At 37.2% G+C, this 144,179-nt stretch overlaps 2 protein-coding genes and 1 long non-coding RNA gene across 16 annotated transcripts in view; 1 reads left to right on the top strand and 2 right to left on the bottom strand.

The window, feature by feature from the left end:
* The window catches only part of CEP120 (centrosomal protein 120), a 34,078-nt gene extending 5,694 nt beyond the window's left edge, over positions 1–28,384 (bottom strand). The window contains exons 1-18 of the mRNA XM_026673676.2: positions 28,045–28,384; positions 24,403–24,559; positions 23,729–23,843; positions 22,088–22,229; positions 20,388–20,536; positions 19,519–19,716; positions 18,702–18,929; positions 18,365–18,569; positions 17,067–17,235; positions 16,756–16,905; positions 12,341–12,523; positions 10,596–10,692; positions 10,369–10,509; positions 8,917–9,006; positions 7,917–8,009; positions 7,239–7,400; positions 4,995–5,117; positions 3,953–4,051 (exon numbers count right to left, since the gene is read on the bottom strand). Coding sequence (XP_026529461.2) covers positions 3,953–4,051; positions 4,995–5,117; positions 7,239–7,400; positions 7,917–8,009; positions 8,917–9,006; positions 10,369–10,509; positions 10,596–10,692; positions 12,341–12,523; positions 16,756–16,905; positions 17,067–17,235; positions 18,365–18,569; positions 18,702–18,929; positions 19,519–19,716; positions 20,388–20,536; positions 22,088–22,229; positions 23,729–23,843; positions 24,403–24,559; positions 28,045–28,099 — 2,556 coding nt within the window. The 5' untranslated portion in view covers positions 28,100–28,384. The remainder of the gene's footprint in view (positions 1–3,952; positions 4,052–4,994; positions 5,118–7,238; positions 7,401–7,916; positions 8,010–8,916; positions 9,007–10,368; positions 10,510–10,595; positions 10,693–12,340; positions 12,524–16,755; positions 16,906–17,066; positions 17,236–18,364; positions 18,570–18,701; positions 18,930–19,518; positions 19,717–20,387; positions 20,537–22,087; positions 22,230–23,728; positions 23,844–24,402; positions 24,560–28,044) is intronic.
* An 8,812-nt stretch (positions 28,385–37,196) lies between these two features.
* LOC148132506 (uncharacterized) lies at positions 37,197–60,310 on the bottom strand. The gene is made up of 3 exons (XR_015748109.1): positions 60,196–60,310; positions 58,108–58,236; positions 37,197–37,271 (listed from the first exon to the last, which is right to left on the bottom strand). It is a non-coding gene; the product is annotated as an uncharacterized LOC148132506 (long non-coding RNA).
* Positions 60,311–61,893: 1,583 nt separating this feature from the next.
* CSNK1G3 (casein kinase 1 gamma 3) lies at positions 61,894–127,548 on the top strand. Of its 14 annotated transcripts, none has more exons than XM_087958007.1 (16): positions 61,932–62,382; positions 69,848–69,918; positions 70,280–70,485; positions 72,443–72,861; positions 88,310–88,350; positions 95,522–95,591; positions 97,336–97,484; positions 98,924–99,158; positions 100,711–100,796; positions 100,896–100,980; positions 107,147–107,295; positions 110,695–110,790; positions 113,912–114,007; positions 118,888–118,994; positions 120,160–120,208; positions 125,302–127,548. In XM_087958007.1, the coding sequence occupies exons 4-16, from the start codon at positions 72,690–72,692 to the stop codon at positions 125,461–125,463; spliced, it is 1,497 nt and encodes a 498-aa protein (XP_087814133.1). In that variant the 5' UTR covers positions 61,932–62,382; positions 69,848–69,918; positions 70,280–70,485; positions 72,443–72,689; the 3' UTR covers positions 125,464–127,548. The 14 variants fall into 14 exon arrangements, with proteins under 14 accessions (XP_026529514.1, XP_087814131.1, XP_026529487.1 ...); XM_087958009.1 differs by lacking the exon at positions 120,160–120,208 and adding an exon at positions 119,896–119,919; XM_087958006.1 differs by lacking the exon at positions 70,280–70,485 and adding an exon at positions 62,873–63,110 and having other exon boundaries at positions 61,953–62,382.
* The last annotated feature ends 16,631 nt before the right edge of the window (positions 127,549–144,179 follow it).

Genomic DNA, 144,179 nt, shown 5'->3' with positions numbered 1-144,179 from the left:
CACATTAATTACTTTGAGAGGATAAGCAGGAGGCTGCACAAGATAGAGACAGTGTCAGCCAATAAAGTCTGTGTTTGGTAAAACAAATGTGCTGGTTTTCCTGCAGACAAATCCCCCATATAGTACAAAAATGGTAAGACTTAAACTCTTTAATAACCACTTATCTCAAATGTACATACTTTGAGTTTTTACAGAAACATTCAAAATCCAGACAGATCCTTCTGTAATCACCAAGTTGGATTGGAACATTCTTTCTAGCTATAACTTCAAAAGCAATATGCTGTAAGTTTTCTAATTTAAAGTTTCTTATAGCAACAAAAATAACTTTCTTGACAAAAGCTCAAACTGGAATATTAATATATTTTGGTTATGTCAATTCTGTAATAAATTTAATTTTACATATTGACGTACATGTTTTGATTAAAAAGGATTTCTTTTTATGTTCCAAGTGGAAGTCCCCTTATTTATGCACGAATTCAAATGCATTATACATACAGGAACATCATGTAATTAAAAACAGTAATTTCTGCAACTGCTGTAAAGAGTACAGATTCAAAATGCAAACCAAATCACCTTGCCTCAATGTTAACATACAAGTTTTGAAAGGAGAGGCCTGCCATTTTCTCTAGAATATATCTGGCACAGTTGTCTTAAATACCAACTTTTCTGCAAGATCTTTTTGTATTCTCCAGCCTTACTTTTCTGGCCAACTGCTGTTGATTTATTATCTTATAATTTCCCCCAAAATTGTTCCAGGGCAGACTGTAGTTCTTAAATAAGAACCATGTCAGTTGCCCGCTATATTTTATGAATACACTATTATAACTGCGAGAATCAACCAGGATACACCAGGAGATTGCAAGCCCTAGCTAGATCAGAACCCCAAGGCCCACCATATTCCATATCCTTTAAAACTCTGCATAAGCCTATACAAACTCCAATCCCCATTCCCAGATCATGTAAGTCATGCCAATTTGTGAGAGCAATTTCATGAAACATCTAGGCCTTTTCCAACTTGTGTTGTCTAATGTTGGTTGAGAATTCTAAGAATTGCCATCACAATGCATCTAGAAGGCTTCAATTTGAGAAAACAAATATAGGAACTATATCACTAGCGATACAGTAGCTGCGGTTCTCTAGCAATCTATCAGAAGTCTAGTGGCTCCCTTTTCAACTTTTTTTTTTTTTAAATTAAAAGACAGAAACTTTCATGAGTTTCAGGTCATTTTATCAAATCCATTATAATAAGCTGTACCTCTCAAAAGATTACAGAGTTTAATAACATTTGTTAGTTGGAAAAGTTGCTATAAATTAACTCTACTCCCATAGCAGCGATCTATGAGTCTTCCACCCAGAAAATGTAGACTTACCTGTATACCTGTTACCTCTGACTCATAAATATTTTTTTTTTGGCTTGTTGAATAAATCAGGGTTTAAAATCTTGTCTCAGTATTATAGATGACTATAGTTATTTAATTGACGGCAACTTTTAAAGCCAGTTGCTGTAATTCTGCTTAAATTAATACTAGCATGATGTTACATATTTCTGGAGTAGAAATATGTAAATTTTTATTTTTATATTTTAATAACTCCATTAGAAAGGACTGCTATTGCCCTTAGCAGAGAAAATTGGGAGTAGAAGCTAGTAATTAAATAGGATATTATGCAAAATACTTGCATATTTTACATGATATCCTGTAAGTCATATTTTTATTATGCATTTCATTTTTTATTAGAAATCTTTCTAAACAGTTCTTTGGCAGTGGCCACAAAGCATTTCATCTCCTTTCAAAAATCTTGTCAGTTAGGTTTTATCATTAACATTTATTAACAACTCAAGATACTGTTTTCTGTGTCTAATTCTCACTATACAAATGTTTTGTGCAGATCTCAAGTGAATTCAGGAGTGATACGATTTTGGCAAAAATTGCTGGCTATTCATGGAAATCAATATAAAATTAATGATATTAACCCAAATTCAACACAGACAGACACAAATAATAAAACTTTAAGCAGGCTTAATATTCCTTAAGATTCACAAAATTTGAATTTCAATAATAGAAGAATCTTTAAGATTAACTTTAGCATAAGCTCAAAAGAAAAAAAAGGTATGCTCAGAAGTTAAAAAAAATATTTTAATTGGCTAAGCAGACGAATATTTATATATTTCTGCACTTTCCCTTGCATGTTAAAATTACATCAAATAGGTTAACTACAATTGTGCTAGGCAGTGGCCACCAGCCTTTCTGCCACCAAGGATCAGTTATGGAAGAAAAATTGTTTTCCATGGACAGGGAAGGGGAAAGGGATGGTTTCACATATAACCTACATCCTGCACATGTGCAAGTGGAGCTTCGCTTGTTCTCCCACTGATTGCATGGCCCAGTTCCTAACAGGCCACGGATTGGTACCGGTTTGCGGCACTGGGATTGGCAGCCTTGGTAGTAGTATTAGGCATACTACTAGGTCCAGAAAAATATACCTTAAGTATAACAGCTCATGCAATGCAATTTTCAGGAACTGATGGCTGAAATAAAGCTAACAAGCTTACTGGAACCGGAAAAGTTATCTGTACACATTATTGTAGAGAAAACACTAACAAATATGCAGTAACTCTCTTGATCTATGTGTATTATAATCCCTTAAATAACTAAGAAAGCCAGTAACTCAAAACCTCATTTTCTAAAATGCAGTAGTTTAAATATCTAAGTACTATATCCAGTTTGTATTTCACAAATACACCCAATTAAAAATGAGGTAGTGTTGGAATATTTCTAACAAGTGGCCTTCATTATTTGCAGTTCTAGTACCCAACTGTTTTGAAATCCATCAAATTTGATACTCAATGCATTTTGACATGAAAATTTTGTCCCAATGGTCATCATTTGTTTGGTACTCAAAGCATAAGCTACGACTTGTTGGTTTCAGCTGCCTTGTGACTCACTACATTATTCTTTATGGGAAAATTTTTGTTTGGTATTCATTGTTTTTGGTATTCAGTGTGCCTCCTGGAATCAATTAACAATGAGTACTGAAGTACTACTGTGTATGCAAAACTCAGTTCACTATTTTGCCTATCTATAAAATAACATCCAAAATAGTAAATACATTTACTACAGATAATAAAGTCTGTTTTAAGAAGTGCAGATACACAAAATTGCAAGTAACAAAGTTCATTTGCACATCAGAATTATATTATCAAATTACTATTTCAAGTCAGGATAATAACATAGGATTCTTCAATTGGTTCGAACTGCAATTTCCATATATCCTGGCCCTGGGCGTAACAATTGAGTTTAATTTGAAGCGTAACCAAAACATCTCAAGAGTGACACAATGTTCCAGATTACAGTTTGCCTCATAAAAATACACCATTCTATGTTGAGTTCTGGCACAGACAGGATGTCAGTAGGCACTGCTATTCTCTCCAACCATAAAATCTATTGCAATACTTTAAACATTATTTTGCTAGTACCTCCAATAGGTTGTTCAATAAAGTAATTTTGTGGAGTGGTAGCTTTGGTTCCACCAATATGAAGGAAAGCATGTTCTTCCTGTTGTTGTGTTATCAAGACTTCTGCCTATAATTTTTCTTTAAAGTTTAGAATTTTATGTTTTGAAAGGCACAACTATATCTGTTCTTGAATAAATTTGTCACAAATCCAATTAATAAAAATGGCAAGCCATTTTTTTCTTTAGGCCCCACTTTTTACATCCTACTACTTATAATTTCTTTACAGTAGAAATTAGAAGGAATTGGATACAACAGAGGAGTATAATAAAATGTGCAAGTTCAGTGAAGTAGACTTAATAAAACTTTTCATTCCAAACGCTGATGAAAAGAATAATCAAGGATGCTTGACTAGATCAATTATTAGATTTATCCAGCAATTCCTACCTCCCATATGGAGAAATTCCTTGTGCATTCATTTACTTTATTTTTATTACACACCTGTTTTAGCCTTGCTAGTTCCTTCAAAGCTCGGGCCCATTGTTGCTTATAATGTAGCTTTGCTTTAGTAGCCGATTCCAACTTTCTTTCAAGATCCCCCTAGTAAAAAATATCTTATCAATATACAGTACGGTAAAAAACAAACAAACCGTGAAATAATCTTTACACAATCAGATAGACAGAATTTGGATTCCAAAAGCTCCTTAGTACAATATACACCATTGAACTATTATGCAACTTGATATAAATATTGTGACATAAAAATAATATTCTATTTGTTTAAGCAAGGACCTTATTTTTATTGTCAAACAAAGCAAAACTAGATTAATTACATTCCAAGACAGTTTGTATAAACAGTTTTTAAACATTTCAAAAGGGTTAGATAACATTTATTTTTGCAAAATAAACACTAGCTATTCATTTTTTAGCTTAATTGAGTATGAAATGTCTTTGTATGTATTATTAGTGAATTGCAGTTAATGTTTGTTTTCTATTGTAAGGTTAAATCCTCAATGTGAAAGATCACATTTTTGTAATAAATGACTACCTGCCTTCAAAATTAGCAGAAAATGCTAATTTTCTAAAATGCTGTTTGATTTGTTTCTTATAGTAATACTGCCATTTGGACCACTAAAATAGTCCATTCTTAAACATACTTCTGCTTTAGCTATGAAAAACTGAATTATACTATTGATAGCTTCTAGACCCTTATGTTGTTAATATTAAGTTAATAAACTAATGTACTAAGTCATCAAAACAAAGCTTTGGCCTCGAATGAATCATGATTTTGGAGTTATCAGTAATAAAATAATTTGAAAACTACACCAATAAATTAATAAATAAATCACAGCTTACAGAGGGATACTATCACTGGCTGTTTCTCTGTACAGTATTACTTTGCTTTGTCCACATTTTGGGTGCTGTTAAATGTAAAATCGATTTCCTGCTTTTCTTAAGCGAGTTTTAATGCGATAAATGCATGATGTGCTTGCAGAATGAATACAATTGAAAAGTAGGTGGGATTAGAAGTTGACAGCTGTACCTTCTCTAAAGTTAGAATGCCTATTTCTGATTGCAGTCGGATTTCCGGTCTGTTACTCTGTTGCTCCTTATATTGCTGAAATTCTTTCTCCAGAGCCTTATGCTTATTTTCTGCTTCATGTAACTGTTTTCAAAAACAAATAACCTGAATGTATTTAACATTTGGATAACACAGAGCTGAGAGGAACATTTTTTTGGCCAACACAACAGATACTACATTTATAATATATGCTTATAGACCCCAAAACTTCTCCAGAGCTTATGAAGTCCTCCAGAAGAACAGATTTAGAGGGAAAACAGAAAGTGAAAACTATAGTTCATCAAACACAGCCCTCTGGTAACTTGGATTTAGCTCTGTGATTTGCTCATCACTGGGGGGAATAAAACCATTCTTGGGAACAATACATACACCTTGCTTAGGAAAGTTACTTAACTGCAGGTTAAACTCAACAGAATCTAGAGATTTTGTCAGTGGCTGATGTGTATACATGTTGTTGTACTTTCAGGCACAAAACAACACGGAGGATAATTAAATACAAAATTATAAATCTTAGTTCTGATTAATTTACAAGGTTATAGTTTAGTTTCTGCACTAGTAGTAATGCTTCTTACTTTCATATAAAGCATATATTTTGTCTCCAAATGCACAAAAAGACACTAGCTTCATGATATAACTTAGAAAACATATATATAGTGTTTCCCCAAAATTACGACCTACCTAGAAAGAAGTCCTAGCTGGATTGTTTGCATGTGCAACCAATATAAGGCCTACACCAAAAATAAGCCCTAATTCAGACTCTGCCCACTCCAGGGTGCACAGGTCAAAATTAAGCTAGGGTGGGGATGGGGGGGGGCTGGACAGTTGCAGCCAGGTCTTGCACACCCTGACACCTGCCTTGCTGGCCATTTCTTTTGCAGCCGGCTTCTGCTGCCGATAACAGAGCTCCAGATGGATCTGGAGCTGTTATTGGCTACAGAGGCCTTCAGGAAACACTTGCCGACCACAGAAGAAGATCCTGAAGGCCTCTGACAGCGAAAAGGAGGTCAGAGGCGATGCACACAAGTGAGGTGAGTCAGTGGATGACATCCCCCTGAAAATAAGACCTGGTGCCTTTTTTTGGGAGGAAAAAATATATAAAGACAGGGTCTTATTTTGGGGAAAACACAGTGTGTGTGTGTGTGTGTGTGTGTGTGTGTATGTATGTATGTATGTATGTATGTATGTATATGTATATATATGGTATTCAGCTTTGTTCGGGTATTTTCCCACATCATTATAGTTGTGCTTTTAAAGTTGTAGCAACGTTTCGGCAGAATCTCATCTGCCATCATCAGGCTTCTGTATAGTGTTCGTAAAGTATGATCTGAGCTGCCGTCTCTCTATAAATACTGGTGGGGAGGTATTTATAGAGAGACGGCAGCTCAGATCACGCTTTGCTCGCATAAGCATGAAGCCGAAAACACCAACCTGAAGATGGCAAGTGGGACCTCATCGAAACGTCACCAAGATACTCTCAATCTTACACGGGAAAAGACCCGATAAAAATGTTATGGTGAGAATGTGGGAGTTAACTTAATGTTTCTATTATGGACAATACAGCCAGATGTTTGGCTTGACCATTAAAACCACTTTTTAATTTGTCTTTGTGTGGAAGTACTTTCTTAGAAAATATGCAGGATTTCTGCTCTTGTTTCAAGTGAGGGAAGAGAACATGTACTGCTTTTTGCTTGGTTTTATTTTTTCGTGTTACCAACAGCTGACATATGTGTTATTCTTACATTTTATATTAAGAATTTAATTACTGAATATGAACAGAATGTATGGCTTTAATTATGAATGGCTGCAATAAAGTTTAAAACAACGTATGACTAGGAAGAAATAATTCCTACAAGGCTATCCCCAATATACATGTGCATATGCACACATACAGATGGAAAAGCTATAGGAAATGAAAAATCCACATGACCAAAACAAACAAATATGTAATAGATACAAAAATGCTGTTCTGTGAGGTTTTTAATGTCAAATCCCCACAAAGTTTGATGCTGAACAATTGAGAAGCCACTGATAAATATATAGTTGATCTTCAGTATTAAAGAAAGGGATGCTTCAGTTAGCAATGCCATTCTTAGACAATTTAGATATGTATTAGTCAAACTGATAGCAATAATACACTTACTTTTAAATTTTACATCTATTCCTAGTATTAATAATTTAGCTATCTTGGAAAATATGAACTCATACTTGTTCTTGTGCACGGATCTTGTCTTCTTCAAATTGCCTAATTCTTGTCCTTTCCAGTTCAATCTGGTGTGTACATTCTTGTCTGACTCGCCGTATTGTATCTTGAACTTCCTGCTGATTTCGTTCATGTTCTGCTTGGAGTTCCTTCTTTAACCGCTGGAGCTTAAAATGAGGTTTTATAAAAGCAGTTTAAAAACATGCATTCACATCTGAACAACTTAACATTTGGCAATACTTTAAATGAGGTTTTATAAACAGTTTAAAAACATGCATTCACATCTGAACAACTTAACATTTGGCAATACTTTATAAATGTGTCCATTTGTTGGTTTGTACTCTCAAAATAACTGCATATGGCTAATTTTAACTTTTTAATAAAGCACAATATCACTTTATCCAGCTATCTTCATCTAGAGAGCTTGAAATAGGTTTTATAATGTTTAATAAAAGTATACAAAGATATACCTTGTCAATCAGCAAAACTTACACATAGAAAATAAAATATTGTATTTTATGCCAATTTTCAAAGGATCTGCAAAGAAAAAAACCCCAAATCCATATTGCTGGCAAAAATTATAGTACAAAAACAACTTAAATGACTGGAAATCACGGTGACAAAAAGATTGTTTTTTTTTAAATGTACTGTACAATGGATAGCATAGTTTGGCATCCATTTACCTCAGTTTCAGCACTGACCAGCTGTTTTTCACGTTTTTCTAAGTCAGTTAAAGTTTTCTGAAGTTTTTCTTCCAAAACTGTATACTCTGCAACCTAGCATATGTAAAAGAAAGTAAAATAGACAAAATGGGAAATTTGAAATATTTTTAAAAATGTAACCAACATATTGCCCTATTAGTAGAATGTCTCAAGTTTTGATACTCTAATTAACGCTGGATTTTGAAGAAGCAGTACAGAAAGAGGATTTATGCTTTTGAACTTTGTTGAGGAAAACTAATGGTATCACAGAGAGCCAATTATGCAAAGATGCACAATTAGGCTCTTCCATACATACTGAATTCTGAAGTATCAATATAGATTATCTGTTTTTCTAACAATGGTGAACTGCCTTAATTTTTGTGTCAAAAAATATCAAAGGATCCTAGACTATAACTCTGTTTTTATGATTTATTTAAGTCTTTCAGACTTGGTGAACCCTTTGCATTTGTATAAAATGAATGAATAAATCATCCTGTTGTTACAATGAGAATAATGCTTCATTGAAGCGTATATTGCCATAGCATCAATTTGTTATATTCTAGGAAGACATCCTCACATATAAGTTTGATTTTGAGACACGTTTTAATATTCAATATTAAAATATTTTAATATTGAATATTAAATTTATTAAATATTTATTATTTGAATGTTATATCTGATACCTACTACAAAGAAATGGATGACTGGACAACAGAAATGGATTCCCTCCATCTCTATTATGGTTTAGAGAAAATAGACATGTTGGCTGTCCTTTTTATGCACTTAAGAGGAATAAAGAATAATGCAGCTTAACATGTGAACAGTAATACATTCTGTTGTTTCCAAAAAGAGCTACCTATAGTATTTTTATTCAATTTATCAGTTATAGAAAATTCTTGACAGTTCTTCTATTTAAAGTTTATCATGGTAAATGGTCTCAAAAGACAATGACATATGAGAATTCTAAAGTGAAAGCACTTACTTTTTTCTTTACCAAGGCTTCTCTTTCTCTATCCCTTTTTTTCCACTCTTCTGCCAGTGCCTGCATATGAGCCAACTCCTTCTTCTTCAACTACAAGAAGTTTTATTTTTATTTTTTTTGGGGGGGAAGACAACTTACACAATTCTATCATTAATCTATTGATCTTTGTTTCCACTTATGATATCATGTACAGTCAAAGTTATCAGATATAACACAGAATACTTAAATTTGAAGACCTATTACCAATAGATAGTTCCTCTAGGTGAAAAACTAAATTTAATGAGATCATTACTAACAAGTACATGTGCACATACACTGTATAATTTGTATTTATCTGGATTTCATCCTGGTACTTGGTTTAATATGTATATTATATTATTTCACAATAAGAAAGCCCATGAATAGAAGATTCTGCGTAGTTAGATCAAAACATTAATATTCTGGACTTTCAATGTAATATTATTGTTAATGTACATTATATCATAATGAAAATCTATGATCTGTAAGAGAAATTGCCTGTCTAACTCCCCACTCTAGTTAAACAATTCATGAGAATAGCTTAAATTAGATAATTTAAAATCTGAAGGTCAAATCCTGAAGCAATAGCAAGTAAAGATTTCTTGGATGTCTATCATGGTCATTTTGTTTTATGTATTCTGCCTATTTATCTCTTGGAAGAATAGCTTCTGTAATTTTATCCCACATTAATCAAATGGCCAGTGAACTCAAAAGCTCTTATTCGTTATCCTAGAATTCAATCATGGAGCTCTTTGTTTTAGCACACTTTGGTTATGTCTAAGTTCATTTAACCGTTAGATTTGTATCCTGCTTTACATCTAAAGATATATTCATGGCATGCATGAATATCTTCTATTTTCCCACAACAAATCCTGAAGGACACTGAAAGTGACAGTGACTGGAAGTGAAATCTGCAGATTCTACTGCTTTTTTCAGTATGAAAGCAATCTGCTGCTTTTGTGGGTGGATGTGTGGTATATCACCCAGTGAATTACAATGCTGACGATGGCCTTAAACCTCTCTCTCCCAGGTCCTAATCCAATACTTTAACCAAAACCCATACTGGCTCTCCTCTGTATTTTTTATCTTTACTTTGTAATTACTCTACATTTAAATATTGTCAGCCTTTGGGAACAATCTGATGTTTCTGATCTTTCTTTATAGGTATACTGCATTAAGAGCCTTCTGCTTCTAGACTTGTCTTCTGCATTGGGGGTTGTCACAACTAATATTTTTTCCTCTCTGTGCTACTTTGCTATCTTTTATGTATCCGGCTGGTTTTCTTTAATATTAAAGCATTCCAAACCACAAGAAGTATTCATTCATTGTGCTTGCCCAATGTTATAGCAAAACCAGTAACTAAAGGACTGAAGGTTCTTATTTCTTTCAGTTGTCTAAGTAGACCCACAGTTTAGCAAAAAAATATGAAATAACCTGATTCTCAAAAAGATCTTCTTGTAGTTCCTTCCACATTTCTAATTCAAGTGCTGCTTTATATTCCAGAGTTTCTCTTGGTTCAGTTTGGACTTCAGGATGTACTTTAGGAACGCCTAGTAACTCATCAGCACCTAAACACTAAACATGGGATAAAATTAATACTTTCAAATGATTTTTGATTAAATGCTTTCTCTCTTAACTTGAAATGATACATATCCATTTACCCGAGCAGAATCAGACACCAGAACTTCATGCATTTTCACAAGTCCAAAATCTTCTAGAGTCACTATATAGGAGAGATCTGCAATCTTATTGCTTGGCCTATAAAGCAATAACACATTTCTTTTTTCATTCAGCTGTAAAAGAAGTTCTTGCACAAACAATAAAGAGAGAGAGAGAGAGAGAGAAACATTTTTCAATAATAAAACTACATAGCTATATTTTGACATTAAACAGGATTTCCCTCTTAATATAGAAGTATGTTGTTTTTTAATTTCATTCTTTTATATTGTTTTTCTTAAGGATTGCCCAGAGTCTTCTAAAAGCTCAGGTTCTTACATCTTGACCTGGTTTTTTTAAAAAAAATTGAGATAACTTGGTACATGCTGAAAGACCATTTGCAAGATGTGTTACATTTAAACAAAAAACAGAGAATTATTTTGCATCAGATTTGCCGGTCCATGCTCCAGATGAGATGATGACTATTAATCCTATGTATTAGTATTTTAATAATGTATCAAATGTCCTCAAATTCTACTAATATTTCTTTATCTTAGATATATCCACATATATTTCAATTGTATATAGCCACACATGCTAATTTAATCAGTCCATATAAGAGTGCTAATGTTTTAAGAACAAACGCTTTAGCGTTGTAAGATACTCTTTCTCTTCCTGCACAATTAGGAAAACCAGTTTAAAAATCCAAATATAAGTAGGATATCTAAAATAGTCCAACCTAAGCAGAGAACCCTAGCTACTTCATTACATTAGAAAATTGAAGAAAATAATTATTTACCTGCATCAGTGGCTAAAGCTAATTAGATCTGAAGCAGTGCCATCTAGTGGCTGTTATATTCAGCTACATTGCAATTCATGATTTATCTTAACTAGCAATATTGGAATATCAAATCTGAATAATCAACTACAATTTGGAATACAAATATGTTCTCCTAAAATGAAAAAGGTGTACAAAGTATTAATGCATTATATTAAATTATTAAATGAGGATTAAATAATGAAATAATTTAATAAATATTACATAATTAAAAACAGATTTGTAAGCTTGAAAAACAAAAAAGTAAAAGCTTCAGTCTAATCTTGCATAAAACTAAATACTGAATTTTAATTAGAGCTAGTCCTTGCTTAATAACCACAACTGGCACCAATTCCATTGCTAAGCACTACAGTCATTAAGTGACACATCATGTGACAGTAATGGGATTACACTTCCGTGATGGTTAAGGAAATCACCCGCAGTTGTCAAAGGAGTCATAAATGAGAGTGACTTATTATTTTACTGCTGGCTTCTGCTTGACACTTCTCGTCAGAAGCCAGTTGTGAAAGCACACAAATAGCAATCATTCAAGTGGGGGGATGCTTTGACAGCTATTAAATGCCTTCCAATTGCGAACTGCTCAAATCTCGATCACATGGCCTGAGGAAGGTTGCAACAGTCTTAAGTGTGATTAGTCATAAAGTTATTTTTCAGCACCATCAAAACTGAAGCAGCTGCTAAGCAAGAAAGATTGTTAAGCAAGCAGTACCTGTATAATGTAGAATGTGTCGATGGCAATGTTTCTCAACCTTAGCAACTTGAAGATGTATGGAGTTCAGTTCCCAAAATTCCTCCAACCAACATGAGAACTGAAGTCTATACGTCGTATTTGTTGAGGTTGAGAAACATTGATTCGTGGTATTAAGAAGAATTGGTTTTACTGCAGGAACCCCAATTTTTCAAAATATTTACCCTTGTGCTGCTGTAAAAGGAATAGTTTCACTGAAGGTCTGACGCCAACACTGCTCGCCATTTCCTCCTAGAAAACGTGTTTTTTCCATGGACAAAACTTTTGAAAGCTGGAGTCTTGCAACTCCTAGAAGCAAGTCTTTAGTTGTTTTATCTTTATGCCACAGTTCCACCAGCAACGGTAACCTGAAGTACAGGAAGAAAATAGGTAATTTGTAAGATACTTTTTCGTCTATCTTCCCCTACTTTTCTCAGTGGTAGTATGCATCTTTTATTTCTCAAGTGCCACTTTGCATGGAATTAAAGTGAAAACTATACTGTAAGTACTATAACCCAGTTACACAGAAAAGGAAACGAAGAATGCAGTAAATTTTTCCACAAATAAAAGTATTTTAATTAGATTGTTTAGCTTTCAATATAAACAAATAAATGCAAAAATGCTTTAAATGTACAACACTTGAAATTTAAAGATACTCATTTTTGTGACTTATTCATATTTGATGAATTGCAATGGCAATTTATCCTAAAAGAAATCAAAGTACTGCAATATGTTTTTAGACTTCATCTGCCATCTTTTGTTTTATGATTCTAAAAACAGGAGGCAATTCTAGATTGGAACTTCAATGCAGTTGTTATTTTAATTTTTCCATTCCTAAATGTTTAGCTATTGACATTTGAAAGCTCATTGTAACATATTTGCATTGTCACAACAGCTGTCAGGATTCATACTCTGATATATTTACTTTTTCAATTAACAAGTATTATTTCCTAAAAGTACATTCAGTTTAAAGTAAGCATTTCTAGTTTTATAGGATTCAGTTGTTTAACCTGAATCACTACATGATAAAATACAGAATCCTTTTCATGACAGTAGCAGGCAAAGACTGAAATACTGGACATATAATGAAATCTTTTTTTCCACCACGAATTTCCTTAGCTGGCATGCTTCTCCCAAGAATAATTTCTTTTTTAAATGTGCCTGTTGGCATCTATAAATAAGAATGATCTTTTAACCAATTAAGGGGCTGATGAACAATATTAGTAACAGAAACCAAAGAATAGAACAGTAGCACTGATATATCAATAAACAAAACCTCCTCCTTCCAAGATTAGAAGTACAAATTCAAATGTCCATTAAACTGTTGAAGCAGGAGAAAAAAATTAAATTGACATGGCTATAAGGGTCTCCATGTTGTGTTAACAGAGAAGCATTGTTTAAAATGGCGTGTTCCAAGATACAGTACAGATTTTTTTTATTTACGTGCACTGGATGGTACACCCAGGAAGCTTCTGTTATAGAGCACAAAAGTCTGTGTAAGAATCTCTTGATGAGTGGACGTGTTTAGGTTAGTCTTAATGTTATTCTTAAATACCTCTGTGCAGATAAGAGTAGTAACTTGAATCACCAAGCTTGCTTTTAAAAAGTCATTATTTGAAAAATGGCAACGACAATGGGCAAAAAGTACAACAAAAAGTGTGCTTAATGATTTTGAAAATCCAGACCATTGGACTATGTACAAGAGACTAAAAGAGTTTGAATGGGGGCTGCATTGCAATCTAAGGTCCACAGTGTTTGTAATCGACCTACAGCCTAACTACTAAAACCAAACTTGATCTAGATGAAACAGTATCCCTGATTGAGAAGGTCCAGACTGATGTGGAGAGTCCATGCACAGCTGCTGTAACTAAATATAAAAATCTTCTGAGCCACTTGGAAGTCACCAGGATTATTTCTATCTTCTCCAGATGTTGTGACTCCGAGACTTGAACCTGATCGGTCAGCAGATGTGGGCTCGAGTGAGGAGGAAGATATGGCATTGAGATTCGAGCCTGCATTGCTGAGCGACCTTGAGAGGAGTTTGGGGGAAGAGGAGGAGTTGAATCTGAGAGATGAACCTAATTTATTAGAAGTTTCAGATATGTCTTCCTCTTCTAGAACTCCCTCCCTGATTGCACCTCAGGTGTTAACTATTAATTAGGAAAGTGTATCAGAGGATTCCAGCTGTGATGAAACTGCCGGATGCTGGCTGGATGCCAGAACTAGGAGAAGATTGAGACGTCAATCTCAATTAGAAAAGAGACGTCCAGCAAAGGATTAATTAATGAGACTAACACGCCCTTTCTTAGAGGATATAAGGGTGCGCATGACTTTGAAATATTTGCTGGAAAACAAAGTGAATCTTGCCTTGGAAAGACTTGCATCTGATTTACTGCGTTGTGAGTTACGAACTTTATAGAATTGCCGGACAGATTCTAGGAGGATTGCCAAAGGACTGTGATAACAGAGCAAGTGAATCTTCTGCCTCTGGTTTTGTTTACGTAAAGTATTTGAACTATATAACTTGAAGTTTCATCTGTGGTTACAGGTGAGACAGAACATCCAGATATTGTAGAAAAGGGAGTGATGAGAAGATATTTTGATAATTTGTTTCAAGAGCATCCTAGGCTAATATGTCTTCTATGAAGAATCAGGAAATGAATTGGAACAACTTGCAGCTGACTAGCAGTGCAAGGAGGTCTATTTAAAGTTTGACAAATCTCATGGTGATCTCAGTAGCATTGGAGGATCTGCTTTCCAAGATTCATGTTGAATAGACTGAGCCACTGTTCAATCAGTACCGCTTCCAGGGAAAAAGAAGGAATTGCCTTCCAGATCCCCAGGGAAAGAATACTGGGATCAGAGGGAGATTCAGTGAAGATTACTTGTCTGATCTAGCAACAGAAATCCAGATGGAGTGGCCCCACCAATTTCATGGTGAGGGAAATATTCTCCACTATGCTGCTCCCATTCATCTGGTTTCAAAATAGGATCAACCAACATCATAGCCAAAGGTAAAAGCTCCTGCCTCCTCCTCTCCAACTGACAAAAATACTTCTTGGTATGAGTAGGAGGAATAGATTTCCCAATAAGGCTGTGCTTGAAGAACTTAACTGAAATAGCAACTCTAGCCATTTAAGACTCTTCTGATATGATCAGAAAGTCAGGGATTTTCTGGACTGTCAGAAATCCAGAGAAATTGAGATTTAAAATATGGATGTAGAAAAATAAGAAAGTGTAAATTTAGTGAAGAGTAAAAACGGGGTGGGACATTGCTCTCTAACTGATACAAAAGAAAACTATTTGATCTTGCCTACTGGAGCAATGGTAAAATATGTGTACAAAGGATACTTTTCAATCAGAAATGAAGGCACTATTAAATACTACCTTGGCTTTGGAGCTGGCAGTGGGCCAGTACGGAGCTGGTTCATTTCCTTTCTGTGGGGCATACTAATTGATGTTAATTGGGAGTGCTGCCCTCGACCCTAGCTATGTAGAGTTCTGCAGGATTTGGTAGTAGTCTCTCTACTCCTTTTTAATATCTACATGAAGCTGCTGAAATAATCTGTTGCCATGGGGTGAGGTATGCTAATGATACTCAGTTATGTATCTCTACCCCTGGCAGAGATATATGGTTGACATTTTGTCCTAGTGTGGGAAGTTGCAGGGGTTTGTATGGGGAGCTTCAGCTGAACCCTGGCCAGACTGTCTGGTTCTGGATTTGGAGGCCTTCTAGTCCTGGGACTTTACCATCTTTGATACTGGATGAAGTGGCACTGTGTGCAATATGGATTTCTTCTAGACCCACAACTCCCACTTTGCAAAGTTTTGTGTATCACTTGTGCCCCTTCCTGAAACGTGAAACTCTACTTACAGTCACTCATACACTCAACTTCAGAATAAATTATTGTAGCATGCTCTATAGGGAACTACCCTTGAAAAGCATTCAGTAGCTTCAGCTGGTGGAATTGAATTTTGTACCTTGATTTGATCTGTACTTGGAAGTTTTTACCTGTTTTTCATTGTTTTTAATGTATGCTGTAATTCATGTCTTTATACGGTTTTATTATAATGGTGACTTTGGACAGAGTCACTTAGGTTAGATGGGTGGTGCATAAATAAATAAATAAAATTATTAAGTTCAATACTTTCTCTGCATTTTCATTGTAGCATTACAAAACTAACAACCTCTATTAGTACCTGCAATGGCGTACATATTCTCATCTTTGAAAACAATACCACAAATTTCTGGGAGCCAATTAGGGTCCCAGTCTCTTTATCTGCCACCTGGCTGAATTTATGATGACAATTTGTTCTATTTTTTTCTGTTCATTAATCTATGATTGGCATAGGTCAATTCAAAGTTATAAATTCTGTTCTTCATAAAAAGGTAGGATCACATATTTTTAAAACAATCATAATTTATTTTTAAAAACACATTGCACAAACATAGGAACAAGATACATATGCTATCTGAACAAACAAGTGATTTAGAACAAATTTTAAATAGTAAACATTTTAGTACAGAAAACTTAGTTTGCATAAAAGTGAAGATATTAATGAATCTATTATTAAAAGAATATCTCAGTACATAAGTTACCTGCAAAAGGTATCTTGAAGCTGATGGGGCATAGTTGCAAAATCAAAAGCACAGTATGATTGTGGAAGAAATACTTCCATGTTTTTTCTTACTTCCACAGGAGGATTTGTCATAATGGGTGCAGCACTGCCAAAAAATGGGTATGAATACCTATGGAGGAAGACAAAATTAATATCAAATCAACCTGACAAGTAATTTTAAGCAAATTTCAGGAAATATATTCTAGATCTATATCTTAAGATTTTACATTGTTTTATATAGCAAAAATAAATCATGCCTTCCCAATGAACTACAGTGTAAAGCGTTCATACCTTAACATACAATTAACAGGAAATCCAGCATCCAGATTATGGACAGCTCTTAAATCTACCGAAAAACAAAAATGATGGGATGATGCAGGAACAGCAATTTTTTGTCCTGTAGTGGATTCAGAAGTACTGGGATGTTGAGTCTGAGAAGCAGGCATTTTAGTTTTCAAATCTGCAAATATAAACACAAAAAAAGTGTTAACTTTTGTTCCAATAAAGACTTCTCAATCTTTGATACTGGCTGCCTGCAGTTTGGCAGTTCAAATCCCACTTGGCTCAAGGTTGACTCAGCCTTCCATCCTTCTGAGGTGGGTAAAATGAGGACCAATATTGTTGGGGCAATATGCTGACTCTGTAAAACCACTTAGAGAGGGCTGTAAAGTATTATAAAGCGGTATATAAATCTAAGTGTTATTGCTATTGCTATACTGTTGCAACAGTTTTAAATAAGTGTAAGTTACTATTACTCTAAGGTGTGATGGCTCAGCAGTTACAGAGGCTGAACTTGTCAGCTGGAAAGCTGACAGTCTCAGTTCGAGACCTGAGTGCCACATGACAGGATAAGCTCCTGTTACTTGCTCCAGCTCCTGCCAACCTAGAGTAGGAAAGAATGCAAATGCAAGTAGATAAATAGGTATCATTCAGCTGGGAAAGTTAACAGCATTCTGTGCACCTCAGTGTATATGACATGACCATGGAACTGTCTTTGGACAATGCTGGTTCCCTTGGCTAAGAAAGGAGATGAGCACCACCCCCTAGAGTCTGATTTGAGTGGACAGTGGAAACCTTTACCCTTATTACTCTAGTTTTATTTGTTAAAAACACAATTCTCAACCAGATATATATCTACTATTATAGGTTCATAAAAAACGTTTCATGTGGCATCTTAAACACAATTCATGTGATTAAGGCTATATTTCTGTAAGACTAGTATTTACAAAATATATTTCCAGATTTCAAGAGGTTTCCATGTAAGGGCAAAATCATATAAAGTTACTATATGCTGTTTACACAGAAAAAACTGATGTTTTTATACTAACAATTTACTTTAAAATGAAACATGAAACCTACAACCATGAGCAGATGCTGTCAAACTAAATATAAAGGATTCCATAGGTAGATTGTAATCACCTGCTGACTCTTTCCATCTACTCAAGACCTTTTACAATGCTTTAAATTAAATTAAATCATTATGCAGAGTAACATCTATGAGGCTGCTACAAAACAAGATACAAGGCAAGAATAACTTTGGGGTAAAGATAATAATAAAGTTATGAGAAATAGGATTGTACAATTATTACCTTTTTTCTTTAATTTTGGATTTTTGTCATACTGAATACTTTCTACTTCACTTTCTGTAGCATCCTCTTTAATGGGAGGAGAATGTTGTGTCTGAAGTAGGATATCTTGAGAGCCATTTTCAGGTCTCCCTTCTTTATCATGTGTTGGAGACAAATCTTTTTTCACATTTTCAGTCTCAGCCTTTGCAGCTGGTTGGATTATAGGCTGAACAAACCCAAAGCAAGATTTATGATTAGCATTAATTTCATTTTCATGTAACAGTGATCATCAGTATATTTTATTGTATTTTACCTACACTTTAAACCTTTACACAAAGTAACAAAAAATGAGCTGCACCTGACAAACTCTGCCATCCTTTTGAAGTGATACCGATACCCCAACAGTGGGTGCCATATCCAAAGGCAGGGGTGGCAGTTTTTGCCGAGCTCTGTTAGGTGGAACAAGAATAAATGCTCCTTCTATAGCTACTGGATGCTGGCAAATTTCGGCACTTCCTTTCTTTAATAAGCTAGTTAAAAGAATTTCAGTACTTCCAAGAGATTGGTCTCCACAGCACAGATGAATCTAGAATTCAAGAGTATTATGAAGAAAAAAAGTAAACAGATCATACTGATTAGTCATATTTAAAGAAGTTACACAATCACCTCCAAATGCAAACACTATTCTTTAAAGAGGATGCACAAGTATTTGTAATGAATCTTAGATTAACTTTTATGAAAGCAAAGATTCCCCAGAATCTGGTTTTTCTCAGATTGTTTTATTTCCCCAAATCCCTAATGCTTCAAGTCACCGTTTAGCAATAATCATGTTATAGGACATGAGTCACAATTCACAACCCCTACAAGGACAGCAAAACTGATCCAGAGAAATGATACTATTAAGCCAGGTAGAGATTTAATCATTACATGTAGATGTTGGATCATTTCTACTTAAACACCCCACAAGCAGAGGGAAAGTATAACGAACGTTAAAGAATGTCTCCAATTCTGCTGATGCATGAGCCTACTGAATTATGTTGCTTTTTTGCAGGGCCAAAACTATTGCATGTATGCCAGACTGCATTGTGATTCATCCACAGGATTATTGCCAATGTTAGAAGAAACTTAAACTTAGAAGAGGCTTAAATTGTCACAAAAATTGTAAAATTGCTTACCTGCAACTTTGAGTGAGCAAAAAAATAAGCTCTCAGAAATTCAATGCTGCTGCGTATTCTAACAGATGCTCTTTCTGGTTCAAAGTTTGGATTCATCAGGTCAGTAAATGGTTCATTGGTAACATCATTACCAAGTAGTGAATAGTAAAAGAAGAATTCAGGCTGTCGCTCTGGAATTTTCACTGTGGTAGGTATTAACTATTGTGAAGGGAAACACAAAATAGACTATGCGTTCTCAGACTGATCATTTGGAACTATGAGCATTCATCTGCACTTCCACTATAAAGTTTCTTTACATTCTACTAAATTTATTTAGGCATTTAAATATTTAGCAAATATAAAATCAGAGGACTCAAAAGATAAGGGTAACTATTATTAGCTCCTGCTCATAATTTTTTTAGCTATTCCCATCAGACAAAATATAGTTATTTTAGATTTTTTAGATTTTTAACACAAGAGAGACAGTCGGATACTAGGACCATGCCTACTGCAAATATGATTTTAATTTGTATAATCCAGTTCCTCGCTAATACTTATTAAAGCAGCTTGTCTAATTCCAGGCTGATGTGACCCCATTGAAAGAAGCAATTACAGTTAATGAAACACAAAGCAGTCACAACTTTTCTTCAGAGTTATATGGATAGCTGAAAAAAAAATATGGGCAGCTTTAATGAGCAGATGCTCATAAAAGGTCCAAAATATTTCTTTCTAATAATTTTAAAGAATATATGGAATCCTAGGTTTGATAATATTACAAAGTCATCATGCACTATGAAGATCATGCTTTATAAAATCATCTACATGGTAACCAAATAAGAATCTGCATTCACTACAACAACCTATTTAAAAAGATGAATCAATATTATTACCTGTTCTAATTGTGTTGCAAATGCAATAGTAACTGAAAAAACAAAATAATCACGACAATATTCTGCTGGTCCAATTTGATGATATCCTTCCTCTTCATTTAGAACAGGTATAAGATTTTTGGGGTCCAATCCAGGAAACTGAAAAGATACTTTAAACAAGAAGAAATTTGACTTGGACATTCTAAAAAAATTGATCTGAAAGTTGCATAGATAACAGAAGTATTAATAGATTTTTATGCTATGAACACATCCAATACCAACTTGGTCACTGCATTTTACAAAAGGTCTGCCTCAAGGAATCCAAAACATTTCCTAGTAGTTATAAAAAAAACTGTATAAATTTATCACACGTTTGTGTGCATATTATATATTGTTTGATAGGTAGGTAGACAAATAGATAATTTAAAAATATACATATACACATACTTACATACACACTTAACTTTTTAAAACTTGCCTTTTAATAAATTTGTATTCATAATTGGTCAGTTCTTTACCAACTTGGAATAATTTAGCATAATTTGGTGTTGAAAGTATTTCCTAAAAATCACAGTTTTTATACTGTAAAGCATTTCTATATATTCATTCCCATGAACTACCAAGTAGAACTGCAATAAAGTATTATACTAGTTTAACTGAAGATCATGAGTGCAGTTATTGCACTGTTCAGAGACAGTGGACACAATGCCTGGATTTTATAAACTGGCTTTACTAGGTTATACAAACAGACTATAAATCAAACTAATTTAATACAAAGAGCACAAGAAAATGTTATAAAGCATATGGATGAAAACAAATTCCACCATATGAAATACAGTACATATTAAAATTATACTTTGCTAAAAGTTACAACGGAATATAAAAAATATTTAGGACAGAGAATAATATAAAAGTATGAAGAGTAAAACTACTGAATAAAGTTTAAATAGAGTAACTGTACACATGCTAAAAATGATTTAAAAAATAGCAGAAAAAATGATTAGAAAAACAAGAAATATTATAAAATGTAATAAAGACAAAAAATTAAAATCCAACACAGAAAAATATAATAAAATGTGATCCAGTTTATAATTCTAACATCTTGATTTTTAAAGGAAATTAGCCTGAATATGGTATTGACATATAGGGTTAGAGTTAAGAGACAATCAGAACTACCATTAAGAGAGATAGAAAGGAATCTGTTCTTTGAACAAACATTATTAAAAATGAAATGAATTCACAAGATAAATATATCAGTTTAACATATTTTGCAAAGACATATAACTCTATATCAACTTTTAAATAAAAATTATTAACCAAGAATGCTTCATTTTCTGGATATATAATACTGTACACTTATAAACAGTCAGAAATAAGATCTCAAACTTTTCCAATAGGACTGAGCAGGCTTTTGACTTAACAGGTCTACTTAACTTGGATATCTACCACCTGAATTTAAGTAAAATCAAATAAATAATAAAATTGGACAGACATATATTTAAAATTAATAAACCAGTGTACTAGTTTATTAAGCTGACAAATTCATTTTAGGCACAAAATAACATATGCAATAGAAATAATAACAAATAGAAAGAAGCTGATAAGACATTTGTATGGCAAATTTGCCAACCATTTCTGGATCTCGAGTATTCATAGATTTATCACAATTCACAGAATTTCTGCTGTTTTTGATGAAAAAAGGCATTTATTTTACTACTAACCTGCCATTTCTCTGGGAGGTGCTTCTCTTGCTTTAAAACCATCGATGGATGCTTTGGTGTCAGTTTCTAACATCAGATTTACTTGCAATTCAGGCTTAAATTTTGTGTATTTGTTGCTGAGTAAAGGATACCATTTTGGTGGCTGTAGCAATTTTATTGAAAAAGATAAATAATATGCTTACAATAAAGAAGCAATAATGAAGAGGCAACAAAATAATATATTTGCAGTGCAGCAAGATAAATTAAGCAGTTAGCAGGAATATATTATAAGAGTTCAAAAATAAAATTAACAAATAATTCAAAGTGGTCATACCGTTTTCATTACAATAATTACGTGACAAAAACATCAGATATGTAGTATACAGGCAGAAATTAATCTATTCTATGTGCTATCAGTTTTTAGTTCAATTTCCCAAAACCAAAAAAATTAAGCAACATGAATATATTATTATGGTCTTAGAGATCTATGAAATTGGAAATAATGTTTTCCCATATTGGTATGATTACCAAGGGATGCTATGAATCAATTGAATTTATCAGTGGAAAGATCTAAAAATGTTTTACTATAGTTTACGCCATATTTGCATAAGCTTAATAATGTTTCATCAGCTTTTATTTCCATTAACACTGAAAATTTTTCTAAGAACAGATAGTATCTTCCAAAATAGCACCGAATGTGATGAGCCAGAGAGTCGCACAAAAATAACGAAGTCACCAAAGTAGATAATTTCCCTTTAATGCCTCCAACCTGGCCCCAATGTCCAATTATCCTCAGCAGGAGATCAAACTCTTCCAAAAACAGTGTAGAAAGGGAAGAACTGCAGTCCAAACCCAAAATACAGATAAAGCAGAAATAAAAAAACCAACACAAACCATGCTGAAGTAATTAACACAACCGACCAGGATAATAACTTGCAGACTTCCAAAAGATAATGAGGCACACAGTGGGAGAACTGCCAAAACCCAGATAAGCCTCGACAAAAATAATGCATACTCTGCTTCCAGCAACTTTGCCATGCGCAGTTTGCCCTTTTAAACAGTCTTCCCAGCTACAGCCCATGAAGGCCCTTTCCTTCCCATAAACCACATTGTTTCCTTATCTGTTCCTCCCTGCATACCCTAGGATGAAGAGGGGGTAGGCCTGGGTCTTCCTCTGAATGAATTCCCTGATTAATAGTTAAGTGTATTGTGCAACATAGCTGACTATGGGCTTCAATAAACTCTGGTTAAATCACTACATAGCATCACTGTGTCTCAATATGCACATTGTGTAATTTAGTTAATCTAAAGCCCAGTTTCACTGAAGAATAAAGCAATATCTTTCCGATACTGCTTTATAACTCCAGGTGGAATCCCAAACTTCTGCATGGAGAAAGTTTCTACCAAAAAAGCTAAATGACAGAAAGTCAAATCACATTTTTTCCTGTGTCTACATGATTTTTTTTCCTTAATGGAGGATTATCAATTATTTAAAAGCTCACCAGTAATCTGAAATGGTGTAATCCAAACATACATTCAACTCTGTGCAAATTTAGATCTGGTAATACATTATTACTTAATCTAAATTAAAAAAAAAACTTAATCTGGAATACCAGAAAGGGAGCCTATCTTATCATGAGATAGATACAGAATTACAAATACCTGCTTTTTCTCTTGAGCAGTTCTTAAATCTAGCACAATATAACCTATCGTCTCTTTAACTGCAGATAGAGAATCCAAAGCAAAGCACTGCAACTTGACAGGTGTACGCTGTAATCTGTACAAAACATAAATCCCATGTAAGAATTGTTAGCATACATATTAGATTTTGATTTTTTCTTTTGTGAGTTTGACTGCAATTATCTTAATATTTTACATATCTCAGAAACTATAATAATTAAAAGTATTCTCTCACAAAGAGAACAAAGAAAGTTTATTACCATTTTTATTCACAAGAAATACCTTTTAAAACTTTTAAAAATAATCCTTCCCCAAAGGATGGATAGAAGAAAACTGATCTATTAGTTTGTTCTAGGCAAATAGATGACAATCTTCCCATTAAAATAAAAATAAAACTGGGAGCATAAAGTATTTATCTTTATTTTAGATAAATATAATATTTGACAATCACATATTCCATTACTACATTTATCTCTTCTATTGAAAAGACATTTGAAAAAATAACAACCGTGGGAAACAACTGATCTTTATCTCCTGTGTCTCTGAATTTTATAGCATTGTCACAGATCAACTTACTATAATTATTATCCATATTATTCCAGGAACCTAAAGAAGGTCAGTGTAATTAAACCATTCACAACTTTTTGAGAAATAACCTGTGTTGGTGAAGTGCTTTCCTGTCAAGTTCCCAAGCTAACTCCGTGGCAAATTCTGGTTGATCAGTATGTTCTACAGGATCTGTAGCTAAATGTTCGCCATCAAACTTTGCTTCTACCACCAACATACGCTTTGGACGTTTTGGGAAATAACGACCTAGAAAAAAAGAAAAAAGAAAGTAAAATACATTTAAGAAGCTCTGAAATCGAAAAATTGTTATTGTGAAATCTGATTCAAATATGCAAAAACTATTCTTTAACCACTGCATGACTATATGTTAAATGGACTGGTTTCAGATAAATTAGAAACAGCTTATCCCAACAGCAAGACTTGATTGTGTCTGCAACTGACAGTAATTCAGATAGATGATTGCTTCAAAAATGTAATGTTGTGTTTACATATTCTGCTAAACCAAATTCTAGTTTAAAGGGATAGCGTATAGCATAAATAATCCATTTTTCTGTTACTGTTGAGTTAACATAGAAACTTATGTATTTTTTAGCATAAAATGTTGACAGGAAATGCTGCCTCATTTGTTTCATCAAATAAAAGGAATTCCTGGTTTTCATCTTTCCAGTTTGTGTATATTGTTACAAACCACAAAGCTTCCATTTCTTTACTTATGCTAGCAGAAGTGGGAGATATCAAATTCATTCATACTAAACCAGAATTCTAATTAAGAATGAAGTACAAATACAATTAGGGACCAGGTTTATAGTAGTCACATATTTAAATGCTCAAGATTATACTCTTCCAAGAGAAATGGCCAATACAATGTTAAGGAAAACATTGACAGAATTTACAGTATGGACTGTTTCACAAAACATACTGAAACTAATGCATGTATGTGGCTGTAATCCCAATCTCTCAACTAGACTAGCCCATGCTCATATTCTACAGAAGACATGTATGTGCCAAAGGTGATATGCCGTAATGTTTTGATGATGTGTCAGTGTTCATCAACACGAAACAACTATTCATGAAAGCACACCCATTTTCATGCAATTTTTGAAGGATACAGAGGAACGGGATGTGTTCTTGCACAACTTCTGAAAATTGAACAAGAACAGGACCCTAGAACAGCATTCTCCAAAGCTGCTTCAAGAAAGAAGACCTCATGCAACCCAGATCAATCTGAGGTAGGAGAGTGAAGGCCCGTCAACAGAAAGAGAATACTGCCTAAGGGTAAGTGGTACACAGCTCATGAGCCACAGAAAAGGGCATGATGTGGCTTGAAAGCAGCAGTGGCATTAGGGTTGAAGTCAAAGCCATCTACTTCAGGCCTAGCATCAGGTGCCTCGTTTCAGGGTGGTCTAAATGGTGGGGGGAGAGAGAAAATGGTTCCTCTTTTGTTTGGGAATTGGGTGTGACATGTCGCAGAATCAAGTTAGGCATTTTCAATTTTTTTTCATATTCTGAATCCAAATAGCTCACTATCATTGTCCTATAGTGTCTTAAAGGTTCCTGCAGGACAAAAGCATCAATTTATTTTTGCTTACTCTGGAATGTAAGTCTTGCCTGACAACACACTCTAGGACCATGAGGGCGAACCTATGGCATGTGTGCCACAGGTGGCATGCAGACCCATTTGTGCTGACATGTGAGCCGCAGGCAAACTTACCTCACTGCCCATGGGCATGCCTCCCAGCTGATTTTGGGCCTGTTTGAGGCCTTTTTCGGCCTCCCAGGCTTGAGGAAAGCCTCTGCAGCCTGAAAAATAGGCCCATTTCATCACTTCCTGTCCTGAAGTGATGAAATGGGCCTATTTTTCAAGCTGCAGAGGCTTTCCTCAAGCCTGGGAGGCCAAAAAAGTCCTCAACAGGCTGAAAATCAGTTGGAAGGCGCAGTGCAGGTAAGGGGGCGGGAGATTGTGTGCGCATGCGCAGGGGACATGGGGGGCATGCGTATTGCCTTCTGGGTGCTGGCACGCGAGCGCACAAGCGCACACACAATTTTTGGCACAGGAGCCCAAAAAGGTTAGCCACCACTGCTCTAGGACAACAACAGAACTATAAGAATAACCAACATGGTATTCTATCTATTTGGTATGGGGCTTCCAATATGTCAATCAAGAAAATGGTTAACATTTCTCTCCTGTTTTATCAACTGACAACTGAAGCTAGGAAGCAAGACAGCACATCTTCAGGCTCCACAAAAATCAAGCAGATAATCTATGGAGCAGAGGGAAGAGGAACTCTCTTTTGCTACAGCTATTCTATTCACCAGCTCTCATTCTGTGGAGCACAAGTATAAATACATATCAGATGGATTCTTCTAGCATTCCCTCAAGCAAAAATGCAAACCATCTGCCATGACAAGTTTTATAATCTATGAAATTTTGAAATGATATGATCACATAAAACATATTGCGGCAGAAATTGTATGTATAGTTAGGACTACTTTAAATACTACTGCAATGTTAAGTCAAATTCAGCTCTACTGTACGGTAAATAAGTGCACTATAGATCAACCCACCAACAAAATTTGAGTAATATATAATCAAAAAATAATTTGTTGTTACAAAAACTACCATGTGAAGCATGAGTTTACCACATTGTGGAAGCCCATAATGCAACAAAAATTCCTGATGCTTAACTTTACTACAGTAACTAAACTAAAAAGGACAAATCAATATCTGCCTAAAAATTTAAATGTGACTTCAGACCATGCTTATTTACCAATTTATAGAGTGACAAGAATCAATGTATTGTTTTGAGTAATGTTTGTTCCAAAATACTCCCATAAATTGGAGACATCAATTATATCAGCTCTGAAATAGGAAAGTCTGAATTATAGTGTGAACAATGTAACCAACCACTATTCTTTCTACTAGACTGAATAATCTGAAAACAACACCTATGTGTATTTTTTCTTCCTTATCTATCGTGTTTTCCAATACAGCCTACCCTGGGTTTATTTTGATAATACAAGTTATTTTGGCCATTAACCAGAAATCTGCCATTATCAGGAAAAATGTGAGTACAATTTTAACCATTGGAAACCATTTAACAATATCCAGATCAAATATGAGACAGGAAAGATTATTGCTTATAGATGTAGGAAATTATTTTATAATATATACAAGACTGCCCAACCCTGTAATGACTCTGGGTAAAATAATTATTTCCTCAGTGTTCCCTCTCATTACCTCACAAAGCACATATTTCAGGAAAATACCAAGCTGAAGAATTCATTCTTTAGAATGTGCTTGGCTTATTCAGATGAGGTACCCGTAAGGTCTTATCATCTGTGCAAAAAATATGGAATATTTGCAGTTGGTACAGATGCTTAAAGTATTTCATTGCACTGGAAGACTTCTATACACTTCAGAAAAGAAAAATCTAATTATTTACTGCCACACTGCAGCAAGCTGCACCAAGTGGTTGTTTTTTTTTTCCTGCTACTATCCTCAGGGCAGTTTTAATACCTGAACGTTACCCAAACCCAAGATTGTCCATCATTGCTTTCAAAAGTCTTCTCCAACCGCAGGAGCCTCTAAGAACTCAAAATTTGGAAACGACCAGGTTGATTTCGGCGGTATTCGCAGGCAGAAGGGGATCGATCGCTTTTCCCACCGATTCCTCTCCAGGCACGCACTCGGTGAGGCGATAATACTCGGAGAGAACTGCTTTAAACATTACCTTCCAAGATCGAGACCACAATGAGGAGCTGGTCAGGCTTAGCGCCCATTTTCATTCGGGGCAGCGGCTACCGAGCCAAAAACGCCAGGTTCAAGGCGTTATCCGCTCCAGAAGAAGCAAGCACAGCTGATAACGTCTGAAGCCGGCTTCCTATTTAGGACGCCAAAGAGCCACACCAGTAGGCAGGTTTTTCTCCTCCCAGTCCCGCCGGCCCGCAGCCCTTTCGCGCCTCTGACTCGTTTTCAATTCAGCCGCCGCTTAGCAACCGGGAGGCGTAAGAAGGCATGCCGGAACGCAAGAACCAGCAGTCGAAGGGAAGGAGAGCAGCATTTGCCTCCAGCCTATGGCTTCACTTCCGTCTCTCGGTCGCCGTTTTCGGAGTGAAGGGGCCACAGCGCCCCTTCCTGGAGTGGCGGGAAAGTTCCTGAAAGGGAGCCCTGCCCTAAAAACATCAGCAGAGAAGGCGCGGTGCGATTCGCTCGCCGCACAGGGAGGGATAAGTTTCAATTTTGAACAGCTGTGGGTGTCCTCGGCTTACATGCGAATTAGCAACCGGACTCCCCGCACAGCTAACGAAAGTGAACAAAGGATCTGCACGGCCATCCGAAACCAGATGGCGCAAACGGCTACTGGGGTGGGGTGGGGTGGGGAGGGGAGGTTTTAAACAAAAAAAGATTAATCAGGCAAGTGAGTTTCCCGTCATTGCGCTCTATTAAAGACTGTCTCATCCTTGCAGACGGAGATGTGCAAATAACGATTTCCATTGCGAGTGGGCGGTGTGAGGGTGTTTCTCCAGGCTTTCTTGAAATGCCTTAAGAGGGGATCTGCTTACTTTCTGCAGAAGCTCCCTTGGTCATCCGTACTAGCTGTAATTGGATCCATTCTTCCCCCAAATTTTTACTTAATTGACGGAACATCCGCCTTGGTTTGGACTCTCTCAGATAAGTCATCTGTTTTTCACGAACATACCTTATGTACAGATGCCACTGTCAGTCTCTGAAAGTTTTTCTCTTCCTTTTTTCAGTTGTGATCTCATCTCAAACAAATCACATTACATCACCCTATACATTTCTTGAGCGGGTTGAGGAGAATAATCCTTCCTCTTGGTTTTCGATCGTTTTGCTTTATGAAGATTACCGAGAAGCTAATTTTAGCTTCAGTAATCTTCAGAAGTGGAGCCAAATGCCTCGCTCAGTCTCCGATATGTTTACATTATCTTTCTATCTAGCGTTATAGATCTACCGTGGCGTTATTGCAGAGAAACCCTAGTTGGGATGAGCTATCTGTATTTTTAAACTTATAAATTAAACCAGAATTTGCACTGAAATATATTGGGCAATTTTGAGATGTATAGAAGTGTCTTCTGGGCAATCTGAAATCTATCTATATCTGTATTATTTGCCTCTTCCTATTAATTACGGTATGTGACATGACCTAAGTATGGAAAAACAAACTACTGAATAATTCAGAGCTTCAGTTTCAATTCTAGCCTATTTTCAACAACTTAATGATAGATAGATATGTAACCTTAAGTTTTTCTTATATTTCCTGCTGGGAAAACCTTTCATGTGGACCTCTGAGACAGCTGAAATTTGGAAAGGTCTGCTGGTTGATTACAATAGTTATAACCACTCACAATATGATTCCTACTAACATTTCCATGTTTTTCAGAATACTTTGTCCTACTTTCAGCATACTTATTACTACCATATAACATTTTTCTATAATCATATTTTACTCAGATCTGCTGCCTAGCTTTAGGTGAATATACATCCAAACTTGGGGTGCATTTATACCACGTAATGGGTGAATCTTGGTTGAGAAGTTTATGGTTCACTATTGCCAAAAAATATATTGCTTCATATTATTTTGTTTTTGGAGTTTTTATTGGGGGGGGAGTGTATACGCTTCCAAAAGTAGTACTGGAGTACAGATACTCATCATTTTACCCCCATAGAAGAGTGCTTTAATGATGCAGAAAGCTGGCATTTTGCTTTAAAGCATGCCAGTATTTCACTTTTAAAATGTAACATTATCTATCTGGTTAAACGGTCAGAGAAAGCATAGAGCCAAGAAAGATTTCTGCATGCCAGTTGAATTCTATAACATTGTAATGGTGCAGGTGCCCAAGGACACCCTTAATATAACCGGTCCTGCAGAAAAGTTAGCATTGTCTCAGTATGGCAAAAGCTGGAAAACAGTGAAAGAATGATACAATGCCAACGAAGAGAACAAAAAAAATTATTTGCTTAACCTTCCCACCATTTTTGGTATAGTATCAGCATTAGCAGCACTAACCTTAAGAAATAAATTCCTTGCAATTTTTCCAATACCTTATGTGTTTGTTATGATAAAATGCCCATTATAGAAGACTATTTTGTCTGTTGTTTCCTATTTCATGATTTAGTATTTTAGATGCGACAGTGAAATTTTAAAAATCGAATCTTCATATTGTTTTAATTCATGCAGTCAAGGGAATCAAAGTCAACTCAATGATGTCTACCTTTAAAAAAATTGCCTCAAGAGCTAACTTGGTTGTTTCTATATATTTGTGGCTATTATATTATTCCTAGTTTTCTTTCCATTAGAGTTATTCCCAGAGTAAATTGTATTGATGTTGAAGAAGACGATTTAAGTTCCAATATTTTATGTAGCAGGCACCCCAAACTCCTTTTCATCACATAATTTGAGATGCCTATTCAAAGCCGTATATTTGTGCATTCTTTTATTGAAGTTGTTCCAATTTTTTTTCTTAGTGGAAACAGGACTCAAATACAAGCCCTGCATTATCATTCTGTGGCATGTCATCCAAGACTTTGTAAAATGTCAGCTACATATACTTAAGTAACGTTGGGATAATTGCCCATTGGTTTAAATATTTAGATATTATAGATGTTAATGCTTTTAGGGGGGGAAATTATCTAGGTGAGGCCAATTTATTGCCCACAACAAAACTACTTTATTTCATTTTAAAAGGAAACAAAACTGCATTTTCATCTTGTTGTTTCAGGGTCCAATTACTGTAATACAGATTGAGTAATAAGGCTCTTAGTTTATTTATAGTAGACATTTTGCCTTCTTTGGTGACAATTCAGCTTTTTCTTGTTCCGTGTACTTTTGTGTGTGAGGAAAAGCAGCCCTTGAGTTCTCCCTCCAGAGGAATTTGCTGTTTTAGTCGAGGAAGCTTCTCTGTAGGGTTTCTGAAAAACAATAGGCAAGTAGACACAGAATGTGCTATTTGGGGAGTAGGAACACCTGACACTCAGAGTTCAATGTGAAAATTGACGTCATAAAAATGTTGAATCAGCAAGTAGCTTTGGACTCAGTGGAAATTGACCCAGGAACCACTATCTCCTCTTCCCAGTCCTCAGGACCGTCACACTGAAGAGAAGGCATCAAAAGGTGGCACAGGAATGTTTAGTCTTTAAGCAAACCTGGCAAGGCTCCATTGCAGTAAGTTGCTGATGGGAGCTAGGTTTGAGCCTGCTATGATCAGGCAGGAGACAAAGCAATTATTTAGAAAACAACCTGGAATCAGCAATGGTGTTCTATGAAAACTTTACTGATTCCTGTCTTAGAGTTCCTAGATACCATTTCCCTCATTTATTTTCCCTTGCTCCTCCTTCAAATTTATTCTATCTGGTGAGCCTGATAGGTGTGCCTGAAATGTGGACTGAATTTATGAAGTTGAGATAGGCCCGTCTGATTTACTGCTGCTTTAAACCTGTTAAATCACAACTATTTAATGTATGGGCAGCATCATTTCACCTTCCCATATTAAAGATGAATCCTACACACTGTACTGTTGCTCTTGAGATGTTCAGCACTGTTTTGTCGGCGTTGATACTTATTGTGTGAGCAGCACGGTGGCCTAGAAGTGAAGCTCTCACCTCACAATCAGGAGGCTATGAGTTTGATCCTAGGTAGTGGCAGATATTTCTCTCTGGGTGCAATGAGTAATTGTCTGCTGTAAACTCTGCATAGGTGTCAGGAAGGGCATTCGGTCAGCAAATGCTCAGCTCCACTCAGTCACTCCAATTTTGTCCTGATAGAAGGGGTTATAGGATTGTTAAAAAGAAAAAAAATGATGCTTTTTATGTGAAACCATATGAGAAACAAGCAATTCATTTTTAAACATGGTTTATTGAATAAACCAGAATAGCTAGTTTAGCTATAAAACCCTGTACACTTGGTCTATAAATGTGTGTGTGTGTGTGTGTGTGTGTGTGTGTGTGTATACACACACACACACACACACACATACACACATACATATATACACATATATATATTGTGTATGTATGTATCTATATGTCACCTGTGTGTATGTATATTTTATTTAGTTGTATACAATAGTACAAAAACAATGAAAAAATATATACTGGCATCCTTTGTTTTATTGCATTTCCTTTGATGTACTTTAATTTTTAATTTTAATTTTTCTCAAGATCCTCTATCAGCAAAAAGATTATGACTTGGTTAAGGCCGAGATTATGATTGCCATTTTTAGCCATAAAATATTTTTAATTATGGTGTGTACATTTTAAAGCACAATACTATTGCAGGCTTCGTAGTCTATAGCAGGGCTGCCAAATTTGTGGCCCATGGGCCGGATGCGTCACATGTTGGCCATGTCCACACCTGGTTTAGCGAAGGGGGAAAAAGTCATGATACATCACATGACATTGCCATGACGACATGAATTTGACACTCCTCGTCTATAGTATTGTGTAAGAATAACTTTTATATACACTGGAAACCAAAGAAAAATGTATCATCCACTTTATTGCAATCTGCCTTACTGTAGAGGTATGAAACTGAACACATAGTATGTTTGAGATATGCCCATAATAGCAATACAAATAGAATAAAATAGAATAAAAATAAAACCCCCAAAAGGGAAAAATGATAAAAAACTATTGTTTACTTATCATATTGGCCAAGGTAAGGTAAAAATCAATCAAACTAGATTTGAAATGTTTCTAAAGACTTTTATTGATGTACCATGTTTCTCATGTATGATCTCTTATAAACTATTTCAGCTTCAGAAGATCTTGATAAGAAAATAATCATTTGGAAAGAATCTTCTCTGGTGCTGCAACTTTGCTGCTGTTTCATTTTTCCCTGTACCTCTTTATATAAGAATTTGCTGGTATTTTGATCTCTCATCATCACCAAAAGGTTTGGTTAGGCCAGTTCCTTATGCACAATGATTAACTTTAGATTTCATTTGCATAACAAAGCCCAGGAGCATAATTTTATCACAACTGAAATATTATTTCTTTATAAATAAATGCTGGAGTTTTAACTATTTTCACATAAAGGGGAAGATAGCCTTTGGACTGAGTGGCTATCATGATCCATTAATGGGCCATAAAATATATGTAGGATATTTTGCAAATCAGTCACATTACTAAAATAATTAATGTTTGTTTTGTAGCTGCTGTTAGAAAAATGAACAGTGAATCAATTTCTATATGATTCTTTTCCTTCAAAAAATCATTATGCCTACAAGACAACATAAAAATCCTGTTGCTTCTTTTGTGTTTATGCTTCACAAATTAATAATACTAAGATAGACATTTAGTATTCATTTATCATGTAAAAATCAAATTGGTCAGTCAGCAGCATATAAAATTTACAACTTGTGCTCCAAGCCTCATTTCCCCTTAACTTGTCAAGGAGGCTGAAAAAGGAAAGTAGAGGCTTAGTATTTTCACATGTTACAAATTTATCAGTTGCAGTATAAGAATAAATTTAATAGCAAACATTAAATGAAATATTTAACATTTGTTCTAAGTGAAGCATACAGCATGTGTTTCTTTGGGGAATTAATTATTCCATAAACCCATATAATCACAAAAGATATGTTATTAAAGACTTTGATTCACTGAATACTCTGTTTTTCCCCTGACACAATAACCAGTCATTAGGAATTCTTTATTAACTTATTTGCTTGACCCATTTTCCTGGTGACGTCTATCATAAATCTTGCATGTATGTATAAACCATTTCCTGGAGAAGATGCAGAGAATAGAAGAATGTATAGCTCCAATACTTTCATTGGACTGCTGCTGATCCTTTCTTATGATTCTTCATGGTTTAATCATTCCCCCAGAGATCTTATATCATCCTGTCTTACGTCTCACTTGCAAAAGCCTATACCAGGCTTCTTCAGCTATCTGGGACATCTGTAAAGTTATTATAAGGTTTTGATTACCCATGCAATCCATAACATTGCAGCATCACTAAAAACCTTTACCTGTTGTTTGAAAAGAGGTAACAGGTGATTCACTATGGCATAGGTTAGGAAACAGAGAGACTCAGGCCCAAGTCAAGCCTCAGCTCCTGAAGTTCACCAGGTTACTTCAGGCCAGTTTTCTGTCTTGTGAAATAAAATATAATTTCATATAATTGTTTAAATAATCAGAACAGGCTTCTTTTCTTTACTGAGTTTATTTCACTCATAATCAGTGGTCGGTAACAACTTGTCATTCTTGCCAACAAACAAGTACTGTTTCTAATTGGTATTTCTGCTGGCCAGTAATGAGTACATCATTCTGCCTCCTCAGTTTCACACTATAAAGGAAAAATCCCCCCCCCTTTCTGGAAATACATGGTAAAAATAAGTATATCATTGGCTTTTTTGCTTGCTGGTTTCAAAACTGGCACAATCTTTCTGCTGTCAAATATTTTGTTCTATTTATCAATTCTGAGCCACATCAATGCTGAAAAAAATCTCCACCAAACACAGCTGCTTTTAAAATTGGACTTTGCTGCCTTCAAGAATTACCTTTGTCTTTCAAATGCAGATGGACTGCTGAAACTTGTCCTGATGGGTTTGATCTCCTATGTTGTGCCATGCGCTTGTGAAGTTGTTTTGTTTCACCAATGTACAGATCTGCACATCTTTCGCTCCATTGTATTGCATATATCACATTGCTCGGTTTGTGTCTGGGTGTTTTATCCTTGGGGAGGACAAATGTCTGCCTTAGTATATTCTTGGGTTTAAAGCAGTGGTCCCCACCCTTTTTTGTACCAGGGACCAGTTTCAAGCACAAACACTTTTTCAAGGACCGGGGAGGGGAGAATCGAGTTTGGTGTTTGCTTGCAGACGTTTCATTACCTGACTAGGTAACATCTGATGTTGTTACCTAGTCGGGTAATAAAACGTCTGCCAGCAAAACCACCAAGTTCAGGGAGCGCCCGCCCTGCCCTGCCTCCCTCAGGTGTCCCTCCTCTCCTCAGGTGTCTGCCTCGTTCCTCTCTCAGTCGTCTCTCGCTGCTCCACCAGCCCAGGAAGAAACTGCTTCAAAGAAGCCGGGTGGTGGTGGCTTTTCCTGTCGCCGCAGCTCCTCCGAGCGCCCGCTTACCCCACCCTGCCCGCCCGCGCGGTTCAACCCAGTGCTCTGTTCTGCCTGCCTGCCTGCCTGCCTGCCTTCGTTTCGGAGCAGCTTCGCTGATAAAAAGAGACGAATAGTTATTATTCTCAGCCGAAGCTGCTCCGAAACAAAGGCAGGCAGGCAGGCAGGCAGAACGGAGCACTGACTTGAAGCGCGGGCGGGCGGGCGGGGTGGGGGTAAACGGGCGCTTCGGAGGAGCTGCGGCGACAGGAAAAGCCACCCCCCCGCTTCTTTGAAGCAGTTTCTTCCTGAGCTGGTGGAGCAGCGGGAGAGCGACTGAGAGAGGAACGAGGCGGGAGGAAACCGAAGCTGCTGAGCCAGAGAGCAGGACAGGCTTTGGTTGCTTCCTCCCTCCCCTTCTTTCATTTGTGTCCTTGATCCCCGATCCCAGCAGCATTCACCGAAGGCGAAGAAAGCCGCCATTTTTTTCATTTTTTTTTCTGGGTCCGCGGCCCGGTGGTTGAGGACCCCTGGTTTATAGTATGCACAAGAATACATTAAGGCAGGAGCTTGTTCACTTCAAGGATAAAACCAACACAACACACATGTACACTTTAAATCCAAGAATAGACTAAGGCAGAAAGTCACTCTTTTGAAGACAGTAAAGTCCACATTTTGGATAGAGAGGACCATTGGTTTAAAAGAGGGGTAAAATAATTGATCTATGTAGGGGTGGGATCCGACCGGTGTAACTACCAGTTCGGTGATTTTGTTTTGCGTGTGTGCATATATATGGTCGTCAGCTAGCTGCCTGGACAGCTGAGCAGCGCTGCACGTGGGTGCGCAGCGGTTGAAAAAGCACTTTTTTCCTGCTTTTTCAATCGCAGCTGTGTTGCGCAAAGAAGCTGCGGTTGAAAAAGCAGGAAATAAAGGTCAGGTAAGAGCCTGGGCCAAAGCAGCAGCAGACCAGTTCTATGTATGCTCTCTGTCTGCTGCTCTTCAGAGCTACTGGTTCTACAGAGGTGGACAGAACTGGTAGAATCCCACCCCTGGATCTATGTTAGAATTGAACACTCCTCCCTCAACATGGGGGGGAGGAATAAGACACCACTTATCTGCAGTCTACAACCTATCCCTTGCATTATTTCCAAGAAGATATTACAACCAGTTGTACCCTGATTCTGGTGAACCTGAGAGGACAGATAAACTCCCAAGCAATCTCAACTGCTCTCAGAGAATGGTAATGACCAGATGATAGCAAAGAAATACAATCCTTCCATCCTATCAAAACCCATCCTTCCATCCTCCCTCCATTCAGTCTCAATGATCCATCAGAACTGATGAAACTTCTTGGATGAGAAGCATCTTCTTCTTCCTCAAGTAAAAGAGTCCAGTTGCCTTTTGAAGAAAAAAAAGCACTTTTATACGCAACCTCCCTTTTTAATATTAGTTGCTATGGGCAGGATGGGAAAGTGTTCTTACTCTCATGTCTTGCTTGTAGTCTTTAGTCTATAAGCAAGACATAAGAGTGAGAACACTTTAGTCTTTGGTAAATCCTCCTCTTTAGCTGCATTGCTTCAGGAGAATTATCACTGAATAAGGGAAAAAAAACTAGTCAGCTGTGGAGATGCACTTCTGTTATCGTAGTCCTGCTAATGCCATGATTATACTGCTCTGTGGCTTTGATCTTTAGTGTAATTCACCTTCTCTAAGTACCATCCAAGAAATAGACTTTGATACAGCATTCCAAAAGGTTACATTTCAGCATTTTAGTAATAACATTACAGTATGTGCTCATTCTGGAACTGATCTAATACTTGCTGAAGTTAATAGTTGCTAGAGTATTTTTCAGTCTTCAGGCAATCTCTCTTTGCCAATTTTCCACTGTGCGCAGAAATAAGGAGTGAATTATAAAGCTGTATCATACTGTACCAGCTGAGGTAGTTACACAACCATAAAACCAATTTCTCCCAGATGGTATACAATTATCTAATCAAAGCAGAAAGGTAGATACCAGTATCACAAGTTGTTCTACAACCATATTGCAGACGAATCTAAATTATATATTTGTCATACTCATTACAAAATTTCACAAACAGAATAACAAATAGATTTTAAAAAGTACTGTATGTCAGGAAAAAAAAATGAAAACTTGGACTTATGCAAGATAAAATGGCAAACGTTAGAAACAGCTGAAAAAACTCAAGATGGACCGTGCTATTTCTTAATTGGAGAATTTTGCTTTGTCTAACACATTTGTCTAAAACTGCTGGTGGAAAAGGTATGATTCATTCCTGGGTCATATTCAGTATGAGCGGAGTCACACAGCAGAATTCACTTATTGTGGGAAATTTTATAGAAGAAATAGGACAATGAAATGAAACAAAAAGAACAAGCGTGATATAGTTAAAAAAGAAACGAGCACATTTCATACTGCAGTCTGACATTAAAGATAAATCCAAAAAACTTAAAAATTATTGGTCTAAACACAAAATATGGTTCAAAAGTCAAAAGAGGTAAGAGAATGAAAAAATTAGTCATGTTCTGCTAAAAGCGAGTAGTGAACAATACAGGCGAATGAACTGCAGGAATTCAGGTACAGAAGGGATGAAAATCTCTATGGTAGGATATTTATTTCAGTTTTATTCCAGGATTTGAACTTTGCCATGTGTGATATCAAACATGAGGCCACTTGGCAGAACCCTATTCCCTTTCACAATGTTAAGTTACACATTTAAAAATACTTGAACTGGGCTTTAAGAAACTACAAGAACACATTAGGTTTATATATCATATATTTGTTTAAATCATGTTTTGTTCATTAAGGCACAAAGTTAATTCAAATAACATGTTAAATCATAAAGCAAATAACTTTGAGCCGTAACGTGGCACGCGAACCTAGACTGCTGGTGTAATAAAAGGAAGAGAATCCAAAGATAAATAATGCAGCCTTTTCGAGAACCCATTTTCATGTATCAGAATACACTAAAAAAGGATCTTTTTCTTAGCGACATGGCTGGGCAAAAATGAAACAGAATGTAGTAGAGAAAATTAAATGAAATTTGGTTCTCTTCCAATTTAAAAAGTACAAAAATATTCTTCCACCAATGAACATATATTGTTGCTACTTTCATGTCAGAAGCACCAAGGTGCTTCCAGAGTGAAAGTATTAACTGTTGATACTACGATTGCACAGGGGATGCCCAGTTAGGGGCTCCTTTTATGTCCCTGTTAATGTGCCCATCGAAGTGGTACCTATCTACTGTGTCTACTCGTGATTATTCACTTTTGAACTGCTAGGTCAGCAAGAGCTGGAGCGAATGACACTTGGGTCTCAAACGCAGGCTTAGTGATTGTCAACCCAGCGTCCTAACCCTGTGAGTCATGCTCCTCATGAGCATATATTTAACTATTATGTGGATTACTGTAAGTGATTATTTTTACCTGAATTATTGTCCTCATACCTGAAATATGGTAAAGAAAGCCCAGCAACTGGCTTTGGTTGTTTATGATAAGAAATAAGAGCTTCTTCAGTTGCTGCTATGAATAAGTCAGGGATTTTAATTTACTTGCCAAGAATTCCTAGGAGGCACATTCTGTCAGTAGATGGAAGTGTATTGCTCTGACTTTCCCATCTTGCAGAACCAGTGTTGCTTTTTCCTGGCTCTTTGCCCAACAGCATTCTCTCTCAAAAGATTTCGAGCTGTATGTGAAGTGGTATCTGACAACAGATGTTTATTCTTAACCAGAATTAGCAAGAGGATTTGCTTGAAAAATATTATAGGTTAAATCTATGATTACGCTACTGTGTATTTGTCACACAGTTTAAGCCTACTACTTTCAAAAAACAAGAGAATATAAATTGCTTGCAAAAAGTCATTGTGTTAGAGCTCATGTCCTGGGACATAAGGATTGATTTTATATTGCATTTTGATTAATCGTGCATGTCACATGAAGCATTTTTAGTTTTACTTAAGTTTATTCATCTGAAGCTACATATGACAAATTACAGTACTGTATGCCTTAAGTATTATATGAGCTTCAGCACCATATGGAAATAGTCCCTACAGAAGGCTTTTCCAGTCACTCATGGAATTAGCTCAGCAACTGACCTAATTCTGTGATTACACACCTATCATTGTGGATAAACAGAAGGTTTGAGACATGGAGAAAACTGGTTTTAAAGGGACAGTTATTCAAAAGAGATACAGTTCATTTGTTTTCTATCTTTGTTATTATTATAAAACCAGTTATAGCAGTTCTAAAATGCTCTTAAAGAGGTTTAATCTGTCCAATGCAGTGAGCCACAAACTACAGTATATTTTACATTTATTTTATATGAACCCATCCCCTGTGACTATTTTGTTCAATGTATTATATGAACCTAAAGAATCAGATAAGTCATGATTCAATTAACAATGGACAACCTTGTTACGTGAACAGACATTTAGAGAAGCAAAGTCATTTAAAAATCATGATAAATACTGAGAGGGTCCTTGGTGCTCTCCAAGCTTGGCTGTTTTCTTGCAAATGTTTCATTACCCAAACTAGGTAACATTATCATTGCTAATAAGAAGTGTGTTTACTCTCTATTTATATTCTAGTGCCTTGTCCTGTCACTATTGGTGCAAATATTTACTGTTAGCTTGCTTGGCAGTTCCTTGATTAGGGTATTGTTTACTTCTTGATTGTTGGTGGGAAGGTGTTTTGGGTTTTTTGTTTCCTTTTTGGCTTCTTGATTGTCTCTTTTGTACAATATGTAGATGTTACTTATGTCTATGTGTTTATTGATGGCCAATTTGTCAGATTGCCAGATTACCAGAAATTCTCTAGTGGTTTTGGACTTGGCTTGGTCTAGATTGGTCAGAGTTTTCCATTTGAAACTATGGCCTCTCATATGCTGTGAAATTAAAGAGTTGTCATCATGTCTTCTAACTACTAGTTGGTATTCATAGACATGTTCTGCTAGTCTTTTGCCTGTTTGTCCTATGTAGTGGTTTTGCACGGTATGTTGTAGATGACCCCTGGTTTTTCTTCTGAGGCTGCTGGGTGTTTTGGTTTACTTAGAATGTTATGGAGAGGCTTAGTTGATTTGTGTGCTATGTTAATTCCATGTGGTTATAATAGTTTGTTGGTGGTTTCAGAGACATTTATGATGCATGGCAGTATATCCTTTTTATAGATGGTGTTAGTTGTGCCATGTTGGGTTTACAAAGAGGAACTTACTTTGTGATGGAATGACTCTGCTTTTGTCATTTGTTGAAAGCCTTGAACTGTCAATCCATTTAGTCATGGCATAAGCTGACAGAACAGATTGTGGAAACAAACAACTGACTACTTTGATCTTGTTGCCAAGATGGATTTGAGTTTCTCAACCATGGAGGGAACTAAGAAAGAGGTCTTTTAAGTATGTAGCTCGGGCAAAATGTAGACTATATTAAAGTGAAATGGTTGTACCGGAATGACTAATTATTCCTTTAATAAACTTCATTTAGTACAAAAATCTACTGTAAAAATTGAATTTGAAAAAAAGCAGAGATTTTTTCAGAATAGGGAAGACAATGAAACAAACATGTCCTCATTCCTGTAAAATAATTATTAAAATTATTTAAATAGCAGGAGTGAAAAAAGATAACTGCAATTAAAATTGGGGTGAAATTACTAATAGTTTCAGCTAGGCAGATAACACTTTAACCTAAAGACATCTTAATTAAATTCACTATATAGGTAAAATTGTCACCTTGCGTACTAATGATTCTTTATAATCAAAGGTAAATTATTTTATTGGGCTTATAATAGTTAAATGCTGTACTGGGGAGGTGACGTCAGCAATCAAAACTAACATAAACTGATTATTAAGTTTCAACTAAATATCCTGAAAAATGCAAAATCCATTGATTACTCCTGAATAATCCAGTCGTATTAATTAAAAAATTTCAAGGGTGGCATCTGTGGATGGTACATTTTCACTATAATTTGGTTAAACAACTTATTTGGCTTATCTTCAGTTATGTTTTTCTAGGTGACACAGCAAATGATCCATAGGGATTCCAGTGATAAGGAAGTAAAGCAGTAATTTCTGAAGTTTACTGTAGCTTAAAATTCCTGGTAATGTTTGATTCCAATGGTAGAAGTTCCAATATAATCAATATATGGAAATGCCAGCAATGCTGTGAAAAATTCAGCTGAGAAAATTATTAAGGACAGCAAACATGAAGTAATTACTTCTCTGATTATAACATTCACAAATTATTTGGCTGGTATGGAAACACTGGTCAGAGAAAATGATGTTTCTTTTACAATAGACAAAAGAGTAGCTCTTCTTTTTAATAAATACAGAACCTGGTTATTATATGAATATTTATTATTGTACATGTAGGTCATGTGAATCTGATTTAGTTTCTGCTATACCGCAAGATCCATATCCATAAGAAGTGTAAGTTGTTACATTGTTTGGACTTAACATTTGATCAGAGATAGATTTTCAAAAGTATGGCCTGGGGAATCCTTCTAATGCAACCTCTTTCATATTCTCTGTGACAAGGGAGTCTGTTTTTCTTTTAGACATTGTCATAAAGGAAACAAAAAGATTGACAACCACCAAAATTAAATAGGAGACGTGTATGCATCTTGTTGATGAGTGTAATTGCTCTTAATTCCAAATTTTTGCACTTGAAATATATGTTAAAGAAGACCGAAGACTACCATGAAAGATTAGTATGATGTAAAACCTCAGTTTTGTGGGGTTCTTTGATGCTTTCTGAGCTTGGAAGACATCGAAGTTCTAAGGAAACCTTGCTTTACCAAACCTGGTAATGTCATCACAGAAGGCAGTGAGTGGGATTTGCTCTCATTTTATATACTAGTGAAGTGATGGCTAACCTTTTTGTCATCGCGTGCGATATCACACTTGCGTGCCTGCATCCATAATGCAATGCATCCATAATGCAATGCATCCATAATGCATGTGTGACTGCCCTGTGCCCCCCCCCCATGCATGTGTGTGACCCACCCCGTCCAGTTTTGGGCCTAGCAGGCCTCCCTGCAGCCTCATGGGAGCAAAAACGGGGCACGTCTCCCGCATGTGCCCCGCAGCCCGCACATGCATGGCAGAGACCTGAAAATCAGCTGTACAGTGGGAGGTGCGCGCACATGCTCAGTGGAGCTGAGCTGAAGGCTCTGCGTGCCACCTGTGGTTCCACCATAGGTTTGCCATCACAGTACTAGTGGTTTGCCCTGTCAGTGTTGGTGGGAGTGGTCTTGGTAGTCCCATGATTACGCTGTTTATTACTAGCTTGTTTATCTGAGTTTGCAGTTCCTTGATAGGTGTATAAATTAAACATCTGACGATACTCTTGAATATCTTTTTGATTTCGCATCATTTAGAAACATCAAATCATTTTTTGCCTTGATTCCTGAAATAATCCTTGCAATTGTTTTTAATGAAATGGAGGCCTAAAATGGCTTTGTCAGAGAATATACTTCCTTTTCAGAATGATATAAATCATTCTCAAGAATTGATATGATATGGATTTCTAAAAACCTCACAAATAAAATTTAGAAGTTAATATTTTGCCTAAATTTTTTCATATCATAATCTAGTTATTTGATAGTCAGAAAAAATATTTTGAATTGCAGATTGAGATTAAGTGAATCTATTTTACAATAGGAATCAATTATAAAAATTGAAATGAATATTTTGGCAATATTTTGGACAAAGGAACAAACCTAATAATTTTTTGGGATGCTAATAAAGCGATCACAAAAGATTATACAATATAACCATTTAGAGAACAAGAAATCCCGGAAAATCTGCAAAAAATACTGGATGAAATTAGAAATAAAGAAATCAAACTGCAAAAGATACCACTGGATTCTAAAATCTTACATCAAATTAAATTGTTCTACCAACAATTATCTAAACAGCCTAAGAAAGAGAAACTAAACTGAATTATGTGAAACTGAAGCATTTTTAATTTGCAATTAATCAGGAAGATGGCTGGCATATAAATTGAGAAAAGAAATAGAAAAGAAAGTGATAGAGAAAATCCAAAAAGTGACTTGGTAATAGAAATGACTTCATTAAAAAATCTTTATAACTCCCCCCGCAATCTTTATAAGAAACAGGAACTAGACACACAAAAAATAGATGATTATCTATAAAGACAACATTTACCTACTCTCTTACAAGCTTAGACAATTTATGAATGAACCAGTAAACCACCTTTAAAATACTAGTCCTCAACTTACGACTTCAACGGAAATTTCTTTTGCTAAGACATCTGCTGTGAGTTTTGCCCCATTTATGACCTTTCTTGACACATTTGTTAAGTGAATCACTGCCGATTTTAAGTTAGTAACATGGTTGTTAAGTGAATCTGACTTCTCCATTGACTTTGCTTGTCACGATGTCGTAAAAGGAGAGCACATGACCCTGGGGCACTGCAATAGTCATAAATATCAGGTGCCAAGAATCTGAATTTTGATCACATGACCATGGCCATGCTGCAATCACTGTAAGTCATTCCTTTCAGTGCTGTTAACTTTGAACCATGACTAAACAAATTGTTGTACGTCAAGGATTACCTGTATCAGATACTATTAAAAAAGCAAAATGGTCAAAGCTCAGGGTTCAGATAGTCCCACAAGTCAATACTATAAATGTTTTGAGGACCAACTCCTACAGCCATTAAAAGATATAATGGATGGTGTACTACAGGGAGCAAAGATGTCTCAAACTTGGAAAGGAGCCGACATAGCACTATTATCAAAGGAGGGTCAAGATGCCTTGAGAATAAAAGATAATTGACCAATTTCATTATTAAATAATGAATACAAACTTTTTACTTAACTATTGGCAGAAAGATTGAAGAAGGTTTTAGTCTTGTATTCATGAAGACCAATCTGGCTTTCTGCTAAAAGGACAACTAAGAGATACTGCAAAGTGAGAATACTTTTGAATGTCATTGAATATTTACAATACAACAATGAGAAAAACAGCTCTAATATTTCTGGATGTGTACAAAGCCTCTGAGAATTTAAACTGAGTCTTTATGTTTAAAGTCTTGGAAGATACAAACTTCAGGGAGAAATTTATTCAAGCAGTTACAGTGATTTAAACTTCATAACAAGCAAGTATTAATGGAGATTTAAATAAACCATGTGAAATTGAAAAGAGCATGAGACTAGGATGTCCCATATCTCCCTCGTTGTTTATATTAATGTTGGAAATTTTTCACTAGAGATATTAGACATGATGAGAAAATAAGCATAAAAAATAAAAAGGAAGTTTATAAATTGACAGTTTTTGCTGATGATTTAGTTATATTTTTATGAGACCCCCAAAACTGGTATAGAATACTTGATGAAACAATTACTTTGGAGTTTTAGCGGGCTTCAAGAGAAATAAAGAGAAAATATTCAATATTATTTAAAGGAACTTTATTCTTTTCAACATTTTTGGTTACAATAGAGTTAACTAACTCACATAATTCTTAAGTCCATAAGTTGTACATTTTCTTTAAGGAGGCCATCTGATGTTTTCTAATGGATAGTCTTCAAAGCCTTCTTATCATCAATTTGTAAGCACAGTCACCCTTCCCACTCAATGAAAACAAAGCTTCCAAATTCTGAAGATTTTTCAATCTTGAGGTTAGATAAGGCAGGGGTCCTCAACCACCGGGCCGCGGACCGGTCCCGGTCCGTGGAGCACTCTGTACCGGGCCGCAAAGAAATTTTTTTAAAAAAATGGCGGCTTTCTTCGCCTTCGGTGAATGCTGCTGGGATCGGGGATCAAGGACACAAATGAGAGAAGGGGAGGGAGGAAGCAACCAAAGCCTGTCCTGCTCTCTGGCTAAGCGGCTTCGGTTTCCTCCCGCCTCGTTCCTCTCTCAGTCGCTCTCTCGCTGCTCCACCAGCCCAGGAAGAAACTGCTTCAAAGAAGCCGGGGGAGGGGGTGGCTTTTCCTGTCGCCGCAGCTCTTCTGAAGCGCCCGTTCACCCCCACCCCGCCCGCCCGCCCGCGGTTCAATCCACAGTGCTCCCTTCTGCCTGCCTTCTTCGTTTCTGGTGAGAATAATAACTATTCGCCTCTTTTTATCAGCCGAACCTGCTTCGAAACAAAGAAGGCAGGCAGGCAGGCAGAACGGAGCACTGTGGATTGAACTGCGGGCGGGCGGGTGGGGTAAACGGGCGCTCGGAGGAGCTGCGGCGACAGGAAAAGCCACCCCCGGCTTCTTTGAAGCAGTTTCTTCCTGGGCTGGTGGAGCAGTGAGAGAGCGACTGAGAGCAGACACCGAGGAGGGAGACACCTGAGGGAGGGAGGGAGACACCTGAGGGATGGGGCTGAGGGAGGCAGGGCCGAGGCGCCCTGAACTTGGTGGTTTGCTGGCAGACGTTTTATTACCCGACTAGGTAACAACATCAGATGTTACCTAGTCAGGTAATGAAACGTCTGCAAGCAAACCACCAAACTCGGATTCTCCCCCCGCCCGGTCCTTGAAAAAGTGTTTGTGCTTGAAACTGGTCCCTGGTACAAAAAAGGTTGGGGACCACTGAGATAAGGGATAATTATGGGATGAAGATATATTAATTTTCTTGTTTACATTTGTTTTTAAGATTGGAAGTCATTGTGTTTTATCTTTTTTCTTGTTTTTTCTTTATCCTATTTTGCACTTTTTACTTCCTCTTTTTACTTTTCCTTATTTTTCTGAATAGTTTGTATTAGTTTTTATTAGAGTAATGAAAAATCTTCAATAGAATATATTGAAAATTTTATCTATCCCTGTTTCAATATGATTTCATAAGCCAAGTTACAGATTTTTAAATTAAGTTTACCAGATAAATATTAACAATTTGTAACATCAGAATTATACACATCTACCTCATATATTATTATGGAAATTTTACAGGAGTGTAATGGTTCACATGGTTTATTTATTTTATTTATTTGTCAAGCAATTATAAGATAACAATATAAACATAGTTATGAATAAATGAAATGGATACATATAAGAAAAATCAAAAGAAACAATAGGACAGGGACGGTAGGCACGTTTGTGCACTTATGCACACCCCCTACAGACCTCTTAGGAAAGGGGTGAGGTCAATTGTAGACAGTCTAAGGTTAAAGTTTTTGGGGTTTGGGGAAGAAACCACAGAGTCAGGTAGAGTATTCCAGACATTGACCACTCTGTTGCTGAAGTCGTATTTCCTGCAATCAAGTTTGGTGCGGTTTACCTTGAGTTTTTGTGTGCTCTTGTTGTGTGCTATTGTGTGCTCTTGTTATGGTTGAAGATGAAGTATTCATTGACAGGTAGGACATTGCAATGTATAATTTTATATACTATACTTAGATCGGATCAAAGGCAGCGTAGTTCTAGGTTTTCTAGGTCTAGAATTTCAAGTCTGGTGGCATAAGGTATTCTGCAATGAGTAGGAATGGAGAACTCTTCTTGTGAAATATTTCTGGACTTTCACAACTGTGTTAATTAATATCAGATATGTAATGCGGGTTCCAGACTGATGAGCTGTATTCAGTATTGGTCTAGTAAATGTTTTGTATGCTCTAGTTAGTAGTGTGATATTACCAGAGAAAAAGCTACGTAGGATTAATAACAACTCTTAATGCCTTTTTTGCTTCTTAATGCCTTTTTTTGCTTAGGACACTGGGCTGATAACCTTTGCAAGCCCATGTTCAAAGCCTGAGTGCTGCTTTGTGATGGAGTGACCTCCCATCATTTCCTTCAACTCCTGCCCACTTAGCAGTTCAAAAGCATGCAAACATGAGTAGAGAAATAGGGTACCACTTCAGTGGGCTCATTAATGGGAACATAAAAGGACCCCCCCAACTGGGTGTCCCCTGAGCCACGGTAATGTCATCAGTTAATCCATTCACCACAGAAGCTGTTTGGTGCTTCCTGACAATGAAAATGTACTAGTACTGTATTTCAAACATGAGAGACTCAAACATTCTGGAAAAATACTTTAATATTGTTATTAAAGTAGAATGAAGGTGGTAAGCTCAAATTAACAACCAAAGGAGACAATTTTGAGAATAGAATAAGAATTGAAAAAATTGCAAATGTGACACATAAAGGCAATATGGGACATAAATATAGAAATGAGACAAGAATGTTAGATAATATTGTAAAATGAGATATGAGAATATCCTAAGAAAAATGAAATAAGACTTAATATAAACTGAGATTGGATAAAATAAGCTTAATGAATTTAATATTAATAATGAATAATGTGATATGAAATTGAATAAGTAAGATGAATAGGTAACTATGGTCATGTTTGTATTGAGATGTGAAACCTAGAACCACACTGCTTGCCAAATGTGAACTTTTATTTAAAAAATAATAAATAATAATATAATCCATGTGCCTCTGCGCATGCGCCCACGACTCCTGAGCGTGCCCTGTCCCCCCGCACATACATGGCAGATATCCAACAATCAGCTGGCTGTCGAGGTGTGTGCGCATGCACAATGGATCTATTCCGGGCCACAGCTTGCATGCCGGCAGAAATGGCTCTGTGTGCAACTTCCGGCATGCGTGCAATAGGTTCGCCATCACGGCTCTATATAGTCAGTAAAAACAAGACCAGGAGCTGACTGTGGCTCAGATCATGAGCTTCTTGTTGCAAAATTTAGGCTTAAATTGAAGAAAGTTGGGGAAAGCACTAGGCCACTCAGGTATGAACTAAATCATATCCCTGGTGAATATACAGTAGAGGTGACAAATAGATTTAAGGAATTAGATCTAATAGAAAAAGTGCCTGGAGAACTATGGTCAGAGGTTTGCAACACTGTACAAGAAGTAGCAACTAAAACTATCCCAAAGAAAAAGAAATGCATGAAAGCAAAATGGCTCTCTGGGGAAGCTTTACAAATAGCTGAGGAAAGAAGGGAAGCAAAAGGCAAGGGAGAAAGATATACCCAATTGAATGCAGAATTCCAGAGAATAGATAGAAGAGATAAGAATGTCTTCTGAAATTAACAGTGTAAAGAAATAGAAGAAAACAATAGGGAGGATCAGAGATCTCTTCAAGAAAACTGGAGATATGAAGGGAACGTTTCATGCAAAGATGGGCATGACAAAGGACCAAAATGGCAGGGACCTAACAGAGGCAGAAGGGATTAAGAAGAGGTGGCAAAATTACACAGAACTATACCACTGATTGGTTCAAAATTGAGAAAGGAGTTCGGCAGGGCTATATGCTGTCGCCCTGCCTATTTAACTTATATGCAGAGCACATCATGAAAAAGGTGGGCCTAGATGAATCACAAGTTGGAATTAAGACTGCCGGGAGAAATATCAACAACCTCAGATATGCAGATGATACCACTCTAATGGCAGAAAGTGAAGAGGAACTAAACAGCCTCTTGATGCAGGTGAAGGAGGAGAATGCAAAAGTTGGCTTGAAACTCAACATTAAGGAAACTAAGGTCATGGCATCCAGCCCTCTCAATTCCTGGCAAAAAGATAGGGAAGAAATGGAGATAGTGACAGATTTTATTTTCCTGGGCTCCAAGATCACCGCGGACTACAGCCAAGAAATTAAAAGACACTTACTCCTGGGAAGGAAAGCTATGGCAAAACTAGACAGCATACTAAAAAGCAGAGACATCACCCTGCCAACAAAAGTGCATATAGTCAAGGCTGTGGTTTTCCCAGTTGCAATGCATGGTTGTGAAAGTTGGACTATAAGGAAGGCTGAGCACCAAAGAATTGAGGCCTTTGAACTATGGTGCTGAAGAAGATTTCTGCGAGTCCCTTGTACTGCAAGGTGATCCTAGAGGAGATCAACCCTGACTGCTCTTTATAAGGCCAGATCCTGAAGATGAAACTCAAAATACTTTGACCACCTAATGAGAAGGAAGGACTCACTGGAGAAGAGCCTAATGCTGGGAACAATTGAGGGCAAAACAAGGGACGACAGAGAATGAGGTGGCTGGATGGGGTCACTGAAGCAGTTGGCGTGAGCTTAAATGGACTCTGGGGGATGGTAGAGGACAGGAAAGCCAGGAGGTACATTGTTCGTGGGGTGGTGATGGGTCGGACACGACTTTGCAACTAACAACAACATTGTTTTATTTGTAACAAAAAAAAAATGAAGAATATCAACACACAAATAAAAACCAAGATAGTGCTTACACATGATATTGCTATAGCAACATTTATGCTATAATTATGCACCTATTGCCTTAAAAATAAAACTTACTGGGTCTTACTCTCAGTAATAGTGCATGGAAACGTATCAAGAAATTTAAAAAATAATAATTTTACAATCCATTTGTGCTTGCAGTTCTAAGATTTAATCTGACCAGTTTAGTCTGATATGAATTCCAGCGGAATAAGTGTTGTGCTGGGAAGAACTACAGATATCCATTATTTGGCAATTTTCAGTGGATTTAGGGCACTATAGATTAATTTAGAAAATAAAATTGAATGTTGTTAATAAAAGGAGGAAGAGTAAAAAAAAAGAAGATATATAGCCTACAGCAATGAAGAAAATTCAAAACCAATGGTGTTTTATCATTACTGGATCCTCAGATGAGATTGCTGATGTTCTTCTGTAAGTCCGTCTAATATAATCATCGAAGAGTAAGATTAGAAATAAGGAGGTCCATCTTCAAAACCATGTTCAGCTATGCAAATCATCCTGTTGACTCAGTCTATAAGCACAACCTATTTCACAGGATTGTTATTCTTAAGATAGCTTTCTATGTGTTGCATATAAATGGAATGAGGGAAGAGATGCTTAATTTTTTAAGTATGATCCCCAATTATTTTAGTTCCAGTTTCAGGAGCAGTCATCTGGATGTTTATGATTGTTTGACTTGGAAATCTTAAGATATTGATAGGCATATTAATCAGTAAAGTCTATCAGCTGTTTGCCTCTGCCTTTCTTGATCCATAAGACAACCCAAAAGAGGAGTTATACCACTGCAGTGAGAAACACAATTTTATGGGAGGAAGTTGTTCTTGTTTAAAAACATTGATAAAACTTTTTATTAAATTACTTTTCCTTAAACTTTCTAGGAGACACCTGGATATTACTAATTATGTAGACCTACTTCAAGCCACATTCAGGTGAGATTTGAGACTGAGATTAATTTGGTCATCTTGGATGATTCTTGATGAAGAACAGAACATGGAAAACTTGGTCTTATCAGCTATTTTGACTTTCCTGTAATTTATAGCAATCTATTTATCCTTCTACATGCTTTGTGATAAGGTTCTCCAGACTTTGTAGCATTAATACTGAGATGCCCATCAGGTTTTCTGCAGATGCTTTACCCCATGTCTCTGCAAGATTTGTTCAGTGCAATAGATCCAAAGAGACATTATGGAATTTGTGGGTTTGAACTCGGGAGGCGGGGAAGGGTGTTGGATATTGACTGGAGGCCCTGTGAGGTTTTTATAATCTTTTTGCTGCATTCTAAGCTGTTTCGTTCTTAACCGAAGATCTGTATTTAACATGTTTAAGTCAGATGTCTTTCAAGGGTTTTTGTGCAAGAAGAAAAATAGTTTTTTCAGGGTTTTGAATCTCTTGGCAAAGACTTTCCATTTTCCAACCAAGCAAACTGTATCAGGCCATGAATTTTTTAGAACAGAGATAGAAATAGCAATAGGACTTAAGACTTATATACCGCTTTGCAGTGCTTTAAATCCTGGTTTACTGTTTACAAAGTCAGCATATATCCTCCCCAACAATCTTGCTTCTTATTTTACCCACCTCAGAAGGATGGAAAGTTAAGTCAACCCTGAGCTGGTGAGAATTGAACAGCTGAACTGCAGCCGGCAGAAGTAGCCTGGAGTACTGCCATCTAACCACTGCACCACCAAGCCCTGTATAGTCTGAGATTGCAGTATACGCCTTATAGTTGGGTTTTCTGAATTTCAGAGGTTTAAATCAAATGAAAGAGTTTTTCACTATAGTCATGCAAAGAAGAGTTTTGTAGAGAACGACAATTATAAAATTTATACCAAGTGTCTAATTTTACTTTTTCATAAACATTCTGGTATATTTAAAATATTTATTAAATTTATATACTGCCTGGCTCCCAACAATTCTGAGTGATTTATAACTTAAAAAAAATAAAAATGTATATTTATGTACAGTTCCACACACCCCATAAGAGATCAAATCAAAGCAGTAAAATAGAACAAGACAAGAACAAAAAGAAACAGACCCGGTCCGCTGTTTGTGCAAGCTGAGCTATGCATGTGCATATGTTGGCCTGCTGCTCATATGGCCCAGTTCCCCTCCCCCTTGGGTCTCCAAGCTACAAAACTTGGGGACCGCTGGTCTAAAAAAACATGGTTTTACTGTGGAGAATACAAAACAACAATGAGAAACCAGATGTCTGCTACTGATGCAAAGGAAAATATCATTTCTTTGGGAATTGCTTGTCAACATCCATGCCTGTTGCCTCTATCATGAAGTCAACTGATATTAAATTGAAATGTGGCACAAAGTCATTCATTTGGAGATAGGAAATGATCCAAGTATTTATTTTAGCAATATAGTATAGAGAAGGAACTGCCTTTACACAGATTTCCATGATGCAAATAGTATTACTTACTGTAACACTTGCACTGATTCAAGTTGATGATTCAAGCTCAATTCATAGCATCATAATTTTTATTAATTTTGATCTCAGGATTTATCATGAAATATTTATCTAAATAAATGGGGCTGACTCAAGACTATGCAGCCCAAGATCTCTATTTGCTCTTCATTTTATACTCTGCACAGATTGAGAGTAAACCATTTATTACATTTTTTGAACAGGATCCAGGAAGAGGCAACAATCCAATGTACAATTAAGGATGCTTAAGTTCCACTGAAATAAAAAGAACACAATGGGAGTTAATATGCTTAACAGCATACTGGATAGTGGCCATTTCCTAATCATCTTCAACAAATAGGTTTTGGTTCCAAAGCTTGTGAGTATGTGAAATAATAAACTGAAATTGACATGGAAATGCAGGTTTTAAAAAGTGCATTTTGATATGACAGACACCTATCAAGATTCATGATGGGGAGGGCGGAGCTGGTGTCGCGATGATACAGCATGCGATCTTAGAGGTCTGAGATCGCTGCCGATATCTTTGCTCCTGGACGGTCCAAACGGATCTAAACCGTCCCGAAGAGATGGTGAATGTAAAGAGTGCATCCTGTCGTTCCCAGGGATACCGCAAAGTCCCTGGTAGATCCAGGAGAAGCTCTTTTTGCCAGCGGCAAAGAGGCAGCCATTAAAACTGCTGAAGTTGGGACAGCTCCGAAATGGAAGAGGATAGAAAGAGAAAGTGTGCCGGTTTGGTGAGAATTTTTTCTTTACTTTAAGATTTAAAAGGACACCCTAAGGAAAAGAAAGAATCTGTAAAATCTCAGACAGAAGTAGTTAAGCGGCGATTTTAAATGGGAAGTCAAATTAATTTTTTCTTTTTTTTGCTGGACTCTTTAAATATGTTTTTTTACTTTGAACTGGACTGGTCTTTTTTTCTATCTTATTTTTTCTGTATTGTCTCTTCTCTTTTTACAATATTTTTGGCTAGAGATTCCCTTTTAGCCTTTTTTCTTTCTAAACCTTTTTTCCTTTTTAATTAATTTTTATAATGATTTGTTTGGAAAAAGGAGGGGGAAAGTAAAAACAAAGGAAACTTTGTAACACTGCCAACTAGAGGCTTAGAAATATTGTTTCTCTTTTTTTCTCTCGACCAGACAAAGCTGAGAAAGAATTCAGACTTCTTTTCAAGGACTTTGAGCCTGTCTGATAAGATAGAGGGAAGAGCATGGGAGAGTGTTATTGCAGGTGCTCTTCTGGGTTTCTATCAGTAGCTGGAATCTGGTGTTGAAGGACACAGAAAAAAGATGATAAGACTCTAGAGAAGAGAGCTATAAAAATTAACAAAAGCCTTGGATAAGCCATGGGGGGCAAATACTTTAGCCCTAGAAAAAAAGGCTCATCAACGATTGTATTTTTTAAGATTTTTAAGATCATAACAACTGCCAGAGAGTCTGTTGGTTGCCTTTTATCGAAGCTCTATAGAGAGCATTTTATCCTATTGCCTCTGTGTGTGGTTTAGGAGTTGTACAGAGGGCACTCCAAAGAGTGATAAAAAGGGCACAAAAGATCAGCGGATGTTCTCTTCCCTCATTGGAGGATTTGTACAACATGGGATGTAGAAGGAAGACACAAAAGATCTTGAGAGACCCTTCACATCCAGGCCACTCGTTGTTTGAGATCCTACCATCAGGAAGACGATATAGAGTGCTGAAAGCCAGGACAAGTAGATTTAAACATAGCTTCTACCCAAGTGCTGTGATCAGGTTAAATGCAGTTATGAATCTGGTGGTCTTAACATATATATATCCTGGTTGTATAGTTTTTAACTGTTAATTGTTTCAATTTGTTTTACATTGTTATTTGTATATGTCTTTTGGTGTTGTTCAGTTGTATGTTGTGAAAGAGCACCTTATTTCGTTGTTCTCAGGTTCTGAGTACAATGACAATAAATTTATCTTATCTTATAACTAAATAGGTGCAATGTGGTCTTTTTCTCTTTTTTAAGTTGGGCTATTCCTAACACCACCTTCTTATCAGCTTATTATTTGTAATAGTTATTTGGATCTTTGGACTTTCGGAACCTGCTTTTGTCTTTCTTTATGCTTTTGGAGCCTAATTTTATTTTAAAGGAAAAGGCTTAGTATTAATGTTTTCCTTCTTTTTTTTTAAAGGGAGTAGTCTTTTTTCTTTTTTCCTCTCTCCCTGCATTTTTTATTTACCTTCCATATTGGATTTTTTTTTGTGGCTTCCTTTTTTTTGTATATTTTTCATACCTGAGACTTTTTAATTGGATTAAGGTGTTGAAGAACCTGAAGAAATTCCTTTTTTTTCTATCTTGCTTCTTTTTCCCCACTATTTTTACTTGGATTTACAATTGGTTATTTCACAAGTGGATTAAAGTCTAGAAGAACCTGAAGATTTTGAATTGTCCAAAATGAGCAGGAAACTAACAGCGGCTGGTTCCTCAATTCTTACTTCTTCCTCTTCACCATCTGGAGGACAACGCTCAATACAGACGACGTTAGAACAAGAAAAAGAACAGGAAAAGGTGACATTGCAGATGATAATGCAAAGAATTCAAAGCATACAAGCAACAACAGAGAATATTGAAAGGAGAATAGAAAAAAACTGATAAAAAGGTGAAGAATATTCAACAAATGATGATGAAGTATGATGAGAAATTCAAAAAAAATTGAAGATAAACAAAGAGATAAGAAGATTGGAGATATTGATGGCAGATTACCAGTGGTTGAACAAGATAAAAGGAGGATGCTGAGATGGGAGATGGATAGATCAGAATTTTATCTCAGATTTCAAAACACAGAGGAAGGGACAAACTTTAGCTGAGATAATGATAGAAATCTTGGTAAAAGAACTAAAACACAGGGGTATTTTAGAAGACATTATATACGGGAGTCTCTGTGGTTAAACTGAGAGAAGACTAAAAGGCAATGTTATTTGAAAATTCCAGTCTGGCTATCGACTATTGAAGCTTTTTCCTATCCTATAATACAGGGGTCCTCAACCACCGGGCGCGGACCGGTCCCGGTCCGTGGAGCACTCTGTACCGGGCCACAAAGAAAAAAATATGGCGGCTTTCTTCACCTTCGGTGAATGCTGCTGGGATCGGGGATCAAGGGCACAAATGAGAGAAGGGGAGGGAGGAAGCAACCGAAGCCTGTCCTGCTCTCTGGCTCAGCGGCTTCGGTTTCCTCCCGCCTCGTTCCTCTCTCAGTCGCTCTCTCGCTGCTCCACCAGCCCAGGAAGAAACTGCTTCAAAGAAGCGGTTCAATCCACAGTGCTCCGTTCTGCCTGCCTGCCTTCTTCGTTTCTGGTGAGAATAATAACTATTCGCCTCTTTTTATCAGCGAAGCTGCTCCGAAACGAAGGCAGGCAGGCAGAATGGAGCACTGTGGATTGAACCTGTGGCGGGTGGGCGGGGGGGGGTAAACGGGCGCTTTGGAAAAGCCACCCCCGGCTTCTTTGAAGCAGTTTCTTCCTGGGCTGGTGGAGCAGCAAGAGAGCGACTGAGAGAGGAGCGAGGCAGACACCTGAGGGAGGGAGGGAGACACCTGAGGGAGGGAGGGAGACACCTGAGGGATGGGGCTGAGGGGGGCAGGGCCGAGGCGCTCCTGAACTTGGTGGTTTGCTGGCAGGCGTTTTATTACCCGACTAGGTAACAACATCAGATGTTACCTAGTCAGGTAATGAAACGTCTGCAAGCAAACCACCAAACTCGGATTCTCCCCTCCCCCGGTCCTTGAAAAAGTGTTTGTGCTTGAAACTGGTCCCTGGTACAAAAAAGGTTGGGGACCACTACTATAATATACAAAAAGGAACAAACAGTTAGATATGGTGAAATATTGAATGAAAAGGGTGAACTTAAATCTATGCAAAAATTTGAGGAACAAGGTATAAAGATGAATTGGTTTTCATATGCTCATATACATTCAAGGTATGATAAAGATTCTAACGCAGAAGGTTTCTATGATAAATTGACTGATTTAGATAAGATTTTGACAGGTACTGATGAAAAGTTGTATGGATATTTATTGGAAATTAAACTAGAAGAAGAACAAATTAAAGAAACAATGATTGCTTGGGGGAAGAATTTTGGATATGAGATTGATCTAGAGAAATGGCAAAAATTGTGGTCTCAAAATTATAAAATGACATTGTCAACAGCATATAAAGAAAATTTGTATAAGATGTTTTATAGGTGGCATTTTCTCCCAACAAGAATAGCAAGAACGTTCAAGAACAAATCTGAAAAATGTTGGAAATGTCATCAGGTACCTGGCTCATATTACCATATGTGGTGGACTTGTGTGGACGCCAAAAAATATTGGACTAAAATCCACACGTTTGGAAAAAATAACAAAAAAGCATATAGACTTGAAACCAGAGATATTTTTATTGGGAATTTTACCTGAAATATACAGTAAAGAATTGAAATATCTGATTGTAAATGTATTAACAGCGGATAGGATTGTATTTGCCAAAAACTGGAAAAATGAGAAAATACCATTAGAGGAGGAAATTATTAAGAAAATATTGGAATGCGCTGAAACAAGTAGACTGACATTTGAAATCAGAGAACAAGATGATAAACAATTTAATAAAATTTGGGATCTATTCTATCAATGGTTAGACAATAAAACATGGCAATGAAATATGTAGATTTTTAGAACATAATGAATATATAAAGATGTATTTTTTATTATATCTACAAAATGATTGTAGGATAGATTTGAGATGATAATATGAACTGTCATAAAACAAACTAAATAAAATATGGATTATCTCGTAAAATATGAATAATAGTATAGTCAACTGATTAACAATGATATTAATGTATTTAGGAATATTTGATTGACAATATGAGAATATATACAATGTAATTGTAATAGAAGACTACGAAGTGGAAGCACAAAAGAATTTGTAAACCAACGGACACACTGTATGTATATATATGGAAGATGGCTTTTTTTAATGTTTTGTTTGTCTATGTTTGTCTTAAAAAACAATAAAACTTAAAAAAAAAAGATTCATAATGGAATTTTGAAATAGCATTTAGTTAGCAACAAACCCAACAGAATAGTTTTAATTATTTTCAGCAAAAGTAAAACCTATCTTTCTTCTTTCTTGAATTAGTCCTGGCTTTTGATGCTTCTGACCACTTTGGTACTGACCTGTTTGCCTATCTTCATGTTTTTTCTTCTCATCTTTGTTTTAAACTGTTCAGGACTGCTCTCTCTTTCAATTCAGTCATTTGTTTGGCTCCTATTACAATATCATACAATATCAGTGGCAGGCACTGAATAAAGCAAGGAGGAAGCCGTGAGAGGCGTTTATCTTTTTCTCTAAGGAAGCCAAATGAATTTCATTAATTAAACTGTGTTTTAATACTTGCATACACCTTGAATTATACAAAAAAAAAGGTCTTGTTCCATTTAAGGTAGGTTATCACTACAGTCTATTTAACTCCAATTGCATATGAACAGAATCAATCCCTGGGACACAAGCTGAATGTGAATTAAAATGCTGTGTTAAAATCTAATTAGTATCAGATTGAACTTGCCATTTTACTATTTAGAAGGATGGCCTCCTTAATGATTTAAGTTGTATTTGTCTAAGTTACATAATTCAATAACAACTCTTGATATTCTGAAAAGCCAAAAATGTAATAAAAGAGCAGAATCAGGAACAAACAGAACTGCATGCTAAATACTGACTACTTAAAACACATAGATATTACAAAACAATAATTCAGCAAAAATGCAGGTGCAATATATTTTTAATAAAAGTAATATTTTATAGTGATACAAGCTCTCAAAAATACCATAAATAGCAGAATTTCCATGGAAGATTTTTATTTTTAATAAAAATAGCATATTTTTATAGCAGTAAAACTCCCCAAAATGCCATAAAATAAATAGAATTTCTATGGGATATTTTTTAAAAAAATCTTATTTTTTCTAGTCTTGATTATCTTTGCTACTTAGGGGCAAAAACTAAACAAAACGAACTTTAAAAAAAAACTAGAACAAGGCATGGCTTATTTTAAAAATATGCCACAAAAGTTATCTTTTGAATCTTACATTACATTACAGCAAAGGGATTTAAAAGAAATTACCTCAGCTATCTTTTTCATCTATACAATATGCTTAATTACCCATGGTTAGATGCTTACAGGCCTGTTTCATATTACACCAGCAACTGTTATCCCAGGGTAATGCTAATATAAATTTCTATGTGCTTTAATCTGCAAAACAGAAAACAGAGAAGTAGTACATAATATACCAACACTCAGCACTACAATCAGGAGATCTAAAATAATTCTGGTTGAATGTAGCAATCATGGCATTGAACAACAGTGGTTTTACAATTTATGTGCACAATTTAAGGCATCATTTGATATGTAGGATCTAAGTTCCATGGTTAAACCAAGAACCCAGTCCATATATACAATATTCCAGAGTTCACTATTCTTTTCTTTATCAAGCAGTTAAAAATAAGACAAACATTAAATGTTAAGCTGAATCACGGACACAGCAGCTACATGGCTACATGGTCAAATCCAACAGTCAATGGGAAGGTCCAAAATAGAATGGGAATCTCTGGCACACTAAACCACCAATTCCCTATGTCAAAGGGTTGGAATTTTATGTTGCAAATTCATAAGACCAGTTGCAAGTCAATGCATATGGTGCAATTAATGGCATTGCAATAAAACTATTACCAGGCATGATATCCCCCTCTGAAAAAAAAATCGGGCCGGCCAAAAGAGACCCCCAACGCGCGCCAAGAAATCGCCCGCCCGCCCCGCCGCTCGCCCCGCCCGCCCGCCTGCCCCTTGCACCGCCCGCCGCTCCACCCACCCGCGCGCGCTCTGCCCCACCCGCCGCCTCGCCCGCCCGCCTGCCGCTCGCCCCGCCCGCCGCTCACCCAGGCTCCGCTCGCACCGCCCGGGCGATTCCCAAAAAATCGAATTCCGATTTTAATCGGAAAAATATCATGTCTGTATTACGGTACATAATGTTTTTCAGAAAGTTATTGTCTTCAGCAGGCATGGCTTTGATATGAAAAAAGGAAACTGATACTGATTATATCCAATTTAGATCAGGTCAATTTCACCTGCTGTTTTTTCCCCACTGAAGACAGAACTGTTTCTAAACATCAATAGGCTATTATGTGTAAACTTCATGTTAGTAACAACATTGTTAAGAATAGTTTCGATGATCAGGATAAAAAAAACCAAAAACATGTAGTCCAGCACTCTGTACGTCATAATGGCCAATTTGAGGCACAACTTAGTAAAAAAAAGGAACTTCCTAAAACTTCCAGAAATTAGGTCTGTGTGTATTCCCACCTGTTACCAGGGGTGGGATTCTATCAGCTCGGACCAGTTCTATAGAACGGTTTGTTATAATTCTGCGCAGTTTGGAGAACCAGCAATTGCACCTGTGGCTGGCCCTTCCCCTCTCTGCCCTCCCCACCCAGTCAGTCTTTGTTGTGCATGCGTGACATCACGCGCATGCCCGACATAGCTGACTAAATTTTACCGTTCCCAGTCACTCAAAGTATTTTTCCCCCTTCCCGATGATCAGCTGATGATCAGCTGTTCCGGGATCCCCCTCACTGTCTTACTACTTCACTCAGGAGGCAAAAGGGGCAGGGGAGGTACGCCACCCCGCGTTCCATTTTTTGCCTTCCTTGGCCCCAAGGAAAGTTTTTGGGAGCAAAAACGCCCCCCAGGAGGCTTCCCTGAGGCCCAGAACATCCTCCCAAAAACCGTGTGTGTGTGTGTGCTGCAGCAAAAAAACAACGAAGCCACGCCCACCCAGTCACATGGCCATGCCCACTGAACCGGTTAAAAAATTTGAATCCTACCCCTGCCTATTAGCTATATAAAAATATATGTCACTTATTATCATAAACTGAATTGCTAAAGACCACACTTCTTTAGGGAATTTAGGGAGTGAAACCACAATCAGTGATTTGAAACAATTGAAATATGTTCCCAAAGGTTCATTAGGGCAATTGTTTTGATCCACGAGGGTTTCTTTTAAAATCCTTTTTCATATACAACTCAAATCAGTGAATATACCACTCCTCTTCCTATTTTCCCCAGTGAGCTGGTTGAGACTAGCTCAAAGTCACCCAACCTGTTTTTCAAGAATCCTGGAGATCAATCTCACAAGAGCCATAAATCCATTCTTACTACTTTCCCATGGAGAGGTCCAGACATGATGTAGAGTAGACTCTTAGCTGGGGTGGTTAGAAATTGTGTTTGGGTGAAGGTGGTGTCTTGTTCCATGGTGTGTTCAGTAATTAGCTATCAGAAGACAATTTTCTGTTTAAATGCATAATATATATTTTATCCCATGTTTTCTATAAAAGAACTATTATTTATTAGACAAGTTTATGTAGCCTCTTAACTCACTTAATGACTCTGGACTGCTTACAACTAACTATAAAATAGTAGGGCACATGATATAGGAATAAGTATAATTAAAAGAGCTGCCATAAAAGCTACAGGAGGGTAAGTCCCACTTTTTTTCAATAAATCACTAGCTGAATTTTCACAAAGGTTGTCAAAAATTTAAAAAGCCTTCCTGGCTTATGGCAGCATATGAATCCAAGTATCCAAGATTGCCATATTTTTATTATCAATTACAATAAAAATAGAAACAGTTGAAGAAATCATGGCTTTTATTTGACCACTAGTTGGAAAGCAAGTTCCAGGAATGAGTTTGGCCTTTAAAACTTATTTTCAAAACAGTAGTAAGAATACAGCAGAAACCAATTGCTCAATCATGCTCTTTTAAGCATTTTCAGCTCAGCATTTCCTAATGCCTCTTAAAGGTTCATTTACAGTATTTTGGGGGAGAGAATGTGCTACAGGTCTGATAAATAAGCAAGATAAGATACTGTTTGAGCTCTGAGCTCTCTTCTCTCCCTATTGTTGCAATCCTATGATTGAAGAATCCATCCACTCCAGTATGTATCCACAGGCACATGGGGCACTTTAGCTGCAAATTCTAATCCTGTATCCATCCAGTACGGACCAATCAAGTATATGATTACACTCATTTAATTTCTTATCTTGCTCTTAGAAATATTTTAATTCTGTGTTTAAAACCTCGGATTAACAAATGCATCAAACTCTGGCCTTGATTAATGGAATACGCGAGGTTTAAATTGTCCTTGTTTGAGATACAAAAAATAATAATAAAACCCCCTATCACTTACCGCAGGGAAAAAACAAACAAGAAGAGAGCCACCTGGCAAATCCCCTTTCAACTATCCACCGGGAAGACTAAGAGGTTCCAGAAAAAGCCATTGTGCCCCATCAGATACAATCCTCCGTCCGCTCACTTCGGAGTAAACTCCATTTCATCAGAGGAACTGATTTCTGCAGTCAACGCAACCAGGAATGCCTTACAAAACTGTAATCCTTTGTAGGTTACTCCTTTCGGGCAAACACAGGACAGACCGGCCAACCATGCCTCCAAGCCAATCATTACTCGGCTAAAAAAGAAAGGAAACCACCAACCCAGGTCCGTCTTTCTGCCGGGCAGGTAAAAACCTCTCTTGCAAAAGACGGAAACCTTTCCCCCTTTCGCTCAGCACGCCTCTTCTTGTTGATTGGACAAAATAGTTGTCTTTCAAAGGAAAGAGAAAGGCGGGCTCTCCAAACCTCAAACCAGAGGCTTAATTCTCCCCAGGCGCGTTTTCTCACCAGCCTCCCTCCGTCCCCGCACGTTCCCGAGGCTCCTCCCTCTTTTCCCTCGGCGTGAGTCATCACCGTTCTTAGCTCCGCCTACTTCTCCGATTGACTACCTTTAAAAAAAAAACACTCCTCATGGTCGGCTCGCTCGTGGGCGCGGCTCCACCCCTTTCCAGGAGGCTCCGCCCCTCCACTTAAGGCCTGCGGCCCGGATAACTACGGCTCGTGTGGTTCGTGAGGCGGGGCGGGAGGAGCCAGCGAGGAAGCTCTGTTGCATCAAATCGCCGCAGACAGTCCCGGAAAAGAGTTCCGTAAGCCGGCTCCTTGCTGAATCGGGACCTCCTGGACAAGGAGTCGCGGGGCTCATTCTCCCCCCACTCTGGAAAGACGGAAGAGAGGCAGCCAGAAGGACGACAATCCAGTCTCTCACAGTCCCCGGGACTCGGTCCCGAAAGCCTTCCGTCGCCCTCGCTGCCTCCTCGCGCCGGCCAGGGGCAGCGCAGACTCCTCCCCTTCCCTCTTTTTCCCACCCTCCCCCGTAACCGCAGCAGCGGCAGCGCCACCTTCCCTTCTTCCTTTTCCCGGTTCCTGCTGCCCTCGAGCCTGAGAGGCACCTGCACCTCCCCGCCACGGCGAGAGAAGGGCAAGGCCGGAGTCGGCCGCAGTGGCTCCTCCAAGGTAAGAGTCGCTTGTCGAGCGCGCCGGGGCCAAAAGGTGGTGGTGGTGGGGAGTGGGGGGAGGCGGCGGCCGCGGCGGGGATGGAGAGAGGAAGGGAGAAGGCGGCGGCGGGGAGGGGTGGCTCTCCTTGAACGGTGTACAATGGAGAAGGTGGCAAGTGTGGGGGTTGGGGGGGGGTCTGGGCGGAAGAGGCGAAGGATCGGGGCCCGCCTCTTAGTTGTGAGGCTTGTTGCTCCCTTTTTTTTGTGGGAAAAGGGAGTCGTAACCCTGCGGCGGATTGGAGGTGTTTATGTTCCTTGTGCGTGGGCTTCCCTGGAAAAAGCTTGGGGTCCGCGCCGCGTAGGGCGAAGCGGAGCTTCTGACGGGAACAGACGTGAGGTTGGCTTGCTCTGAATTCCTCTGTGGAAGATGGGAGCCTGAATTCCGCTGTGGAAGATGGGAGCGTGTTGTGTATGCGTGGTTTTTCTTTCGGGTCCCCCCCCCTCCCCAGCGCGTGTACAGTGGAAAGGATTATGTGTGCATAATACATGAGGGTGGAAGGCTCTCACAACGCGCACGCAACTGCCGTTCCTTGCGAAGGAGTGTTAATGCGATGTGAGGATTGGGGAGAGGTGAGACGAAGACTTCGCAGTTTGGCTGTTCCTCCAGCCTGAAAAACAGAAGACAATTAGCAGCCGGATCCTTTTCCAACGAGGCACCTTCCTCCGCAGACGAGTTTTATTATCATGGTAAGAAACCAGTTTCTGTGTGTGTGTGTCTTTTTGTTTGGTTGGATCGGATCTTCCTTTCCCAGTTACCCCGGATAGAAAGCAGAGGTGATTACTTTGGATCACTGATGCTTGTTGAAAAACCAGAAAAGCTTTCTGTAAAGATCTGTTATTGTTAGACGTTCTTCAGAGTTTCAAAAAACTGATGGCAACATGGCAAAACACTGTAAAGGTCTCTTTCTGGAGGCTTACTCCTATCTCTCTCCTTCAAAAATGGCTTTATTAAGCTGCAGTTATGACTTGTTCAACTGGGAAAAAAAGTATTTACAATGAGTACTGAATTATCTTAATAGTGAACTCTTATTTACTTTCAAATGATTTGTGAAGATGTTTAAAGGTTGCATGCATTATACTGGTCTTGCACAAGTTTTGTATTATATCACGGTATCAAATTATAAGCCAAAGTGAAATAATGGGTAGAAACTCAATTAGCTTTCCAAGTTGGTAATTACTTTTACTTGTGAATTGTTAGAGGGTTTTGTGTGTATCATATTTTTAGCCTATTCAAATTCATTTTGAACTAATTCAGTCTCTTCAAAGAATCCATTAAAAGTATTGCACTCTGAAAAGTTATCCTTTCTTTTGTAAAACTATTAGGAATTGTGTTAGGACCATAAAGTTTGGATTAATGTATAATAGAAAGTCACAGAATAGTATTAATAGCTCTTTATTAGACTTTTCCTATTCCTGTATACCTATATATAATGTGATACCATTTCTTTCAAGATATATAATACAAGCTAAAACTCTTTTCATGTTTTTAATAGATGGTTCATAATGTGTTCATAAAATACTGTTCTCATGTTTAGATTATGAAAACTCATAGTTTACAAATATACTGTACATTAGATCAGGGATCTCTGATTAACTTTTGTTAAAATATGATGTCTGAACTTCAACTTCCAGAATTCCCCACTCCACCATGTTTTAACAAGGCTAATCAGAAATTTAATCAAGCTTGAAAATTAGCTAGTGACTGGGGAATTCTGGGAATTGAAATCTGGGTATCTTAAAGTCACCCAGGTTGAGAAATAGTGGTTGTAGCATAAGCAAAAACTTTTCTGCACAGGAGGATAAACTCTTGTGTTTATGAGCTGGCTAGATCAGTAATGATTTTTGTAAAGGCGGCTAATGCAGAGTAAAGCAAATCTTCCTGCTGTATTCAGAGAGAAACTTGATACTAGATGGAAAATTGCCTAATATTGGATTTGAAGAACCTATTTCCATGCTTGACTGAATTTCTGTTTAGGCCTGTTATTCTTTTTTAATCTATTTTTAAAAAGTAATGTGCAATTTTATCCTGAAACAAGTAAATCTGTTTTGAGAAGTGGCAACTTATTTCAGCCCCACTTCTGAAATATATAATCATCATTGTCAAAGCTTCTGGTATTTCTTGATACATGTTGCTGTTTTATGAGTATAGACTAGTAAATTATAAGAAGCAAAAATGAAAAAATATACATATTTACAATATGGCAGGATTTACATAGAATTAAACATGACCAGGTTTCACCTGATCCCTTGAATAAGTAATATGAATAAATGATTAATACATTACTCAAGATTTGTAAACCACAATAACTCAGTTCTTAAAATTGGTTGTACCAAATTATTTAAACTTAATGCATATGGTATTTCAAATTCACTGAAAAAGGCTCATGGATGGATTGGGCGTACTTGTTGATTCTCCACAGTTTGATAGTTCAGGTAACTGGTGATGAAGAATTCCTTTTTTCTGCTGTATTCATATTTCTTGGTTAGGGCTAAACAGACTCATTCATTACCTTATGAATAGTTTGCTGTAAAACATCACATGGGTGATGCCTTGGAAAATAATTCAGAAACTGCAATGATTCAGGAATCCTGTGGTAAGATTTCTGGCTTGCATTCTCTGTTGGAAGCATGTAGTAGTTACCTTGGTTCCGATGCACTAGCTTCCCATTGCCTGAGTCAGATTCAGAGTCTCTCTTAATATATAAAATCTTTTAATATATAAAACCTTTTACAGATTTTTCTTGTTTACTGTACCTAAAGAACTATAGGCAAACAATGTCTTTAACTGGGAACTCTGTTTATCGTCTGTGGGCTTATAGTAAGAGCAGCTGAAAAATGGATGGCTTGCTAGAAATGGTCAGGTCCAGGGCCTTGTCAGTGATGGTATCAATACTGTGACTGGTGAGTGGAGGCTTCATCCCTATTGGATGATGTTTTTAAAAAATTAAAAACTGTATAAATAAACATTCCCTCCCTTATTAATTCCCAGAGTATTTATGACATCTGATATTGGTTTGGGTTTTATATATGTTTTATATTGTTTTATTTGATGCTTTTGGAATTCGTGTTAAAAGTGTCTGATTCTATAGTATATTGTAATAGATTGAGTTTTCAGAAATTTGATAATAAGTAAATGAATAAATGTGTGAAGTTAGGCTGAAAAATAGTGATTGACCTCTTTATTGTAAGCAAAACAGTAGTAGTAATATAATGCTTTCCATTTAACTAAGGCACAACATTTCTGTTTGCCAGTCTGATCACTGTTTTTCTGTTTATCAGTCCTAATTCAAGAAGTTCATCATAATGTAGATGGGGAAGAAGAATGGGGAATATTAAAGCTCAGGTATGCCAACTCCAAATCCCATCATTTTTGGTGGGAATTGTTAACATTATCTAGGAGGTATGTTGATTCCCCATCTCTGATTTAAAAAATGCTAAATGCTCAAATATTTCCTCCCCTAGAAAACCTGTTTATTAGAGGCATTCAGTTGTAACAGAATCAGAAACACAAAAATAACCACAGAATGTAGTTCAGACCATTTTCTTAGTCAAAGTGGGCTAGTATGTGGGCTAGTATTCTCACAATCCTACTATTGTAGTTGGGATTCATGGGAGTTGAAATCCAAAATATTTGGAAGATGCTAAGTTGTATGTCTTTTGAATTAAGATTATAATAATCTTAAAATGAATCTATAAACCATGATTAATTTAGCTTTTGTATTGCTTCATTGTAATATAGTTTATTTTTTAGATTCAGAGTCTTTGAAAATAAACTGTTATATGGTGATATGTGATCTTTTAAAAAATACATACAAATATATTTGAGAAAATTGAGAAAACAGAGTTTTTCTGGACTTTTATAATAAAGCCTAAGTTGGTTAAAATTATAAGAGCTTCATTCTTATTTCATTGGCACTAGTTCCATAAAATGTAGGTACTTTTACTTGTGTATTAACCTATGAGCTTAATATAAAATGGCTATTCTGCAAACATAAGTACATTGATGTACAGTGGTGTTTAAAACTTTGTGAAGCCTTTTGAATTTTCAGTATTTCTGCATAAATGTGGAAATTATGTTTTCTACGTCCTAAAATAACCCAGTTAAGTGAGTACAAAACATACATGTCCATTTATTAAGGAAAATGAATCAAAGCTGTGTACAGGTAGTCCTTGATGTATGACTATTAGTTCAGTGACTATCTGAAGTTATGACAGCAGTGGATAAAAGGACTTAGAATGAGTATTCCAAGTTGTGGCCGTTACAGCACTCCATGAACAAAATTTGGGCACCTGGGCAACGAGTTTGCACTGCAGTGCCCCACAATCATGTGATCACTATTTGTGACCTTCCTGCCAGCTTCTTGCAAGCAATGTCGGTGGGTAAGCCAGCAATGAAGCTTGCAAGTTGCTTTCTCCCTTGCAGCAGTCGCACAATGTCAGCATTCCCAGAAAGGAAACATGTCAAGCCCTAAACCAGATAGACCCAACAATGTCAGTCCTAAACTAGTGAGAAAACCTGACTAGATGAGCTAATTCTACTTTATTGTGAGGCTGCATTAGCAGAATCTTACAACTCTGAAGGTACAAACCTTGAATTTATAACCACCTGATCAATTAGGTCCTGACTTTTGCTCTAACTGTTAATCCATTGGGGACACCTTTCTCTCATCTGATTGTTTCCAGGGAGCATTTCTTTCCTTCCCCCCTCCCCACAAATCATCTACACATTCCATTCCCTATACTGCTTGCACCCTCTTTTCCTGGCCTCCTGTGATCACACACACCCCATGCCCTCTTTCTCAAATCCCCTTGGTTGGATAAGGCTAAAATAAAGCTTTTTAATAAACTTAATACATTTAAACACCACTGTATAAGGAATGAATGAATAACATTTTGAGTTGAACTTGCTTTATAATATAGTGTGGATTTACCTTGTTTGGAAATATTTAATAGGATATTTAAAACTAGAAAATTGGATTAATTCTATATTTAGAACACACTAATATAATCTATTCAATTATTTTATTCATTTTACAAGCATAAAATTTTAAGGGTAAAATACATAGTTGTATCCTAGAAGATTTTCAAAAAGTTTTTTAACTTTGTTTTTTTGCTTCAAACCCAGCATATTTTGAAAAATCTTACTCCTGTGACATTTTCATTTCTTTTGCTAATTCATTCGTTGGGTTATAAAAGAGCTTTAAATCATGGTTTGATGTATGCATAATAATTAAAATATGCAATTCTATCCTATAATATGTGGTCAACTCCTATAACTTTGGAGTAAACTTTTGAGCAAACAAATATAGGATTGTACTGTAAATGTTATATGTTATTTTATAATGTTCAGCTTGTTAGAATGAACATTCGAAAGCATTAGCAACTGATGTAACAAAGACAGCAGTGACAAAGTTTAAACAGTCAGATTTAATGTTCTACTCCACCTCCAGCTGAAAAAATGTTGAAGGTCTTTACGCTTTGTATAATTGTATTGAATATAATTTGTTCATCCTAAACTGGGGAAAGCACCACAGGCCATAGGGTCAAAACTTCAGAAAAGTTGACATAATTCCCTCTCCCCACTCTATATTTCCAAACAATGAAGTGTTTTAGAAAACACGGAGAAGTGTTCAGTGTGAGGATTAATTTGAGGACGGAGTATATTTCTGTTTGTTTACTGTGAAATGGATAATCCATGACTGCTTGACCACATATTAATTAACTATAAGCGAGTGGCACTCCAATTGGAGTCATTTTGATTGTATACATGTGATTTACTTAGAATCTCAAATCTGCATCCAGTTGCACAAAAGAAGAAAAATATTCTTGATTTTAGTTTCCAGAAATTGTATACAATGTAATATAGCATTAGGCATTTCATCTTTGGGCTTCCTCAGTATATGTAATATTATGGTTATCCTATCTCCTATTTGCATATCTCTTTGTACTTACATTGAATTGTATTTGTGTTTGCCCTTTGGTTCCCTATCATGAGCTGAAAGAGCTGTTTGAGTTCTTTGTAGTTATTTTGGTTTCACCACTGTAAACAGTGTAATCTGCAACAACCCATTCTTAACCACACTTCCTTTATATTAAAACGTACTGGTTCCAATATAGCTCTTTGTATAACTGTTTTTTTTTAAAGAACCGCTTTTCATTGTTGTATTTTTCTGTTTTTGCTCAAATTATTGTGTCATAATTTACCAAGTCAATTCAGATTTTATTGTAAGTAGTCCTAGGACATCACAAGGTAAAATGGAATTATAATAATATTTTATAAAACATTAGTTGCGTGAAATACCTATGCAATTTGTAGCATAATTATTTATGCTAAACAATTATTTGTATTCACTTTTATTATATAACAAACCAAGAAACAATAGTGCTAATTATATAACAAATACAGGTAGTCCTCAGGCTACAGTGGCAATTGGGACCAAAATTGCTGTCACTAAGTAATCCAGTAATAATGTGAGATGTGACTGCATCACTTAGTAACACTAATACTGGCAATTGTTGCTGTCACAACCCCAAGACATTCAGGTTGTTAAGTGGGAAGTAACAGGAGTCCCAGAAAAGGTGGTTTGGGGGGGGATGGGGGACCACGTTGAGACAGCAGTTCATAATATATGTCTCTAGATCAGGGCTGTTGAACTCATCGTCATGGCAACATCACGTGACATATCGGGACTTTTCCCCCCTTCACTAAACCGGGCGTGGGCATGGCCAGCACGTGGCACATCCGGCCCACGGCCGCAAGTTTGACAACCCTGCTATAGACAGTACCTTTAAAGCTTAGATTACCAGAAAAAAATAGAAAACATTTTAAACCACCCTGTCTTCCAAGAATCCTGTTTTTCCATGAAGTGATTCCTGTGTTCATTGTATAAGAAAGCCACTTGAATTGATAAGTTTTAAGACATGTTCCTTTTGAAAGAATGAAATATGCTGGATCACACTGTTCTAGTGAACGCTGAAAGCCTAAAAAGGTATACAGTAGATCTTTCTTTGCAAGAATTATACTGATTCTTCATCAGGTAAGTATGTGACTTGATGATAGCTGTCTTTTAAGAATATTCAAATGTTACTCTGATATGAACACCAAGTTTTAGTGATAAGAAAGGTGACTAGAAAAGTGGCTAAAACCAGGATGGTTTAAATGTATTATTGTGGAGTAATACAGGAGTAGAAATCCATAAAGGTCAGAAGTACATCTCAAGTATGTTCACAAGAATATTTTCAGTCAAAATATATTGCCGGTGTACTTTCCACCATCAGCCCACATGCGTACACATATATTTGATGAGGTAAATTGTAAAATACTAATTGCACCAAGAAGTAAGTATCTATATTACAGTATTTTGTATATTAAAATACTGAATTGTGTTTATTGCTAATGTTAAGTGATTTTTTTTTATTTTCAGATGCCATGCACAAATAAAACAGTCTATAGTTTGTGATGAGAAAATATGAAAAAGGTGGAACATTTTCTTGGGTGAGTGTGATTTATAAATTTTATTTACAGAAGGGTGAAAAAATGACTCTTAGACATTAAGTTCAGAAACGATAATTAAAATGAACACTTTCAGGAAATAGCCTAACTAATCAAGAACAGCAGGAGTATTAATTAACAAATTGTTAATAGTAACATAAAGCACGGAGAAGAAGCCAGATTTGTTTAGCATTTTTGATTCCTGAAGTTCCTTTTTCCTCTGCTGAAATACTTTGACCTACACTCATATTTTTGATGGGTCGCTGTTTTTGATATTGATGGGCCTGTCATCAAATTGTGCTGCTTAGTTGTTTAGTCCATGAATTTAGCTCTAATGAGAGTAGGGACTTTGTAACACATACAGGTAGTCTTCAGGTTATGACGGCAATTGGAACCGAATTACTATCGCCAATTGATGGAGTTGTAAAGCACAATGTCATATGATTGCATTGTTTAATGATGGCAGTCCAAATTGCTGTCGTAACCCAGGATCATGCAGACTGTTAAACAAGGACCTCATGTGATTACGATATGGGAAGAGGCAGGAGTCCCAGGCAAGCAGTCTGGCAGGTGAGAGCTACATGGGTACTCTGGATGGGTGCCTCAGAGTACAGGTAGTTGGGTGCTACAGAACATGGGTGGGCAGGCATTATGGAGTGCAGGTGGGTAATAAAGAGCCTGTAGAAGATGACTAGCCTGGACCTGAGAGGGGTCAACCTGTTCTAAGTCAAGTGTCCCTGCGTACCTACAAGAGACCTAAGTCCAGCCAACCTTCATTCAATGCCTTTCTTATCTCCTGCTGATTTCCCTTAACCCTAGTTGGTCAGATTCTTAGTCTTAATCTTGCAAGAAATCTTTATACTCATTTGAACTGTCTGAATCTCCTGATTTCCCCAATGCTTGACAGAGACGAGACAACTTGCAATCTCCTACTAGCTTGCCCACTGACTTTGTTTGTGGGAAGCTGACAGGGAAGGGAAGGTTGCACATGGCAATTACTTGACTATGGGTCCTGCAACTGTTGTGAGAGCTGGTTGCCAAGCACCCAAATTGCATCCATGAGACTGGGGCTGTTGTGAAGCTAAATTTCAAGGGCTGATCATAAGTCCCCCTCATTCAGTGACATCATAACTTTGAATGGTCTCTGAATGAGGGATTGTAACTTGAGGACTACATGTTTATTAATGGAAATACCCGAAGATCTGCTCCAAAAGAAAATGAAGACAAAGGGGTAAAATGGATTGTAAAAAATTTTGGGGTAAGATTTAATTTTAGCATTAAAATTTGATCTGAACTTCACCTTAAATACAGGGACAATTTCTGTAAGTTTTAAAGAACTTTCAAAGAATTCAATTTATAGAGGAGACAAGAGGTATTGTTGGGTGGTTAAGCAATATTACCTTTACTTTGGTAAAGAACTGGAGCCTTGAAAGTTGAGACACAGTAAATCCTATTTTGCTTGTTTGAGATGGAAGAATAGGATTGCTGAAGACAATCTGAAGGCTGGTCAGATATTTAAAAGTACAGGAAGTCCTTGCTTAAGTGTACATTCAAAATTACAGTGGCCCTAAAGGAAGGGATTTACAATCAGTCCTCAATATTCTGGCCATTTGCAATTCACTCATAGTCACATGAACAAAATTTTGGCCTATCGTGGTCAGCCAATTTACGATCTCCTTTTAGCCCCACCTGGCCACAGCATCAGTGAAATCCCGCAGTACCAAAACAAAAGACAGTGCAAAGAAACCCCTGGCTGGTGCAGTAATGGCATGCAGCATGGTAGGTGCGGTGGTGGTGACCATAGGACTAGGGCAGATGGCAGTATTGACTAGATGGGCAGCCCAAAAGGCAGGGATGGGGAGACTGGATAGGCAAGCAGGGGAACTTCCAGAGGAGGTTAGTTCCTTAATTGAGATTTGGAACTGTGAATGATCAAGTTGGGAATGGATTGGATGTGAGGGGGGATTTATTTATCGTATATAGCATATTCGCATCATACGGGTAAAATTGAGGGGAATCCTTAGTTAATGACTGATGGGGTTCATTTAACAACAGAGCCTCTGGATTGTTGTCACTAAGCAAATGTGGCCACATGATATCACACTTTATGACTGCATTGCTTAGTGACAGAAATTCCACTGGTAAATCAAGTATTACCTACAACTGTTTTATATTTTATCTTTTCCCAAGCATTCCATTTAGTCAAAACAACTGTTGTATTGGTTTTAGATTAGTGTCATTATTGTATATGGATTACACTGGATTGAAATTAAGTTTAGGATTGAGCAAATATTATGGTGTATAGTTGTTTTGATTTGTATTCCTGGATTTCTGCAACTTCTTAATTGCAGTTTGGTGTGCATTATTCTGAATAATTATTTGAGGTATCTTTATTGCTGTTTTTTATTGCAGGTATTGTAATGTAGTAGCCTGTGTATAGCTTTTATTAAATGTTTATTGGTTTAACAATTTTAATTTTCTGCTGTATGCAACACAATTATTTAATAAATGGTTATTTTTGTTGCAGAAGCACTTTATACAGTAAATGGTGCTGATAGAAGATCTATTGAGATTTTGCTGTAATAGCTACCAGTGAAAAACATTTTGCGAATGGGATGAATACGCAAAGAGTGACTGCCTGCAGCAGCTTCATAACTCACAGTAACTTAAGTGGAACACATAACTAAGGATGTTTTCATTTCTACTTTACCCCATTTGACTTGGCTTATCTTGATTGGGGGAAGACATTCAAAGTGGAGTACCATAAACTTGATATGGATAAAAAAAAAGACAAAGACAAACTGGATGATAGAATGGCAAGGCCTAGTGGACGCTCAAGTCACAATCCACGAGGTAGCTCATCAAATTCTGGTGTGTTAATGGTTGGACCTAACTTCAGAGTTGGAAAGAAAATTGGTTGTGGCAATTTTGGGGAGCTACGATTAGGTAAGCCTTTCTTTATCTAAATATTCCAATAAAAACTCTTAAAGACATTGTGTGTCTAAAGAATAATTTCATTCATTAGCACATTCAAAATCAGATCTACTTATATTTCTTTGTGACATCTCTGCCAGTATTATGTTTGAACAGGAAGTAATATATAACAACAGGTTAGATCTTTGGACTTATTCACACAGAACACGCACATGGGATTTTAAACTACAATCTGTTGAAGCATTATAGTCAGTTGGGCCACATTTCATAATAAAACATATTGGGTATAATGTTAAAAAGGTAATAGAATAATTTGTAGCTGTTCTCACTGGAAAACAGAAGTAATCAGGCAATCTACATTAGAATACTGTTTGTTTAATCTTAAATTATAATTCCCAAACAACTTTCGCTGAAAGTGCTATTTAAATGACCTGTTTGAAGAAATATATATTAGATCAGGGGTCACCAACCCTTTGGACCTCAGGGACCACCAAACTCATAATTTTAGATCCCAGGGACCACTAACTGGTTCTGTGGGCGTGGCCTAATTTGTGGGTGTGGATTGGTGGTCATGTGACTGGCTGGGCATGGCTTGTATGTAAATATTATAAACATTTATATAAATATTGAATTTTTTATATAAAAAAGCAACTTTTATCCAAAATCAGTCAAAGCAGGCAGATTGAGTTGCTCACAGAATCATTCAGTGATCTATCTATCTGCCATCGGCTAGCTCAGTCTCTCAAATTTGCTTGCCGTGAGTCTGCACTGAATTTGCAAGCAAACCTTCAGTCCTAAGGGAGGTTCAGCTGTGCTTAGCTAGAAAGCAAGAAATCCAATGATTTCCTGCTTCCTAGTAATCTAAATCTCCCGGCACAGCAGAACAGATGATGGTCGGAAAAAGGAAAAATAGCAACTTAGCAGACAAGTTTACCGGGTAAGGAGTGAGTGGGTGGGGAGGGTTCCCATGGGCCATGTGGGCTCAGCATGTGTTTCTGCACAGCCTGGATTAATTGCTTTTGGGGGGGTGCTCTGGGGGTGAGATTTCTCTGCAGCCCACCAAAATTTTCTCACGGCCCACCAGTTGGCGACCGCTGTACTAGATGATTCAAGCTAGTACTCAAGTTAACATTGTAATGTATTAAGAAATTATGAATTCAGTTGGATTGTGATATGGAGTTAGAATCTGATAGTAATTTAATTTGAATTCTAGTTTTCAGAAAAATAAATGTAATTTTGGATCCCATGATTGAGCCCAAGATAGACACTTCTTAGTGAGCAGTTTCAAAGTGATGTTTTTTATGATTTCATATGTTGCTCTAAGCCATGTATTCTTTTAACTATAGTTTATTTAATAAATCATTGGCTTACATATCAAGCTCAGCTATGTTTATAAAACATAATTGATTTATTCAATAGTATAATCTTACCCTCAACAAAAAAACAATAACCCAAAAATTGTAGCATGAAAAAACAATAGTCAAAAGTGATGTTTTGGATGTGTAAAAAGCAGTTTAGGAAAATGGAATTTTATAGAGAAGTAGTTGAGAGAGTGAGATCAAAAAAGCTGTCATGTAAAAAAAAAATGGCTAGGTGGACACAAAAATGCCCTTTGTTAAAAATGTTTTAACAAAATTGGCCAAAGGTAAGTGAGGAGCTCAGACAGAAGATAGAAGGAAGATAGAAAAAGGACAAGAAGTGCTGGGTAGATCTAAGATAATTAAGTCAGATAACAGAAACTGATAGTAAAATGAACATGAAAGGAAATGCACATGCCACTAGACTTATATCCCGAGACAAGAGCGAAGTAAAAGAAAGCTGAGGAATAGCAGGAAACAAGTTGGCAGCTCTTCATATTCTCCATTGTGGTGGAGATAGCATTCAGGATTGGGTCTCTGCCTGTGATTGGACTGAGTCTGTCAAAACTTTGATGACACTCCCCAGAAATTGACTCAGTCAGCTTATTGGACGAGGTGTTAATTTCTTCTCCTAGCAAATTTAACAAATCCTTTCAAATTGATTGGAAAACTAGGAATAAAATCACCAATCCTGAATTCTATCACAAGCTGGAACCGGTCTACCGCTTTGACAGCTGTCAAATTGCAGCATGGCCGTGGCTCTGCCCTGGACGTCGGTTTGGCTGAGGACCGATCTACAAGGTACTAAGGTTCTGGTTGTGGGAGGAGTTGAGCATTGTCCTCACCTCCTTCCTGCACTTTGGCTTGAGAGGCTCCCAGCGGTTTCGGCCGTTGGAGACGCTGAGATTAACCGTGGTAGCCCTTAAAGGGCCAGAAGACTGCAGCGAAGAGTACAGGTAGTGAGAGTAGGTTAGGAAAGAGTGTCCCTGGCTATACTTTTTGAGCTCCTGGGGAAAATGATATCATGCATTAATATAGCGCCCTGGGCTAGATTTCATGCCAGGTCACTCCAATGGTTTCTTCTACCTTATCAGAAGACAGGTAGGAGTTGTTCCCTCTTACAGGTCAGATTAACTCTGTTGGTCCTTAAGTCTTTACGATGGTGGTCATCTGAGGCGCTTTCCATTGGACTCCTATTCAAAGAATCAGACAGGTTAGTGCTGACCACAGATGCCAGTCTTCATGGCTGGGGTGCCCACATTCAATCCAGGGTGCTCCAGGGACAATGGTCCCAGGCAGATTTGGACCATAATATTAATTGGCTAGATTAGAGCTTCGAGCGGTCCATCTGGCTCTGAGACAATTAGAGACACTCTTCTCATTCACGTACTTTCCTCAGATATTTTTGTTTACTAGTTTTGCTCTGGCATTGTCCTTTATAATAACATGACTGCTTGGATTTAAAATATTATGAAAATTTTGAATTTGAATAGTGGAGTGATTAGTTGATGATGAAAGTTGATGATGAAAACAATTGCAAATCAGTTACTTGCCTAACAACAGCTCATGCATAGGAAAGACAAAGTTGGTACCATGACTTGGATTCCAATTATGTGTTTAATCTGCGTGCAGGGTACATGATAATAAAGGGTTGCTGGGAAAAGGGATGTTGCTGGATCTCATTATTAGTTGTCAAGCATATTGATATAAAAACAGGTAAGTTTTGATTAGTGGGGGGTAATCCCATCAAATAGTTACATTATTCAAATTTACATTATTCAAAGCAATAGACAGTAGACAGTAATTGGTTCCGATTCAATGGTAATAGGCAAAGGAAAATTGTAAACATAAATATTTATATATGTGTTTTTATGTGTGTATGTATGTAATGAAATACATTCAGAACCTAGATGTACTAAACTAGTAGATTATATAAGATTAGGTTTAGAAATTAGGTTAGGTTTACTACTATTTATTTGTTGGCAACAGCTAATTGGACAAGGGCCCTTAAAGATATGCAGATTTTTACAGTATTTAAGTCTTTTTCCAGGAAAGTTTTACCTACACACCAAACTCTTGATTTAGCAATTTATTTACCATTTATTTTATTTATTTAGCAAATTTATCTTCCTATTCATTTTCAACCTTTCATTCCTGTTTTCTTTTTTAACTTTTGTTGTCTTATTGCTCTCCTAGTTTTCTTGCTTCTATAGTGAAAAAGCAAATTTGTACTAATCAGAGACTCGTTTTAGTGTAATAATTTATTGGACTTTGATTTGATTCAAAGTCCTGTAATTAAACTTGGCGATCACTGCTTGAATTCAAGTGAACTTCACTCTCTAGTCCAATCAAACTCACAGGTTCGTTATAAGTATTAAAAGGAAGGGCTAATTTTCAGTGAATGCGGATTAGATAAAAGTCTGTTAAAGTTGCTTACAGAAATCTTCTGGAGAGTATTTTATGTTCCTTTCATACGTGAGCATCATGCAGAGACTCCCAACAGAGACTTGGATACTCCTAATATTAACCTAACAGGTATGGAAAATAAGGGATATAGTAAGTTATGCTTCAGAAAAGATTCCTTCCCTGTAATGGCTGTTATTATATATATTATATAACAGTTTTAGTTGGTATTGGCTCTCATTCATGTTAGGTTCTTTCCAAAAATCTAGGATGTGCTCATCCAAGTAGTGTGGCCTTTTGTAATTGACAAATGTAAATTTTGTTAAGGCAGATTTCTAAGTGTCATCCAAAACCTTTTGTTATAGCTACCAAATGTGCTGTAATATCATACACAGTAAGAAAATAGTTAAATAAATACCTGCTACCCAAACAACACAAAAACCTTAAAATCAATCCCAACAGGAACAATAAGAAAACAACCCCCTCCCATAATTGTGGTGAATGATAGCTTTCCCAAAGCCCTCTAGAATATCAGCCTTTTTCAGCTTCTGGAAAGTCTTTATTGAGGTGGAGAGTGGGGGAGGGCTGCCTAACTTATACAAGGAGTCCACTCCAAAATGTAAGTGCCCCAGTTGAAAAACTACTTTCTATTCTCATCTTCCTTCATCTCATAAAAATGGGATATTATCAGCATATTCTTCTGAGAATATTTCTCCTTGGGCACTGCATTTCTTGGCTGCCTATATAAGGTTTTATAAATAAGAATTTGCACTTCAAATTGCACCTGGAAATCTAATGGTAACCAATTCAGGTCCTCAAGATTTTGTTGTAATCATCTATTTACAGCCATAGTGGAGCCTACTTATTATAGTTATCAGTTGTGACAGTCATTAAGTGAAGTGTTGATGTGATCATATTGCTGAATGACTAAAATCGTGATGGAATCTCCAGTTAGAGTGTGTGTAGGGGGGAGGGAGGTGTGAAGAGGTTAGCTAGTTTAGTGTCCTTTCACAGCAGGAAATGATGCAGAACTGACTTTCCCCAGAATCCCTGAAACTCTTGTCTGGCTATTGCCAAGAGTCAGTCTGGCGAGATTCTTGCAGATAGGCTTGCAATAATAAAGAATCAACTCTGTTTAGGTTGTTGTTCTAGCTCCTTGAGCCTGGCAGAAATCCCTGCTGTTCCTGTTGTGGTCATTAAGGGGACCACCAGGTGCTTCGGAGTGGAGGAGGCCCTGAGAGGCCTGGCACAGTTTCAGGTCTGCACTCAAGCACTTCTCCAACTTACACATGGTCTGCCCTGGATCTCCCAGGGCTTCCCACTCCTTCAGGTACCTTCTGAAGTACCCAAGATAGGGTGGAAGATAAGGTGGGAGTGCTGCAGCATCCCTGTGGTTGGTCATAAGGATGGGTGGATTACAAAGTGTTTGAATTTTGTTGACATGACTATGGGGTTGCTGCAACGGCTGTAACTTGGGGTACAGGCTATAAGTCCTTTCATTCAATGCTGTTGTAATTTCAAATGGTTATTGACAAGAGCATTATATTTTTAGGCTTACAATATTCAGATAATGTAGCTTTACAGTAAAGTAGAACTATTTGTCTTGTGTTTCCTGAACAATCTACCTGATAAGGCTGACATTATGGCAGCTCCCCTTTTAGAAACAATAATTCCAAACATTCCCTGTGAAAATGAAAGGGGATGTGTTTATTTTTCTCCCCTGCAAGTAGAAGCCTTATGCCTGTAAGATTGACCTACTTAATAAAGATATCTCCTAAGCTTAAATATATCCAGTGCAGTAAAACTCATCACGTTCCTTGATAATTGTTTCTACTGTCAAATCAACCTTCCAGTAACTTTACAGATCATTAGGCCATTTTATATGTCCTGTACTCTAGGACACGAGGAACTAATCTTTTGTGCAATATCTTTTCAGATGCTAGTCAGTCTGTCTGTCTGTCTCTCTATCTCATAATCAGCTTTTCTCCTGTTGGAACATGCCCAGTTGCCTCAGTCTCAACTAAAAATTTCTAATCCCACGATCATATTTATTTCCTTTCTCTAAATCTGTTACAGTTTTTCTGTATTTTTTTTTTAGAATATTCCCAGAATTAGAAGTTAATCCATAAAAAATAGTTTGAAAATACTAGTTCTTCACAAATTTGTGTTGATCTTTTGTTAATTACTGCAGCTTCTCCACCCTGAATTCGGTTATCTTTTTGAATACTTTCTCTATAGTTCCAATTTTAAGTAATCTTATTTGTGACCTGACTTGCTTTCCATTTTTAACATGTGTAAATTTGTTTTGGTTTGTTTCTTTTATTTCCAATCTTTATTGGTCTAGTCTTTTAGCCTTTGTCTACTCTTACAAGATGCTACTGCTATCTTTTTGTGGTTGTTGAAATTGTTTGCAATTTTATTTAACTTTCTCCTTTTTTAAAAAACAAATTCTCAACCTTTTCTACATTATCTTTTCCTAGCATGGCATTTAATGTTTTCAACAGCCTCACTATCTTTGCTGTCTTAGATTTCTGTGGAGGATTTCCATTCTTTCTATTGCTTATATTCTTTTGAACTAGCTATATCCTCAAGTTTTCAATATTTCAATCATAAGAGTTATGTCATTTGATCTCAGGTTATACATATTAAAACATGTTCCTCTAAGGCTAACTATTTATATATCTCACATGGAAATTATTGCTTCATCGTTATATTTTCATTTCTAAAACAAATTAATTTCTTCTAGCACCCAGGATATATTTTAACTTCCTTTCTTTAAAATCTTACCAACAGAGCCAGAATGATATAAACTGGATATATGCAACAGGACATGCAAGAATTTTTTAAATGTCTTGGTGCATTTTTAATGCATCTAGCTTCTTTGAGTCCTTGGTGGAAAGATTTTATTGCCATGATGATTCAACAAACGAAGCGTCACATGGCATAAAACTCAATACATTCTGCATATGAAAATATACATACCAAATCTTTAATAAAATCACAAGAGATGTGCTATGTTCCTTCTTCCTTCAAACGCTCTACTATCATCTCAGTGCTGAAGAAACCTTCCACCAAGGAACTGAATGACTTCACACTGGTTGCTCTAACATATGTAGTTATGAAAACCTTTGAAAGGCTAGTGCTAGTCCATCTGAAAACCATCACGGATCCGCTGTTAGACTCCTTATAATTTGCCTACCAAACAAATAGGTCGACAGATGATGCTGTTAATATGACTCTGCACTACATCTTACAACATCTTGAATCTCCAAAGACCTTTGCAAGGGTCCTCTTTGTAGACTTCAGCTCAGCATTCAATACCATTATTCCAGATATTCTTTTAACTAAACTAAATCAGCTAGCTGTACCTGACTACACTTGTAAATGGATTATAAGCTTCCTAACAGACAGGAAGCAGCAGGTGAAGCTAGGCAAAATCACATCAGATACCTGAACAATTAGTACAGGGCTACCCAGGGCTGTGTGCTCTCTCCACTTCTGTCTATATACTAATGACTGCATCTCAAAAGATCCCTTTGTTAAAGTACTGAAGTTTGCAGATGATACAACAGTGATTGGTCTCATTCGAGACAATGACGAATCTGCATACAGACGGGAGGTTGAATAACTAGCCTTGTGGTGCAACCAGAACAATCTTGACTAAATATACTCAATACTGTAGAAATGGTGGTAGATTTTAGGAGAAGCCTTCCTATACTTTCACTTCTTTCAATACTAGACAACACACTATCAACAGACACCTTCAAGTTTCTAGGTTCTGTCATCTCTGAAGACTTAAAATGGACACCTAACATCAAAAACGTCATCAAAAAAGCACAACAAAGAATGTTCTTTCTGCGCCAACTCAGAAAGCTCAAACTGCCCAAAGAACTGATTCAGTTCTACAGAAGAATTATTGAGTCTGTCATCTGCACCTCTATAATTGGCTCTGCAACCAAACAAGACAGACACAGACTTCAACGGATACAGTAATTAGACCTGCAGAAAAACAATAGAATAGAATACTTTATTGGCCAAGTATGATTGGACACACAAGGAATTTGTCTTGGTGTAAATACTCTCAGAAAAGGTACATTCGTTAAGAATCAAGAATCATAACATACAACACTTAATGATAGTCATAGGGTACAATCAAATCATACTAGGAAACAGTCAATATAAATCGTAAGGATGCAAGCGACAAAGTTACAGTCCTACAATTACAAGTGGAAGGGGATGGGTGATAAGGAGTGATGAGAAGATTAACAGTAATAGTAGTGTACACTTTGTAAATAGTTGAACAGTGTTGAGGGAATTATTTGTTTAGCAGAGTGATGGCGGGCAAAAACTGTTCTTATGTCTAATTGTTCTGGTGTACAGTGCTCTATAGCATCGTTTTGAGGAAAGGAGTTGAAACAGTTTATGTCCGGGATGTGAGGTCAACAGTCTGTAAATATTTCAAAAGGCACACCCCTTTTGACCCGTATACTGCACAGCAGGCTGTGAAAATATTTATACAGACATAATTGTCCTCAAACAAATAGCACAAGAACAACTAGCAAAGGTTTTCCCAACTGGGTATTCTTCTTCTCATCCTTCCTATTACCTATCTCCCACTTATGACTATAACCTTGTTGCTTGTATCTCTATGATTTCTATTGTTTTAGTTGTTTCCTGGAATGATTTGATTGCTTATTTAGTAACCTATGATTGTCACTAAGTGTTGTATCTTATGATTGTTGATGAATGTATTTTTTTCTTTTTATGTACACTGAGAGCATATGCACCAAAGACAAACTCCTTGTGTGTCCAATCACACTTGGCCAAGAAATTCTATATCCTACTTGACAAACAGCTCTTGACAGTGGTTCTTTCTACTTGACAAGCAGCCAAGTTTGTTGGACTGCCTTATAGTTGTTTCTAACACGTTCATCAGACACTATAAATTACATAAAATTGCTTTAGAGGCAGAGTTCAGAAAATAAGATGCTTTGGTACATGTTTCGTCTGTTGTATTTAATTGTTTTCACATATCTATGACCATTGCCCTTATGTCATCTCAGTTGAACAAAAACTGGGATATTGGAATCTTACTGCAAAGATTCTTTTTGGCTATTTAATGAAAGATTTGCAAGCCCCACAATGTTTTGCAGAAGGCTGGTCTGCATAGAACATTGAGGAAACATTATTTATTGCTTTTGTGGATAATTTTTAGAATGGTGTGGTACTTTGGATTTGAAGGCACAAAGATCATATAGAGCAGGGGTCGCCAACCTTTTGGATCTGAGGGACCACCAAACTCATACTTTTAAATCCCGAGGACCACTAATACGAATTTTTTTTAAAAGCTAATATATTTAATATAATTTTATATGTTAAATATAAATTATATAAACACACACACACACACACACACACACACACACACACACACACACACACATATACATGTATATGTATATATACATACACACACACACATATATACACATAGATACACAATACACACACACACACACATAACAAAAATGTAAATGCTTAATGATAACAAAATAAAACGTTCCGGGCTGGAAGCCTTTCCACACCTGGCACCTTCCAAAGAGACAGAAGAGCGGGCGGTGTGTGTGTGTGAGCTGAGGGGCCTCGGGGAGAAGCAGAGGCAGAAAGGGTGCTTTGCTCTCTTTGGAGGGCAGCGCCCCTTGGCTGCCACTCCAGGGGCTTCTCAGCAGTCATCTGCCTGCAGAAGGCTGCCGCTCTTGATGATTGATTGGGGGAGGAAGGGGGAAAGTTGGGAGCTCCTTTCACATCCCGGATGGAGGATTGAGAGACTCAGATCTGCAGCCGAGGAAAAGCTGGGTGGGGGGGGCCTCTTCCAGCGTCACCTGGAGACAGGCAAGGAAAGGTGTTCCCTGGGGGCACTTCGCTCACTTTAGCACTTCGCTGCCAAACCCAGCCACAGCCAGTGATTATTTGGGGGTGGGGAGGGGGGAGAGAGAAAGCATCTCTCGCATTACCAGGGGAGGAAAGGAGACGAAACAAAGCTCACTCTTTCACTGGGACCTACAAAATGCTAATCTACCCTGTTCCAGGAGTTCTTTGAAATCATCAAACGCTCCCACTTGCAGTTCCCGTGCCTTCTGGTTCAGGTCCCTGAGATGCATGCTCCCACACATGGCAACAGCAACAACAGTCCCCTCCCCAGCGCCAGCTGTCAGCTCTCCCCATTAGTTTTCTAGCTTTGAATTGCTCCCGGCTCTCTCCCCCTACCACACCCATGTGCAGGCAAGAAAAGAAAGGAAGACAGAGCCATGCACTGCTCTCCCCCTTTCCAGCCGTTGCTGCCTCTCCCAACATCGAAGCCTCGGAAACGCAGGCAAAGCCATCACAGCGGTAGCGCCCTGAGTTGCTTGCTTCTTCACTACTGCCTCCTCCTCCTCCAGCACCACTTCCTTGTCTGGGTAGGGCGATTCTTAACTAACCGAGCATGCTAAGGCAACTCAGGATGCTACCTCTGTGGTGGCTTTGCCTGTGTTTCCGAGGCTTTGATGTTGGGAGAGGCAGCAAGGGCTGGAAAAGGGGAGAGCTGTGCATGGTTCCGTCTTCCTTTCCTGCCTGCACGTGGCCGGGGGGGAGGAAAGAGAGAGAGCCGGGAGCAATTCAAAGCTAGAGAACTAATGGGGAAGAGCTGACAGTGGGCGCTGGGGGAGGGGACTGCTGTTGCCGCTGGCTCCAGGTGTAGGAGCTGGTTGGTGCGTGCATGTCAGGGGCCTGACTCCGGGGTCCCACAGAGAGCCGGGAGGCTCAAGAACTGCACGGCCCAGATTAATTGCTTTTGGGGGCCATTTCTTCTGCGGCCCACCAAAAATTTTCCATGGCCCACCAGTTGGTGACCGCTGCTATAGAGCAGTGATCCCCAACCTTTCTTATGCCACTGCCCGGTATCCCCAACCTTTTTTATGGCGCGGCCTGGTACCGGCATTAGCTGGCGCCGCCATCTTTTTGATGAAAAAGTGCTTCCGGTGAGGTCACCTGGAAGCACTTTTTCATCAAAAAGATGCGCGCCGGTGAGCTTTTCTGGGCAGAAATGGCTTTCTACCGGAAAAGCTCACTGGAAGCGCTGGGCTGTATCTTTTTGATGAAAAATGCTTCCGGTGAGCTTTCTACCTGGAAAAGCTCACCGGAAGCACTTTTTCATCAAAAAGATGGCGGCGCCTAGCAAACCAGCGGCCCGGTAGGACTTGTTCCACGGACCGGTGGTTGGGGACCCCTGCTATAGAGCACATAGCAGACTTGATTGTAGTGCCTTTCTACAACTTCCTGAACCAAATGTGCTACTGTACCTGGTGTTACAGTATCAAGGGGTAGTTACATGATCTCTGGAAAAGATGCAGCTGCTTTAAATCATATGCTAGTAGAATTTAGTATTTTTATTTGGTATTCACTTTTATTTAAGCAAAGCAGAGGCCTATTTCCCCTCCTTAACTTTGTCAGATGGGTTGAGCTGAGAACAAGTGAATGGCCCAAATTTAGTATTTTTATTTGGTATTCACTTTTATTTAAGCAAAGCAGAGGCCTATTTCCCCCCCTTAACTTTGTCAGATGGGTTGAGCTGAGAACAAGTGAATGGCCCAAAGTGAACTTTCATGACTAAGGACAGATTTAAACCAGGGTCTTCCCTTTGCCTGTCTAATTCATTGCACCGTACTGAGTCTCCTTCTCCCTTCCATCTTCAATCTGCAGTAGGTCTGCTTTTATTTTGTTTCTACTGTGCTCAATATCTCTTCCCCTCCTTGCTTACCTAGAAGACCATTTATATAAAGAGCAATAGTAACAGCACTTAGATTTATATCCTGCTTTGTAGTGCTTTACAGCCCTCTCTAAGTGGTTTATAGTGTCAATATATTGCCCCCAACAAGCTGGGTCCTCATTTTACTCACCTCGGAAAGATTGGAAGTCTGAGTCAACCTTGAGCCTGGTGGGATTTGAACTGCCAAATTGCAGGCAGCCAGTAGTCAGCATAAGTGGCCTGCAGTATTTATTTTATTTTATTTATTTTGTCAAGCAATTATAATATAACAGGTATAAGTATAAACATAGTTATGGATACATGAAATGGATACGTATAAGAAAAATAAATAAATAAATAATAGGATGGGTGTTGGTGCGCTTATGCATGCCCCCTACAGACCTCTTAGGAAAGAGGTGAGGTCAATATTAGACAGTCTAAGGTTAAAGTTTTTGGGGTTTGGGGAAGAAACCACAGAGTCAGGTAGAGTATTCCATACATTGACCACTCTGTTGCTGAAGTCGTATTTCCTGCAAGCAAGTTTGGTGCGGTTTGTGTGCTCTTGTATTGTTATGGTTGAAGCTGAAGTATTCATTGACAGGTAGGACATTGCAATGAATAATTTTATACACTATATTTAGATTCGACCGAAGACGGCGTAGTTCTAGGTTTTCTAGTACAGCACACTAACCACTGTGCCAAGTTATGATAACACCAAACAAATGATATCCCCAAAGTTACAGTATTGCAGTGGCCCTGCAATCATGCAATCAAAATTTGGGCACTTGCAGCCTACTGGCTTTTACAATCACAGAGTGCACTTCAACTGCCCCAATATTTACCCCAATCCCTGTCCTTTTGGCTGCCTACTCCTGCTGACCCACACTGGCTCATTTCAGTCTCTATCCATTATTTCCAGAGGCACCCCAATCTGCCTGCTGGTACGCTACATGCTGGTACGCTCTACCTCTTTCCAGTGGCCATATGTAATCTTGCTACTTGTTCCATGGGGATAGCACCCCCTAGAAGGCAAGCATTTGTGAGCTTTGGATTATGACTCAAAATATCCATAACCTAGCTGGTGGTTCTCTGCTTGGTCCTCTGCTGAGTGCAGTCCTGGCACATCTTGGAGCTTGGAGGACCAGGTTATTGCAATGTGCCTTGCATGGACTTGGCAGAAGTGTTGCTTTCTTAGTGCTGAAATGGGTGGGAGAGAGGGAGGGAGGAAGGAAGCTAGCTCTGTCTCTTCATGTCTCCAGATTGTCATGCCAGGCTGGTGACAGGGATGCTATTACTGAGTTGTCCTCAGGTTTTCCTCAGACACATATGAGTGAGCAGTTCACAAACAAGGAAATAGACAGATAACTTGTACTACTATACATTATTTAAAGAAGCTATGGATAATCTCAAATATTGAGGGCTGCTATACCTCCTCAGGACTTTATAACTTAGCTTTATGGCTTACGGAAACAAAAGAGTTAAATGCTGACATTTGTATAAAATTAAAACCAGAAAGAATAAAGGCTTTTGGGGATCATTTTTTTCTTCTTTTCTGTTCATAATTATAATCCATGATCATTTGGTGAAGCTAAGTGGGAGGAGAATTTGGACAATTAAAAGGCTATTATGAGGTCAGTTATTGTACCATGCAGTAACTATAACCTCTTACCTATGCGAAGGAGGTAACTATTTCAAATTGTTGATTTAAAAAAATAGAATCAGAGTCGGAAATTCAGATGTACAAGTTGCCTTGATTCCTGTGTTTAGATAAAGAATCATGGGACTATAACAAAATATACAGTACTGAGCAAAAGTCTTAGGCCACCATTAGATCTGTTGTTACAGCAATGGCACATATAATTATGTCTTAATCTCTTTATTAGAATACAGCAAGAAAATAAAGGAAATCTTTATGCAATATTCAAAAACAAGAAAAAGCAGGGTTAGGGGGGTGGGACAATTTCCATAGACCAAAGAGGCAAGTATGTAGTGTGACATCCCCTAAACTTGAGCAACAGCAAACAGTTGGCTCCTGTAAACTTAAATGGAATACAATGCTATATGCTGTCATTGCTAACGCCTATAGGTATCCCAATTGTTTTGATGCCAGAATGACTTCTGTATAAAAAGGTACATTACACCAGGTTTGTGGAAGACATGCTTGAGCATTACATCGCACATACATATGTTATATGACTAATTCATTGGAAGCTTGCTAATAAGACAATTTTCAATCACATCATTCCAGTCAAAATGTAAAAGATCACAGAATGTGACAGACACGAAATCATATTTTTGCAAGGCCACTCTCAACAGCAAATGGATACTCAAGATTTCCTATTCAAGCTATTATTAAAAAAAACGAGGTCAAGAGAAGTCGAAGACAGAAAAAGAATTGGAAATCCAAAGAAACTTTCAAATTCTTATGAGAAGTTCCTCATAGTTTTTTCTTTGAGAGACTGGAAGAGGTTCAAGGGCCTGGCTCAGCATCTTCATCAGGATGCCAAGTTGACCCCTCTACAGTCTTGAGAAGCTTGATTGGGAATGGTTTTGATTGGGAATGGTAGGATAGCAGACAAAATACCACTTTTGTACAAGGGGAACAAGGTGAAAAGGCTAAGGTATGCTAAAGCTCATAGAAACTGGACTAATGATCAGTGGAAAAGAATATTATGGAGTGATGAATCCAAATTTGAAATTTTTGGCAATGTGTGAGAAGAGTTGGAGAGAAATGGAGGAATAAAGATCCTCCTTTTTGGCCTTCATTGAAACATGACGGAGAGTCTGTCTTGGTTTGGAGCTTCATTTCTGCTAGTGGTGTTAGTAATATTGTTCCTATTGATGGGATCATGAATGCTGAAAAGTACAGACAAGTTTTAATTCATCATGCCATTCCTTCTGAAAAACACCTGATTGGGAATGGGTTTATTTTTCAGCATGATAATGATCCCAAGTACACTGCTACTATAGTTAAATTATATTTAGCAAGGAAAACAACTGATAAAATATTGACAGTCATGGACTGGCCTCCACGGACCTGAATATTACAGAGGCAGCATGGGATTACCTGAACAGAGAAACAAATAAAAGACAACCTGAATCTAAAGAAGTGCCCTGGGAAGTCTTGAAAGAAGTCAGGTATAATATACCAGAAGATTACCTAAGAAAACCTCAGGACAATTTCCCCAAAAGACTTCAAGATGTGCTTAGAGCCAAGGGTGGTCACACTAAATATTGACTTTTTGCCTGAAGAAGCCATTTTGTTTTGAAAACTGCTGCTTGTTTAAATTTTGTGTACATATTTCCTGTATTTTCCATTTGAATCTTAATACAGAGACCGAAAAATAATTATGGATGGTCATTAAAACAAAGTGGTGGTGACCTAGGACTTTTGCATAATACTGTACATATTGATGATATACCTGCTGTAGCTTGTTCTTCCATTGACATAATGGGAGAACTCTTCACCTATGCCCCCCCCCCCTTCACTCATTCCTACAAATCCTAATATTCATATTTTCAAGCTTCCAAATAACTCTGGAAAGAAGGGGAAGAAAGAGGGTCTTTTGTGCATAATGGAAAAAAGTGAAAATTAAAAACAATGTTTTAAGGTATGCATTGCTGTTTTTTAACTATAAGGTAACGTGAATGTATTAAATTGTTAGCTACTATGAGCACAGGTAAAAAAAATCAACATAATGTTCAGACATTGAAATAATAAGATAAGCAAAAGGCTGAATTATATTAGTGTTTTTTATCTGTAAACTGATGCATGTCAGTTTTGCTTAAGCTATTAAATATGTTTACATTTTTGCTATATTTTCATTGGATATAATTTGACCAATAGGATGAATTTACTTATATATAGAGGTATAAATTCTAACATTCCTGTTTTTTTTTTCATTTTTTTAAGGAAAAAATTTGTATACTAATGAATATGTGGCAATTAAACTGGTAAGTTAACATTAGTTATTATTTGACATAAAAATGCACAAGATTTTAATCTGTTTTCAAGAACTTAAAAAAATAATTGAGATTGTTAAAATAATTTAGTGGAATACAGGATTCCTTTTTTTGGTCCCCCATCATTCTTTTAGATTTTAAATTACACGAATGTAAGATATAAATCCTCTTAAATGATATACTTTAACATGAAAATCATAATAAAGAAGCTCTTTGCCAATGTTACACCATGTTACATGATAAGAGGTTTGCTTCATGAAATAATTCTGAAAGCAATATAATTTCATTATTCATATCTGAACAACTTATTTCTTAGGATTGGAAGAAAAGTATTTGTGCGATTTTAGAAAATGAGTCTATTTCCTTGTGAAGTACATTTTTCTTTATGCTTTCATAGCCCAATTTACTTTTCATTTCTATAAAGTTAAGAAAAGGCAACCCAGGAGCAATATTATCTTTTCCAAACTCTTATAGGATTGATAATTAATAGTTAACAATATGGCAGTGGATATTTTAATGTAGAAAATACAAAAAGCCTTCATCCCATATTTATAATTTAATGCAAAAGTTGTAAACATTTCCAAAATTGCAGTGTAGCCTATACGTTTATCTCTGACTGTATAAAGAAAAATAAATCGATATCAAGGGGTGAAACGTTTGAATGTGCATGCTTATATGTAGAACTGCACACAATATTTCAAACCCCCAACTCATGGACCCAATAAATGGGTGTTCTGACTATGATAGAAATATGCAGAGCTCAAAAAACATATTTGAACTCAAACTCAAAGCACTTCTGGAGTGGTCAGTGTAACGTTAGAAATTCAAAGGCCCTGCTCTGAACTTCAAATGAAGCTTTTGAACTTGAAGCATGAATGTTTCGCATACCTTTGGCCTACATTCACATTCATCTGTCTGTTTATACTGTACAAAGAGAGTGATATATTGTATATGGGATAGTATAGAAAAGTTTTTAAAGATTTGGGAACAGAAGCAAGATTATTGCTTATTATTGGAAGCAACCAATACTTACCCTCTCTGATGAAATAAAAAGATGCATGTACTGCGATAATAGTTTTTATGGTTCTAGCAACCAATAGTTCATTGCGCATATGTTATATAACTTCTTATTCAAAGTATCAATATTGTAATTTTACACTATTGAAATTTAATTTTTAAGTATCACATTGCATATACAGTACGTGTGAGAAGCCTACACACTCACAAAGACACACATACATGTACACTTATTATCTTTTTCTCGACAGTTTTCTTGTTTTTGTTCAGTTTTCTTAAATAAGTGAAGGCAATTTTTAAAAAAAACCATAAATGATGATTGGAAAGAATAGTATCTGATTTCCATTATATAAACACATGCACATATACAACTTGTGTATATGTATGTATGTGTGTTTGTTCACACACTGTATACGTGTGAATATGTATTACGTACAGCATAGTAATTTCAAGTTTACCGAGACAGTTGGGTCAGCACTGAGCTATTGGCAGCTTCCCAGCATTTCTCCAAGCAATTTCTAGCAATTAAATGTACCATTAGTATAGTTTATGTTTATGTTGACACTTTACATGAAACTGTAACTGATAATGTCAACCACAGTATCCTTCTGGACTGGTTGTGAGGGTTAGAGAGTAGGAGGCACTGTGATTTAGTGGTTCACCGCCTTCCTTAGTGGTCAGTTCTAATCGGTGTGGACAGAGAGAGAGAGATCATGTCCGGAGCTCCTCACATGCAGAGTTGATGCTCTCTCCTCTCGTATTCAATATCTATATGAAGCCACTAGGTTAGGTCATTCAGAAGTTGAGGGTATGATAAAACCACAATGCTGATGATACCCAGTTCTCCATTTCTATCCCAAGTGCCTCTGTATGATGGATTGACCAAGTGTCTGGAATCTGTATGGGTCTGTATGGGGCAGAATAGACTTCAGCTCAACCTTAACAAGACTGGGTGGCTGTGGACTCCCTGGGCTGGGGATGTTACTGTCTGTTCTGACCCACGCCCTTTTCCGACACATCAAACACAATCCAAAAGGAACAAAAACCTTGTAATGCTTTTACAAAATAATTAGCTGTGATAAGCACAAGCCTTGCCAAACTGTGTGAGGCTTGCCAAAAGGTAACAGACAAAAAATAATTTGCAAGACAAAAATGTTCAAATACAAACTCAGGATACTGGAACGTCCATGAGGCTGGAGTTTCAAAACTTCTTTGCCTTCTGCAAAGAAGGTTAGTTTCACAGCTGGCTTTTATCTTATTGAAGGTAGGGCCATTACCTTGCAGCCTTACTCCCAAGTTGCCCATGCTGTTGTAACAGTTCTTTCCTCCGAGCAATCCTGCACACACGCGCACTTGGCACAGGCTCCTCGGGAACCTCCTCATCACTGCTGCCAGCCCCCACAATCTCTGAAGGCAGCAGTCCACTCCCTAATGGTCCTGGCCCCTCATCTGAGTCCTCGCTCTCGTGAGCCGTCTGCACCTGCTGCTGGCTAACCACAACACTGTCTTTGATCTTGGAGGGAATTATCCTTCCCCATTCAAGATAGATGTATAACTTGGGGGTCTTTCTGAGTTGCAGCTACTATTTAATTCATCTTTGCACAGATCCATCTTGTATGCCGCCTGTGTTCTTTCCTGACAATCACTCATGTCCTGGATATCTGAGAAATTAGTTGTCTTCAATTGTTTCTGCCCATCCAATACATTTCAGCAAAGTGGCTGTGCTTCAGGTCACATCCATTAAACATTGCCATCTTGTCGAACCTAGGAAATGGTGCCTTCTCTGTTGTGTCTTCTACCATCTGAAACAGCTTCCCCCTCAAATATAAGGGCAGAGCTATCGTAGGGTTCCAGAAAGCTTTGGAAACTTGTCAGGTCTCATGTCTGAGGTTGATGTTTGTTATTTAATGAACCCTGTTTTGTTGATTTTGTTGTTTATTGTTGGTTTAGTCTGGAATGACAAATTTAACATTTTAGCTCTTTTATGTTTTTTTCTAGTTATGCATGCTTCCCAGAACCTACTGGAGTTGGATGGTCAATACATTTAATTAGAAATGAATGAATGAATGAATTGAATGAATGAAACAAAACACAACATGGAATAAAGATAAATTATTCAGATTGATTAATTGGAACTGCTGTACTTAGAGATCTCCATCTTGGAGATAATCTCAGCTATTTTTTTTTCACTTGCCTCAACTTTGCTCTCTTATGAGATAATACTTATAATGCCCCTGTTGCCGAGCAGGTTAAAGTAACTCTATGATCTTAGTTTGAGTTTGGTTTATTATTTTAAAGTATTCTATCTTTGTTAGGTGCTTTGACATGTCCTTGTGATTCATTTCTTGAGTATAACTTGGATTGTTTTGGAGCCAATTTTGGTATATGATTTCTTTCGGTCATTTTAGTAATTTTAAGTTCTAGCTTTGTGTGGATTTTACAGATATACATCTTGGGTTGTATACTGTCCAGTTGAAGGTAATCTTTGTATTTTTTCTATATCTGTTTTTATTCTTTATTAATCCTGCTGCAACTTGCATAGCTAGAATATATTCATTTTTCTGTGTTTCCCTTTATAATATATTGGCAGTCAACTATGCTATCTACTTAGTTGGAAAGTGAAATCTTCCAGTGTTGTCTGTGGATTAAAACACTTTGTCAAAAAGAGGAATCTTTTTTCCTGCATACGTTCAAGCTTAAGTATAACTTCCAGAAATTTCTAAAATGTTGGAATGTTAGCCAACCTCTGTCTTTGTTATGCGAAAGACTTCAAATAGCCTTAGGCCTCTGTTATTCCTATAAACCTTAGAAGTCCAAATTACTTTCCAGTTAATAAAGGCATTGTTTGAACTTTTTTATGCCATTTAAGCAGTAATGAGTTTACTTTCTTTTTATTATTGAATAAGGGTGGAATTTATGGTTGATTTGCTAAATAAAGTGCTTCTTTTAATGAAATGGGAAAAGAGAGGAGATGTGAAGGCATAAAATAAAAATGCAATGTTTTTTCTTAACATTTTATTTTTGTTATTGGTTAAATTGAAAGAAAAAGATTGATACATAAAATGCTATGCTTTAAATTAGTGATCCCCAACCTTTCTTATGCCGTGGCCCGATATCCCCAACCTTTTTTATGGCGTGGCCCGGTACCGGCATTAGCTGGGCGCCGCCATCTTTTTTTGATGAAAAAGTGCTTCCGGTGACCTCACCAGAAGCACTTTTTCATCAAAAAAGATGGCGCGCCAGCGCTCTGGTGAGCTTTTCCGGGTAGAAATGGCTTTCTCCGGAAAAGCTCACTAAGCTAGCGCCGCCATCTTTTTGATGAAAAAGTGCTTCCGGTGAGCTTTCTACCTGGAAAAGCTCACCGGAAGCACTTTTTCATCAAAAGATGGCGGCGCCCAGCAAACCAGCGGCCTGGTAGGACAGTACCGTTCCGCGGACCGGTGGTTGGGGACCCCTGCTTTAAATGATAATTACCCTACAATATTTCAGACAGTTGCTTTCTAACAGGTTTTAAACCAGAAACTGCTGCCAATAAGGTAGAAAAAAACATGCCCAGACCCACTTGAATAAATAGGTTTTTAAACTCCCTTTAAAGCGTTATCAAACCATCACAAAAATGAAAGAACAATTCCAATATCGTGGGGTCAAGAGCCTGCAGTCTGGAAGCTGTATTTGTACAGAATTTCTAATCTATATAAAAAAGGCCTTGCTCAAATGTAGGAAGAGAGTGATTATAGAGAAGCTAGCAGGCAAATTCTGATGGATTTGTGTCCAGAAGCTCTTAAATAAAAGCATTGGTAATTTAAACTGGATGATTGCTTGAAATGGGAATCAGAGGAGTAATGAGACATAAGTATAGCATGGAAGGTTTAGAAATATCCAGGTGTAGTATTCTGGATTCAAAGGAAGGAGAGAGAAGTCAGGAACATCTGCAATAATATGACTGCACCAATAATATATATGTATTAAACTCCCTGATCCTATAAATACTTACGAAGCAAAAATATACAACTTTCTTTGTGAGAGAGCTGTAAATTGGAAGGGAATTGACCGAACATAAGTCAAAAACCTGAGGCTTCAGTGGAGGACACTGGAATCATTTGGGAATTAGTAGACTGGGGCAAAAAACAAAGAATGAAAGGGACCATCAGACTATAACATACTAATCTCCATATACAGTGATGTGATGAAAGGAAATTGAAGATGAAACATTAATAAGACATTTCAATACAGCTGACTGTGTACTCATCAAAGACTCAAAGATTCAAAAGACTAACAGAACTGAATATCATCAGCATTGGGTGAGAATTAATTTCTTACAATGATAAGCCTAGCAGTAATTACCAAATGCAACTAATCATTGGATAACCATAAGTAAGGCACATAAAAGAAGAAGAATATTAAAGGTAAGCAAAATAGATTCCAGGACTGATTCTCAAGGGTGCCACACAGGATGCATTTCTTAAAGTACAGTATACTAGCTTGCATTTGCAGTAAAAGATACATTCAATTAATAAAAGATTCATCACCACGTATTATTTTACAGATAAATCTAATTATAGTATGCATAGCAAAACATACATTGGTAGTTTAAATTGAATGCTGGCTTGACATGGGAATCGGTGGAGTAATGAGACATAAGTATAGCATGGAAGGTTTAGAAATACCCAGGTGTATTCTGGATTCAAAGGATGGTGAAAAAAGCCAGGAGCATCTACAAAAAGATGACTGGATGTCTTTCAATTCTCTCACACACAAACCCCACCCCCAAATTATTGTCTTCTATTTCAAATTTTTTGGAGATTTTGACTGCCTCAGACAGTTTTTTCTCTTGCATGCCCTTAAATATTGTTCAAGTCTGCTCTGGAAAGTTATAGAATATTACTTTAATAATTTTAGGTATTGAACTGGAATGTTAATATATCTTGAAGTATACAGAGAATAAAAATTCTGATATTTAAATTACTTGATACAGAACAAAATATGGTAAGATAGGCCTGGTGTGAAGAGATTACTCTTAACACGCCCCCTAACTATATAATAGTAGGTACTGACTGTATAAATACTGCAGTACAAAACTTTCTAGAAAGTAGGTACTCTTAGAGAGAAACTCTATTTGAAGTTGTGGTAGAAATCACATGACTGCATCTGATAATCTTAGCCACTGCCTAGTCTGTTACCGGAAAAGCAATTTAGGCCTTTACTTGGTGGTGGGATTCAAATAATTTAACAACCGGTTCACCCAGGGTCAAGTTGGCTGTTGTGGGAGGTGCTGCGCTGCAATGGAGGAACAGGCAATGAAGCAGCTGGTACGAGGAAAGGAGGAGGAGCAGGGAAAAGAAAAAGGGAAAGTAGCCTTCTCCTTCCCTTGAGCCGACCGCTGCATTGCCCATTTTTCCATTGCAGTGCAACACCCAGGATCGACTTTGATAGTGTGTGTGTGTGTGTGTGTGTGTGTGTGTGTGTGTGTGTGTGTAATTTAACAACTGGTTTGCCTGACTGGTGCAAACTGAATTCCACCACTGCCATTACTGAATATGCAAAGCTTTGAACCTGGCTCAGTAGCTAATAGGTAGGTCACATAGTTGATTCAAAACTGGTATTGTATGGGCATACCTAGGTATGTCACTGTAACTTCAATATCAGGAACTTGTGCAGACCCATATAAAATCGTATTGCAGTAATTTAAACATGGGTGATGGTGGCTAGCCTATTTTCCAGAAAACAGTAAACATATTTATCAATCAGAGCTGGTAATACATGTTTATAGCTATAGAGATCAGTTTATCCTTCAGTAAGATTGATGAATCTTTCAACATTTCAAACAATATCCTTGTTCTATAAGAGGTATATGGTGCCAACTAGAATAACTATATATCACATGCTGACTGGGAAATTCTGGAAGCTGAAGTCCACACAGTTGCTGAGATTAGAAACAGTGTATGTACTGTATATTTTGTAATAATTTAGGCATGCATCTGATTCAGAGTGCTTAGGCATTCTTTCAGGGAGAAAGTAAGGGGCAATTACTCGTGCAGGAAATGAGTTACCTATCTGCAAATAAATCTATTTCTGCCTGACACTTTTTATTATCAGTATTAGTGTAGATTTTGGGTTTCAAAATGGAAATTTTTGGTTTTTCCAGGAGCCAATGAAGTCAAGAGCACCACAACTGCACTTGGAATACAGATTCTACAAGCAGCTAGGATCTGGAGGTAAGTATAATTTGTAGTGGAATAAAATTATTATTGAAACAAACATGTATTGGTGTGTGTGTGTGTGTGTGTGTGTGTGTATACAGACGAACACAATACAGAAGCCTGATGATGGCAGATGAAATTCTGCCGAAATGTTGCTACAACTTTAAAAGCACAACTATAATGACGTGGGAAAATACCCAAACAAAGCTGAATAACATACATGTAAGTACCCGCGATAACTTAAGGACATACACACACACACACACACACACACACACACACACACACACACAAAATACTGGTTTATGCCACTGACTGTATCTTTGTCAGAAATATGAGAAAGTTTTCTAGATAAGTCCTCAGACACACTACTGTAAATCTGATAAGGCAGTCAGGCTAGCTTTTGTCCTTTCCTTGACAGGCAAGATTTGATCAGTTCTTACTCAGCCTTTTAAGTCAACTTGCAGCTGAAAGCTAAATAACTTGATTAATTAATTATTTCTAATTGTCTAGCTTTAAATATATTTTAATTATTTAAATAACAAAACTTTGTTTTTATCAATATTTTACTAAGCGATATCTATTAAATTGGGAACTTCTCATTTAGATTATGAAATCTTATTAGAATATTTTTGCTATACAAGACAATGAAACATTTAAAGATATGTGTTATTGATACATAGTAAATTACACATTTTACTGCAGTGACATTTAGCATTTGCCTGATAAGGTATTCACAGGTAAAACCACCCATCAAAGTACCTTTGTCTCCATAATTCATCCTTTTCTAAGTGCCTAATTGAAAAAGGAGTTAATGTCCTTTAACCATATGTGGTTATAGGTTTGATACTACATATACAAGGTGAATGTTTCATTTTTTTTAAGCTATAGTAAGCTTTGATAAGGCATAATCTATTTAAATAAGATGCTCTATTTCTCATGGACAAAGCTAGTTAAAAATTTAAAAGCATTTTATATACATATTTCCCATGATTAGCATTATAAAAGTCATCATTGTAGGATAAGGTTTTGTAACAACAAATTTATAATAAATTTAAGATTTTACTGATTTTTTAAATGGACCTATTTGCTATTTTAGATACTAATGAAAGGTGAAAATACTTTTGATTTGGAAATACTTACATATTAACATAGTTTGTGGTCCTCAAAGCTTTTAAATTAAGTATATTTACTGGTGAGGCTTGCCGCAAAAAGCATTAGCTATTCCTTCATTTTCTATTAAAGCAGTCTCATTAAAATTTTTATCTATAATGAAATGGGAATTTGTTACAATGAAATTTGAGGAGATACAGTGATTTTTAGGAGAAATAATAACCTTTGTTACAGGTTATGCCTTTGTACATATTTTACCCAGATTCATTGTTTGATTTGCTTACCCAAAATCTAAGGGAACAGAACAGAAATTCTAATATTAAAAGAATTAATAATGTCAAATGTTGGTACTTTGTATAGTTAATAAACCCATAAACATCTTGTTGTACTGAATATTATGTTCTTCCATATATTTAAGCTTTTCACTTGATACTGATTCTATGGAAATTGTTAAATAATAGACTGAGACTGAACTGTTTTGAAATTCCATGGAGGGATGTTGTTGCCTGTCATGTTTTTCATTGAATAATTACAACTAAGCAGGATAAGTTGTCATTTGCAAATATTTTAGCTAAGATAAAGAAAAGTCTGTTTAGGAACTGGATGCAACTAAATTTGATGAATACCATTTGTTTTCACTTTTTAGATGGAATACCTCAGGTTTATTATTTTGGCCCTTGTGGCAAATACAATGCCATGGTGCTGGAACTACTGGGACCTAGTTTGGAAGATTTATTTGATTTGTGTAATAGGACATTTTCCCTGAAAACTGTACTTATGATAGCCATACAACTGGTGAGTATAGCTTCTCTATAAATTGTCGTCTGTAAATAATGTAAAAATATCAAGAATGCACAAAAAGCTTTTGAGTTATTGAGTTCCTGTTGTTTTTTGAGATTGTTTCTCTTCCTGCTGATGTTTCATTACCAGTCTAGGTAACATTAGTGAATGGGGGAGTGGAGTTTGCTAACTGTTTATAAGTGATAGGTTATGTTATCTGCTTTGATTTGGACATTATTTTTCCTTGACTGATTTGGGGGCTTTATTATTTTAAACTATGGAGACATGTTTGACTTTGAGGTTGCTTTCATTAAAAAATAATAGAGTGGGATGTTATCTTTTACTTTGTAGTTTCTTTTTAACTGGTATTGGTTCCTTATCTGGGTATTGATTAATAGGTGTGTGATGAAAAAGGATGTGTTCATTTTTTCTTTTATGTTTGGTTCTTTGATTTCTTAAAAGGTTTGTACATGGAGCTTATTTCAATATATCTTTTAATGGGTGATTAATTAGGGTTCTATGCTTTTAGGAATTCTCTTATCATTTTTTCGTCTGATTTAATCTAAGATGTCTACAGTTTCCCAATTCAAAAAGTGGGTTAAACTTGTCTGTTGTGAAACTTAGGAGTTTTTATCATGTCTTCTAACTGCCAGTTGACATTTACGGATATTTTCTCTCAATTTTTGGCCCCATATAATGGTTTTTACAGTTCTTGCATGATATATATGTGGTCTTTGGGTTTTGCTTAAGTAGCTTTGGATAAATATTGTTTGTTTATAGCTACCAGAATGCAAAGACATTGTTGTAATTTTTTAGTAGTTTTTGAAATGTTGGATATATGATAAAGGTATTTTTTCATAGATTTAGAAGGTAATATAGTTGTTGGTTCTGTATTGCACTAGTATCTATCCATATATGCAAAACCTGCACAACCCATAAAAAAGAATAAGTGTTTAAGTAAAAATAATGAAAAGTTTACTAATGAAATAAATTTGAATTATAGTGTAATTCTCAGGCAGTACCTTTTTTTACGTATGAATGGTACAAGTGTAAGCAGACTATTCTCAACTCTATGGATATCTGGCAGCCACAAGACATTAGAAGTATGCAGATTGAACAAAGCTTTTTTTTTCTGTGTCTATTTTTTCTTCAGTGTTTTAAAGCTTAAAAATGACTTTGTTGTATGTACTATCATTAAGAACACATAATGGCAACCAATGTATAATTTAATGAAGGAATTTTTTAAGGTATTGTTTTTAATGGATAGGTATGTATCACCAGCAGTATTTATATTATGAACCAAAATAAATTAATATTACGAAAGTTTTCATTTTTAATTTCATTCATGAAAAATCTTGGATTTCAAGACAGGAAAACACAGTAACTCATTTGTTTTATTACTAAAGATATGACTATTTTAATTTCTTTAAACTTTCTTTCATTCTGTTTGACAGATTTCACGAATGGAATATGTTCATTCAAAGAACTTAATATACAGAGATGTAAAACCTGAAAACTTCTTAATAGGACGACCAGGAAACAAAACTCAACAAATTATTCATATTATAGATTTTGGGTTGGCAAAAGAGTATATAGATCCAGAAACAAAGAAGCACATACCATATCGAGAACACAAAAGCCTTACAGGAACTGCTAGATACATGAGTATAAATACACATTTAGGAAAAGGTATGTATGTATGTGTGTACGAACATGAACATAGCAGTTTCACTATGGATTTTTGTAAGCAGCTTGTATATTTATAATTATTTTTAAACTTAGTCTATTTCATTCAAATGTGTAAGAGTATGAATATAATTCTTTAATGTTATCAGTGCATGGCAAAATCCTAATTTTTAATAAAAGTTTTTAATAAACTGTCTACTTTTATTCTTCTTAATGAAAGTTTAGCTCTAAACCGCTTGTACAGTTCCTCAGTTTTTCATAATGCAGCATTATTTATTATATTTAAATAGCCATTTACCTCACATATAATGCTCTGGGTGGCAAACACAATTGCAAGTAGTCATTGACTTATGAACACAGGGGAGCATGTCCATTATGGTCATAAATCCTGACAGTCATAAATTAGGTCATCATGTGACCAACCTGATTGCATGCTTATGTTTGCAGCAGGTTGTTACATGACTCATCTTTGTCTTTAACTGAATTCATAGTTGTTAAATGAATGCCACAGTTGTAAAGTGAACCTGTTGTTTTGCTGTGGGATGTTTTTACCAAAAATGTTTTTGACAAAAATGTAAATCATGGTCATGTAACTGTAGGATGCTGCAAATGACTGTGAATGTGGGCTGGTTTCCGAGCCCCCAAAATGTGGTCACAAGGGATGGGTCTGGCCTTTGGAACTGTACCTTTTGGGGAGTTTGTTGTAAATTTGAACAGTTGTTAAATGACCGGTCATAAGTTGATAACTAACAGTAAAACACCAGTAGTAAATTGTAGAAAATAAAACACATTAGAAAATAAGAGAAAATAGCTATCAAGGAGAAACCAATGAACAATAAATTCATTCAATTCAGTAGTCCCAAACTTGAATAATAGGACTTGTGTCAGTTCTTCCATATTTTCATAATGAGGATTTATGTAGTTTTAAAGAAGGTTTACAATTTTCTTTTCTTACTTTAGCTTGTAGATTGCTGGGAAAACTTGTTAAAATGTTGGAGAAATGTTGGTTTCTGGATCTTTGACTCTGGAAATCTGTAATCAAGAGATATAGGAGAAAAAAAGAAAAAGTTCATAACATTCTAATTACCCTGTCTCTGTAAATAAGACCTGTCCCAAAAATTAGCCCTAGCATGTTGTGGGGTGCGTGGGGCATCTCTATCAACCCGCCTTGTGGTATTGGCACTAATGCTCCACGTGGTCTCCTGCCCTGCCACGAGCAAGCAAAAGAAGTGGGTGCCTCATAAATGGGAAAAAATAAGACACCCCCCCAAAAAAATAAGCCCTAGTGCTTATTTTGGGACCCAAAGGAAAATAAGACCCAGTTTTATTTTTAGGGAAACATGGGTAGTTCAGTGATGTGTCAATTAATTAGTTAATGCTTTTACATTTCATGGGATTTGTCAGGTTTACTTGATGGAGTTGTTAACTCCAAATTTGCTGTTTGTTTATAATTTTCAGAAAACATTTTATACAGTTGCATATTTGTACATATTTTCCATTGATTTTATAGATCAATTCAGAAATCTAGCCTTCATATTTTCAATTTAATTTTCAGAGCAAAGTAGAAGAGATGATTTGGAAGCTTTAGGTCATATGTTCATGTATTTTTTAAGAGGCAGCCTTCCCTGGCAAGGCTTAAAGGTAGTATGAAATCTTTTGATTTGCCTTGTTTCTTCTGATATTACCAAAGTTTTATAGAATGTTTCTGAAACAGTTAACTTGATGCTTTTTTTAACTTAGGCAGATACATTGAAAGAACGTTATCAGAAAATTGGAGATACCAAGAGAGCAACTCCCATTGAAGTACTATGTGAAAACTTCCCAGGTAAAGAGTTCTGCCATTGAGTAGGCTGTGAGTGGCTATATTGCTTGTTATACAATATATTATAGTGCCATATAGTGCAATTAATGCTGCAATAATTAGACTCATAGAGTTGGAAAGGCCATTTAGGCCACCAAATAGTTTCCTGCACAGTTTGAGAATTGAAATTAAATCTGTCTAGACTTCCCTTGAACACTGCAAATGATGAGAAGCACATCACTTCTCTGATTATTAACTGCAATGTGAAGCTGCTCATAAGGTTAGGAAGCTTTGTGTAACATTCAGCCAGAATTCCTTCCTGTAAGTTAGATTCACCATTTCCTGTCTTAAGTCTGCAACAAAAGATATTGGGTTTTGACCTAGTTTTTGTGTGACGATTTAATGGGGTATTTTGAAGAATGCTGAGTCTTCTAATATTTCTAGTATTCTGTCATCCTTATTGCTGTTCTCTGAACCTTTTTCATTGTCACTGAATTATTCTTAAATTATATGTCTGGAATGAGACATAGTATTTCATATGATATCCTAACAAAGCAGAATAAAATAGAATAAACTCTTGCTATGAATTGTTTTGTTTCTGTTGTTAAATTTAAACTTTAAATGACATTGCTGACTACAGTATTCAGAATAAAATAGAATAAATTCTTGCTATGAATTGTTCTGTTTCTGTTAAATTTAAAATTTAAATGCACACTGCTGTCTACAGTATTCAGTTTGCAAACATTCAAAGACCTTTAAGTGCCTTTACTAAGGCAAGTATCCTTCAGTCTATATACATACAAGGCATTCAGAAAATCATCAGACCTCGTTGCAGCCTGATTCTACAGTTTTTATCAATTTTTATCATTAATCTATACTTAGTACTCCATAATGACAAAGTGAAAACAGAATTTTAGAAATACTGTAAATTTATTAAAAAGAAAAAACTGAAATGTCATATTGGCCCATGTATTCAAACCCTTTACAACAACACATGAACTTTAGCTCTGGTTCTTCCCATTTCTCTTGATCATTGCTGACATGTTTCTACACCTTGATTGGAGTCTACCTGTGGTAAATTAAATTGATGATTTGGAAAGGCACACACTACTCTATAGAAGGCATCATAGCTGACAATGCATACTGTAGCAAAGCAAAAGCCATGAGGTTGAAGGAATTGCCTGCAGAGCTCAGAGACAAGATTATTGCAAGGCGCTGATCTGGGGAAGTTCAGTAGAATTTCTTCTGCACTGAAGGTTCCTAAGGGCACAGTAGTTTCCATAATTCTCAAATGGAAGACATTTGTAACAACTGAGATTCTTCCAAGAGCCGGTTGACCAGTCAAACTGAGCAATCAGGGGAGAAGAGCCTAAGTAAGAGAAGTGACCAAGAACCTGATTGTCATTCTGACTGAGCTTCAAAGATCCTGTGTGTAGTTGGGACAGAGTTTCAGAAGGACAACCGTCACTGCAGCCATCCACTGATCTGGGCTTTATGGCAGAAGCCTCTGCTCAGTGCAAAACACATGAAAGCCCACTTGGAGTTTGCAAAAAAGCACCTGAAGGACTCTCAGACTGTGGGGAACAAGATTCTCTGGTCTGATTAAATCAAGATTGAACTGTTTGGCCTTAATTCTAAATGCTATGTCTGGAGGAAATCAGGCACCGGTCATCACCTGCCCAATACCATCCTAACCACTGGGATGCATGGTGCTGGCAGCATCATGCTAAGGGAGTGTTTTTTAACAGCAGGGACTAGGACACTGGTCAAGGTTGAGGGAAAGCTAAATGGAGCAAAGTACAGGAATATCCTCAATGAAAACCTGTTCCACGGCACTCAGGACTTCAGCCTGGGCTGAAGTTCACTTTCCAATATGACAATGATCCTAAACATACAGCCAAGACATCACAGGAGTGGCTTAGACAACTCTGTGAATGTCCTAGAATGGCCCAGCCAGAGCCTTGACTTGAACCCTATTGAACATGTGTGGAGGGATCCGAAAATGGCTGTCCATTGACGGTCTCTAATCATCTTCATGAAAAAACCATCCAGGCAAAAATGACAAAGACATAGAATACTTCAGAAATCTTCATGAGATATTTATTAAACATTAAACAATACTTGCTACATTAAAAAAATGTTCTAGGAAAGCCAAACAGACTTTACTCATTTTACTGTATTTCAGAGTTTATTGCTAACATAGCATTGATAATGCCATGTTTGCAGGAAGTTATTTCTATAGTAATGCATCAAGAACCAACTGAACTATTGAAACTCTTAGCAAATAATAATGCAGTGGTACAACGGAGCATTGAAGAAATGGGTAATGATATTGAAAACAATAAAATTCTATGGTTGGATAAAGCTGTGGACAGCAAAGTTTTATTAATGGATTGTATACCATATTTTGAAGATGACTTTATATCCTATAAGAAGATATGCAGCTACAAAAAGTCTTATAGCAAATCAATTTTGGTGCATTAAAAGCATACCTTGAAAATGCCAGTATTCCATTAAGAAACATTATTGCTGTATGTAATTGATAAGAGTTCTACGGAAAGAAAATATTGCAGATTTATGGCATTTTTGAAGAAGCAGCTCCAAACATTTTTTGTATTCATTGTATACTTCACAAGAATTGCTCTGCTGACCATTTTATGTCCAAACATACACAGCTCACTAAATATTGTGGTAAGTGAAATAAATAAGATTAAATCTAAATTTGAAAGAATAAATTATTTCAGGAACTTTGTTAAGACAACAGCAGTTTGTTTCATTTTTTAAACCTGGATATTTGATAGATTTTTAAGACAGCTGTTCGATAGAGCTGTGGAATTATTCAAGATTATGTTTGCATTCTATCATAAGGAAAAGAAAATGGATTTCTGCAATAAATACCAAAATATGAAAAATATATTACTTACTTGTCTGGAATATTTCAGAAATTTAATGAGATTGATTTGAAACATCAAGATAAGCTAGTTACACTTAAGGACTGCAAAAACATTTCTATATATTTTATTGCTGTAAAAAATACAACACAATGAATACATGAACGACTGTTCTATTTCTTTTTTGACCAGATTAAAATTGGCCCTCATGAATCATATTGGTCAGTCTTTCCATTACATTTATAAAGAGCCACTTCAAAGATTGAAAATTAATGTTTGCTTCCATTCAGGATTTGACATCTGAGATGTCTATTTTTTTCCAATTGCACAATATATTGTTTGCTACATCCTAATGCTGGTATATCCAAAGTTGTTACAACTCAAGAAGTTCTGAGTTTTCAGTACATCATTCAACATTATATATGCAATTTTAAATGTTAATTCTATTCTGAAAACAAATTTCAATTACAGAGTTTCTCCACTGAAAATTACATATACAAGTCTCAGTGATTTTGAGATTGTTAATTTCTGTAACAATCTGTGCAGACATATATTTCAGTTCTATTCAGAGATGCTAATGCTGTAGAAAATTTTCAATAACATTGTACTGTAGGAAGAAGTTAATTAGTGACATAAGACTAGATCAAAATGACATAGTCAAAAGATGTACCTATTATAACTTGTATGGGTTTGTTAGATAACATTGATGGCCTCTGTTTACTGAATGCGTTCAAGTGGATGCTGGACACCCATTTGTCGGACATGCCTTAATTTGGGTTTCTCTAGTAAGCAAGATATTGAAATATTTTCCATGATTTTATTTTGTTAGATCTGTGCAAATAATTTGATGCATTATAATCTGAGTGACACATGCAATTGATAAAATGTGCTTGTTTAATCATTCAATTCCTATATTTTGGTATACTATTGGCATTAGGAAAAAAAATATGTTACCTTTAGCCAAACAATCATCCAAAATACAATCAATATTATAGCTGTCATGATTAGACATTTGATTTGGTTATCTAAATTTTATCTTTTTTCAGGCTGGAAAATAGAAAGGAAATAATCCATTGATACAGTCATAAGAGACAGATTTATTGTTTGGTTTTCATATTGTCCTGAAGAAATTTGGGAAACTTTCAGACTCTTAAGACATGATCTTCTACTTAATTTAAAGCAGAGGTCTTTTGGACCTCAGGAACCACCAAATTCATAATTTTAAATCCTGAGGACCACTAATATGAATACAGCATGCCGCTCACTGAAGTGCCTGGACACTAACTGATGGGATGGGGTCCTTCAGGCACTTAGCTTGGCTGCCTCTTTTGCAAGCTTAAATATTTGAAGAGTAATTTGGACCCGTTTCCCACAGAAACAAAACACTGGGATCTCTGATCTCTCTTCCCCCCCCTCTTTCTCCCTCTTTTTCTTTCTTTCTCTCTTTCCACTTCCCCTGTCCCGGGGGTGGGGGGAAAGGAACGTCTGAATTGGTGCTGGGTGCTGGGAATCTGATGTCTGGAGACCGACGAGCCACGTGCTGAAGACCAGATGGCTGGCGGGGAGGTGGGGGCAACAGAGGTGATACCAGCAGTGGGCGGATTGATGTGGGCAGGAGATCGTGGCATCGGAGCCCTTCCTGGTTGTTTCCTGGCCAGCGAGGGGGTGGGAGTGGGGGGAAAGGAACCTCTCACCTGGTTTACCTCCTGCCTTCATGCATTGAGGAGGCCGACCGGCTGCCAGCAATGCCCTCAGTTGAAGATGTTGTGAGGGCGAGGCTTGACCTCTCCCCTCAGGAGCCACTAAGTGCTCACCGCCCCTCTGGCAGCCACCAAGCTTTCTCCTTCCCGCTGGGTATGTGAAAGCTTTTGGCGAGGAGGAAGAGAAGCATGGTGGGAAGAGGCTTGGCGGGTGCTAGAGGGGCGGTGAGTGCTTTGTGGCTCCTGAGGAGAGGGGTTGAGCCTCCCCTCACAACATCTTCACTTGAGGGCATTGCTGGCAGCCTCTTCCTGTGGCTCAGGAGGTCCGTGCTTTTCCCGCTGGTGCTCAGCCTCCTCGATGTGTGGAGGCAGGAGGCAGCAGCCACGACATGGGTTTGCTAGGGAGGCTGCAAGATTACCCCACCTCCCTGCCAGCCATCTGGTCTTCAGCATGTGGCTCGTCGACCTCTGGACATCAGATTCCCACCACCCAGCACCAGTTCAGGGGTTCCTTTCCCTCCCTTCCCCACCCTCACAGGCCAGGGAACACCCGGGAAGGGCTCTGATGCCGCAATCTCCTGCATGCTACCCTCCCTGAGTGCATCAGTCCATCCGTTGCCGGTATCACCCCTGTTGCAGACATGAGTTCTCTGCGGACCACTAAAATTTTCTCACAGACCACCAGTGGTTCGTGGACCACCAGTTGGCGCCCTCTGATTTAAAGAATACAATTTAAAGAATAAAATGAAAGGCAGTTACAATTTATTATTTTGGGCATTAAGGTTACCATTATATGCATCATTTGTTGGGACTAAATCTGGAAATTGCAATGTACAGAAGCAATTACTAATTATTCCCAATAACTATGAGACAACACACTCTTCTAAATTTATCTCCTGATTCTTTTTGATAATATATATATTTTAAAATAGAATATTTATGAAAAAAATATCTGAAATGCATTTGGATTGAGATATTTTCATAAATTTTAAATAAAAGTTTTTCACCTTGTGTATCCTTTTAAACACCACTGATATTTCCTTATTTAATAAAGATGATAAAGAACAAATAAAAATCATGAGAATATAGGTCTTTCAGCATATTGCAACAGCAATATTGCTGGCTATCAATTTTGGAACAGTGATAACATGCTGTGATATGAATGACGTCATCCGAACTCTCAAAGTTTCATCTACTGATATCCCCAAAGCAATATTACTTTCACTAATTTTTATCCATTAATATTGTAATTGAACTGGCTACAACATTGTTGACATTTGTTATATTTATAACAAATCATATTTGTTTATAATGTTTATTTATTTACAGTGATTTTTCACTTCCCCCCAGTGGAAAAATAGCCTGATCGGAAAAGGTTCTCCCTATTTGTGATAATTTCTTATCACAAATTTGTTAGAAAGAACATACAATTTGAATAAATATAATTGATAAGATTAGAAGTATATATATAAAATGCTAATTTATTAATTATTAATTTATAAAGATATTTTCTCTTTTTACACAAAAAAGCTGAGACTTACAGTAATGAGACTAATTTTTCTAGCAGTTAATATTACCAATGCTTCTTTATTCCTGTAGAAGAAATGGCTACCTATCTTCGTTATGTGAGAAGGCTAGATTTCTTTGAAAAACCAGATTATGACTACTTAAGAAAGCTCTTTACAGACTTATTTGATCGGAAGGGTTATATGTTTGATTATGAATATGACTGGATCGGTAAACAACTGGTAAGTATAGTTCAATATTTTTTTTATATTCTTAAAAAAACTGAATGTTCTAACAGACAGTATAAAAATATAGTAGCCTTTATTTAGCTTATATTATGTTTTATTGTTCCATTCTTTATGATAAGATTATATCTTAGCTTTCTAAGCATTGGCACAAAGTGGCTGTAAAAAGGCATAGCATAGTTAGCATTTTGTAAAAACCATTCAGTTCACTATTAAAACTAATTCAAATTAGAATGGCCCTGTTAAATAGAAGGTGTTGATTCATTTCCTTATAAAAATGAAGTAAGGTTTAGTGTAGGGCTGTCAAACTTCAGGCCTGTGGGCCAAATGCGTCACATGCTGACCAGGGGTGGGATTCAACCAGAGTAACTACCGGTTCGGTGATTTACAGTTTTGCCCTGACAGCTTAGCAGCGGTAAGCACTTTTTCCCTGCTTTTTCAACCGCAGCTGTGCCGCACAAAGCAGCTGAGGTTGAAAAAGCAGGAAATAAAGGACAGGCAAGAGCCCAGGCGGGCGGGTGGGCCAAAACAGCAGCAGCTGCTGCTCTTCAGAACCGGTAGAAACCTACCCCTGATGTTGGCCATGCCCACCCCCAGTTTAGTGAAGGGGGAAAAAGTCCTGATACAACACATGACACTACCATGATGACGTGAGTTTGATATCCCTGATTTAATGCCTATTCTTGAGAAGAACGTACTTCTCTTATGTGCCAAACAGGGAAGAATTGAAATGTGAGCAACATGATGTCCTGAATATTTTGTTAGCTTTTGGTCATAACCAGTTCGTCAATTAGCACATATTTACAATGGTTGCAGTGTCCTGGGGCCATGTGATCACCATTTGCAATCTTCCCAGTTACCGTCTGACAAGCAAAGTCAATGGGGGAAGTCAGATTCATGTAATAACCATGTGATTCACTTAACAACTGCAGTGATTCGCTTAACAACTGGGGCAAAAAGTTCATAAAATTGGGAACTCACTTAACAACTGCTTTGTTTAACATTCTCGCCCCAGTTCTCATATGTCAAGGACTACTTCTATGCCTTTGGTACTCTGAGCTTAGTTGTTTGCTTGCTGAAAGATTATTACCAAACTAGGAAACATCATCAGTGCTGTTGAGTGTGGGGTTTGCTTCCTGTTTATATAAAGTATTTTGCCTTACTAGTATTGGTAGAGGTGTGGTTTTTACTTTGGTAGTTTTTTGATCAGGGTATTTTTTTCTGCTTCATAGCTAATTCATCTGGTATTAATCCCTACTTATTTGAGTGTTGGCTATTGGAAGGTGGGGGAATGTGTTTTGGTCTTTTTTGTTTCCTTCTTAGCTTTTTGTTGTTTCTTTTGAATTGTAACTATAGTTTATTATTATATGTCGATTGATCACTGATTCGTTTGCAAGCCAAGCTTCCAGAAATTCCTTAGCATTTTTGGATTTGGCTTGGTCTAGGGCAGGGGTCGCCAACCTTTTGGACCTCAGGAACCACCAAACTCATACTTTAAATCCCAAGGACCACTAATATGAATTTTTTTAAAAAAAACATATTTAACATAAAAAGTTTATTTTTTATATTAAATATAAATTTAATATTAAAAAAATAATTTTAATATAAAAATATATAAATATAAATGGAAGAAAAGCAGAGCCATCTCATATCTCCCCCAAGTCAGAGGAAACCTCTCCCTCTTTTGCCAGGTGTGGCTTCCTGGAGTTGAGGGAGGGAAGGAAGCACCAACAAAGACGGGCTCCTATTAACCAGGCAACACGCCTTCCCCTTTGGCCTCCATATAAGAAGGACTCCCTGAGGCTAAGCTCCAGGTTTCTCCCACCGCTTCCAAGCAGGGAAGGGTCCTCCCTGTGTGGAGGCCAAAGGTGGGGGGGGGGGTTGAGCCCAGAAAAGCTCCAGCTCTTGCCTGCACAAACAGGCTAGTTATTAGGAGCCTGTCTTCCTCGGCACTGTTTTGATCTGTTCATTTGGTCTCCCCCCCCCCAACCCCATGTCAAAGGAGAGCCAGCCGGGCTTCTCCTTCCCTCCTACCCTTCCCTCTGCTCCCTTCCCCCCACTCAATCTTACTATGGAACAGAGGAGAGAGAGCAGGAAACATGTGTTGGCTTTTCCAACACGCCTTTCTCTAGCGCTCGCCCACAATTCTTCACATTCCTCCAGGCCTGGCTTGCTGACGGGAGAGAGCAGCCCTGATGTCTCTGCTGCCCCCCCCGAAAAGAAAGCGAGCAGAAACATAGCTCTCGCTGGGGCAAAAGAGCAGAGATTGGAAGGCACAGGCAACAGAAAGCAGCACTTTTCAAAGGTGGCAGCTTCCGTCTTCTCTTGTCTGTGCTTTCCTCGATCTCAGCTCTTTCGCTATGTTTCTGCTTGCTTTTCCTGTGCTTTCCCCGGGCAGCGATGGCTGGGGCCATTGGGGTGGAGCAGCAGAGCAGAGCGCCAAGAGGGACAAAGAAACTGACGATGATGACGCCCCATTCCGGACCTCTGAACTGGATGGTGAGCGCAAACCTGCTCACTCCGCCCCTTCCCACCACCACCAGCCGGTACTTTTCCTGCCCCGGGCTGTCCCTACAGCCCATGGCCATTGAGGAAGAGCCCAGGCCAGGAGAGGCAAACTGGAAGGTATGAGAGTGCCACGCAAATGCAAGTAGCTCCTGCACCTTCCGGACATCTCCATCGCCGCTTCAACCCGCCTGTGCCGCCAGCCCCCTCTTGTGCAACAGCACCATTACCTCTTCCTGGCTGGCGAGAGCTACACTACTTTTTGCAGGGTTGCACTTGGCTGAAGGGTGGGAACCAGTGGGTGGGCAGGCCATAATCCAGGGCGCAGCCTGGATTAATTGCTTTGGGGGGACATTTCTCTGCAGCCCACCAAAATTTTCTCACGGACCACCAGTGGGCTGCAGCCCACCAGTTGGCAACCGCTGGTCTAGGGTACTCTCAGTTTTCCAATTGAAACTGTCGTTGAGTTTGTCCATGTGTTGTGAGATTATGGAATTTGCATTGTGTTTTCTGATTGCTTGTTAGTGTTCATGAATGCAGTGTACTAGTTTGTGTCTGCTTATCCTACATAATAGCTGTTACAGTATTTAAACACTTAAGTTGTACATGGCTTCTTTAGGCTCCTGTTTTCTTTTTTGGGCTATTGGTTCTTTTGATTTACCTAAGATGTTTTAAAGGGATTTAATTGATTTATGTGTTGTGTTGATGAATTTACTTATTATAAGTTAATCTTGTAATAAATCAGTGAAATTATTCCCTCTGTCTACATGTTCCAATACTAAAGGCTTGCTAATAATCCTAATACTAATAATCTTTCACTATTAAAAAATAAATCAAAAGTTACTGTTGTCCTAGTTTTCTTATCACGTATCTGTAATGCGTTTTGTGCAGCCTACTCCAGTGGGTTCCATCCATTCAGATCCTGTGATAACTTCCAATAGAGAAGCACATCCACACAGAGATAAGATGCAGCAGTCCAAAAATCAGGTATGCCATCTAGCAATATCGTATGCCAGTTTCATGTTACATTGTAATAGTAATAGTTTGTGACTAAAATTATATATCATTTGTTTCTTTGAAGAAACATTTAGTAATATCAATGCTTTGATTCTAGACTTTAAATAATCTTGTGTAATACTGTATTGCACAATATAATGTTAAAAATTTATTATATTAGTATAGGCATAATTAAAAGGAATTTGAAAGTTTAATAATGGATTTGAGATTATCCCATTGCTGTCTTCAAAGGGAATTTCCCCTTGTCTTCACAGTGCTTGAACATATTATCATGGGAATTAATTAAAATTCTGTATAATCAGTATCCTCTTTAGGTCAGGATTTGAAGCCAGCTTCAAACTCATATTTTACATATTTTTATTACTGAATTTTATTTCTTTTGGGAGGTAATATTGATGCTCCTAAACTAATTTATTTGGCCTAAGAAAGAGAAAATTCATTCTGTAAAAGTGATCTCACAGCTTTCACTTGGTCTTTTTATAATAATTGAAGATGTTTATTATGACTATTCTGAATCTATTTTTTTAATTTTAAAAAGTAAGCAATGAACTATGAATGTAAAATTAATATTATAATTCCTGTAACTAATTTGGATTTTCTTAGAATTTTTGGAATGAAATATAACCACATGGAAAATAATTTTTGTGAGCAAGAACTGAGTGATAACTTACTATACTGTACTTTATCTTAATTGAGTAATAAGATACTATATTCTTCTTTATGTTAATTTTTATGTTAGCTTGCTCAGGTTTTTCCAGCTCTGTTGCCTAAAACCTGTGAAAGGAAGTGGGGAAGGAACGTAAGGAAGAGGGGGAGGGAAGAAAGTGAGAATGGAAGGAAGGGGGAGTTATGTGAAGTAACAGAGAGGAAGGAAGAAACAGGAAGAAAGGAAATTAAGGGAAGAAAGAAAGATTTCCAACACTCCCTGCCTGCTTGCCACAAGGAAACTCAATAGGGAAGCTGGCAGGAAGTCAGAACGTGCTCCTGCTCCAACTGTTCCTCCCCTGCCCCACTTGCGGTCATCCTGTTTCTCTGTTCCTCACTAAGGAAATATCTCCGAAACAGTGTCCCAATGGGGCACAAGTTTGCTAGTAATAAAATGTATATTAATGTTGTCATCTCGACATTATCTTTAAATGTAAAATAAGTTATAACTTTAAAATATAGTAAGATAGGTTATGGACATATCATGTTTTTAGTATTTAAGCATTAAATTTGACTATAATTTGATACGTATAAGTTAAGGATGCATGCCATGAAAATACTGAAGTTCTCATTTTATTATTTTGTACTCAGTGAAAATTCTTCAGGTGTTTATGAAATGAGGAACGAAACAGTATTTTCAACAGTCTGCCTAAAACATTCTCTTCTCTTTTCTTTCCAGTTTGTAAGACCGAGTGTTCTTTTTTTTTTTTGTTTTTCCCTTTTGTGTATGTAATGTCGATATGTTTTTAATTGTAAATTTAATAAAATTTATTTATAAAAAGAATATTTAAGTGGGCTGTGTCTAGCTATTCTATGTCTTAATGGAACATAACTAAAAACATTTCGAGTATTGTGGCCCTAGGTAGCAGTAGACACCGAGAAAAAGTTCCTTGTTCGCTTTGTTTTTCATACACATGAAGCTGTAAAAATAGATAGAATAGCAATCCATTATTATATCTTTCTCCAAAAGGTGTGTGTATGTACATGTGTGCGTGCCTTTTTCAATTAGCAATTAGTATCTGCATCTACAAATATAAATGTTCTCAATTAAACTGACACTTCATCAAGCACAAATTGAGATGTGATGATGAAGCCAAGCATTACATAAGAATAATAGTATAGCTATGCTGACTGGAGAAAAGTGTTACTTAATTATACAACTACTTTGTATTAACGAACACCACTCATTCCCACTATTATTATTTTGACAGACTCTGCCAATAGCAATACTCACATTTACAGCTCATATACAAAATCAAGAGTTGTTGTTGTACAGTATATACTTATGCAAACTTATATTTCTGCAGAATAAAATGTAGCTGGGATTTAATATTCTGTGATATTTTCAATTTCTGAAAGGGATCCTGAAGTTCAATCTCAAGACAGCACAGAAGTTACTAGAAAGCGAAATACCTTCCATCTGGTTCTCCAAATGCATGCTGGGGATTTCTTATCTGTAGGCAAATGTCCAGATTGCATACATAGTCTCAACAGAGTACACTAAGGCAGCATCATTTCATCACTGTAAATGTACTCTGGTAACTCCACATTAACAAGCACAATAGCTAAGATCAGCAAATAGCTATGATACTCTAAAATCAAGATTAAAAAATAAAATCCCAAAGAGGGCTTGCTTTAGAAATGACGCAGATAGAATATATGCTCAGCAACACAAGCATCAGTTATAGTGACTCTGCGACAATTGCATGTACCTCACAGCACTCCTGTTCTTCCTTTTATGCTTCTATCAAGAAAAATTGAATCTGGAATGGCTACTGACTTAAGCATATGGTGTGTAATTACCTTCCCACTGCTTTGCTCCAGTAGTTCATTTTTCTGTTACCCAAGCATATATTAAACTTGGTATTACATTTAGAAAATAAAACCCTAATCACAGGAAGCAAAAAACAATGAAGTTGCTTAAAGCAATACTTGAAATGATGGCAATAAAAAGCTGAGTTTTTTGTTCCATTCTCAAACACCCTCAGATCATAGGTGTTTTATTTCAGGGAGGTATTGCTTGATCAGCTGATTCAAAATCAAAATGGTTCTTTTTGAAATCATTTCGCACACCTCTAGTTATTCAGAATAATTTAGGAATTATTTTTTTTAAAAAGTGTATAATTTCCAAAATTAGTTCTCCAAATATTTTTATTCTGCATGGGATTCCATGTTTGATGTGTTGTTAAATGACTGCATTGTTATGTATCTTTTTAAAGGGGGGGGGGGCTTTAAACTATTTTTTTTCTGCATTTGTACATGTTTTATTATACATGCTCTTTATTTAGAATAAAATACAATTGATCAGGTGGATGATGTATTTAATATATTTTGGGTTCTTTTTCCTCCTCTTGTATGCATGCTTAATGCATTATATTACTGGCAGTCAACGGACCACAGAGCAGCTTGGGACCCCCATCAGGCCAATCCCCATCACTTGAGAGCTCACCTGGCAGCAGACAGACATGGTGGCTCGGTACAGGTATTTTCTGTTTTTTGCATGACTATTTCTACATCTTTACCTTCTTGGACAAAAATGGCATGTGTTTAGTTGCCACTGAAAATTTACTTCTATTTTTTTCCGTAACTATACGTATTCTGTTATAAAATCCATAATAAAAATATCAGGCAAAATGTGTTTTTGTTTGTACAAGTGCTTGTAGAAGAATAGCCATCTGCATTTTGAGGAAACCAATTTGGATGACTCCTAGGCAATAAAATTGTCACTGACTGGTGTAATGAAAATCGCAGTGCCATTAGAGCTTCAAATGACTGAATATTCTGATCATATGTATCACCCTTTATAGTAACAATTTCTAGGCCCTATTTAATGTCCTTTTATGCTTATGATTGAAAAGATTACTACATTCTTGTTATTATAATAATCTGTTGGAAGTGTAGTCAAATCTACCCCCTCATATTGTGTGCCTGGTTTATGAATGTTATAATTGCTTAATTAGTGAATAATATATCTCAAATATATTATGCCTTTGCAGCTGTTAAATTTCCCTAAAATAGTCTTGAAAAACAAGTTTACTAAATCCAGTAAAAGTTGTTGCAAGTCCATGTGATGTAAAGAGAGCTCATGTTTCTGATTATATAAATTTGTGCAAAAGAGAGAAGCACATGGAAAGTTCCCTGTCACCTACTATTCTTTCTCTGTTTAATAAGGATCTGGATTATTTCCTGCTGCTTTCCCAGTAGTTCTTTTTTACCTATGATGTCCTTTTCTTTTGCTTCTGCCAAAGGGTTATTTCGTTTTTTTAAAAAACCACCAATATCTTTCCATTGCTAATTATATATCTTTCTTTATATATCTGTGTATATATCTCTATATATCTGTATTTTTGAATGGCTATATAGCAGTTGCAAATCACCCAGACTCTCAAAAAAAGGTATATTTGAAGAATCATTTGTCTAACTGTAATTGGCTAGTCTGCTGTTGTCTCTCATACTTAATGATAATCTAATTTCCCACATTAAATTACTGTAATTTGCATCTGAGACAGGATTAGTGATTTAGGGATAAGCCATAGAGATAACAATGCTTAACTGCATGATACATTCTACTTTATTGAAAGAAAATTAGACTGCTTCATTTTTTTGAAACCTGCCCATAATTCCTCACTAAAAAAGGTATGTGCACTGTAACTAATACTGAAGTATAACATTATTTCCAAGGAAATGTATTTTGTTAATTATTGTTTTTTATGTTGTTCTTGTAAAATGTCTTTTAGATTGTAGTCTTCAGCTTACAGACTTTTTAAAATTAAATTGTTTTTAGGGCTGTTTGCTACAGTTTTTGGAAACACGTAGCAAGCTTCTTTTAATATATGTTAACAGCATGCCAGAAAGATGATTTGATTTCTCTTTTGGGTATTTCTCACCTTACTCAACCTTCCGTAATCACTTTATCAATCTTTGTAGTAGATATAGGAAATAATTGTCATTTTGCAGTGTGAATGGGAATCTAGTGCAATTACCATGGCTTGTGTTAAATTTTTGGGAAAATACACATGTGCTGATAAACATAAATATTTATCAGTTTTTACTAAAGGTTCTCAGTGATGAGAGAAGTAGTAGTTCATCTATGCCAAATGATTTCTTTTTTGTGCATTTTGTTCCTGGTAATGAATGGACTTTAACATAGTTTCTCAGCATTTGAAATTCTAGTCTATATTAATAAATTTGGCAGTCATAAAGCAATAACAGCATCTTTAAAGAGAAGATTTTTGGAATCAAAATTCTCTGACTTGAATTGAAACAACCTCTTGGTAATGATTATATTTTTAAGTCACTCAGAATTGCAATTTGGTTGTTTGTGTACTCTGCCTTCAGTTTTATTCTGTGTTTTTCATTTCCACTAAAGCAGGGTTGTCAAACTGGCGGCCTGCAGGTCAGGTACGTCATGTACAGGCCATGCCCATCCCAGCTTCGCAAAGGGGGAAAATGTCACGATACGTCACATGACAGCAACGTGATGTAGTGAGTTTGATACCCGCGCACTAAAGAAAACATTAAAATAGAGAGAAATTAGCTGAATTCATTCTCCACTTGACTCTGAGTTTAAAACTATAGATTTATTCCCATATTAAAACCATCCCAAAGAAATTTGAAATTTGATTTGTGCAACAAACAAGCAGTTTATTTATAGTTTATGTAGCTTCCAGTACAGTTTATATAGCCCTGATTTCCTGGCCACCATTTTAACTACTATATCTTCAAAGTGGCTTGGTTATATACACTGCTCAAAAAAATAAAGAGAACACAAAAATAAGACATCCTAGATCTGAATGAATGAAATATTCTTATTAAATACTTTGTTCATTACATAGTTGAATGTGCTGACAACAAAATCACACAAAAATTATCAATGGAAATCAAATTTAGTAACCCATGGAGGTCTGGATTTGGAGTTACACTCAAAATTAAAGTAGAAAAAAACACTACAGGCTGATCTAACTTTGATGTAATGTCCTTAAAACAAGTCAAAATGAGGCTCAGTAGTGTGTGTGGCCTTCACATGCCTGTATGACCTCCTTACAATGCCTGGGCATGCTCCTGATGAGGTGGCGGATGGTGTCCTGAGGGATCTCCTCCCACACCTGGACTAAAGCATCCCCCAACTCCTGGACAGTCTGTGGTGCAACGTGACATTGGTGGATGGAGCGAGACATGATGTCCCAGATGTGCTCAATTGGATTCAGGTCTGGGGAACGGCCAGGCCAGTCCATAGCATCAGTGCTTTCGTCTTGCAGAAACTGCTGACACACTCCAGCCACATGAGGTCTAGCATTGTCTTGCATTAGGAGGAACCCAGGGCCAACCGCACCAGCATATGGTCTCACAAGGGGTCTGAGGATCTCATCTCGGTACCTAATGGCAGTCAGGCTACCTCTGGCGAGCACATGGAGGGCTGTGCAGCCCCCTAAAGAAATGCCACCCCACACCATTATTGACCCACTGCCAAACTGGTCATGCTGGAGGATTCGGCAGGCAGCAGAACGTTCTCCACGGCGTCTCCAAACCCTGTCATGTCTGTCACATGTGTTCAGTGTGAACCTGCTTCATCTGTGAAGAGCACAGGGCACCAGTGGCGAATTTGCCAATCTTGGTGTTCTCTGGCAAATGCCAAGCGTCCTGCAAGGTGTTGGGCTGTAAACACAACCCCCACCTATGGACGTCGGGCCCTCATACCACCCTCATGGAGTCTGTTTCTGACCATTTGAGCAGCCATATGCACATTTGTGGCCCACTGGAGGTCATTTTTCAGGGCTCTGGCAGTGCTCCTCCTGTCCCTCCTTGCACAAAGGCGGAGGTAGTGGTCCTGATGCTGGGTTGTTGCCCTCCTATGGCCTCCTCCACGTCTCCTGATGTACTGGCCTGTCTCCTGGTAGTGCCTCCATGCTGTGGACACTATGCTGACAGACACAGCAAACCTTCTTGCCAAATCTCCATTGATGTGCCATCCTGGATGAGCTGCACTACCTGAGCCACTTGTGTGGGTTGTAGACTCCGTCTCATGCTACCACTAGAGTGAAAGCACCGCCAGCATTCAAAAGTGACCAAACTATCAGCCAGAAAGCATAGGAACTGAGAAGTGGTCTATGGTCACCTCCAGCAGAACTACTCCTTTATTGGGGATGTCTTGCGAACTGCCTCTGCTTTCTACCTGTTGTCTATTCCATTTGCACAACAGCATGTGAAATTGATTGTCAATCAGTGTTGCTACCTAAGTGGACAGTTTGATTTCACAGAAATGTGATTGACTTGGAGTTATATTGTGTTGTTTAAGTGTTCCCTTTATTTTTTTTTGAGCAGTGTATTTTTAAACAATGTTCATGTTAACTTTAGTATAATGTTAATGAGGATTTGGTACTGCTAATAAATTATGAAGAGCCAGTTTGTGTTTGGTTAAGCAATCAGGCTAGAAATTATGAGACCATGGTTCTAATCCTGCCTTAGGCATGAAGCCAGCTGGTGACCTTGGACCAGTCATTCTCTCAGCTCTAGGAAGGAAGCAGTGTTAAACCATTTCTGAAAAACCTTGCCAACAAAATTGCAGCAACTAGTCCAGACAGGTACCAGAAGTCAAAAAACTGACTTTAAGGCAGTGCATGAATGAGTGAATGAATGAATGAATGATCTACCAGGTGATGTTCTTAAAAAGAAAAGTCGTATTTATTATACGTGCATTATGAACTCTATCTAAGCATGTATAGTTTACAAGGGCATCTAATAAGCAAAACTCAATTGTTGTTGCAATGAAAGACTTATGAAGAATAAAAAAGTAAATAGTAATGAAATGCTTGGTATTATGTTACCTAATTATCTTGCTTCCCTTCTCAGTTTTACTCTTCCTGGATATGTGTTTCAGTTCACATTAACTTACCCAGGATATTTGCTTTATATATTAGGATTGCAATATTTTATATTGCTAGCACCATTTTTGCAGATGGCTTTTTCTACAAGCAGTTGGAGAATGATTAGTAATGAATAAAGGAGATACACGTGTCCCAGGATCATGTTGCAAGATCCAATCTGGGTTAGTCACCGGGACCTGAGGTTTATTCTTCTGAGCTTTCAGACTTCTACTGGAGCCAAATCAGGGAACCAAACCACATATTCTAGTAGAGAGAAGTTCCTTGATGAGTACAGGAGCTTGGAAGAGTAACCTTCTGGTCTTGGTGACTGACCCAGATTGCATCTTGCAATGACTAGTAATAGAAATACTTGACTGCATAACACCTATTAAATAATATGTTCATACACTAATTCCAACTCTTTGCTGTCATAATGAACCAGTGTAGTAAATATAGGCAATTATTATTGCATAATTTTTGAATCTGTTTGCCATTGCAGGTTGTAAGCTCAACAAATGGAGAACTCAACACTGATGATCCTACTGCTGGTCGTTCAAATGCACCCATCACAGCCCCTACTGAAGTAGAAGTTATGGATGAAACCAAGTATGTATTTCTTTGAAATAATTTCTTTAGAGACAGCACATTTTTTGAGATTGAATTTTCCAATTGAAACTCCCATGATATTTAAGTTCTCAAATGTGACAAGTAATTAAACAGAATTTAAACAGTTCTTTTTTTCTTTAAACTCTAAGAGACAGGGGAAGTGTGTATCAATTCCATTTACTTATCTATAAAATGGTTTCGTGACTCTCCAGGCAGTACAATTTACCCACCATATATAGAATACTACTAGAATAAATACTAGTACAATAATGTGATAGAAGGGTTTATGCCATTATGCAGCCTGCTGCTGTTTTACAACAGCATTCTGCTCACTTACAAGCAAGGAAGAAAAATAGCATTTCCCCAAAATTTTTAAAATAATGTACAAAAATACTCTCACCCACAATACAGCAAAGAGTACAGCTTTTATACATGAAAGCACTTTGGAATAGTTCATTTTCCTTTCCTGCACTAAAACTCTGTAGGGAGCGGGATATATAACTCAGAGTCAAGATTGCCACCTACAAAGGATGGTGTTAGTGACAGGCACAATTGAAATTCACTGAAAATATCTCAATCTCTGGATGTGAAATTCTCTACCATATTAAAACACCCAGAAATAATTATGATCTATGCAACAAAGTAAGCAAGATATGTATGTTTGTTGTGCCATAAACTATTTGAAGAAATTTCTAAATTATAAGCTGAAAGATGAAAAGAAAATACTATAATACTTTAAATGGTATTGGTGGTTTGCTTCATTTGGTCTTCATTAATTTAACTGATGTTAATGTCTTATGTATTACTTGACTATATGAGATTATATGTTCAAATGTAAGCTTTCTTTACAATGTGCTGCATTCTGATTTTTTTTTCCTTCCTTGTATTTTCCTCATATTAGCTGCCAGAAAGTGTTGAACATGTGGTGAGTTTTAAAGCACAGGCAGGCAGAAATAGCTCCAGAGTATTTAAAAACAAAAGTACAATTGGAAAAAAAAACAAAATAATTGTTTTAATATTGGTCTTCTTTAATACTAGAAATTTGCTAGCTTATTGAGGAGCACTTTTGCCTGCTTCAATTCTTGTTTGTTTTGAAGTGATGTAGATTTGATGTATCTAATACGTCTGAATTTATGTTTTAATTTCAATTTATGCTTTAATACAGTTGTTTTACCCATCGATTTGCCATTTTAAAGGGAAAACAACAATTTCAGGTATTTTACTTCCACAGTAATACCTTAACTTCATAAGTAATTAAATATTTTAATAGCACTAAATTACAGTATATGTTTTTACCCATATTTCCTGAGTTGTTAGTGATTAGTAATTGCTAACTAATAAACTCAGAGAACAATTACTCTTCTCAAATTTGTATTTTAGTGCATTTCCACATTTCAATCATTGTACTCATCTCAAAAAGCAGTCTATAATTTTCACATTTATTTTTGCCAAGTTTAGTTTTAGATGGAATGACAAATTTTCTAAAATGATATTTGTTGTTTTTCTAATTTATGAATGCTAATAATTGCACCATATAGGAAAGCTATATTCATAATATCAGTGGAAGTTTTTTATGTTTAAAGTAATCAAATATTTGGATATAATTAATGAAATTGTATTTATTGGTTTGGAAAAAAGCACCATTCTTCAGCCCCTCTCTCATAACTTCTCATCATCGACTTTTCTTTATCAAAACTGGAGGAAATAAACTTATTAAACATTTATTTCCTCCACTTTTCAATGTTCCACACATGATATAAACAGAAAAATGCAGATAAAAACAGTGGTTTAAAAAAGTTAATTCCTAGTTACACATCATGACATAAAACTACCGTAAGTATATTATAAAAACCATACCTTCAACTATAATGGTGTATAAAAATGTTACTACAAAAATTGGCAGTGATATTGCATAAAGCTACTAGCCCTTCTAATAAATTAATACATCTTAATTTTGAAAGAGGCCCCTAGAGAGACCATGATAATATATCCTAAGATATCTGTAGGATAATGTAATTAATAATATAGTACAGTAGATTATGTCAATTTTTCTGTCTATTGGTTTCTTTTAACCTGTTTTACAAAGTATATTTGATTTTCTGTATTACCATATAATTTAGCCCTTACACGCTCAGTATGGTAACCACCATAATATTGTCTTTTCCACTGTATCTTTTTACACAACCCATCACAATTTACATTGTGAAATGAGTTTTATTGGTGGGTTACCAGGGAGTTGAAAATATAGGGAATACGAAGTAATGCAGAATTTTACCACAAAAATAACATTCGTTCAGTTGCAGATTTAGGTGGAAAACTTGCATACTAAAAATATGCATACTAAAGTTCATTATAATTTTATCTATCTATTTATTTATTTATTAAACATATTTGTATGCTGCTGCAATCAAAAAATGACTCTTAGCAGCTTACGTAAAAATAAAACAACCCTAAAAAGAAATAAAATTACATCAGCACTAGAAAAATAGGAAGAAAATAAAAGATGGCAACAATAACAACTCTTATCAGGGAAAGACACTTTAAAAAAATCGTGAGGTGCTTATACCAATTCAGTATAGAGGAGCTAGTCTAATCTCCATAGGGAAGGGCCATGCCACACACAGTGTCAGCATTGCAACAGAAACCCCCACCCTCCCAAAGTGTGGAATTTGCAGCAGTCTCTTCTAGCTAGATCTAATTGGTCAGTCAGAATTTGGCTGGACAAGGTGGAGAAGGGACCCAGGTGCCAAGCCATGCAAGGCTTTATGGGTCAAAACCAGCATCATATATTGGACCTGGCAACTAATACAGATGGACATAGCTGAAATGGAACAAGTAAGGATTGTGAGGGAGGCAATGGGGTTGATAGGAACATTTGAATTTTATTTTGCTGCTGCTGAGACAGTCTAGTCTATACATGTACCTAGATATCCAATATAATTTTTCTTGGTGGTCATCACATCAGAAGAGGTAGTTGATTCAAATTCAAGAAAACTATAATGAGTTTGCATTAGCAGTTTAATGTACTGGTCGCTTTAATTCTCTTCCACTGTTCAGTCTGGGGACCAACTGAGTGATGCAGCCTTCTACTAGAATTTGTGCTGAATGATCAAGGACGGAGACACCCAGTTGCCCAGTTCTCTCTGATCCTTCTCTTCTGTTTGTCAGCCATTATACTTTGTTTTTTCCCATCCACTAAACAGATAAATAGGAAGTTGAGCATTTGGGTATTTCATTGTCATATGGACAGAAGAAACATAAGGAAAAGGAAATTATTTCCCTTAGGTGCAGATTTTGTTTGACTATCTATCTATCTATCCCACCTTTATTGTTTTATACAAATAACTCAAAGTGGCAAACATATCCAACACACCCTCCTCCTCCTATTTTCCCCACAACAACCACTTTGTGAATGTGTTGGGCTGAGAGAGAGAGAGAGAGAGAGAGAGTGACTGGCGGAAGGCATCTAACCTGCTAAGGTGAGACTTGAACTCACAGTGCCTTTCTTTCTAGCTTGGTGCCTTAGCCACTAGACCAAACTGGCTCACAAATAAAATTATAAAGGTTATTTGTTTCTTTTTGCAGATACATTCTGCCAAATTCAGTTAGAATTAAAGTGGCTGAAACCTAGCATCATCAGAAGCACCAATAAAGTGTGCCCTGAGGATAAAAAGGATAAAAATTGGGTGGCTTTGGCTGGAAATTTTCTTTCTTTGGAGAATATTTAGATGCAAATTATCAAGGTTGCCTAGCCAAGGAACAAGTCTTACAAGTTAAAGATCCCACTTTTTTACTCTCATTCTTAGAAGATAAAAGTAGCTTATTTTTTTTAATCGTATACTCCCAAGTAATTAATCAAATGCTTAATACATCATCCAAGAAAGGATCAGTTTTCAAAATGGGCATGATATCATGTAAAATGACAAGTATGAACTATTTGAACAGAAATGCTTTGTATTCTTTGTATTGTATTCCAATGTGTTCAGAAGAATCCTTTTAAACACATAATACAATCCCATAAAACAGATTGAGTTGGAATAAAAACTTATGATATTATTAGTTTTCTATATTATGTGTGATTCTAGTCTTCCTCTGAATATAAGGCTAGGGTCAAGAGCTTTACATTTGAAGGTGAGTCTCTTTAGCTTGCAATGATGCTTCAGTTGGAGTATAGAAACTACAAAATATACTTTCTCTATTGGTTAGAGTAACCATGATGTCTATACTAGCAATCAAGAATAAACCAAACCAAACCAAACTATTCCAGTTCCTCTTTTCTGACACTAATAGGGCAAAGAAATTATTTGGTACCTCCATAACACATTTTTGACTAGCACTTCCAAGATAATCTTTTCAGAGAAAATACTTCTCTGTTTTTTCTTCTTCCCCCTGCCCCTTGTTTTATTTTCATATTATGGCAGATGGTTGGGTTTTGTCCATAATTAAAAGTATCTTTTTTCCAGAGATCATTACTGCAAAAAGCTGCAGTAGAGACCCTTCCATAAGGCAAACGATGGTCTCTTGAAAAATAATTCAGCATTCTTAGTAGGACTAGCTGATTAATCCCATTTAAGATTTATTAACCACTGTATTCATGCTAATAAATTAACATATGTTTGCATTCTCTAATGTAGTTTCTCTGAAAATGTTTCTCAACAAATTCCTGGTAAACGGTTCATTTCTGTTTCCTGTATAAGGTCTGAAACAGTTTAGAATATTTAATGCATGGTAGAATAAATTAGTATAGACTAACTATAACTTTTAATAACAGTTTTAGTATGAATGTTGGCTTCACAAACATTTGTGCCCTTGAGGAGAAGAGAGAGAATAGAAGAGAATTTGGAACATTTAGTACATATGAGAGTGAGGCCCTCTAGTGACCATTTACTTAAGAGCACACATTTCGCTGCAGTTAGCTATTTTATTGTATTTAAATACTTTTTAATACAGCTGAAACCTTACAGAATGTCTGTGTCCAAAGAAACAGAGCTGATGTTAGAATTTAAGACATGCTACTATTCTCATTTTCTTCAGTTCTGCAATGAAGCACATTAATATGTCATCCCTTAAGATTAATTTAAAAAATATTTAGAAGAAGAGAAATCTACAGTCTTCTGGTGGGACAATATGTTTGATTTGTTCTTAATCATGGTTTTAAAGGCTAGGAGATCAGTTCTGCTAAGGGATTACACTTAGCTCACCCCACAGAATTTGTTCTAAAATGAGACTTGGTTCAGTCCCAAGTTGATATGTTTTTAATTCCCTGATAATATAATAAATCAATTTGGAGGTCTAAGTTTAAGTCCTGATTCATACACTTGAATTTCTAAGTTTCTCATTACTGTTCATTCAAGCAAAAATTTCTTTAACTTCCTTAGAAATTGAATGAACATTGCAGAAATAATAGTTCTTTGTAAAATGGACAAAAATGCCAAACTTTGAAGAAATTTTGAGATTTCTTATTAAGAATAAGAAATTCATTTAATAAGAATAAGAAGCTATTCATTTAATTGCTGATATCTCTTGAAAGATGCATACATTTTGTAGGCAGTACTGACCCCACCAAGAGTTCCAAAACGTTAAGTTTCAGATGGATACATCTGGAATATGGGTATAACATTTTTATAATGTAAAGTGTTCCCAAAAAGATTTAAACTATACAATTTTGTTGTTCACAGTTGCTTTAAAATGATGGCAAAGAAATCCATAGCTACTTAGGACTAAATTTAATAATTTGTTTTTGTTTTGCTTGAAATAAAAATATGAAAATATGAAAAGGACGGAAATGGCCTTCCCAGAAATTTGTATAAACATAATGTGTATTATAGATATACTGCTATATAAGATATTAGTTATCTAGAGGATTTTTAGAAATCCTAGAATTATGGAGAGGTATTGCTACACACTATTCCTAATTTTAGTAACACATGCTGCTCTCTCCAGGAAAAAGGAGAATCCATTTTTTAAGACAACCCTCTCAAATACCCAAAAATCTGTCCACTGTAATAATGGGACATAGCAATACATACGTAATATATTGTTTCTAAACACTGATTAACCCAGATAAGAAAATGCCTGCATTGTGCTTATTTTGATGTTTTGCTATGATCTCACACCATCTATTTAGATACATAATGGAGTGGTCTGTATTACGTGTCTTCACTATTATATATTTTTTATTTGCTATAATGCATTTTAATATTATCTGAATGGCTTCAATTTCAAAACTACATGATAACTTACAGGGTAACCTTTATCAAGCATACTTTTTCTGTTTATATAAGATTGTTTTTATGAACAATTTTAGGTGCTGCTGTTTCTTCAAGCGAAGGAAAAGGAAAACCATTCAACGTCACAAATGACTTTGGAGGAAAGGAGACGGTGTGGAATTACTCACTTACTCATCTGCTATATCATGATCAGTCATCTCTCTAGTTTCCACTCATTTTCCAGCATCATCTTTAAGTGAGAAGGTTCTCATACTTGCTTTGATTTGGTGGTTCAACATTCTTAATTTGGATCATCTTTCCTGGGAGCTTTAATGCTGTGTCAACATAAGTACCTTTTGATCACCGAGATACAAAAAAGTGGTCTTTTTCCTCAAAATTTGACTTAGAAAACATTAGCAGTGATTCAGCTGAAGCCAGATATTTTATAAACCTGGTATTTGCTAAGCTTTGGGGGATGCCATACAGAAAACGATTACAAGAAGGAACACTGGAAATTAAGCTATTATTGTCCAAGCATTTAAAATAACTTGCTTTAAGATTACTTTTTTCAGTAATAGGGTTTTTTTTTACTTTTTTTTCCAGTTGTTGCTCTGGTGGTACTACATTTGCAAATTTGCCACTTAATATTGTTACAAATATGGTATAGTCACTTGCCTGGTGGTACTAAGACAGAAGCTAGATGAATCATTTGAAGACAAGCCTAAATGCTGTGCTTTCTAAGGAAGTGTATCAGTGTTTGTAAAATCTAGGCTTTCAAATCTGCTTTTGTTGTACCTCTAGTTGAGATGCGGTGTAGTTAAAGTGGCAATAGTGCTTGTACTGAAATGCAAATATTTGTATAATGCAAGTCGTGCTTCCAGTTATGTATGACATCAGTGCTGAAACATCAACTAAAAGTTGCTTAAGGGTTATAAAACCACACTCCTAGGAAGTAACTGCAAACGTAGAGTGGGAAATCACAAAATGTTAATCAAAAATATTGTTGAATGACAGTTTTAAAAATGAAGGTCTGGATGTGCCAAGTAGTAAACTAAGGTATGTATTTTATTGATTTAAGAAAGGAAAATGGAAGTGGGTTAAACACAATGCTTCCTTCAATGAATGTTACTCTGTGGTTTATGATTGCCACTGGGGGTTTCTAGAACATTCTTACATTTCAACAAAATACTGCATCACTAAAATACAGCTGATTGGATTGATTAGGTACTTTCCTGATAATTCCTCAAAGTGCCTGTGTTATGAAATAACAGTTCATTAGAAAAGGCAGTTCTTTCTCTTCCTCCTTCTCCCGTCAGTTTGCTTTGTTTAAAGCCATAATGACAGAAGTGTATGTTTATCATGTTAAGCTGCCAGTATCATAAGGATTTGAGTAAAGGAAATAAAATGGCTAGACAGATTTGTTGACCAAAACTCAAATTATGTGTCTTCTTATAAAAAAGGGTTTCCTAGAGCTAACTTTTGTCTATCAGTGCATGCCTTTGGGCATAATTATTTATTTTTAATATCTTATGGTAACATTCAAAATGTGTATTAATTGATAAATGCACACCAGTTGAATTCATTATTGCATTTACAGGGATTGTTTTATAATTTATTTTTCTTAACTGCCAAACTGCAGTGTGTTATCTTGAATTAGGCACGCATATAAACACATTGTGCAAATTTGGCTATTGTTAATCACTGATGCTATTAATAATTGTAATATATTCTTAATTTACCAACTTGATCTGACCAATAAAAACATAAACTAAATGATTTGGTAAAAACGTTCCATGACCATTTCAGCTGATTATATTTTAAGCGCTAAAAGAGGCTGATTTTTTAAAAAAGGAAAAAGGTAGGTGGTTAACACCTTCTTTGCAGTATTTGACCAAATTTCTTTTCTCTATTATATTTGTAAATACTTGGTATATATTTCTTATCATACACCTAGCCGTTTCAAGGTTTTCTTTGCCCTGTACAGTGTTTATATGATCAGAATTCCTTTCACATAACACTGTGTATATTAATCCAGTTATAATGAAGATTAAATCAATGTAAAGCTTGTTCGTTTACTGCAAAGACTGGAATCTAGACATTGCTGTTCAGCAATATTTTAAGTACACCATTTTAATGCTAAGGAGAATGTTCTCACACATGACTTGGTCAGTAGAAAGTTACACAGTTGTGTTCAGGTTAAATCAACAATGTCTGCATTTATATGCTTTTTCCCGGTCTAAACTAATAAAATCAACATTGCCTGAATGTATGAATAATAAAACACATCCCTGTTTAAAAATATGTAATGGATGAAGAAGAAGAAAAATAAAGGTAGTTTTTTTTAACCGTTGCTTTCATTTTTTTTGTTAGCACTGAATTAATGAATCTTAAGTGATAAGAAAGTGGATGCTTGCAGACAGCTTTATGTATTGGTGTTTTCGTTTAATGACTATGCCAGATATAGACATTCAACTTTATTACATGCTTTCTAATGTTGAGTGCCTATGCTTGGAATAATTGGGAAGTAGAAGTGTATGGTGCGATCCTAGTATTAAAAATCCATCTTAAACTAGTTTGAAATTCTGAAAATGAGAAAAATTGTACGGAATGTCAGCCAAAGGGAAGTAAACCTGCAAGGATCAAAGACTCCTCATCTTCAAGAATTGTTGGTCCTCCTTTTTTCAAGCACTGAGACAGAAAGGGCTTTTGGTAAAAAAAAAAGAATCCAACAAAATGAGAAAGATAGGTGGCAGGGTGGAAAGATAAAATATCACCAGCATACTTTAGATTAATGGTATGTAAAAACGTATGAAGCTCAATATATCTTTTTAAGTATGTGAGCTTGAAACAATATTCATGTATTCCAAGAATTTGTTTCAAGGTCAGAACAAAATATGCGGTTCCAAACTTAGAATGAAACCTAGCCATTATGAGCAGCAAATTTCAAATGTTATGGTCACAGAAAACTGAAATGAACCATTCCAACCTTGAAATAGATTGATGCAAGGCTTCCATGCTTGAAACCACACAAAATTGCCAGAAAAATGTACATTTTGATCTTACATTCATGAAGCATATTGGAGTAAATTCATTGCTCTTGTTTCTTTGCTTAGCTCAGTTCCATGCTATTCGTACTGGAAGATTGCAAGACTATTTTTTTTAAGAGCTGACTCTAGTGAGGCAACTAGCAGTTCTCGGACTAGAGAAGACTATTATGTAATTATGTAGCCTAAGGCCACCAAATAAACTCCCAAGTTAACATTCATTGGTGAAAGGAAAAAGCCTACAGTTTAATTTCTGGAAGTTAGAAAAGACTGCATGAAAGTGTCAAATCATCTGTATATTATTCTTAACTATAATTACGCAGCTAATCTATCCATCATGCCTAAGAATCATTTGCCAAGTTAATCTGTCCTTATATATTGAATCACTGCTTTCATTGATCAGTATGGGAATAAAATACCACTGATTCATATTTAAAACTTCTAAATTACTTCCTTAACACAAATTCAAACTTACTGGGGGAATATTCCAATTGGAGATAGAGCTGCTCAAAATAAAACTCTTTGATACCTGTGCTGAACTCGTTCTAAAAAAAAAAATATGGGTAAATAATATTTCCTTAGAGGCTTCAAAGCATTAGCTCTACATATATTTATGCTAAATGAAACAAAGTGAAATATTTATTTGACTTATCTGTTCCATTTGTATCAGATAATCTTTGGTTAACAACAGTAATTGGAACCAGAATTTGCATTGCTAACTTTCCCCCCCCCCCCTTTTTTTCCTTTTTAATCCCTTGTTTCGGGCTGGAGTCAGGGCAACTGAGTGGGGCTGAATGTTTACTAGCCGGATGCCCTTCTTGACACCTCTGTGGAGTTTGTAACAGATATTTTCTTTTTGTGCCCTGATAGAGAAACATCTGTTGCTGCCTAAAATTGGTCTCTCAACCTTGCGAGTGGGGTGGGTGGGTGAGCATCTTCATCTGTAGGCCACCGCACCACTCAATTTCCATTGCTAAGTAATTTGTTATAAAGCAGAATGTCATGTGTCCATGCCACTTAATGACAGAGATCCATGGTTAGTATAATTAAGAGGGGATCTTGTGATCACAGCTTCCCCATTGATTTGTTTGCAGGAAGCTAGGAGGGAAGATCACAAACCACAAGCATGTAACCACAGCATGCTGACATTTTGAAAACTGGGCTAGTTGAAGGGCACCCAAATCAAAATTACACGACAGTGGGGTTACTGCACCCGCAGAAGTTTTGAGGTCTGGTTTCAGTAACCGTTCAGGAACCAGACAACACTTTCATTAACAGTATTAAGGAAAAGACTTAGAAGTCTCAACATCAAAGCAAAAGGCAAAATGAGGAAAGTGCAGTTCATTGTAGACAAGAACTTAGCTGGGTGAAGGTGAATTCCATATCAAGCAATCCAGTGTCAATCTGAAACTGAGGAAGGGATGAAGACTTAGTTAACAAGACAAAGTGATAAATAACGATTCTAATTAAGTCATGGTATGTGAAGCCACATGCTTAAGTTGCTTTTGGAAACTGAAGACTATTTCTAGGGCCTTAAATCCCTTCCCTGTTTTAAGTATCTATAACATTTAATCTTTCCTTAAGCTTTGCTGATTGGTTCAAGGCAGGTGAATCTCTCAGCTGCCCTTGCTGTTAGCCTGGGTTTCTAGACAGGTGCAAGACATACAGTACCGTTGACAACCAGAAAATCAGTAGGAACAAATCATTTTCAATTGAGACCCAATGAATTAAAAGTAGCAGCAAAACTTTACAGGTTACAATGTACTTTTGTGCTTGCTCTCAAACAGTTATCCCCACTCACCTGTATCCTTCGCAGCTAGGCTGCCAGGCACTAACTAGAGGATTGGAAGCCACCAAGTCTACATGGTAGAAATGTGCTTACAGATTTTGTTTGCCTAAGCCCTTGTCTTATTGATCTACAGTCTTAATATTTGCTTTTGGATGGGGAGGGGGAGGGAGTGATCTGTGTGCTCAGTGTCTGGTCTTTCTCTCCTGGTAAAATTGCTCTGATCCTTAAAAGTTGGTTCCTTCTAATCTACCTCCCAAAGGGATCATTTCAACAAGCTTTTACCTTCTCTGCATACATGCCTGTTCAATTTTTAGGTTATGGTTATTTCAGCCAAACCTCCCATTCCTAAAATACGGATTATAGGAATACAAATTAAAATAGGTATCGAGCAGCTATTGAATTGAATTCGGGGGTTGCGCAGGCTTAAAGTACATGGTGAGACAGGACCTGGGATTTGGAGGGGGCTACTGGGGCCCAGAGCAACCACCCCATCAAAGCCCCAACCCCAAAGAGGGCGAGGGGTCTTTACCTGTTTTCGCTGCAACAACCAAGGCACAGAGCTGCTGAATGTCCGATACCACCTCTGAACGTTTCCAGAATACCACAGAAGTCACCTAATAGAGCGTCTGAACTAGTGCTAGACAAAGCCCGGAACGTTCCACTGGAGTGGTCCAAACGGAGGCCAACATCGAACCAGAGCGATCCCCTGATGAGGTGCCATCCAATCCCATGAAGCCGTCTCCTTTAGAACTTGAGACGGAGGAGGGAGTGGATGACTTGGTGGTAAGTAGACCAGTTCACCCTTTTATTAATTCAGTGGCTATTACTAACATGAGAACAAATCAGAAATTAAAACTTGGTGCACTAATTGATTTGGGGTGTACCCGGTGTTTGGTAACATGGGCAGTGATGAGTAGGTTAGGCCTATGGGTCTTCCGCTTGGCCAAACTGATACATTTTGAACAGGTGGATAGTTCAATATTGAGGGGGTGCCCCTTCTACACATAGGATGGAAATGGTGCAGATGGATATAAGACACCATTGGGAGAAAATCTTTGTGGTGGTGGAACGTATGACAGGCTGTGAATTTGGGACTGTCCTGGCTTGACAAATGGTGTCCAACTATTCAGTGGGAGGAAGGTTTTTGGAAGATACGATACTTCCATCAGGAGATGATGTAGTGGAGACTGCACCACCAATTGCAGTGAATGGCTTTGCTGCTGGTTCGGGGACTCCCAAGTATCCTAGTGAGTACAATGATCTCACCGAGGTTTTTAACAAGCGTGGGAGTGATCAATTACTACATCGTGCTACTGATTGTGCAATCGAGCTACTTCCGGGATGCTACTTCTGGGATTGTGCGATCGAGCTACTAAACCCCGGATGTATTCTATGACTCCCAAAGAGTTGGGGGAAATGCGCAGATACATCGATAAAAACCTGGAGAGGGGGTTTATTAAACCGGGATGTGCCCATATAGTAGCCCTGGTACTATTCAGAGAGAAAAAGGACAGTGAGTTAAGACTTTCCCTTGATTTTAGGGGTCTCAACGCAGAACCACTATATCCCTTGCCTCTTATCAAGGACCTGTTAGCCATGTTGGCAAAGGGATGAATATTCACAAAATTGGATTTGAGGGAAGCGTACTATCGTGTACGGATCCGTGAAGGAGACAAGTGGAACACAACTTTCAATTGTCTGCTTGGAAGCTATCAATTCCAGGTCATGCCCTTTGAGCTGCAAGGGGTCCAGCAGTCTTCATGCAACTCATTAATGGAATTTTGCATGAACATTTATACCAGGGTGTGTTGGTATATTTGATTGATATCCTGATTAATTCCAACAATATGGGCGATCATGTAAGACTTGTGAAACAAGTTCTAGACAAGCTTTTAAAAGCGCAATTATACGTAAAGCTATCCAAGTGTGAGTTCCACTGTTCTCAGTTAGATTATCTAGGTTATAGGATTTCTGGAAAGGGCATAGAAATGGACCCCCAGAAGATGAAAATAGTGATTGAATGGCAGGCTCCAACCACTCGCAAACAGTTGCAGTTTTTTAAGCTTTGTAAACCTTTACCACCAATTTATTCCCTCATTTGCAACGATTGCATTACTGTTAACTGAATTATTAAAGACTAAGCAGTTAACAGACAAAATGCAAACCAGGGAGTCTAATCGAGTGGTCAGACAAATGTCAGCAGGCTTTCGAAAATTTTAAACAGTTGTTCTCCCAGAATCAGTCTTGAAGCACCCTAATCCTGACCTTCCCTTTGTGATTCAGGCAGACACTAATGATATGGCAGCGAGGGCTGTATTGTTACAAAGAAACAAATGGGGTGTTGCAACCATGTGCCTACACCTCTAGAAAACTCAGTCCAACAGAAAGAAACTGGGCTATCTGGAAGAAGGAGGAATTTGCAGTTCATTGGGTATTAACATTCTGGAGGCCTTTGAGGTGTGGACTGACCACTGGAATCTTGAGTCCCTGCAATCACCACAGAAACTTTCCCCTAAACAGGTACATTGGCCGTTATATTTCCATCTATTTAACTTTGTATTGAAGTATATGCCTGCCAGAAAGAACTTTATGGCAGATGCACTCTCCCGGCTGCCGCAATATAACAACCAGAGAGATGAGGTAGTACAACCTTTTATCCCGAGATGCGATTCTGTGTATTCATTGAGGTCCCGACTGACGACAGAACTATAAGAAGTGATACAACATGATCAATGGTTGAAAGAGAATTCCCACATTATGTGAAATGCGGGACAGAATGGCATGGAAGGGTATGAATCTGTATATACCTCCAAAATTAAGGGTCATGGTCTTAAAACGGTGTCACGATGCTAAACAGGCTGCCCACTATGAGTTTCTGAAGATGTTATATCTGGTGAAACATATTAAAGAATGTCCTGTGTGTGCTACAGTGAAACCAAGGCCAGGAAGGCCATTGGGATTATTACAGTCTTGGATCCTCACTGCCCATGGCAAGATTTTATTGTAGACCTGCCATGTAGCTGGGGTTATACGGTCATATGGACCATCATAGATCTATTCTCCAAGCAGGCGCATTTTATCCCCTGTACTGGCCTTCCTTTGGTATGTCGATTAGCTGGCATGTTTATTAAGCATATTTATCGCTTACATGGGGTACCATGACATATCTGACAGGGGCAGGGGTGGGAGTCTACCGGTTCTGTCCAGCTCTGTAGAACCCGTAGCTCTGAAGAGCAGCAGACATAGAACCGGTTCTATGTCTGCTGCTATTTTGGCCCACCCGCCGGGCTCTTATCTGACCTTTATTTCCTGTTTTTTCACTCACAGCTGCTTTGCGCAGCACAGCTGTGGTTGAAAAAGCAGGGAAAATGCTTTTTCAACTGCTGCACACCCATGCGCAATGCTCAGCTGTTCAGGCAGCAAGCTGATGACGATTTACATGATTTGCATGCGTGTGCAAATTGTAAATTGTAAATCACCGAACTGGTAGTTACATCGGTAAGATCCCACCCCTGGACAGGGGAGTGAAGTTCACAGCTAAATTTTGGAGAGAGTTTTTACAACTTATATGTTCATGTCAAGAACTAAGTACAGCATACCACCCCAGCCCCAATGGGGCTGCAGAGAGGGCCAATGTAGCGATAGAACGGTATTTGTGCTGCTATGTGTCATACCAACAAACGGACTGGGCTAAGCTAATACCCTTCGCTGAAATAGAATATAATAATGTGGTGCACAGCAGCACAGGACATACCCCTTTTAACATTGTGTATGGAATGGATTTTGTGGCAATTCCAGAGTGGCCCCAGGCGAAAAACGACCCCACTACGGCCACCATCTGGGCCAAGAAGATTATGGAGACATGGAAAACTACACAAAGCGATCCAGAATGCCTTCCAAGTGTCTAAAGACCAGGCTGATAAAAAACAGACTGACCAATAACCATTCCATGTAAAGGATATGGTGTATCTGTCCACCAAATATTTGAGATTGGGAGTCCCATGTAAAAATCTGGGCCCCAAATACATAGGAGCATTCCCCATAATCTGTGTGATCAATCCTGTTACCGTACAGTTAAAATTACCTACACGGTTCAAATAATTACACCCAACTTTCCATATCAGTTTCATTAAACCAGGAAAACCTAAGCCCAGTGAACAGTCCCCTGGTTCAGTAAAGGACAATCACTATGAGATAGAGGCCATTCTTGATTTCCGGGTACGGAAAGGGATCCTGCAATATTTGGTTAAATGGAAGGGGTATCCTCTGGCAGATGCCTCATGGGTTAGCCACACACATGTAAATGTTCCACATCTACAACGACAATTCCATAAACAACACCCTATGAAAGCAGGGGGGAGGGTAAAGGGGATATCCTTGGTAATAATATGTTCCCTGTTTTACAGGCGGATCTATGGTAGAGGGGACTGCCTGTCAGGCTCCGAGTGCATCAATGCTTCGGAGCCCGCCAGCTCGCCGGGATTTGGCAAGAATCGTCCTTGAGCTGTGGGTGCCACGGCGTTGTCTCCTGCCGTGCTGCAAGCCGCCTGATGTCAGACTGCGCTGGGAGTCGCGCTGTAATGACGCGGTCAACATGACACCAATCTGAGATCCTGCAGGCCGTCAGAGGCTTGATTTGACAGCTGGGCATGTGCTGGCATATTCTCAGTGGCAGGGACTTCGCTTTGTGACACATCGATGTGGGAGCCAGCTGGGAACACATGGATGGGAGTTGGTGAATGTGAACAGACCGGGTGGATGGTGAAGTTGGCATAAGGTGGGTATCAGTTATGGAGAGGTGGAATAGGATAGGGAGTTAGGCATTACTATGGTGAACTGTCAGCCAGGAGGAATAATGGGTTAGGCAGGGCCAGGAGTGCAGCTGCATGTAGGCGTGGGTATGGCTGTTGTAATAAGAAAAGGGAATGGGGAGTAGGAATACTCAACACTAACCTGGCCTGGTTAGTTTTTGCTGGAAGAGAGTGTTTGTTGTTTGTTCATCTTAGATTAAACCATCATTGCCCTACAGAAGAGCTAGTGTCTTTATTTACTTTAGGGCAAATCTTCAAGACTCAAAGACCGGCTGAAAGTATCTTCCCAATGCTAATCTGACACCTTAATCAGTACCGTGGTGGTACAGTAGTTGGAATGCAGTATTGCAGGCTAGCTGCTTATTGCCAGGAGTTTGATCATGACTGGCTCAAGGTTGACTCAGCCTTCCATCTTTCGGAGGTTGGTAAAATTGTTGGGATTGTTGGGAGACGCAGGTTGTTGGGAGCAATATGTGGACATTGTAAACCACTTGGAGAGTGCTGTAAAGCGTTATGAATCAGTGTATGTCTGTTCTGGCCCAGCCCTAGCAAGTAATGATAAGTTGCTTAGTCGCGAGTAAAAACAAACCCCTTTTCAAACAGGGTAGGAACAAATAACAAAAACCAAATGTAATCAGTCGGAACAGACCTGGTTCTGGCCAAGAAATTCAAATTTCTTGCTGTATCCTAAAAATGAATGGTGGTCTGTGAAAACCACCACTCCCAAACCCCTACTATCTATTTCCTAGCAAGAGAGGGGCTGCCTAGCATCCATGTCTCTTTTCCTTGGGAGGCAGCTTATTGTTTTCCTTTGCTCTCCTCTCTTTTCCTCTCTGTGCATGCACACATCTGGGATGAGCTCCATCTGTTCCTCCCCCTTACTCAGCTCAGTTGCAAAGACAGCTGCCTCTCTACCTGAGGGAAGACGGAAGGCATGGCTCTGCCTCTGATGCTGTTTCCTTATCAGAGCCTTCCAAAGGCTTCAAAGCTGGCCCAGGCTCTCCCTCAACCTCCTCGTCTCATTCTGCTGCTAGCTCTGCCAAAACAATGTCTTAAGTGCTATTGCTATAAACCACATATTGTGTTGACTGCCAATTTTATATGTCATTGACCCATCTGATTTAAACATGAATGTGTAAGACTGTTCTGTGAATGGTTAAATACTTGTGTTTGAAAGGAAAATTAAATTTAAGACCATCCTTGTGAAAATAAAGTGAGACAGAGGTGGTATTCAGCAGGTTCTGACCAGTTCTGGAGAACCGGTAGCGGAAATTTTGAATAGTTCAGAGAACCAGCAAATACCACCTCTGTCTGGAGATTTTACAGTATTCTTCCCCTGCCACGCCCACCAAGCCACGCCCACGGAACCAGTAGTAAAAAAAATTTGGATCTCACCACTGAAGTGAGATATGTAAAGTCATGCACACTTCTTGCAATTCTTACCAAATAAATACTGTCAATCAGTAGAGGGGATTACAACCTTCCCTGACTGCTTCCCTATTGATTTTCTCAGAATCTTGCAAAAAGATTGCAAATAACAGTAATCAAAGCAACCAGGTTACAATCGTGATTATACAATGTTGTGTGGCTGACATTTGGTGACAGTCCAAAGTGTTTTACAGGCTGTAAAGCACCCTTTCTGAGATGATGGTTAATTCGAACTGCTATTAAAGTGAGCAGATGTTAAGTGTGGTCTACTTATAGAATAGGGTGAGTGGAAGGGTTAACTCCCCCTCGGAAAGAAATTGGAAGCATATTTACTTATGGATAAATATTCCCAGGGCTTAACTAGGGCTCTGCTTCTAGCATGAAGATCCAGAACTAGGAGTGACAGGATAGCATTGTTATAGTATTTCTGGGGTTGCTACAAAGAAAAGGGGTCAATCTATTTCTCTAAAGCACCTGAAGGCAGGATAAGAAGCAATGGATGTAAATTAAATCAAGGAAAGAACCAACCTAGAAATAAGGATAAATTCCTGGCAGTTAGAACAATTAATCAGTGAAACAACTTGTGTTAGGAATTTGTGGGTATTCTATCACTGAAGGCTTTAAGAAAGGATCGTACAGCCATTTGTACAGAATGGTATAGGATCTCCTGCTTGAGCAGGGGTTGGACTAGAAGACCTCCAAGGTCCCTTCCAATTCTGTTATTCTGTAGAACCTTATCTGTTACACCACTGTCTGTCTCTGTTTGAAATCCCTTTCTTTTTAGAGCTTGTTCAATATATCTATCAAGCTGCTCTTTTAATATTCTAATTGCTGCTTTAGCAATTCTCTGCTGTTTTGATGTTTTTATTTCTGAGTTCTTATTGATGTTATTAATTGCCTACACAAGATAGAAATATTTTAAATAAATTGCGCTTTGTAACACAATTTGGCATGTGGAGGGAGGTGGTTTTTCTTTTTTTCTTTAAAAAAGCATTTATATTTGTAATTTTTACACTGTTCTATTCCTACAACTTAACAGCTTTTATCTTTTTATGTATTGCGTGGCTGTAATAAGCCATTATTTATTTCATATGCTACATTTTCCACATATTTGTATGCCATGTATTGTGCATGCCTCTTTAAAACTGTGTTCTGAAGAAATTCTTCACTTTCATTTTTAATGACATGTACATTTACTCAGAATGATGAAACAAGTCTTTCTAAGTATTCCAGAGGTACAAATGTATAATAAATTTCATATCTAAAACTCTAACAATATTATTCCCATGAGTGAAGAGGAGTCATTTATAAAAAATCACATATCAAACCTGAGGAAGATTCAGCAAAATTAAGTGTAACAAAACTGAACAGGTCATACATCTACTTTTCTATTTTTCTAATATACTCACTGAATTATTACTTAATGTGCAAAAATACAAAGAGCTTAAGGTAGAATAATAAGAGTTGGCAAGGACTATTCACCCAAGTAAAACCTTATTGCTGAAAAAATCCAAATCAAAGTATCTTTGAAAAATGGTAACCTAGCTCTTGCTTGAACATATTGTTTTGGTTAGCCGGAAGCAGGTGCGGACGGTGGAGGAGAGCGAGGACTCAGGTGAGGGGCCAGGACCATCAGGGAGTGGACTGCTGCCTTCAGAGATTGTGGGGGCTGGCAGCAGTGATGAGGAGGTTCCCAAGGAGCCGTGCCAAGTGCGCGTGCGTGCAGGATTGATCATAGGAAAGAGCAGTTACAGCAGCACAGGTGACTCGGGATTAAGGCTGCAAGGTAATGGCCCCTCCCTCAAGAGGATAAAAGCCAGGTTTGAAGAAGCGTTCTTTGCAGAAGGAAAAGATACTCTGAAACTCAGCCTGATGGACATAATAGTATTTGAAAACTCTTGTAACTATTTTCTTATCTGTCGGTTTTTGGCAGCCTTGAACAACAACTTGGCAAGGCTCTTTCTTGTCGGAGCTAATTAGTTGGAAGCAGCCTTAGTTGGAATTAGTTGGAAACAGAATTTGTAGATTAAACTTTAAAAGGTGGGGGCTGCTGCTTTTGTCTTGTGTTTGCTCTCTTGGAACCAGGTTGGGTCAGAACACATATCTAAAGGGGGACCCTAACAATTACTTCACTAGCTTGATCAATTTCACTATTCTAGTTTTGTTTTGTTAGCAAAGCCTATTGCTCAACTAGAATCTGTTTTCTTGTAACTTAAGACAGCTGCATCTTAACCTGCAGTGAGAAACATTATAAAGTAGACCATGGTCTTCTGTGAGATTCTTTTTAGATATTTATTATCTTATACTCTTATCAGTTCATAATTCAAATCAGATAAACTGATGGAAGAAATATCAATGGCTGCTTCTGCAAAGGTTAACTGTAATGAAGTTGGAGGCAGTATACTGTTTAGTGTTCCTCATATCTTTCCATGAAAATGTTGGCTAAGCAAAGTTCTTTGCTCATTGTACCTTTCAACTTTCTCTCCCAATTCTGCTCTTGATTGGAGGCAATGCTGGCAGATAGGAATGAAAGGCCCCTTTATATGAATATTCACATGGACATCACTGATGGGACTCATTAAATAAAATTGAGAATAATTATTGCCCAGAGTAGATAAGAATTTTTTTTATGATTTAATTAAAACATAGATGTGATTAAATTAAAATTGAATACAATCAATGTGATTATAACCCCATGTTTGTAATGATTTGCCCCATCACTTTAAACATAATTCTGTGGCTATCATTCAAATGAACTTGGAGGTTAAATCCCAGACTTTCAAGATGTGCATGTGACTTTCAGATCACAAAATGGTGCATTGTGATTTTAGGATGCTGCCCTTAAATTTAAATGAATTCTCAAAGCAATCATAGACCAATGCTTTTAAACTTTTAAATAATAGTGCAAATAGCAAGAGTGCTATCAAACAAATGAAACAATTGAAATGTTAAAGCCCATCTAGTTTAAATGAGCTGCCTGGCATCCTGAAAACCTGTCCATATGAAAAATGATTCTGACACAGGACAGATATTACATTTGATGCTATGGAAATCTGGCATTTAATCTACAGATAAAACTCTTATTTTGAGTTACTATCTGCCTAGTTAGAGTCTTTTGAGATGGAACAACTTCCTGTCTATCTTTGTTCCATTTTTAAGGCTACTTGATCACGTGTGCTATTTTGCAGGAAGAAAAATATGTGGGAGGCCTAGTGTGGGTAAAAATTCAACTGTCCCTCAAGAGTCTTAAATAGGGGTTAATAAAAAGAGGACTCCTGAATAGCAGACTCCTGAATACTTGGTGTCTGAGGCTGTCAAGTCATGAAAGGTTAAATAGGATTATTTTTTATATAGCAATCATGAAGGGGATCAGCCACTCACATGCTCTGCAAACTGCCAAAATGAGCAGAGGCAAAAATGACAGTTTTTCAAAGATGGCTTAACAAAACCATGTTCTAGTAACCCAATCTGGAAAGTACCAGCATGAACCACAAACAATGCTATACCGTAAATGCTTCGGTCCATTCCAGTAACAATCTATTTCAAGATCCAGTCTCCTTTCTTCCCTGTCCCTTGCACTGTTAATGTGCTCCTGCTTTATTTCATAGTAGTGCCAACTAATAATTTTGCCACTTGATGGCAGTATTGCCTACGTAGTTAAACTTGATGGCCCTTTCTCCTTCTGCCTGCTTAAATATTGGCTGTGTAAAAAGATTGATAGCAATGCAAATGTATTTATAACCACTAGAGATAGTCACCTTCCACCCCAATTAGCCCCTGAATTGATTTAGTGAGGGAAAAACATCTATTACAGAACAGCTCTACGGATTTCTGTGACATTATTTCAGGATGTTTTGGGGAAATTTTGTGTAGGCAGAAACCTTGCATGTGTAAACTTAATATAAGATTACAAAAGGGGGGGGCGGGGAAGCCCAAAATAACTTAGAGGAGGTGGGAGAATCACACGCTGTATTTAAAATGCACTGATTAGAACAAATCATGTATAAGAAAATTCTGTTGAATTTTCTAAAACACTTTTACCTCTGTGTTTGAAAGATTTATTTATACGAATGTTGCTTAGAATGAAAGAAGGGATGTACCAAAAACATTTTTAATGCAAACTAGCAGGAATCAATTATAGTTTTGAAGTAAAGCCTGTTTCATTAAAAACAAAACAAAAAAACGGCAGGTACTGAACCATACCTCAGCAGATCAGCATGACATCTCAGGGGCTTTTCTCTGTTGAAAGAAAATAATAATAATTGCATAATATGACTGCAAAACAATTATTTGTGTGAGAGTTGAAGCCACAGAGGAAACTCTGCTGAGAGAACCTTTGTAAAAAGATTAGAATCATCAATTTTTGCCAGAACAAGGATTAAGTCACAGCTGTTGAGAAGAAGAAGAAACATCTAAGTACCCCAACCAATGAAACAAGGATTGGCAGGTATAGGATGGATGCAATTAATTGTTTATTATTGGTATAAATATAAAAGTCTTCTTCTATAATGTTATTCTTAGTTAACACTGGATCAATATCATAAAAAGTATTTTCTAGCTGTAATATGAATAAACCATCTTGCATGAGAGAAGTTCAGCATGAACAAATAAGAATTGCAAACAGTTTAGCTCTACTGTAACATAAAGTCCATAAAATCCCATAAAAGCCAATGTTGAGTTAAGGGTAAATCTGCCTGATTTTTCCAACTTTCTCTGGATTAATTTGCTTTTAGCATAGCAATTCAATAGGATAAAGTGAGGTACTAATTCAGATTTAATTTTTGAGTGTTAGTAATAAGGCACAGGGCATTTTATATTTATTTTTGTTTTTTTCTGGCTCTGTGGAAAAGGAACAAACATTAGATTACTGGTAAGTTAAATGATATATGTTATACATGATTTCATTGTATTTAGGGGAAATGAGGATGCCACAGTCTTGTCTTTATCAGTCAACTGATGACATGCAAGGATTTCTGAGCTTCTCTGGCAGTAGTAAAAAGAGGCAGGTTGCCATTTTACATTCGCAATGATGACAGGACCTTATGGGAACTGAAACAATAGTCACCCAATTTTAATCAATGATGTGATGACACCATCACTGATGACCACAGATTGTGAATATATATTGGTGCATACCCTGTAGGTACAAGTGTAAAAGAAAAGGCTGGCTAGCAATGTAATATTCCCCAAATATGATCTCATCATATGGAAACATGGAATCCTTGGTGGTGTCTGAGCTTGGTTGTTGCCTTGCAGACATTTTATTACCTGACTAGATAGCATCCTCAGTGCACCAATAATGAAACATCTGAAAGCCAACAACCAAGCTCAGGAAGCACCAAGACTCCACAACTCTTCTATAGTTTGCTATGCAGTATACAAAGGCAAATTCACATCTTAATATGTAATAGTTGCATAAATATATATTTTCTTATTGTGGTTATACTGCCTTTTTTTCCTTAATCATCACCATCTGGGGTAGAGAATCAGTGGCGTCTGGGCCAAGGGTCTCATTTTTTTTTTATCCAGTGACACTAATTAATTTTACAAAAACAACTTCATTTTTGGCACACAAAATAATAGCTGTGTTGCAAACCAGGTTTTACATGGTAAAATAAACTAAGAGGAACCCAATCTTATTTTTTGCCAAGAAAACTGGGGGAAAATGAGATTCAGTCCTGCCTATCAGTGTGACATGACTACACCCATTATACCTCGTCCTCTTCCTCCTCTTGGACTTCTTTCCACAAAAAAAAACTTAAATATGCTCAAAGGTGCATTATTTATTTAAATAAATATGCAGTAGGTTCTTCCAATAATGTTAAATCTTTTTGCCCTAAATTATGCATTTAGTATGATGACATAGAGAACAAATGGATATTTTCCAAGTTCTCTAAATGGCCCAATCCATTCTACTTCCCTTCCAGAAACATGTGACTTGATTTGAATATTTGTTCTCTTATTATTTAATCTGGGGAAAACAGATAATCTGGGTACAATGATTTTGTTTCTTTTTATCATAATGGGATGAAATTTGCAAAAAAGTTAGAAGCATCCATTTTTGCCAGAACAAGTATTAAGCTGAATCTCTTTTTAAAGGACTCATATTTTTCCTATTTTAATGGATAATGTTTACAGGAAATCTAGATTATTAGTAAGGCTAAAATATGAGCAGTTTCCTAGAAATCTGTGGAAAGGTTCTCAAACTACACTCTCTTATAAATATTTCACAACCCTTATTTTTTGTTTATTTTGGTAATAATACAGTGAAATGAAGAACAAAAAGAGTTCCTTTAGTGAAGAAAATGTATGGCATATTCCACAAATTAAAACGGTTCATACAAGAAAAAGGGTAATTCTCTATTGTGATTTTTGGGACAGAGAAAGGAGATATTGAGAGCAGAAGAAAAACAATCCTATCCTATTTACCCTACCCTACCCCAACAATAAGGCATATAGGAGGAGATATCTAAATTAACCAAATCTGGAGTGGGTCGTGGCAGAGATGATAGGTCCCAGGCACTGAGAAATTGTGCAGTTTGAATCTGGGTCCATCTGATCAGGGATGTCAGGACGGGGGGATCCAACAAAATCAGGATTATTCTGAACCATTTTTACATCTTTGACATCTGTAAAAAAAGAAAAAAAAAGATGAGGCTTCAATCACATGGCTGCTGCTGTCCTCTCGACCATTGTGATACTCCCAAATATCCCTGCTCCAATTTTCATTCTTGGGCCATGAATTTTGGCCGCCTCTGCAGACCAAATAAATTATTTTCAATGGTTCCATTTGTCCAAAGTCATTGAAGGTCAGGCAATGCTTAATTGTTCTGATCACATGATTGCTATAATTTTAACCTAGAACTGTGGATCACTAAAACCTCTGTCCCTCCTTACTCTGGCATCTTGTATTACTGAATAATATTTAAGGTATCTGCATTTGCAATGTGTTAAATCAGTGGAACAAGATGATCATTTTGAAATGGATTGTGCCGTTTATATCCCTACAATCTATTTTTGAGTAAATAAATTCTGTTATGAATCACTGTAACATGCCTTAAGTTTCGGCACTGCCTACTTCTGGAGAGTAATCTCAGCAAAAAAAAATCAAGCTGTAGATCCAACCTTTTAAAGAAGTGAAATGAAAAAGAAACCGATTTGCGGCTTCTTTTAAAATATTTTTCACTTTAAAAAGAAAACAAAACAAGAAGCTTTTGCAGAATACTGGAAAACTGGGGCCTTTATAACTATTGAGTGGAAGAGATTTCCCAGATGGTATAACAAAACTCAATTTCTCAGCACATATTTTGTTCAAATTCATTACATTCACCCAATAACCTATTTCTCTAGCAGTGTATCAAATACACAGTGCGTTATGAAAAATTTCTATGAATCCATTCTACCTATTATAAATACTTTATCTTTAGATAAATACTTTATGATGATGGCCACGGTGAGCAGGCCTAACAACTAACACTTCACTTATTTCCCCCCCCCTCTCTCTCTGTGTGTGTGTGCTTAAATGCTTTGAACAAAAGGAAAGTTTTAGCTCCAAAATACCTAATTGCTCTAAGAAATACATTTGCTGTTTTGATTCTTAATGGAACTTATTTTGAATGAATTGAGCAATTTGCAGCATTTTGAGACATTCCCCAACTACTTTCCCCATTGTGATCCTGTGGGAAAGGTTCCCCCCCCCCCCACATCCACACACCCCTTTTGAATCCTACTCATTTTAAACTTGTTCATGGATTCTTCTGCCCTACCAGAGGTGGGACTATACTTTTCACTTTTCACACTTATGCTGCTGGCCTCCTTTCCAACATCCTAGTGGGTTGTAAGAAATCAAAGACGGCTTCTGGAGAAAGTTTGGTGAGTTTGAATTATGCTTTTTCTGGTCTACA

Source organism: Notechis scutatus, chromosome 2 (genome assembly GCF_049901735.1).
Source record: "Notechis scutatus isolate UNSWTSFEM ecotype Mainland chromosome 2, rNotScu1.2, whole genome shotgun sequence".
In the NCBI taxonomy this organism is placed as follows: domain Eukaryota; kingdom Metazoa; phylum Chordata; class Lepidosauria; order Squamata; family Elapidae; genus Notechis; species Notechis scutatus.
The sequence above is the reverse complement of the archived record's forward strand: the minus strand, read 5'-3'. Positions and strand labels throughout refer to the sequence as shown.

What these genes read in the sequence shown, in the direction of transcription:
- CSNK1G3 (XM_087958005.1), top strand. Translation starts at nt 72,690, where the DNA reads ATGGATAAAAAAAAAGACAAAGACAAACTGGATGATAGAATGGCAAGG. An exon ending in ACTATGTGAAAACTTCCCAG is followed by an intron (nt 100,981 to 107,146) that starts GTAAAGAGTTCT and finishes TTATTCCTGTAG; the next exon opens with AAGAAATGGCTACCTATCTT. An exon ending in AGGGAAAACAACAATTTCAG is followed by an intron (nt 120,209 to 125,301) that starts GTATTTTACTTC and finishes GAACAATTTTAG; the next exon opens with GTGCTGCTGTTTCTTCAAGC.